Source organism: Cervus canadensis, chromosome 13 (genome assembly GCF_019320065.1).
Source record: "Cervus canadensis isolate Bull #8, Minnesota chromosome 13, ASM1932006v1, whole genome shotgun sequence".
NCBI lineage: Eukaryota > Metazoa > Chordata > Mammalia > Artiodactyla > Cervidae > Cervus > Cervus canadensis.
The window spans coordinates 11,385,281-11,529,459 of record NC_057398.1 but is presented as its reverse complement, the minus strand read 5'-3'; the positions used below and the strand labels follow the sequence as shown (position 1 = coordinate 11,529,459).

At 41.5% G+C, this 144,179-nt stretch overlaps 2 protein-coding genes and 1 long non-coding RNA gene across 5 annotated transcripts in view; 1 reads left to right on the top strand and 2 right to left on the bottom strand.

The window, feature by feature from the left end:
* Positions 1 to 33,274: 33,274 nt before the first annotated feature.
* Positions 33,275 to 95,046, bottom strand: CENPF (centromere protein F). The gene is made up of 20 exons (XM_043485245.1): positions 94,914 to 95,046; positions 92,123 to 92,325; positions 90,959 to 91,155; positions 84,345 to 84,466; positions 83,804 to 83,895; positions 81,515 to 81,806; positions 80,217 to 80,419; positions 73,198 to 73,323; positions 71,948 to 72,076; positions 69,951 to 70,073; positions 64,327 to 64,462; positions 59,039 to 62,442; positions 54,512 to 57,799; positions 53,195 to 53,347; positions 47,710 to 47,886; positions 47,222 to 47,383; positions 44,811 to 44,973; positions 40,888 to 41,358; positions 38,319 to 38,497; positions 33,275 to 34,260 (listed from the first exon to the last, which is right to left on the bottom strand). The coding sequence occupies exons 2-20, from the start codon at positions 92,282 to 92,284 to the stop codon at positions 34,057 to 34,059; spliced, it is 9,783 nt and encodes a 3,260-aa protein (XP_043341180.1). The 5' UTR covers positions 92,285 to 92,325; positions 94,914 to 95,046; the 3' UTR covers positions 33,275 to 34,056.
* Positions 95,047 to 104,711: 9,665 nt separating this feature from the next.
* LOC122451940 lies at positions 104,712 to 134,712 on the bottom strand. Of its 3 annotated transcripts, none has more exons than XR_006272545.1 (5): positions 134,555 to 134,712; positions 134,007 to 134,087; positions 126,052 to 126,307; positions 125,344 to 125,465; positions 104,712 to 106,614 (listed from the first exon to the last, which is right to left on the bottom strand). It is a non-coding gene; the product is annotated as an uncharacterized LOC122451940 (long non-coding RNA). The 3 variants fall into 3 exon arrangements; XR_006272544.1 differs by lacking the exon at positions 104,712 to 106,614 and adding an exon at positions 106,646 to 106,664; XR_006272543.1 differs by lacking the exon at positions 104,712 to 106,614 and having other exon boundaries at positions 124,177 to 125,465.
* A 120-nt stretch (positions 134,713 to 134,832) lies between these two features.
* The window catches only part of PTPN14 (protein tyrosine phosphatase non-receptor type 14), a 184,505-nt gene continuing 175,158 nt past the window's right edge, over positions 134,833 to 144,179 (top strand). The window contains exon 1 of the mRNA XM_043485110.1: positions 134,833 to 135,376. The gene's annotated coding sequence lies outside the window, so the exon portion shown is untranslated. The remainder of the gene's footprint in view (positions 135,377 to 144,179) is intronic.

The following is a 144,179-nucleotide window of genomic DNA, read 5'->3' as shown; positions in this document are numbered from 1 at the left end:
AACTAATACTTCATCTACAGAATATTCAATAAAATGAAAAAGAAAAAGAAATACATTGAGCTCGAAGCATGTATGGGAATGGAAGGAATGCCCCAAAGATAAGGTTGTAAGGGAAAGCAGATGCTCTCCATTAAGTGGGTGTAGAATATTTTCTGGGAGGATTGGTTCCCTACCCATCTTTCATGTCGCACTAACGACTGTCTCAGAAAATAGACAGGTAGGGGCAAGTATGGATCAAGGTAATTTTCTGGATAGTTTATAGTTCGTTACTTTTTATTATTAATAAGGCTGAAGTTAGGTTTCATGATTACTCTAGTACCTATGTCCCGTTTCCCTGGAGAAAATGGAATGCCGATTACAGATACAACAGTGAAACAGATATCTACATGATCATCCATAAAACTTCCCAGACCTTCCACAGCTATTTTTATCCAGTCAAATACAGTATACGTGATTCTGTGAGGCCTGTAACACAAACCAAGCAATGTAATCCTCCAAAACACGTTTCTGAGGAAACTAGATATGCTGTGAATTCTCAAGAGCATTGTGTTGCAAAATTAATACTACATATTAAAAGCACACAAGTGGCTGAAGGCATCTTGGGAAACAGGAAAAATAAGCCATTATCCTAAAAGGAAACTTATGTCTAGATGTTTCTTTCTTTACTGGGGCCTAATGTTTTGATGCATCTAGTAAATTAGCCTAAAAAGGACATTTAGCTCTCACAGAGACTATTTGTTTTATTGAGAGTACTAAGAATTCTGCACCTTTAAAAGGAGTTCTTATCTAAGTACTTCCAGTGCTTTAATTTTATGTCTCTTGTGAATTTCACAAAAATAACAGAAATGTCATAAAACAAATTTTGTACATTTCTAGTTTTAAGAGAATTTCTAACATTCCCATGATACTCCATGTGAAAATTGATTTATAAAATTTTTTTAACAATTGGAGACATCACACCAGGATGAAAAAATTTCCAGAATTGAATATAACTTTAAATTTCCTTATTAGCACAGGAAATCATGGACTGACTGATACTTCACTGAATTTTTTTCATTAAAACTTTTATATTTTGATCCTTAAAATTTGTAGCATCTCTATAATTTCATAATTTTGCTTCAAATCAAACTCATTGATAAAAAATTTCATATATTTATTAGTTGTTACTCGTATTTCTTTCTGTTTTGTCTGCATTTCTCTTACCCATTGGAAAAAAAAAAACAAAAACCGTTCCTTTAAAAATTCCTGTGAATGAAATGGTCAAAGACTTCAAAAGCAAAATTGAAAGAAAAGTTATACCTGGGAGAAAATGCCTGCAATACAAGTAAGAGAAAAAGTATAAACATTTGGACATTAGAAGAAATACTAAAAATCAATTCCACATTTGGAAAGATGAAATAGATGTACTTTTTCTCTATTTCTCTCACCAAGAACAGTTACAAAAACCGTGGACATTATGTATAAAAATATAAATATAATTATATAAATATGAACATATTAAACCATTTATTAATATTATATATAGAACAAATGTAAGAAGACTCTGAAAGATGGAGAGAAGAGAGCAGATTGGCCAAGGACCTTGGGACCCAAGGAACAACACACTGGTGGGTTCTTTGGCTTTTCTTTTTGCCTCAGATAGGCAAATGAAGATGAAGAAGCTGCCAACTTAGAAATTCCAGTTGGCACAGACTAGAGAAGTCTCAACAAAAGCCTGCTGTTTCTAGTCAAAGAATCAGGGGACGGACTTCCCTGGTGGTCCAGTGGTTAGGACTCTGCACTCCCAAGGCAGAGGGCCCGGGTCTGATCCCTGGTCAGGGAACTGGATTGTGCTTGCCAAATGAAGATCCCGCACATGGCAACATGGGTCCTCCGTGCCACAAGTAAGACCTGGGACAGCCAAGTTAAAAAAAAAAAAAATCTGGAGAGGAGAAAACCTAGCAATAGAGAAACATTTTGGACAGTAACCATTCTATTCTGAAAACAATACGTGGGTGCTAAGTCGCTTCAGTCATATTCTACTCTGTGCACCCCTGTGGACTTCAGCCTGCCAGGCTCCTCTGTCCATGGGATTCTCCAGGCAAGAAAAGGGGGGTGGGTTGCCGTGCCCGCCTCCAAAGGATCTTCCCAACCTAGGGACTGAACCCACATCTCTTTGTCTCCGGCATTGGCAGGCAGGTTCTTTACCGCTAGTGCCACCTGGGAAGCCCCTACCCATGCTAGAAAAGGGCAAATGGGGAGCTCAGAATTCAACCTTAACAAGGCACCCAAACATTTCTCCACTGGCATGGCATCAAAGGCACTCTAGTAGAGACTCAGGACATTCACCATCACCCAGTGTTAATAAGGCCACCATGCCATGGTGTCAGTGGAGACCATGTGGAGGGCAGAAACTTTCATCCCCATCCAGTGGTAATGAGGAGGCACCTCTCTCATAAGATCCAGAGTCTCATAATTCAATACAGAAATGTCTAAGTTTCTGTTGAAAGTCACTTGCCATACGATGAATGAGGAATTATCTCAAACTAAATAAGAAAAAGAAAATTAATAGATGTCATCACCAAGATGACAGGGATGTTAAAAGTATCTTGACAAAAATTCTTAAACAGCCATGATAAAGATGCTAACAATGAGCAATTATGAACATGCTTGAAACAAATGAAAAAAAAAACCCTCAGTGAATAAGGAGAAAGTCTCATCAATGGAATATAAAAACAATGTAAAGAACAATGTGGAAATTTTAGACCTGAAAAATGCAAATAACCAAAATTCAAAAGTTCAGCTGAATAAACAAGGTCCTACTGTATAGCACAGATGAATAGATATGCATTACTATGTATAAAATTGATAAACAAGGACCTACTAGATGGCACAGAGAACTATGCACAGTATCTTATAATGAAAAAGAATCTAGCCTATAATGAAAAAGAATCTCGAAAAGAATATATATATATATACATAGACACACATACATATATATATAATTGAATCACTTTGCTGAATACCTGAAACATTGTAAATTAACTATTTTCAATTAAAATAAAATTTACATGGAAAGGCAAAGAAACTATAGTAGCTAAAATAGTTTCATAAAAATAATGTGGATGCAATCAATCTACTTGATTTCAAGACTTATTATATACCTACACTATTCAAGACTGTGTAGTATTGGGAGAAGGATAGATACATAAATCAATAGAATAGAACAGAAAACCCAAAAGTAGACCAACATAAATATGCCCAACTTATTTTTGACAAAGGTGAAAAATCAGTTCAGCAGAGAAAAGATAGCCTTTTCAATAAATAGTGCTAGAGAAAAAAAAAGAAAGATTTTCAATTTAGGTTTCCCACCTTACACAAATATTCACTCAAAGTTGATCATAGACTTAAATATGGAAGATAAAACTATAACAAAATTTTAAGAAAAATGTCATAGAAAAATCTTAGTCTAGGGCTAAGCATAGAGTTCTTAGACTTAACAGGGAAAGCAGAAAAGAAAACATTTGATAAATTGGTCTTCGTCAAACTTAAAAACAGTTCTCTGTGAAAGACTCAGTTAAGAAAGTTAAAAGACAAGCGACAGAGGGGAAAAAAATATTTACAAACTACCTATCTATCACAGGACTATCATCTAGAATATATAAAGGGACTCTGAAAACTCAGCATGGACAAAAGATGAAGTGACACTTCACCAAAGAAGACATACAGATGGCAAATAGATATATGAGAAGATGCTCAACAGCATTAGCCCCTAGGAAAATGCAAATTAAAGCTACAATGAGATATCACTACATACCTATCAGAATGGCTAAAATAAAAAGTAGTGCCAACACCAAATGTTGACAAGAATGCAGAGAAACTGGATCATTCATCCATTGCTGACGGGAATGTAAAGGGTCATTTTTGACCCTATTCCCCAAAAAGAATAACCTCCTTGACCCTCTCTGGAAAGTAGTGCAGCAATTTCTTTAGTAAACATTAAGCTACTATCTGACTCAGCAATTGCATTCCTGGGCATTTATTCAAGAGAAGTAAAATTTTATGATAACACAAAAACTTGTACACTAATGCTTATTATAGCTTTATTCATAATAGTCAGAACCTAGAAATAACACAGATGTCCTTTCAGGGAGTAATTCAATAAATTGTGGCATAGCCATACCGTACCTTTTTATTACTCAGCAATAAACTACTGGGGACTTCCCTGGTGGTCCAGTGGTTAAACATTTGCCTTCCACTGCAGGGTATATGGGTTCAGTCCCTGGTCAGGGAACTAAGATCCCACGTGCTGTGGGGCAACCAAGTCCATGTGCCACACCACTCTGGAGTCCGCATCACAGCTAGAGAGAAGCCCACCCACCACAAACAAAAATATCCCACATGTCGCAACAAAGATTCCAGGTGCCACAACTAAGAGCTGACTCAACCAAATAAATAATTTTTTTTAAAAGAAGAAACTATTAACACACACCAAACTAGATGTATCTCTAGAGAATTACGCTGAGTGTTTTTTTTTAATCCCCAAAGATCATATGCTATGTGAGTCCATGTCTCTAATATCCTTGAAATGATAAAATTATAGAAATGGAGAACAGATTACTGGTTGCCAAGGGTTAGGGAATGGGCTTGGAAGGAATGTGGCTGTGGTTGAAAAGGTAATATGATGACTCCTTACGGGGATGGAAATATCACCTGTCCTGAGTGCATCAATGTCCATACTCACTGAGACATTGCACCATACTTCTGTAAGATGCTGCCGTTGGGTGCAGTGGAGCAAAAAGTGCATTAAAGCTCTCTGCACTGTTTATTACAACTGCAAGTGAGTCTGCAGTTATCTCAAAGTAAAATCATTAATTAAAAGGAAAAAAATCAATGAGAAATTACTATTAGAGGCAGTTCTGCCAGCTTTTCCTTTAGAATTCTGGTGTTGTCTGCTTGGAAAGTGTCTGCTCTGTTCAAGATTGCAAGAGTGCCCTGTTGCATCTAATGCTTTGATAGTTTTATTTTTAAAATTTGGAACTTTCCTCCATTTTGATGTTTTAAAATTCAGCAAGTCATGGCATTCCTCCTTTTGGATCAAACCGCAGGTCTCTTGATAAAATCCTATATGCACGTATGCTGTTTTTACACCACACAGCTTATCTGCATTCTCTTAAGAGACGGGATGACATTGGCCTGTCTGTATTCTTTCTTGCATACCATGAACTGTGCTGTTGGCAACTATGATGGGTTTTATAAATTTTCAAAGGGAATTGCTAATTTTTAAAAATCACCTTACTTTCACACAAGCATTTTCACAAGCAAAACCTAAACACATAGTTAGAAAGTTAGTTGCTGACACTAAAAGTAAACTAGTAGATCTTCAGTTAAACCGCGTTGCACCCGGGTAAGCGTGCCCCATGCAGTAGCACCGTGAAAGTGAGCTACAACCTGCACAGCCTCAGTTGGCTGCACTTTTAGTTCAGCCTCGTCACGCTTTTGTCCATTGGCTCTCTGCCAGTTTACACTCCCAGGTGCTGCAGACCATGGCTCTGCAATGGAAGAAAAGCTTTTGGGCGAAGGGAGGAAGGTTTACTAGGAGAGACGAGAGGAAAGGCTCATCAGGAGAGGAGAGTACCTGAGCAGCTGAGCTTTCTTCTCAAATACCCTGACCACACATTTCACTGTACTGAGATATGGAAAGAAAGGCCCTTTTTCTCATCCACATTCCTCCATCTCCCGAGTTCCAGCCCTCTGAATCTAGAGTAGGACTCCCAGTGACCAAGTGCAGAAAGAGAGAAAGGGTCATATAAGGAAATGGACCAGGATGAAGAGGCAACGGAAGGGCTTGCCCTGCCTGAAGCCACGGGGCTCCCTGACGGTTGGAATAGTTTCTCTGGCACTCTTCAGCCCACAGTTCAGAAGGACAGCCTGGAGAGATCAAAGAAAGTACAAAAACCCCAGGCTTCTAGTAAGCAGCAGAAACATGTGATTGTCATGAGCCAACTAGTGACGGAAGATTTGGAGCCCTGCTAAATGTATTATGGCCTTCAATTTCCATAAACACTAACCAAAACATCTAAACTCTAGCTTAACTATCTAGCTCCCTTGAGAAAACAAGAAAATGACATCACATCAAGTATGCATAGTCGAAGAGAATAACTGTCTTTGACAAACAGACCCAGAGAGTGTCCTCAAAATGTTTAATCATGAAGAATGATTATAACAAGGAGTCGCGGAATACTACTATCCCCACAGCTCAGTTTCCAAATGATTCTGAATAGAGAATCTTATAGGCGGAATGTCTTTATTCAGCTTCACTTGCCCCCTGCTAAAATGAATGGGTACACAATTTAAACAGATAAATGTCAATGGAAAATTTTCTAAATAAAAATATGGGTTTTTCATCCAGTTATCATAGACCTAGCAAGAAATCTTCATTTCTAAAGTAATTCAAATATCATTTCTGGTAAACCAAACACTGAGAATCTTATATTGATGTTTTGCAGATTTAAAACTAAGAGATTTGTGTGTGTGAGGAGAGAGTATTCCAGAAGTTGAATTTGGTTGAAATAACACCAGCACCTTTGATTTAGATGGTGCTGTCAGTAATAAGAGTTCAAAGTGCCTTCACAGGGAGGTGCTTCACGTACCAGTAAATCCAGAGATTACTGAGGTTCAAGCCACTCCTCACATTTGTAGTTTGATTTATGTCATCCTCTAGAAACTACTTGCAGTGAGTGTTACTTGAAATAAGCAAGGAGTAGAAATATTTTTTATTAAATTTAAGATTGAGATTTGGTGGGGAGGGCAGGTATTTATTTCCTCATAATGGGATTACATCCAATAATTAGGTCCTAGTCACTGATTGCAAAAGTCACTATGTGCAGTTTCTAAAAGTTTACTTCCAAAGTACAAAGTCTTTGTCCACTGTTTTTCTGTGGCTACAGTTACTGTTACTGGTAGCGCTATTAACGATGGCTGCCTTTTTGAGCATTTATGATAGCCAAATAGGCTTCCCAGGTGGTGTTAAGTGGTAAAGAACCTGCCTGCCAATGCAGGAGACATAAGAGACACAGGTTCAATCTCTGGGCCGGGAAGATCCCCTGGAGGAGGACATGGCAATTCACTTCAGTATTCTTCCCTGGAGAATCCCAGGGACAGAGGAGCCTGGCGGGCTGTAGTCCATTGGGCTACAAAGAGTCGGACAGGACTGAAGCAGTTCGGCACACGTGCACAATGGTCAAATAGCATCGGCCTTGTGAGGCAGGTATTATTATACCCACTTTAAATATAGAGAAATCCAAGCCTTGGATAAATTGAATAACTCCTCAATACCACAGAGTTTATAAGAAGTAGTCAGATCTAACCCTGATCTGTCTGCCTCCACAGCCTGTGTTTGAACCGTTCAGCTAGCCTACAGTTCTGAATATTGTCTCCCCTTTCTGTGTGATGCAGGGGCTAGGGAGCACCTCTCAGCACCAGGCATTAGGGATGCCTTCGCATTCCCTGAAACACATTACACTGGTGGGTTTTCTCTGGACTGCGGTGGAATGATTGTTGTTGTTGTTCAGTTGCTAAGTTGTGTCCGACTCTTTGCAACCCCATGAACTGCGGATTCAACTGTGGAACAATTGCCTTTCCTTAACTGAACATTGCCTGAAAACACTGAATGTATCACTTAGATAATGCATCACCTTTATGGAGTTAATACTCACAGCAAACACTTTTAAGGTACCTGCCAGGCCCTTTTCTAAACACTATAAATACATAAATATCACCTAGTAGTTGGTACCGTTGTTGTCCCAACTTTATAGCTGAGGGACTTTCCTGAGAGCGTGCAGCTAGTAAGTGGCAGAGCCGCGTTCACACAGGCAGCACTGAGGGTCCCCTAGTGAATCTGAGCAGGACCCGGATGCTCAGCTCTCCTGGGCTCCAGGGAAGCTACTATGAACCAAGCAGACTGACTTCCTGGAGCTACTAAGTCTGGTATGAAAGGTAGAAATGGATCCTATCCATGCACGTATGATTACAAACTGTAATAAATATATAAAGAAAATGAAGCAGGCGCTGAGAAAGCATAACAGGGACCTGTCTTGCACTGATCAGGCCAAGCAGGCCTCTCTAAGCCAAGACCTGGAATGGAAGAGGAGCTGGGCATACGGAGCCTCCACGTCCAGAAAGCAGTGTGTGGAGGCAAAACTGAGGTTTGGACATTCTGACAACATCAGCTCATTTCCTTATTATTTTAAAACTGTAAGAACATGCTAAACTGTGGCTTGTTCTATGTTTATTCTCCCCATTAGCTGACAGCAAAATAATAGATCGAAGATGTCCCCACAGAACTTGCCGAGAGGGTACCCAGGCATCCCTTCATCAACCCCTAATCTACCACCCATCTTGAGACTACAACAGGGTTGGAGTTGAAAAGGTTGAGAGCAAGAATTTCTCTGAAGAAGCTGTCATTCTGCATCTACTCCCTCAACCTGTCTCTTCCACAAAGGGGAAGAAGAGGGATCTTTTACCCCCACACTTTGAGATCTAGTGGGGAGATTCCAGGAGACCACTCAGTACACTGCAGTCTGACTCGGCTGAAATATCTGAAGTCAGGCTAACAAGCAGCGTTCAGAGAAAGTGAATGTGAATTGCACTTTACACAGGGAAGGATGTAAGGAGAGATCCTTTTCAACCACTATGGGTCTCCTGGGGGCCAGACTGGAGCCATCTTCAGAGAGACCTTGCTCTCAAGAGGTTTACCACAGAGAGTCTGGTAAGGTGGAAGGCCCAGTGCTCCAAGTCTGAGAGTTTGTACTGTAAAGTGGCCAACCACATCCCACATCACAGTGCTGGTCATTATCAGAGATTCCTGGTGAGGAGAGGGTGGGGGCGGTGAGCATGCTTTCTTAGAAACCCACAAGATGTATTGCAAGAGAAAGATCTAGATCTACATTTATTTTTGCCAAGCCTCATGAACACCAAGGACAGACTGTAAAAACAGCAATCTCTGATCCTGTTTGTTTCCTTAATGCCTTCTTCCCAATTCAGAAGGAATGAGAAGGAGTCATAAGCCTGGCCTAGTGAGCAGCATTTAGAAATGGTAAGGCTATGGAATAGAAGCATCCCTGCTTCCCTTCCCAGTTAGGATTCAGAAGCTGAGGGTGATGATTAAATTGTTTTTCCTCATTAAGCAAGTATGTAGAGTGCTTTCAATGTGCCATGTATCAGTATGATCCCGTGCTTGGAAATATCAGCAAACAGACCAGATATCTGCATTCTTCTGGGGGTGGGGGTAGGGAGACAGGATAAGAGAACACAATAATGTGATGAATAGGTAAATTGTATATTATGTTTAAAATGATTAATACTTGGGCTTCCCTGGAGGTCCAGGAGTTAGGAATCTGCCTGCCAGTGCAGGGGACACGGGTTTGATACCTGGCCTGGGAACTAAGATGCCACATGCCAAGGAGCAGTTAAGCCCATGAGCCATAACTACTGAAGCCCACAGACACTAGAGCCCATGCTCCACAGCAAGAGACGCCACCGCAATGAGAAGCCCGTGGACCTCAACTAAAGAGTAAACCCCGCTCACCACAAGGAGAGGAAACCTGTGCACAGTGCAGACCCAGAATAGCCAAAGATTTTTTTAAACAGTGATTAATGTTATGTGTAATTTGATCAAACTAAGGGCATTAAGAATGCTGAGTCAACAAACTATAAATGGAAAGAGTGGAAGCAGAGAGAACTGGTAGGAGGCCACTATCATAAAATGGGAGATCGTGGTGGCTAATAGCAGCAGTGGGGGAGGTGAGAAGTGATCAGATTCTGGAGATATTTACAAATAGACATCCTGACTGGTAGATGTGAAGTGTGGGGAAAGGGGGAAATGGGAGGAGAGGTAAGTTCCAGTTGATTCCAAGGTTTTTGACCTAAGCAGATGGAATTTTGGAATTACCCAAAACAGACACAGGGAAAACTACTAGTAGAATATACTTGGGATTAAAAGACAGTCTTGGGCTCTGTTCAGTCTGAGATGTCCATAGGACCATCAAGTTAAAAACTACCTAGATAATTTGGTACATAGAGATGTAGGCTGGGGCTCCAAATTTAGGGGTAGAGACCAAGAATTGTCTACAACTTGTAATAAGGGCCCCAACATAAGAGACAAACCTAGACAGCATATTAAAAAGCAAAGACATTACTTTGCCAACAAAGGTCTGTCTAGTCAAAGCTTTGGTTTTTCCAGTAGTCATGTATGGATGTGGGAGTTGGATCATAAAGAAGGCTGAGCACAAGGAATTGATGCTTTTGAACTGTGGTGTTGGTGAAGACTCTTGAGAGTCCCTTGGACTACAAGGAGATCAAACTAGTCAATCCTAAAGGAAATCAATCCTGAATATTCATTGGAAGGACTGATGCTGAAGCTGAATCTCCAATACTTTGGCCACCTGATGTGAAGAGCTGACTCATTAGAAAAGACCCTGATTCTGGGAAAGACTGAAGGCAGGAGGAGAAGAGGATGACAGAGGATGAGATGGTTTGATGGCATCACGAACTGAATGGACATGAGTTTGAGCAAGCTTCAGGAGATGGTGAAGGACTGGGAAGCCTGGCATGCTGCAGTCCTTGGGGTCACAAACACTCAGACATGATGGAGCTGCTGAACAACATAAGAGAAAAAGCAGCCTATTGTAAAGCACCATGAGTGAATTGTGAAGTATCCGGAACCCAGGTAGAAAAGAAAAGGAAAAGGAATGAATTTGCTTAAAACCAGAACAGAACTTTCTGCCAAGTCTTGTTGTTCAAAAAAAACCTTACTACATAGATACTCTTTAGTAATTCAGAAAGTTTTTTCAATAATTGCTGTTTTTTAAAAGATATTCTGGGTTTCTTTTTCTAGATTTTTGTTTGTTGAATTCTTAAAATGGGAAACACCATGTATCTTCCATACTGGGGAGAAAAGAGACTGCCTAGGGTCAGGGGTGCTTGAAAATGTGATAGAACCTCTCTATTCTCAGCATAGAAAAGGCTCTCCTATTAAACTTCCCTCTCTTGTTCATCTATTCATCTTTCCTCTTGGTTGACATAATAATCTGTCAATCACATAATCAGATGATTGGCCCTGGAAAGGTAAGTGGCCCACTGACCCAGTTCTCTTCCCAAAGAGCACCCAGGACACCAGCTGAGACTCAGCCTGCTTGTCCAGGAGACCTTTTTGCTCATACCTTCCTGATAAGCCTTCATCGGAGCCCAGTTAGCTCTGCACCTCTTGACAACATAACTGGCATGACATTTTTCTGGTGGAAGAAAAGAAATAAATGTCTAAATCAGTGTCATCAATAAAGCCAAATGTAATGACTTTTCTCCCTGAAGAGTTGGAGTGAAGTCCTTCTTCAGCAATTTTTTTCAAATTTAGAGTACCACATCTCTCTTAAATATAGACAAAATTATTTTTTATAGAAGAGTATTCATTTCTTTATGCCAACCAATCAGTTAATATTTTTGGAGTCCCCTCTGTCTGTAAAGTGTTAATTATCTATGATTTGAGAACTCAGAGCTACATTCCTACTGTTGTTCCTTGGTGAACCCTCTAACCACAATAAAAAAAGGAAATTTAGTCTCCCTCTCTGCAGTCCAGACAAAGAAAATTGCAGCCAGAGGTCAGAGGAATGGACTAAATGTCACTCTGACCCAAAAGTTTAGAAAGACTGTAAAAATGCCATTATGAAAAATAAGGGGCCAAGAGAAATCATGGTATGATATCAAACTGCTAGGTATAGCCCTGGGATGATTGTGTTCCCATGATGGATGGACCTATAACACAGATGTATAGACAGTCTGTTTAGCTGTTCAGTCTGTTTCACACTGAAGGTCAGAACTAGACTGGTCAGTCCTTCACACCCTATGGCTCTAACACAGTGAGTGATCAGGTTACAGAAAACAATGGAGTGAACCCCCCAAAAAAAAGATGTAAGAATAAACATAGCCTAATAAAGGAAAACATTTGTAATATACTTAAACTCAGGATTTCGCTTTGACTTAGAAGGCAGTAGAAGAACTAGTTCCAAATCAGGCTGAGAGAGTTGTTTATTTTGCTTTGCTCAAGTCAAAGCTAATGATCCTAATGACTTTAAATGTTCCTAAATTATTCCCCAGACTTGGTTAAATTTTGTGTTGGGGCCATAGTTTAGACAGCAGACACTGATTTGTGTAGTATTCAATCAATCCAGCTCTCAGGTTGCCAACATTCTGGCCCACTGTCCATACAGTGAGGGTTGACATTCATACTCCCACCTCTAAATTATTTCACAGTCATAGCATTGCTTCAGATTTATCAAAGTACATTTTCAGAGTTAACTGTATAGGCTTTTTTTCTTTTTTCATTTCTTTCTTTCTTTGATTTGTACTTTTTGAGCCATATGTAGTATCTTTCTGTAACCCAGACAATTCAACTGACTAGACCCTCTTTCTCTAGAACTGTGCTGTGCAATAGAACTTTCTGCAGTGAGGGACATCCTCTGTATCTGTATTGTCCAAAACAGTAGCTACTAGTCACAGATGACTTCATGTGTGACTGGCCTGTCTAAGGAACTAAATTCTTAATTTAATCATTTTAATTACATTTGTATTTTAAAGAACCACATGTAACTAGTGGTGACTACGTTACTGGACAGTGCTGTTGCAGAAAAACAGAGAAGGTGTTGTATGTTACTAGCTTATAGACAGAGACTGCCTTTATGTGCAAATGTGTCTGCAAAACACAGTGGTTCTTCCCATACTCTAAGCAGAAGAAACCTATCTTTTATTATATGGCCTGTGGTAAGCCATAAGCAGAACTGATATGGGACTGCTGACAAGGTAAGAAGGAGTGTTAATTATACCAAACAGTGGATGGCTTGAAACAATAGGAATGTATTGTCTTACAATGTTGGAGGCCAGAAGTGCAAACCAAGATGTTGTCAGGGCCATGCTCTCCTATCTCTAGAGGAAAATCCTTTCTAGCCTATTCTGGCTTCTGTTGTTTGCCAGCCATCCTTGGTATTCCTTGGCTTGTAGATGGCATTTGTGAGTCATATGGATAAGGTCCCCTGTGCATCTTCATATTGTTTTCCCTCTGTGTCTCTGCCCTAATTTCTCTTTTTTATATGGATACTAGTCATAGGGACTAGGGCCCACTCAGTGACCTGATTTTAACTTGATAACCTCTGTAAAGACCTTATTTCTGGGTCAGAGACTTTCCCAGTTTTCCTGTAGATACCATGTTTTCCCTAAGGAAAATAAAGGCAAGCTCTGTTTTCTAGTCTTTTAAAAGATTTAAAATAATGATATAATAAAGACCCTATTTCTAAGTATGGGCATATTCTGAGGTACCTGGGATTAGAACATCAGCGTATCTTTGCCAGAGGGAAACAACTGAACACAGAACATTCACTGTAGCGGTCATTTCTTTGTGTGGATGTAAGTGGATCCCTGAAAGCTGACAAGCCCCCTCTTTCATTCTGATCCTTTAAAGGCAGCAGGTACAGATCCTAGCAGCCCCACATTTCCATGTAACCAGTATTGACCACATAACTCTGAGAAGAAGATATTGAGAAGCCTCATCTGCTCACCTTTAGCCTTCTCTAGTGTCTTCTCTTTTCTTGCTGTGTACAAGTTTCACCCTAGACTAAGGAGAAAGTGACTTTGAATGGAAACCGAAGTGTCATTCCCCAGCTTTGAATGGAAACCGAAGCGTCATTCCCTAGCCTTCAAACGAGACCAGCTCTATGATCTGGCCTGCACTGTGTTGCTCTCTGAACTCACCACTGTTCACAGCTTTCAGGAAGTTTAGATAAGGAAGGCTTTCCCTTTAAATTTTTTTCTCTAAGAAGTGCATCCTTGCCCTTCTCTCTTTTTGTCTGTTGCCTCAATTCCCTCTGTTAAGTCAGTCTGATGTGTCTATTGCTCTTTTTGTGTCAGGCAACATGCTTCTACTACCCCTTCACTCTATACCTGATGCTTCAGAAAACCTGTTAGGTCAGTCAGAAGCAAAGGGCACAAATTTCCTCCAGATTAAATCTGGTCCAGGTGGCAGCTCAGAGGAAAGCCATAGGCTCTAACGAGCTGGGCTATGGAAAATGTCCCTGGTGAAGCTGAAGACCCATGACTGCTAGGAGGGCTGAGGGGGAGGAAGAGGATTTGCATGAACAAGAAAGTCCAAGGGGCTTCCCAGGTGGCCATACAGGAGAGGCAAAAGACCTGGGTTCGATCCCTGAGTTGGGAAGATCCCCTGGAGAAGGGAATGGCAAACCACTGCAGTATTCTGGCCTGGACAATTCTATGGACAGAGGAGCCTGGCAGGCTACAGTCCATGAGGTCACAAAGAGTCAGACATGACTGAGCAACTGAGCAAAAGAAAGTCCAAAAGCCACAAAGGGGAGGGAAAGGGTGTGAAGGGATGGGGAGATGAGGCTTGTCGAGGCAGCTCAGTGGGGGCTTTGAGAAGCAGAGCAGGACACGAGGTGAGGTGCTGAGGGAGTCACTGTGTTGTAGCATGAGGAGTGAAAGCTAAAGTGACTCAGTCGTGTCCCACTCTTTGCCACCCCATTCAGTCTGTGTACTTCTCCAGGCCAGAATACTGGAGTGGATAGCTCTTCCCTTCTCCAGGGGATCTTCCCAACTCAGGGATCAAATCCAGACCTCCCACACTGCAGGCAGATTCTTTACCAACCGAGCTATCGGGGAAGCCCAACATGCGGAAAGGGAGGTGAAAAAATAAAAAAGAGAAAGGCTGTTCAGTCAGCATCCCCAAGGACTAAGTAAGATGATGTCAACCAGACTCTTGATAATACTTCATCAGTGGATAGTTGAGTTGAGTTAGACAGTAAGCTTCTTGAGGACAATAAAAAGAGCCTATCTTATGAGCTTTCTATATCAGCATCTAGTATAGTCCCTCGGAGAAGGCAATGGCACCCCACTCCAGTACTCTTGCCTGGAGAGCCCCATGGACGGAGGAGCCTGGTGGGCTGCAGTCCATGGGGTCGCTAAGAGTCGGACACGACTGAGCGACTTCACTTTCACTTTCACTTTCATGCACTGGAGAAGGAAATGGCAACCCACTCCAGTGTTCTTGCCTGGAGAATCCCAGGGACGGGGGAACCTGGTGGGCTGCCGTCTATGGGGTCGCACAGAGTCGGACACGACTGAAGCAGCAGCAGCAGCAGTATGGTCCCTGGTGCATGGAAATTGTCCATTAACTGCAAATGTGTTTTATTTCACCTGCATGGGGTTAGAAAGTAGTTTCAAAAAAGGCGATTTCCAGTGGACATAAAACTCATTGGACTGTAGTTCACAGTGGCATGCCTGCTTAGGCTTACCACAGTCTGCACCGCTCTCTGTGATATCTCCAGAGAGTCCATTTTACTCCCCCTCTGTGGCCAGTGTCTGTTTTGATCGATAAATGTCACTCCCATAACAGTGAAACATCATTAATAGCATCTCTACATGTAGGTCACCTGCCAATTCCCCACAGGCCTTTGAGACTGCCACCTCTCTCAAACATTAGCCATCTCTCCATCTCATCCACAGGTGCTCATCTGAAGTGCCTGTCTTCTTCTGCTGTCCTGTATATCTCAAAATATTTGTCTTGTTGACATCTTTATGTAACCTGTAGAACATGGCTTTTTTAATAGCCTCATTCCCCTGGAAAGCTCTAAGTAATTTCTATTTCCAGCCTTTAAGCTTAATCATTCCTCTAATCTTCTTCATTGTTGGTTGTTAGTTTCCATGATCTCTTCCCAGAAAACCCTGACTTTGCTCACTTCTCTGGGGCTCCATCCGCCCCCATGGTTGCTGTTTATTACTGGATTTGAGTTCTAAATGTTTGGGTACTCTTTGTTTACCTAAAATTTAGGCAAAATAAAATAAGAGGAAGTTTTATTGCAGAAAAATATTCTATAGATTAAAAAATTTACTCACTTTCCTAAAGAAACTTGAATAATCAGCAGATAAGAAAGAAAATCAGAAACATAAATTTTTGGACCAGTTTTCTAAGGGTTCTGTGTAAGCCAAGAAAATATCTAAAGTACTAGGAGCTCCATCTTAACACTGAACTCCTGTGGTGGCCAGAATTTGGCTGCATTTCAAAATAATAAGCATTTGGTTCAGAAGGCTGTTTAAAGGAAATAAAAAGGCATAAAATCTCAGTCATTCAATATGGTTTGTATTAGAATAAATTGATTACCCAAAACCTAACGTGATTAGAGCTCTGCCAAGAGGCTGGCAAGCAACCACTGTTGACATAGTCCAAATTCTAATCAGTTACTTGTAATAAGTGATTATTTAATAACCATTCACATTCATCTTTGCTTCTTCAGCCAAAAGAAAAGGAGAAAAAAAGAGAAGAATCCTCAGAGGGAACAGAGTTCCAAGCTATTTTTTTTCCCTCTTTGTGAGTACAAGAAAATGTATCCATATGCAAAGAAAAATCCAGTGTTGTCAGTCAGACCCTACACGTGAAAACCCAAGTCCCTCTCTCCACCCCTGAAACTCTTAAAGAGCAGTTGACTTACTCAACGGTCCTTAGAGTAGAAATACTGGATGAGGAGATTTGGTGTCATGACGCTTCTCCTAAAGAGAAAATTCTTTTTTTCTTCTGTAACCTGTATAAAAGCCTGAAACTGCAAAGCAAAAATTCAATTTAAAAAATGTTCCATTCTTTCTTGGTACTTTATTGAATGATGAATCCATTTCATCAAGCTTCTGAAATTCCAAAAATGAACTTATCAGGTATACTGAATAATGATAAGCATGGCAAATTTAAAAAGAAAATTCGGAACATGTTTAAGACAGTGATGCTTTACTAATAGACAGTTAACTTAAAAAAAAAAAAAAGTTTTTGTTAACCAGAGTCTTGAACAGAAAAAAAAAAGCAGCTTTTTTTTTTTTTTTACTTCATGTTATCACTATAAAGACTATTTCTCCTCATTTCTACCTTGATGAATTTTGGTAAAGACATTTGTAGTTAGCTTTTGACTTCCTAGTATTTTATTTACTTCACAAGACACCCTTCAGTTGTTCAGGTTGCCATCCGGTTGTCCTTTGTAACTGTCTAAAATATGATAGAATTGTCGAAGGTATATGAAACTAGTTATATAAATCTTGAAAGTCAGTATTACTTGCTCTCTGATGGTATATGTTTTCAGCCAAAAAGTTAATATAAAGAAAAGCCATAAATGCCATTTGCTGGAGAGGTCAGACATAACCACGCCTGTTTACCTGCACCAGCGCCGATGACAGCATCTGTGATGTTACGGAAGTTCCATGGCCACTTGCCCTTGAGCTGAACTGCATGAGGTCTTAATGTAGGCCCTTCCCACCACCCTACAGTACACACCTCTGCCCTGGAGAGCGCTGAGAGCAGTCAGCTACATCTCACCCTTTTCCCACGCTTTCCTAGAAGAGCTGAGCTGGGACAGGCATCTTCAGCTTGGGTCAGGAGAGACCCTGTGAGAAGGACCCTGAGAAGGGTAGCTTTGTCTGGGTCATCTCTGGTATTCCCTGAGAAGAGCTCATGTCTGAGAAAATTGCTTCTGCATGTTAGGTTCCTCAGGTGTTCCTAATCTTCTAGCATTTGCTTTTTCATCACAAATGGAAGGCCTTGCAGGATGCTATGCGTATCAGCCCATGTGTGCGTGTGTGTGTGTGTGCATGTGTACATGCATGTGTCTGTGTGCGTTGCTAACTCTGTTTTCAGCCCATACATGTGTGTGTTATTGCTAACTCCATTTTCAGCCCATACGTGTGTGTGTGTGTGTGTGTGACTTAGTCACTCAGTCATGTCCTCATGTCCAACTCCTTGTGATAAATCCATTTTCAGCCCATACCTTTGTGTGTGTGTGTGTGTGTGTGCACGCACTTAGTCACTCAGGCTTGCCCGACTCTTTGTGATACCTTCCTAGCTCTGTTTATTGGCAAGCAAAGTCACCATGGCCACTTGTCAAGGCTGCTGTCAGGACCTTCCGGGTCACACTCCTGCATTGGCAGACTTCTCAGCCAAGATAGGGAATTTGGAATGAGAGACCTCTTTTTTCTTACCTTTTAATTGAGGCTAACTTCCTTCAAAATCTTACTGAGATTCTAACCCATGAAGCCCTCTCCTGGCTTCTAATTAATACCGTTGACTCAATTAGTTCATCTTATTTAGAGATTATAGTCTTAAAATGTTGCAATGAAAAGGAAAAAATATCCCTGTAGCCTCAAATGCCTTGTCTGTCTCTGCAAGGGTACAAGATTTTAAGAAATCATCTAAAGTTTTGTACCTCAGTGTTCTCAACTGTAAATGGGTATTTGAGTATGTTATTCCTCCTTTATTCAAAATTTATTTCATGCTCAAACACTGGGAATCACTGATGGCTTTTATAAGCTTCTAGGGGCATCTCCAATGGCCCAGAAGGTAAAGAATATGCCTGCAGTACAGGAAACACAGGTTCAATCCCTGGATCAGGAAGATCCCATGGAGGAGGACAGGGCAACCTACTCCAGTATTCTTGCCGGGAAAATCCCATGGACAGAGGAACCTGGTGGGCTACAGTCCACGGGGTGGAAACAGTCAGACACGACTGAGCATGCGTGCCCGCTTAAGCTCGTCTTTCCTTGAGAAGCTGATAGTTCACTAGGATTACCCCAAAGTATCCCTATTTCTCTTTCTTGCTTTTATTCCCTCATTCTGTAAATGTGTTATGAGTTCATATTATATTGCAAGCATTATTCTAGGCACCAAAGTGGAGAGAAGAGAATGAAGGGAGAGAAGGAGAGATAAAATTCCCTAACCTCATGGAATTTACTGGGGAGACATAGATTACTTTTTTGAAAAAGAAGATCTAAAATATTAAGCAGGTAATAGACACTGATAGCATAGACTGTGTTAAATCTAAGGGAATTGGAGGGAGAGAGGCGTGTGGATATCTGGCAAGATTTTCCCCAGCGGCTGTTGCTGCTGCTGCTAAGTCGCTTCAGTCATGTCCGACTCTGTGCGACCCCATAGATGGCAGCCCACCAGGCTCCCCCATCCCTGGGATTCTCCAGGCAAGAACACTGGAGTGGGTTGCCATTTCCTTCTGCAAAGCGTGAAAGTGAAAAGTGAAAGTGAAGTCACTCAGTCGTGTCCGACTCTTAGCGACCCCATGGACTGGAGCCCACCAGGCTCCTCCATCCATGGGACTCTCCAGGCAAGAGTACTGGAGTGGGCTGCCATTGCCTTCTCCTTCCCCAGCAGGGATCATAGCAAATGCCAATACTGAAACAAGAACACCTGGCACTTTAACAATCAGAGAGGCCAGACCAGAATAAGAGGGTGAAACTAGGAGATGAGGGCCAGAGCACAATGGGCTCCTGCTCATGAAGGCCATGGAGAGGATATTGACATTTACTGCAAGGTAGAAGGGAGCTCACTGGGGATTTTTAGCAGAACAATGACATAATTCTACTTTCTTTTAACAGAAAGGCAAGGACAGCATCAGAGAACTTTATAAAGCAACTTAAAAAGTCCAGGTGAAAAATAATGGTATCAGGGACCCAAATGGAAATAGTCATGATAGAGATGGGAAGAAATTTGTTGTTGTTCATTCACTGTCATGTGCGACTCTGCAACCCTACGGACTACAGCACGCAAGGCTTCCCTGTCCTTCACTGTCTCCCAGAGCTTGCTCAAACTCATGTCCATTGAGTCATTGATGCCATCCAACCACTGCATCCTCTGTTGCCCCCTTCTCTTCATGCCCTCAGTCTTTCCCAGCATCAGGGTCTTTTCCAATGAGACGGCTCTTTGCGTCAGATGGCCAAAGTATTGAGCTTCAGCTTCAGCATCAGTCCTTCCAATGAATATTCAGAGTTGATTTCCTTTAGGATTGACTGGTTTGATCTCCTTGCTGTCCAAGGAACTCTCAAGAATCTTCACCAACACTGACAGTTTGAAAGCATCAATTCTTCCATGCTCAGCCTTCTTTATGATCCAACTCTCACATCCGTACATGACTACTGGAAAAACCATAGCTTTGACTATTCAGACCTTTGTAGGCAAAGTAATGTCTCTGCTTTTTAATATGCTGTCTAGGTTGGTAATAGCTTTTCTTCCAAGGAGCAAGTGTGAAAGAAATGTTTAATTTCGTGAGAAGAAATGGTTGGATGCTTTATATATTCTGGGACCTCTTAGTACACTGTGTATACTTCCATTGTATCATTTGTACCAAGCTGTTCTGTGAATGGTGCATTTATCAGGACTGAGAGCTGCTGAAAAGAGTGGTTTTGTCTTTCCCCTTTGTACCTAAGCAGAATTCTCTTAACTTTATTTATTAATTACTTAATAAACATTTTCTGAAAATTGAATGAACCTGGATCAGAATAGAAAGCTCAGAATTGACCCACACAAATAGAGTCCACTGATCCCTGAAAAAGGAACAAAGGTAATACAATATAGAAGAGATAGTCTTTGCAACAAATGGTGCTGGAACAACTTGGATTCATATGGATAAAAATAAAAATCTAAACACCATACACCTTAACAAAATGGATCACAGACCTAAAGATAAAATGGAACACTATAAAACTTATAAAAGAAAGCATAGGAGAAAAGTCTATGTGCCTTTGGATTTGGTGAGAACTCTTTAGGTACAACATCAAAAAGATGTCCCATGAAAGAAAGAAGGGTAAAATTAGACTTTACTGAAGTTAAAAACTTCTGTCCTGCAAAAGATACCATTCCATAACAACAACAAAACCTGAGAAGCTGAGTAGTTAGCAAATCAGTAACGGCACACACCAGCGCTGCTCTCAGCACAAAAGTTCTCAAGGGAGAAGCTTTCCTCTGACCTCAATAGCCAACTTCAAGCCAAAGTCTCTGTTCCTAAAGCCCATCTGCACGCATGCTGAGCAATGTTGAAAGGAATATTTAAATCGATTCTGTCGCTCCCACTGGGGCTTCTCCTTCCATGCCAAGAACAAGAAAGACCCAGGATCACTGCTTCTTGGGGGAGATGATTATCATAATGTCCTGCATTGCCCCCTCCTGTGATTTGGAAGGTCTCACAAGAGTGGAACTGACTTAGATACTCCCATTCCAACTCATCCCCTCTTTCTGGGATGTGAGGAGACAAGGAGACAGAACCATATCAACTCTCATCTGCTGGAAATGGAGATTGGTGGACTTTTTTTTTTGTCTTGAGGTATTAGCATCAAGCCTGGTAAATAGATTGTTGCAGAAGGAAAAACAGGATTTCTAGAACATGTCACTAATTCAGACACATTTGGTGGAAATTTTAGAAGGTGGAAAACAGAATTTTAAATATTTCTGTTACCTCCATATATACAAGAGAACCTGTGTGGTCTGTCACACAGGGTCCAACCAGGATGCAGAAATGACACCAACTATTTAAACAGAATGAATTTAATAAAGAATTGTTCATTAGATATTGCAGAACTGAAAAAGCAAACAAAAGGACACAAAGGATTTACAGAGGTTGCAAGTGCAATAAGCAGTAATTATTCCTAAGATGAAAGGAACAAAGGGAAGAGATGAAAATTATTAAAATAAAAATATCTGAAGGAAAGGCCTTGCAGGTGCAGGTTCATTCAGGGAGGTTAATGAGGCTGGTGAGTGTTGGGAATGTTGTAAATTGAATCCATTTGGACTACCTGTTCTTCCCAGATAATGTAGACAGATCTCAACCTAGAGTACGTAAGACATTTTCACAAGTGCCAAATTAATGAAGAATGGATACATTAAGTTTTACTATACCTGCAAAGTTATATAAGGCTTGAAACTTCTAATCCAATTCTCAGAATTGTACTAGGGTGGTGAAGGTGAAAGTCACTCAGTCGTGTCCAACTCATTGCAACCCCACAGACTGTAGCCTACCAGGCTTATCTGTCCATGGAATTCTCTAGGCAAGAATACCGGAGTGGGTTACCATTTTCTTCGGCAGAGGATCTTCCCGACCCAGGGATCAAACCCAGGTCTCCTGCATTGCAGGCAGACTCTTTACCATCTGAGTCTCGAGTAGAGGACTGCAAAACCATTCCAAGTCAATACAGGAGAGCATCGCTGGTCAGAAATGTGAGGGTGGAAGCTACAACCATTAGTTAAATCAGAGTTGGAATTGGAATAACCTGACTTTAACTCTATATTAACTTCTTTAAATAAGCAGAGGCTTTTTGACTATGCCTGAAAAGTAAATGTGTATGTGCAGAAGGAAGACTTTAAACACTGGATAGAGCCTTGGAGTGGCTTCCATGAGTTCACAGTTGTAAAATGCATGTTGGCAGCTAATAGCTGTGAGATGAGGGTCCAAGGTCTGCCCAGCCAAGAATTAAGTCCTCTCAGGCAACTGAACTTCCAGTTCTTGAGCTGTAACTGTAAAAACCTCCAGTGCCGTCTGGGCGTGTTCTGATGCCCAGCCTGTATTCCTCTCCTAGGCTTATCCTTCCCCATCTGCTCAGTATTCCTCCTTCACACCTTTTCATTTCCTTCCCTCACTGTCCATCTTTCCGCATTTCCTGATCATCACCACCAGTAGTACATTCATCATTCATTAGCAATTACTGTGAGATGGTCATGGTATCTAAGTCAACCAGCCTTAAATCCCGGGGCCCATTTACTTCACTCACTTAAAAAGTTATTTCAGAGACTAGAAACAGTTAAAGTGGAAATTTAATATGTGAAACCAGAAAACAAAAAAAGACTTATCTTTTTGAACTTAAAAAATCTGTAACAATAAAGAACAGAACTGAGAGGAAACCTTAGTGGCTAACTCTCTAGCTGGGTGTGTGGTTAATAACTCTTCTCTGTTGGTGTGTCATGAAAAGTTACATGAGGAAAAAAACACTTTCTTAATATCTCTATTTCTGTTAAAAATAATTTTCGAGTTAGGGTGAGTTTATAGACAATATTTCTGTCTATTTTAAAAATTCTGTTATTTTTTTATATTGACTTAAAATATACTTTGTAGGATTTCTCTGGTGGTGCATGCTGCACTCCCAGTGCAAGGAGCATAGATTCAATCCCTGGTCAGGGAACTACTACATGGTGTGGCCACAAGAATAAATAAATAAAAATAAATACTCTACAAAAAATCAAATATATTTTGTTTTTGCAATGACCACCATGGATTCTTCATCTGTGTTTCTACTTGATCTTCAGTGGGTGTAACTAACCTCACTATTAAATTTCTCTGTAAACACTCAGTCTGTCAAGTGATTAATTCTCCTCAAAGCAACATAGTAGGGCTCTCACCCACTGTTACTTCAAGGGAATACCCGAGAATGATTTGGAAAGGTTGATATTCATACTCTAATTTGGTTCTGGTTTTCATAAATTGAATCAAAGTTGAGGATATAGGTTGTACACATAAAGAGAAGGAGTCTGGGAGAAGGAGAAGTTCTTAAAATTCTGACAAATTCTATCTGAGGATTTTTTTTTTTTTTTTAACGTAAAGCCCTATTTGTGTAAAAGACACACACAGCCGTGTTTGAGAGCTACTAAGAGAGAAGCCCTTGAGCACACAGAGGCGTTGGCTTGGGGGAAAAGCCTGGTGAAGGAGGTGGAAAGCTTCTGTGATTCTGTCACCAGAAACACTTGAGTGTTCATTCTCTGTGTGTCTGTCCCCACGGTGATTCCATTAACACGCACACACATACATCTCTCTGCAGCTGACATCCTAATCATGGCTACCTTACTGGTTTCCCTAGTGAAATTGCCTGGTCCATAAGGCCAGAACAGAGCGAAGGGATATTTGACCCGCGTAGAACTGAAGATCCAATTTTCTGGATGTGGTTCATACTTGCTACTTCTCCCAGGGCTGCAAATGATCATTTCCAGGAAAAAAAAAAAAATGTAAAGATACTATTCACATTGGTCACATGCTTTATTTTTTAAAGCATCATTCTGAGGAGCTGGAATGCAGGTTTCAGGACAAAGTGTGAGATGTAGAGAAAACAACTTCTTATTCAGAATCTCAATGTCTTCTTCTTCAAAGTGATAAGGGAGACCTAGATAATTAAACTATACTGTCATAATAGAAGTTATGGATGCCCCCAAAGGGCATTTGACTTTTGGACTTTGTAGCTATTGTAAATACCTGATGTTGAGGGAAATCCCAATAGTCAGAGTAATGAATGACTTTCAAGATGAGCATTAAGAGGCACTGCGGAGCCTTCCCTGGTGATCCAGTGGTTGAGAATCCACCTTCCAGTGCAGGGGACGGGGGTTTAATCTCTGGTCAGGGAACTAAGATCTCACATGCTGTGGGACGACTAAACCTGAGTGCTGCAAGTAGAGAAGCCACCACGGGTCACACCTACCGAGCCCTCGTGCTCTGGAGCCCATGCACCCCAACAAGAGACGCCCGTGCACCACAAGAGAGAGCCCACACACAGCTAGGACCCAGCACAGCCAGAAACAAAATAGTAAGCGTTAGGAGATGATGTACTTTCTTTATGGCCTCCCCGGTGTAATTTAGGTTTCAGACAGGTACCCTATGCCAATCGCAGCAGAAATGCTATTCATGACAGACCTGGAGAAAGCAGGATTGTTAGGCATATGACTTTTGAAGGGCTCTCTTGCTCAGGTAGCAGACAAAAGACAAAGTATGAAGAGTGCAGGAACTGGCTAACAAAAAATCACAAAACCGGCTTTGCAATTATATCAGGAAGCTTGTGGTTAGAGTAACAGAATTTCCTCCTGAAAGTTACTTTAATAGCTTATTTTCTGACATGATGAGAAGTCCAATATTGGTTCAGAGGCTTGACATAGTTGTCAATGACCCTCCTTTGTGATCTGGCATCTGTGTTTTGGAAATGCTTTATTTCTGGTCTCAGAATCAGTAACTATAGAGTGGTCATCATAACTAATCTCTGGCAAAAAAGAATGGAATGACCATAATTGGCTTATGCTAATTTCATTCCTTTCCTAGGGATGGGACCATATTTTCTGAGCAAATGCTACCCAGTATCTGAACAAAAGTAGGTTACATTGGCAAGAAAGAAAGTGGAAGTGACAGTTGAGTAGGCAATCGACCATCTCTAACACAGCAATGAAAATTTTCTGTCTGGGGCTAATTTTGTTTTTAACTGACTAAATTTGCTTTAAAAATATTAATAATTCTTCATTGACTACAACCTTCATTGACTACAACATTCCAAATATGTTTGGAAGATCAGTGTGAGACTCTGCAAACCAATATATTCTCAATGAGTTTATAACTTCAAGGAGGAAAAAATTCTAATTTTGTTATACTTGTTGAAACAAGATTTAGGATGCTAATTTGGGCTTCTGGTTTTTGTAACAGCAGATTGGTAAGTGGAATCTACAGTAAATCTTCTCAATAAGAACTTGTTTTAACTTCTAGGAATGATGGGTATCTTCCATTTATTTGCTCTGCCATTAAAATCTGTTATATGCAAGCCCATGAACATCTGGCATTTCAACTTGTCTCACAGGTTGAATACCTAACCTCTGAAAGAACCTCATTGGGCAGAGCCAAGGTGTAGCTCGCTTACCTGCTCCAAGTCGTGGCTGTTTCCAAAGAAAAATAAGACTCCATACTCACCACACCAGTTTACAAATCAGCAGTAGCACTTCTTTCCTTCCCCACAGGTCTATGATTTGGAAGAAAATGACCACCAGGGTGCTATGAATGCATGAGTTGTGGGCTGCCCATAAACAGCATGGAGACAAAGCATTGCGGGTGGACACAGGGCACGCTCGTGACCCTCTGCTGGCCCACATCCAGTAAGACGACCATTCAAACAACAGGCAGGTGGCAGCCAGGACAATGGACAGCCCAAGAGCTAGCAAGTAGGCAAGGGCTCTCAGCCAGCACACGCTACTAGATAACACAGCTTCGATTTCAACACCCAGAGAATCAGCTCACGTTTAAAACTCAGAAATATCCCAATATTTCCCTAAAAAGTCTGTAACTGTGGACTGCCATTTTCCTACCTCCTTGCAGAAGCAGCATTGGAGGAAATTTTAAGTGGGAAAAATTGAAATTCACTGTGACTACAAGAGTGTAACTTTTACTAGAAACCATTCCTAACTGAAGCGTTAAAGTTAAATACAGCACATTTTCTTTAGGTGTGTAGTAGTCCTGAGCCCTAAAAAAAGAACTCCCCCACCACTGGGTTCGGAATAGGATCCTAAAAAGAACTCATCAGGATGGTGTTTGACTTCGTGGTCTCCTTTACTGTCTACTAGGGGGTATGTGGTAATATATGAGGAGCTTTGGACTGGAGATCAGTCTAGAACCCCAGCTTTGTTTTGCTACAAACTTTGTAACACTTTTGGCTATTTTGGAGAGTGTCTTCTTGAATATGCCAAAATAGGGCCCACTCCAGTATTTTGGGGCTTCCCTGGTGGCTCAGACAGTAAAGAATCTGCCTGCGATGTAGGAGACCTCGGTTCAGTCCTTGGGTTGGGAAGATTCCCTGGAGAAAGGAATGGCTACCCACTCTAGTATTCTTGCCTGGAGAATTTCATGGACAAAAGAGCTTGGCAGGCTACAGTACATGGGGTCACAAAGAGTCAGTCACGACTGAGCGACTAATATTTTTCACAAAATTATTAAATATCAAATGAGATAAAGCATTTGAAACTGCAAGGATTCCACTTGACAAGTATGGTTGTTTGTATACATATAAACGTTACCCTCTGATCGCCTTCAAGGTGTCCTAGAGGAGAGGAATAACAAAGGACAGTCATCTTATTCATCTCCTACGGTCTTTGTTTTGAGGGGATGAGGGCTGCTGGGAATTTTGTGTGCTGGAATTCAATCTGCAAGTCAACAAAAATATATTAAGTTTGGGAATATGCGTGTTTCCTTGTGATTTTCTAAAACATCAATAGAACATGTACATTTACATGCATAAATACATCAACATCACATAGGACGACCTTGCTGCAGCATCGGAATCAACACAGAAGCAGTCCCTTTGGCTTTCACACCAGGAAAGACTGCTGCTAGAGATGTGGCAGATGAGAATATGCACACCTAGGAGAAGGAAATGGCAATCCTCTCCAGCATTCTTGCCTTGAGAGTCCCGTGGACAGAGAAGCCTGGTGGGCTACAGCCCGCGGGGTCACACAGAGGCGAGCCTGCACACGCATGCGCACACGAAGCAGCCAAGCCCCTCGCACGGGGAGGGGCCTGGCCGGCCTTCTGCCTGCATCGCAGGGCTGCTTCAACGCCAGCTCCAGCAAGAAGAAGCTGGTGTCATCCAGACGGTGAGCACACGCTACATGGGGAGCAACATGCCGGGGCCCCATCCCACCTGGGACCCGCAATAAACGTGTGCGACTCACCTTAAAAAAAAAAAAAAAAAAAAGAATCGACACACCTATTACTCTCCAGAAACCACTAGACAATTCTGTCCAACACTACACGGGGTGGAAGAGCGGGACATACTAGAAAAAGAATTGAGGCGTAGAAAAATGAGTTTCTGTAACCCAAAGCTTAAAATACATTTTTTTCCCAGTAAAACAATGCTATGAGTCGAGGTGCGGATAGTTGAAACAAAAGTATTTCTCATTTTTAATTCATTATGTGTGAGCTCAGTTGACTTTCTAAGCTTGAATTAGGCACAATTCGTAATGTTGTTTCTGTAAAGAAATGTATTTGAGTTCCAAATGGTCAATTTATATGAACTTCAGCAGCACAACTCATTTGTAATTAAAATTGCAGCAACTGTTTTCTTTGAGTATTTTTTTTTCCCTTTGAGTGTTTTTAATGAGTCAAAGAAAAACCAAAACCAGTGGACAGTATACTTGCAAGATCAGTAATTCAACAATACGAACAAGTCTACAGTGATTAAACTCATTTGCAAAACAAGCATTAGTGGTTTTGAGAATGGTGAGAATTTTGTAGGACAGAACTTCATCTGAAATTAATGTGTAGTGTTGGATGGACAGATTTATCTAACAGTTGTAAACTGAAATTTTAAAATCACCTGTGTAATTATCTGTATGTATATAGAATTGCTGTTTGATTGTTGTGTCCGAATCTTTTGCAACCCCATCGACTGTAGCCTGCCAGGTCCCTCTGTCATTGGGATTTCCCAGGCAAAAACACTGGAGTGGGTTGCCACTTTGTTCTCCAGGGGATATTCCCAACCCAGCGATCGAACCTGGGTCTCCTGCATTGGTAGGCGGATTCTTTACCACTGAGCCACCAGGGAGCTCATCTACAGAATAACCAACAATTTATTAAATGTAAAATCATTTGTATAAGTAAATAATAATCAATGAATTTAATTATCATGACAGCATCAGGAGGTATTGTTGTTGTTGTTTAGTCGCTAAGTTGTGTCCAACTCTTTGCGATCCCATGGACTGCAGCACACCAGGTTTTATTCAGTTCAGTTCGGTCTCTCAGTCATGTCAGACTCTTTGCAACCTCTTGGATTGCAGCACGCCAGGCTCCCCTGTGCATCACCAACCCCCAGAACTTGCTCAAACTCATGTCCATCAAGTCAGTGATGCCATCCTACCATCTCATCATCATCTGTCGTCCCCTCCTCCTCCTGCCTTCAATTTCTCCCAGCATCAGTGTCTTTTCTAAGGAGTCAGCTCATTGCATCAGGTAGCCAAAGTATTAGAGCTTCAGCATCAGTCTCTCCAATGAATATTCAGGACCGATTTCCTTTAGGATTGACTGGTTTGATCTCCTGGCAGTCCAGGGGACTCTCAAGAGTCTTCTCCAACACCACAGTTCAAAAGCATCAATTCCTCAGCACTCAGCTTTGTTTATGGTCCAACTCTCACATCCATACATGATAATTACTGGAAAAACCATAGCTTTGACTAGATGGACCTTTGTTGGCAAAGTAATAGCTCTGCTTTTTAATATGCTGTCTAGGTTTGTCATAGCTTTTCTTCCAAGAAGCAAGCGTCTTTTTAATTTCATGGCTGCAGTCACCGTCGGCAGTGATTTTGAAGCCCAAGAAAGTAAAGTCTGTCACTGTTTCCATTGTTTCCCCATCTATTTGCCATGAAGTTATGGGACCAGATACTATGATCTTCATTTTTTGAATGTTGAGTTTTAAGCTTCTTCACTCTTGTCTTTCTCCTTCATCAAGAGACTCTTTAGTTCCTCTTCTCTTTCTGTCGTAAGGGTGGTGTTGTCTGCATATCCAACGTTATTGGGTATTTCTCCCGGCAGTCTTGATTCCAGCTTGTGCTTCATCCAACCCAGCATTCCCCATAATGTACTGTGTGTATAGGTTAAATAAGCAGGGTGACAATGTACAGCCTTGATGTATTCTTTTCCCAATTTGGAATCAGTCTATTGTTCCATGTCCAGTTCTGTTGCTTCTTGACCTGCACACAGATTTCTCAGGAGGCAGGTTAGGTGGTCTGGTATTCCCCACCTCTTTAAGAATTTTTCACAGTTTGTTGTGATCCACACAGTCAAAGACTTTGGTGTAGGCAATGAAGCAGGTGTTTTTCTGCATTTCTCCAGGCTCTATTACTATTCCCAATTTTACCAGAGGAAACTGGGGCATAGTGAAGGTCAAACTTGGCCCAAGGTCACATGGAGAGCCCAGGCATTCTGACACTTGACTTTCAATGTCTACATTATATTAAACGTGCATTTTAAATAGTGCTTATGCATTGAGTTGGGGCTTCCCAGCTGGCGCTAGAGGTAAAGAACCTGCCTGCCAATTCAGGAGAGAGAAGAGATGTGGATTCCCTCCCCGGGACAGAAGATCCCCTGGAGGAGGGCATGGCAACTCATTCCAGTATTCCTGCCTGGAGAATCCCCATGGACAAGAGGAGACTGGTGGGCTGCAGTCGATTGTGTCTCAAAGAGTCCGACATGACTGAAGTGACTTAGCAGGCACACATGCATGCATTGTGGTAGTAGTTATAAGTTTTACAAGTTGAAATTTATAGCTAGTCTCATTTTAACGTTTTGAAAATTCAACAGAAGGTAACACAAGCCAGATGCCATCATCCTAGACTGAAGGACAGACATCTGCATTGCACAAAATGGAAAAGCTACTTCTATCACAGGAATATTTGTGCTATCAGAATTATTCTGGAACAGCCTGCTCCCAGAGAGGCACAGTATAAACAAGAGGGTGGCCTCTCTGCTCACGAAACCGAGTTTGAAATACTTCAGCTCTCTGAGCCCATGTCATCTTTTATCCAAGGAGGATGATCCCCATTTTGCAAGCTTGTTGGGAGAGCCATCGTTATTATTATTAACAAGCTCTCTCCAGACGTGAGTCAGAAGCTGTGTCTCTTACTTAATCTTAGCCTATGAAATGGAGATCCTAATGCCTACCTCTCAAAGGTGTAAGGTCTGAGCAAACATGTGAAATCACTTTGTGAAATGAATACAACTTTCCACACAGTGTTTTAAGTAGCTGAGCCATAGCTCAGGTGAATAGTGCCTTTAGACACACAGCTCTACCTGGAGGTAGCATGCTAGTTTCAGGTTCTCAGGCTTTTCTCATTAGAACGACCTGGTTCTTCTGAAGCTCCCCAAGGTCTACCCCCTCAGTGTTCTCTGGTCAGTAAGGCCCATTTCTCTGAAGGGAAGGCAGCTTATGTGAACAGAAGTAGGAAAAGAACATAGCTCAACTATCCTCAATTGTCAATTAATTGGCAACTACCGATTCCAATGTCCTGCTGAAGAAACACTTGTATCCACTTTGTCAGCCACACAAGGGAAATAAAATACATGCCAATGTATTTCATTCAACTCCTGATTGTGGTATAATAAATCTCTGACTTAAGAAAGGACTTCCCTGGTAGCTCGGTGGTGAAGAGTCTGCCTGCCAATGCAAGAGGTGCGGGTTTGATTCCTGATCCGGGAATCCACATGCCGCAGAGCAACTAAGCCTGAGGACCGTAACTACTGAGTCTGTGCTCTGGAGCCCGGGAGCCCCAACTACTGAGCCCACACGCCCGAGAGCCTGTGCCCCCCAACAGGAGTCACAGCAGCGAGAAGCCTGCACACCACGGGGAGAGTAGCCCCTCTCGCCACAACTAGAGGAGAGCCCACACAGCAGCGAAGACCCAGCATAGCCTCAGTAAATACACAAATCTTTGTTTAAAAAAAATTGGTCATAGTTTACTTCCTACTTAAATTATTTTCATAACATCTTACCCTAGCCTGAATGGCTTTGGGAAAGCTAACTTGGAAATTCTAAGATCAATGTTCTGAGCCATCCTAAGAGTAGTTAGAAGTCTTTTCAAACAAAGATAGTTGGCAAGGGAAACGGATCACCCCTTCTAGAGTTAGGAGCCCCTGGGAAGAAGTATACTACTTTCCAGGTTCAAACAAATCTTAATTTGATAGTTCCAACAAAAGAAATAGATTGGGATTGAATGAGAAAAATCACAAATATTGAGAGAAAATTAGTATGTATACAGAGTTGAGGGGTTACTCTTAGAAACTTGGGCTACAATTCCAATGTTGGTTTTTATTCCCTTTTTATTGAAGATGCAGTCCCTTTGGACTCCTGATAACTCTCAATAATACAAAGGGCCATCTCAGTTCCTACAGAATATTCAGGATGAAAATAATCATCTCAGTTGAGCCTGTCATTGTACAAATGAGAATCAAATACCTAGATCTCTGGACTTGGTCTATTTTCCCTTATGATTTGTCAACCAGATCTTATTTGTGACTCAACTGGTTTATCAGGTACTTCAGGGTTGGGACTGTAGTGTATTGTTTTCATGCTATATGCAATGAGACGGAAATGGCAACTCACGCCAATATTCTTGCCTGGTAAATCCCATGGACAGAGGAATCTGGCAGGCTACAGTCCACGGGGTCGCACAGAGTCAGATACAACAACTAAACCACCACCTATATGCAACTCAGCTCATAGTATAACAAGTATTGTTAGCTTAAGGAAAAAAATATTTAACATCTTGGCTGTCCATGTATAAGACTGTGAACAAGTCTCTACAATTATATAAATGGAAGACATGCTGAGAATTTTCCGTAACAAGGAGCAGCAGCTACAGTCCACCTGGGAAAAGATCAAGATGCTTTCATACCATGGAATATTACTCAGCCAGAAAAAGGAACTGATTTTGTTTAATCGGGTCATTTGTAGAGACATGGATGGACGGAGATAGTGTCATACAAAATGAAGTCAGTCAGAAAAATACTGTATATTAACATAATATATGTGAAATCGAGAAAAATGGTATAGATGATCTTATTTGCAAAGTAGAAATAGAAACACAGAATATACAGATACCAAGGGGGAAGGCGGGAAGGGTGGGAGGAACTGGGACACTGGGGTTGACACACATACACTATTGATATTGTGAATAAAATAGATAACTAATGAAAAAACATACTGCACAGCTCAGGAAACTACTCAGTGCTCTGCGGTGACCCAAATGGAAAGGAAATTCAAAACAGAGGGATTATGTATATACACATAGCTGATTCATTTTGCTGTACAAAAGAATACTACATTGTAAAGCAAATATACTCCAGTAAAAAACAGAAAAAAAAGAAAAAGAAAAAAAAAAAAAAGGATGCTTTTAAGAACCCATGGAACCACCCAGCCAGACCTACTGAGTGGAATCTTCCAATAACTGCAGACAGCCAATAAAGTTGATGGCCTGATATTAGTAATATCTCCTCTGGGCCATGCCCTTGAGCACATGGCAGCCTTGGGATGACTTATGATAAGGATATTGCACCAGATCACAACCCCGAGCAACTGAAGAATCAGGGGGAAAGACAGGATATCACTTTCAGTAGATGAATACTAAGTAGCTTCATATTATTGAAGCATAATCCAACATAGAGGCCACCTACCAAAGGACAATTTTAAAATATAAATGTTAGTATTTGTCAAAGTTTATACATAAATCTGAACTAAAAGTCAACAGCAAATTATCTTTTACAAGTTCATGTCCTGGAAAACTTCTTTACCCTGATTCGAGGACACAAGGACTTGTTCCAAAGTTTTTGAAATTGATATGGCTCAGAATGCCTGCATATTTACAAAACTCTGTCATCCATAAATGAGCTGGAAAATACCACATACTTGTAACCTTGTTGATGAGATTTAATGAGTACACACATGTGCTAGGCACTGGCTGGACGTATTATATGCCTACATAATCTTCATGACCCACATTCCAAACCATGTCTTTTTAATATAACTGAATGTGTTTTCTAAATGTAGTAGTATCATTTGTTAAAATATGTTTACTTTTACAAGAGGCTGTTGAAGTTAACAAGAAATGGTACCAAAGTTCATAATATATTTATATTTAGAAATCATTTGTACATAAAACAAAGGTGAATTGAATTTTTTATTAGAAAAAATGCCATATTTTATAGATCACCATTTATGAGAATCCTACCAAAGCACTCCAACAAACTGGCCTTGAAGAGAAACAGCACAATGACAGAAAACTCAAGATACTGTACCTTTGAGGAGCCTGCAGCCAGGCTGACTGAAAATCAACACACAACTCCCACCACACCACACACAAGTATGAACAGGTTATATAAGTAAGCCAAGATTTAGAAAACAGTGTGGAAGAGGAGGAACACACCCACACATGTATCTGTGTGCATGTTTTCCTTAAAAACATGTAACAGGATTTCCTTCATTTTACTCAACTCAAAGAAATTCTTGATCTAAAATTATTCCATGTCTAACATTATACAAAAGAAATATCATAAAGCAAAAGTTTACATTTTCCTGGGAGCTGTCTGTTGCAAGTAAGAAAATGTTACTTGAATTTTTTAGTGTAAAATCCACATAAAAACAGGAGTTGTAATACAGTGCTTGCCATTTAAAGTGTAACATTGCCAAAATGCTTTATACGGGACTATTTTACATTACAGAAGAGGAGTATCAATGTAGAGGTAATCAGTGCTTCCAAACTTTTATAATTCTTCTACAGGGGAGATCTAAACAGTCAAATGTATTTCGATTTAAAAGGAGCTGTTTTCTTCCCTCTGGTAAGGTGCCGACTGATGAACAAAGACAAGCGCACAGTCAGACTGCGTTCTGCTCAGCAGCCGCCGCCTTCCAGGAGTCCTGACACGCTCGGGCTCTTTACTGGACCCTACAGTCCCCACCACCCCCGGACTCCAGGCTGGTTTCTGGGCTGGGGGCGTGGCGGCCTCGCTTGGCTCTCAGGCCCTCCCTGGGGCTGCCCGCTGGACTTCTCTCAGGAAGATTACTGATGGAGAGAGATCTGGCAGTGGGATCTCGGAAGGCAGTGCCTGAATCCACTGGGCTCTGTTGAGAAACCTTGACCTGCAACACAAGTATTGTCATTAGAGGTTTAAAATCACATTCGCATTTCTACAGCATGAAAAATAAAGTACTTATTTAGGTCATCACATTTGAAGTTCAATTCTTCTTCTAGGAGTTGTACACAGTATGACGATTTCTTCTACCCTGAAAACAGGCCCCCACCTAAAAGAGAAGCTAGAGAAAAGGGTCGGACACCACCTCTTGAGCCACCTTGCAAAGCTTTCCTTGACATCTCTAATGACCAGACACTCGTTCCCAAGGCCACCGTGACCGTCTCAGATCAGAAGGTAAGCTCTCTGAGGGCAAAGACTGTGTCCTTTTTACCTCTGCATCCACAGTGCCCAAAATATGCTTGACTAATAGCAAACATTCAATATTTGCCTAAGAACCCAAACCAGCTTCCATTTATCTTACTTGAGCCTCTATCATTCAAATAAACGTATTCCAGTGAGTCTTAACAGTTTCATAAGGTGGAAGCTTTATTTACAACATTTAAAAGACCTAGAGCCTCTTCCTCACATAACAACATTTTAATCATTCTCCTTCCATTTAAAGTCCAGAAAAAAATTTTAAGTTCCCTTTTCGATGTCCTGCCTTTTAAGAGAAAGGGGGATCCCCCTTTTAAGAGAAAGGGGGATCTCAAAAAATGTGAGACTTTAAGTAGATGAGAGGGTAATGCAGCTGGTAGGGTTGAGATTTTTTTGAGTTTTCTATGGTAGTGAGAAAAAATATGGGGTCAGGAGAGAGAAAGAGCAAGACGGATGAAATACAGGAAAACGTCACAACCAAAGTGAAAGGGCAAGAGTAGACGGTTCAGGTAGGAAGATCTTTAAAAGAAAAAGAGGAAGGACTCTTAGCTAGGGTTATATGTGCTCAGTACCAACTCTGAGAAGCACCTATGGGACAGACCACTCCCTGCCCAACTGCCTGCCTGGGACCGCCTTCTGAAGCAGAAGAAGAAAGAATGGAAATTATTTCCCTGTGTATATTCTTTCCATAGGAAGTGTGTGGTTTTAAAAGGCAGCTAAATACTTTTCATTACAAAACATAGTAAATCTGGCCAACAGATCAGATCCCTGGAAAGGTTGCCTCTACCTCAGATGATGTGCAGGACACTTAAAAAGGAGTGGCCTTGAAGGATTAGGACTTAATGGAAAATTACTGTCCATGAAAATTTGAAGGAAAAAAACAAGAGTTTTACTGGCACTCTTTTCTTTCCTTTTCTTTTTTTTAAAGTAGAAAGTGATACAGAAGATAGACATTTCCCTTGAACCCATGAGCTGCAGGAGAATCAAACCTTTAGTTGCACCATTAAAAGACAGAGGAGGTGGGGAGAGAGACTGCACTGGGGAAAGAGAATGTGAGCTAGTAAAACTCCTTCTGAAACCCAACAGAATAGCCAAAGTTCACCCTTTGGCCTCCCCTTCCAGACTCAATTTCTTGATTCTGAATTGAGGAAACTGTAGTTGGTAATCAGAGTTTTAACTTCAGATTTGATCCTCATGTTGGTTAGTTAGCCTCAGACTTATCCATAACTAGATGAGGTCAGACTTCCCAGGTATTTAAGATATTAAGTGCACCCGCCATACCCTAACTGTCTTACAAACCGTGTCTGCAGCCACAGTGGGGAGACAGTGGGCATGCAAATAGCTCATTGGAAAAGAAACTCGTAAGTAGGAAAAATGGTTAAGATCCCACTAAATTGCTGACAGGCCCTGTGGTGATGGCCTCACAGTCATCTCATACAGTTAATGGATGGTCCTCTGGAGCTAACTCCCAGAGACAAAGCAGAGACTGATCCTCACCTATTCTGCATCTTGGCCATGTTCCCCTTTGAACTTGTCAGCTGTCACTAACAGTTCTGTTAAATGATCTAGGAAATCTTTCAACACTCAGCCAGTGACTTCAGGTGAATATTCATAATCTGAAGTTTCTAAGCAACCGCTTTAGGAAAGAATAACTTGCAGTCTCTTTTCAAACTGAATGATGAAATATGCTCAGCAGATGAGGCAAGCATTTTATAAGGTGACTCAGAAAATGTTGAATTACATTAAAAATCAATAGGCTGGGTTTTGAAGGCTTGCATCTAATCACAAGTCCCCTATAACCTCCTTTCAAGAGGAACCACCCCCCATTCATGTGCACAAGTGCACAAAATTGCTTAGCAGTTCATAACCACTGGTGCCTACTGCAGCCTATAGCTCCTGCGCACACAAGTCTGCAGGAAACCATGGTTACTGCTCTGTCCTCAGCAGATGTGACAGCAGCGTGGAGGGCAGGCCCCCTAGCGTGCAAAGCTCTCTTAGAAAAGAAGCTCGAACTCCACATGACAACTGCTTTACCAGCAGTCCTCATAAAAGAAGGAAAAGTGACCCCTATGGTAATCTTATGAGGTGATTTCCTAACACACCTTTAAACATCTATTTAAACATCTATTATTATTGCAATCACTTTAGGACATTAACAGCTCCATTAATTTAGAAGATATCTGTATTAGACATGAGGACACAAGTAAACTGTTCACATAATCAGCAACATCACAGAAGTCATACTGGAAACAGCCAAATACTTCATTTCAGGAGTTAGGCTGTGCTTAATATTAATAGCTTTGGTCAAGTCTGGAAGCTTCACTCTTTAAAAGTACTAGTTACTTTATGGAAAAGAAACTGTTCTTATGGTCCCTGGAGAGTTAGGACCTACTCCAATATACTCTTCAGTGTTTTACTGTTACCAACATTCAAAAGTTAACTCCAAACATGAGTGTACAGTAAGAAAGAAAAATTATAGAGAAAGGTGGGAGGTGGGAAGACTGATGGGGAAGGGAAAGAAATTTGCACAAAATAGCAGAATATTTCTAATTCCAAGTCATAGATGGGCCCATTTTAATGAGTGAAAGAAAATCTCATACCCTTCTCCCTCAGCCCCCAGTGAATAAGATCTTTATTATAATGTAAGTTGTAAACAAACTTAACTGTAGATATAAACTCCTTAATCCTTAAAGCTCTTATATATCAGCATAACAAACATTTGCTTAAATGTTGTTGCTCTGATGCAACTAATCACCAAAGTCTTTGTATTTGGTATCTAAAATCCTAATGAGGAACACGCCTGCCCACTTAAAAAGTATTACCTTATACAAATAAGGGTTACTACACCTTCAAAGTTTTGTTGGCTGGATCAAGGTTATCTGATTGAATACTTAAACTCTAACCAATAAACAAAGTAAAATCACAATATTAAAAACAAAAATTCTGTAAGTTATTCCAGAAACTTCCAACAAGAGTCCTGTGATCCCTAGTTTGAGAAACAATAGGAAAAGAGCAAGACTGGAGCTGAGAGACAGGTGTTAACCCTGGGGAGGTTCAATCTTACGAGTCTTACTTTCTTCGTCCTTTTATAATAACTACCTAAGAGAGTTCAATAAAATAAAATAAAACTGAGTTACCTAAAATTCATGTACTTTGCATACATAAACGGTAGCTGCTGCTATGGCTGTGAAGCAAATACACTCTCTGCTTTAAATAACTTGCCTGGGCTCTTTGCAAGGTGCAGAGAGGTCCCTAGGATTCTAACCCTCTCTCACTTCAACAGTCAAGAGAGACACCCACCAGCAGAGCTCCTTTCTTCAGACATCTGCTGAAATACGTGCTTTTCATAGAAAGTCAAGGGGTAATAAACACTAAGAATCACAGCCGGGGGGCAGAGGGGTGAGAGGGAAGCCTGTAAACAAGCAAACACCAGGGCCTGCGCCCCGTCCTTCCACAGTTCCCCCGAAACGTTCTAACAAACCCTTGGAGCTCCGCTCTGACAACACCACTTCCCATCAGACTGTTTATAAGCAGCCTGCTGGGTCAAGGATGAGATTGTGCGGCAGGATAACGTGACGTCTATCCTTGCATCTGCTTGCTACTCTCCTCACTACTGACTTATTTATACCACGGGGAAAAGGTCAGACTTTGAAGGGCTCCTGAGTCAGAGGGTTCAGTGTCAAAGTCTTGCCCAGATAACGCTCTCATTTCCTGGATTTCACACAGTAGATACATGTTCACGGAGTTTACCTTTTGTGATCTGCTGCCACCAGCTGTTGGATTGGAGGTTTCGGTGAGATTTTCTTTGTCGAGACTTAGTGGGGATGCTGCTAACTTCTGGGCAGCAAGGCGGGGGCTGGTCCTGGTTGCCATGGTTGTCCTCCGCAGGATGTAGGGGCTCATCTTTCCGGTTGGGATGTCGGCAAACCCTAAGGGCACAAAAGTGACCGTCAGCACTGCTGGCTGCAATTCCATCAGCCTCTCCAGGGGGAGTGATATTCACAAGTGACATTCACCAGTGAGCAAGGATCCACTTCCTCCTCCTCAGTGGGCGGCGGCCCCACTTTATTCACAATCACCCTGGGAGGCAGCAAGCTGAGTAAACCCCTCACAGGTTTTTTTTTTTCTTGTTAGAAACAAAAGAAACAACATGGGGGAAAGGGAGGTGGGGGTGGAAATAACATTCAAGGAAAAAACTTCCTGCTTCTACAGAGAACAAATCGGCAGGCCTTCCTGTAAGACGGATGGGTGGGGGAAATAAGGGGTAAAATGGAAAGGGGCAGGCACAGGGGAAGCCCTGCTCTTGTGGAAAGGGGGAATTTGTGAAGTCACAACAGCTACTTGCAGGAATACTCTCACGTAGAAAGACTGGATGGGAGGAGAGTCTGGGTCTTGCTAAGAGTGACTTCACTCGGCATCATCTCCCCGCACAGAGGGAACTGACACAACTAGTGATGGCCAAGAGGAGAACGGCAATCCCAAGGACACTAAAAGAAAGCGTGTCACACACGCTCCAAAACAGCCTTAACGCAACTACATTAACTACAGGAGACTGTGCTTTTGTTTTTAACCTTTACCTACAAATAAAAGGCGGTCATAAAAAAGAGCCAACTAACTATCTGGAGGTTGGATTTCTTAGCTAAGGGTTAGAATTACTCAAAATTGTGCTTCTTAAACCATCTATGGCAAAAAAAAAAAAAAAAGTTTTCTTTCCCCAAATCATCTCCCAGAATTTTTTCTTTTTAATTGATTAATGGTATTATATTAGTTTCAGATGTACAACACAGTGATTCACAATTTTCAAAGGTTACATTCCATTTTACTTATTATAAAATATTGGCTATATTACTGGCTCTATTCCCTATGCTGAACGATATAGCCTTGTTGTAGCTCATTTATTTCAAGCGTAGTAGTCGGTACCTCTTAATCTCCTGCACCATCTTGCCCCTCCCCCTGTCCTCTCCCCACTGGTAACCCTTTGTTTGTTTTCTGTATCCCAGAATCCATTTTTAAAACTACACTGCCATTGGAGTACAGTTGCTTTACAATTTCTACCGTAAGCAGAGTGAATCAGCTCCATGTATCAGATCCGCCCTCTCTTTGGAACTGCATTCCCATTTAGGTCACCGCAGAGCACCCAGCACAGAGTTCCCACACGTGTGCTGTATACAGCGCGTGCCGGTCTAATCCATCAGCTGCATCTGACTCTTTCTGACCCATGGACTGTAGCCCACCAGGCACCTCTGTCCATGGGATTTCCCAGGCAAGAATATGGAGTGGGTTGCCACGCCCTCCTCCAGGGGATCTTCCTGATCCTGGAGTGGAACCCTGGTCTCCTGCATTGGCAGATGGATTCTTATCATTCATAAAGAATATCATTTATTCTTTATCACCTGGGAAGCCCATGCGATACAGTAGGGTCTCATTAGTTACCTATTTTATACATAGTATCAACAATATCATATGTCAAAATATATATATGTCAGTCCTAATCTCCTAATTCATCCTGCCGCCCCGCTTTTCCTCTTGGTATCCATATGTTTGTCGTCTACTTCTGTGTCTCTATTTCAGCTCTATAAATAAGACCATCTATAGCAATTTTTTCAGATTCCACATTTATGCGTTAATATATGATACTTGTTTTTCTCTAGTTCTACAGGACAGAAGAGGGGTAGGGAGTAATCTCTCATCTGCTGTGGGATGATACTTTTGTATAATACAATGAGTACAATAAAAACTGATTATGTGCTTGGATACTGCAAACAGCAAAATAGCAAATGGCTAGGAAAATTTTAAATTCTAACTCAAGATTTCTATACATCGTTTTGGTCATGGGACAGTAACGAACATTCCTAGACTGGCCCCAGTCTCTGGGCTACACGTTGAGGGAACACTGGGGTTAAAAAACAAACAAAAAACATGGTAAGTAGCTCCAGCCAGGAGCCAGCATCATGGGGCCCCATCTTTCAGCTCCCTACTACCTGGGTCACACAACACTAAAGGTGGGGAACTTGAAGGGTTATCTTGATTTGGGGATTTTTCAGCACAGAAATATCGATTTCCAAACAGTTTTTTGACAGTCATTTTTCAAATCTCCAAGTATTTTTTGTACTGTGACATAAGTAATTAGATCTGTCATTCTCTCATGAGAGAAAAGAAAGTATATACCTTACCAATTTAACAGTGGACTATTGCTTCTGAAGATTAATTAGGACCATGGCATAATAACCCCAAAATACAAATGCTTCTTTTCTTTTTGTATGTGAATTTTTTTAGAATTTTTTAAAAGAACACAAATACTTTTAAAATTATGTCATACCTTTCTTTACAACTTCTGGAAGCCCCTCTGGCTCAAACTCAGCATCTTCTGCATCCTCTGCAGGGTGAGTACTTTTGATGGCTTTCCTGCTTTTTTTAGAAAATGTCTCTGGTGTAGAAGGCGTGGTTTCTCCCCCATCCTCCCGAATCCCACTGGACCTTTGCCTTTTGCCTGAAGATTTATTTTGGCCAGATGGTAACTTCTTTTCAGTGGCAGAAGGGACTGGGGATGGTCCTGGAGCAACTGAATTCACCAAAGGAGAACTTCGAAGATTAAGTTTAGATTGTGAACTCAGACGAGCAACTTGTGTTTCTAACATCTCTTTGGCTTTCTCTAACTTCTCATGGCTTATAAGCAGGGAACAGTATTTATCCAGGTATTCGTCTGCCTCCTTGGTTTTTTCTTCAAGGGTTTCTTTCAGTTCTTTCATTTCGGTTATTAATTCATCGACATTAACATCCACAATGGTATCTGTCAAAAGTAAAGTGACAAGTCATTTGTAATGTGACACTTCTCTAGTTAACACTGGGCATCATCAAACAGATAACGTTAGACTTGCTCTTGATTTTTTTTATTTTGGAGGAGTGGGGGAAGATGTAGCTACAGATGTTCTTATACTTTAAACAGCTCTTATTTGGGAGGGACTGTATCAAAATACATATTCTAGTGAATAACATTATTGTTTACTTGCTAAGTCATGCCCGATTCTTTTGAGACCCCACAGACTGTAGCCCACCAGGCTACTCTGTCCATGGGATTTCCTAGGCAAGAATACTGGAGCGGGTTGCCATTTCCTTCTCCAGAGATTGAACCCGTATCTCCTGCTTGGCAGGCATATTCTTTACCATTTCACAGACAGATTATTCAGCCAACAGGGGAGCCCACATACTGACTGGGATAGTTTAAATATAACCCATCAATAGCTCAAACTCATATTTCAGCCAATCCATCAAACTTTCTTGTAGTTATCATACTACATAAAACAAATTAATTTATTACACCCTCTATATTTATCTGTCCATTCTTTCTATTTTAAGTGAATGAACAGTAAAAGTCGATAGAGAATATAGAGTCACTGTTGTAAAGGCTTTGGGAGACAGTTCAGCTGCTCAGTCGTGTCCGACTCTTTGCGACCCCATGGACTGCAGCACGCCAGGCCTCCCTGTCCATCACCAACTCCCAGAGTTTACTCAAACTCGTATCCCTGGAGTCGGTGATGCCACCCAACCATTTTATCCTCTGTCGTCCCCTTTTCCTCCTGCCTTCAATCTTTCCCAGCATCAGGGTCTTTTCTAATGAGTCAGTTCTTCTCATCAGGTGGCCAAAGTACTGGCGTTTCAGCTTCAACATCAGTCCTTCCAATGAATATTCAGGACTGATCCTTTAGGTTGGATCTCCTTGCAGTCCAAGGGACTCTCAAGAGTCTTCTCCAACACCATAGTTCAAAAGCATCAATTCTTTGGCACTCAGCTTTCTTTATAGTCCAACTCTCATATCTATACATGACCACTGGGAAAACCATAGCTTTGACTAGACAGACCTTTGTTGGCAAAGTAATGTCGCTGCTTTTTAATATGCTGTCTAGGTTTGTCATAACTTCTCTTCCAAGGAATAAGCATCTTTTAATTTCATGGCTGCAGTCACCATCTGCAGTGATTTTGGAATCCCGAAAAATAAAGTCAGCCACTGTTTCCCCATCTATTTGCCATGAAGTGATGGGGCTGGATGCCATGATCTTAGTTTTCTGAATGTTGAGTTTTAAGCCAACTTTTTCACACTCCTCTTTCACTTTCATCAAGAGGCTCTTTAGTTCGTTTTCGCTTTCTGCCATAAGTATGGTGTCATCTGCATATGTGAGGTTATTGATATTTCTCCCGACAATCTTGATTCCAGCTTGTGCTTTATCCAGTCCAGCATTTCTCATGATGTACTCTGCATTTAAGTTAAATAAGCAGGGTGACAATATACAGCCTTGACGTACTCCTTTCCCGAACACTTAGGATTATACAGTGGAAGACATATAGATTCAAGGGATTAGATCTGATAGACAGAGTGCCTAAAGAACTATGGACGGAGGTTTGTGATATTGTACAGAAGGCAGTGATCAAGACCATCCCCAAGAAAAAGAAATGCAAAAAAGCAAAATGGTTATCTGAGGAGGCCTTACAAATAGCTGTGAAAAGAACAGAAGCTAAAGGCAAAGGAGAAAAGGAAAGATATACCCATTTGAATGTAGAGTTCCAAAGAATAGCAAGGAGAGATAAGAAAGCCTTCCTCAGTGATCAATGCAAAAGAAACAATAGAATGAGAAAGACTAGAGATCTCTTCAAGAAAATTAGAGATACCAAGGGAACATTTCATGCAAAGATGGGCACAATAAAGGACAGAAATGGTATGGACCTAACAAAAGCAGAAGATACTAAGAAGAGGTGGCAAGAATACACAGAACTATACAAAAAAGATCTTCACAACCCAGATAATCACGATGGTGTGATCACTCACCTAGAGCCACATATCCTGGAATGTGAAGTCAAGTGGGCCTTAGGAAGCATCAGTAAAAACAAAGCTAGTGGAGTTGATGGAATTCTAGCTGAGCTATTTCAAATCCTAAAAGATGATGCTCTGAAAGTGCTATACTCAATATGCAAATAAATTTGGAAAACTCAGCAGTGGCCACAGGACTGGAAAATGTCAGTTTTCATTCCAGTCCCAAAGAAAGGCAATGCCAAAGAATGGTCAAACTACCACACAATTGCACTCATCTCACACACTAGTAAAGTAATGCTCAAAATTCTTCCAGCCAGGCTTCAACAGTACATGAACCATGAACTTCCAGATGTTCAAGCTGGATTTAGAAAAGGCAGAGGAACCAGAGATGAAATTGCCAACATTCACTGGATCATCAAAAAAGTAAGAGAGTTCCAGAAAAACATCTACTTCTGCTTTATTGACTATGCCAAAGCCTTTGACTGTGTGGATCACAATAAACTGTGGAAAATTCTTCAAGAGATGGGAATACCAGATGACCTGACCTGCCTCCTGAGAAATCTGTATGCAAGTCAAGAAGCAACAGTTAGAACTGGACATGGAGCAACAGACTGATTCCAAATTGGGAAAGGAGTACGTCAAGGCTGTACACTGGGAGACAGGCAGCGGCTAATGAAAAGACAAGTCCAAAGAAGTGCTGAAAACCGTGTGGAGGCAATGGAGGGTCTGATTGACAAGGGTTTGAAGGACACTATATGCGAAGATGTCTCAGTCACTTGTAGCTTCCTGGTTGGTATTGATTCCGTCCTTGAAGCCCCAGTCCATTCTGACTACTCTTCTCAGCAGGGAAGACTATTGACCCCTCACTCCTTCCAAGCTATGTATGATCCACAAGAGCCATGCGTACTATATTTGCCGTCATCTATCCATACAGAAAAAGCATTCCACTCTAGGGGTGTATGTGGCGAAAAGTGACAAAAAGCGTTGTCATTACTGTTTCGTTTTACCTACACACCCAAAAATATAGTCCCCAACCTTTCTATTTAGTAGGGCCAAGGACAACCAGAATCATCTGTTCGTAAATTACCAGTGCCAGCTCAGAGGCCAATCTTCCTTTGATGTAGGAACTATGTAATGGACATCCACATGAATAACTCTTCTTGGAAAGGCTCATTAGCAAACAGGGCTGCCAGGTTTTTGAACGTTTTATAGAACAGAAGGTGCAGTCATTCTATTTTTAAAATGCAGGCTTCATTCCGAATCCCATTAGTGACCCCAGCATGAGCACAAAATTCAGAAACTGGGAAATGGCTCACTGCTCAATCTGGGCGTGCTGTCTCAGAACAGAGCACCAACCACGCTTCCCCCACAGACACACCGGTGTGTGACTTCACTAGTGGGCATCGGTCAGGGCTGGTCCACGTGTGCCCACCCACCTGCTCTCTGCTTTTGCTCTGCAGCTTCAAGACGAGACAGTTCTTTCTGCAACATCACCTTTTCCTCTTCCAGCTGTTTACAGGATTTCATCAATAACTTTATTTTACTCTGGGCACGATCGTTTTCCTTCTTCAATTTATCTGCATGTTTTAGATTTTCCATCTACAAAACAAAAGCAATTCCACTTAAAAACCTTGAATGGCTTTTCGTGAGCATATGGAAAAATATTAATGAGATATAATTAAGAATTATATGCTATAAGTTTAAGAACAGGACAAAACATCTAAAGATGCATAAAACAATTCCTCATCTCTGTTCAGTGTCCTAAGTACCCCCAGTAAACACTGTGTCTTTGTCCTACTAAGTAAGTAGCCCAATATATCTGTGTTTATCCAATGGGAATCACACCCGGGAGGTAGGGGCCGAGGGTCCATGGACATATTCTTGGTGGGCCAAACACTCCAGATCAGAGAATTTTGTTCGCATTTGTGATTCCGTGCTCTAGCACAGTTTCAATACCTAAGATGACATTTGTTGAGTCATACCAAATGAAGGCCAGAGATATGGCTCACAACACTAATTTAAAGCCAAATGATATTATGGTTTATAACATAAATTTAAATGTTATAGTAACTCAAACAAAAAGTGAATAGAATGGTGGGAGAATTATGTCATCAAGCACTTCTTAGTAGTGCATGTTCATAGTTCCTTAAGCACAATTGCAAAATCAAAAAAACAAGTTCTGAAAATGATTTATAGGCAAAACTTGATCTGAACAGATATAAAGGAATTTACAGTCTTTATTTATCCCACCTTGTGAAAATATTCATACATTTTGCTATAAAACTATGAATTTGATTATGAAGTATCACCCCAGACTCTGATAGAATATTATGTGATATGTGGCATATGCATTGCATTATCTAATATCTAAGAAATACAGAACTCTAAAACAATCTAGCTCTAAGAAGTTCTGATAAGAGATCATAAACATATAAAGGCAGATCAAACTGTCAAAAAAAAGAAAGCAGCAGCTTAGCAGCACATTGATGTTACAAATAGATTTCCCTCTTTGTACATTTCACCTTGAAATAATTTTATCAGCAATGTTGCAATAAATCTGAACTTTCAGAATTTTCTATTTCTGATTCCAAACATAAATGGATTAGAGACAGATTTAATTCAATTTCAACAATGCTTATCAACTTCAATAAAATTATGAGATTTGAATAGACTCAACTAACAATGTACCATTTTGTACATATATAAATAGACATTCCCCACAGTACAACTGTCAAAGATTTAAAAAAAGGAGAAAGCAAGTAAATTAAAAAGTAGACCTGAAGCTATTTCTTTCTGTTACTAAACCTAATATCTCTCATTTTGTAGCAACAGGACATTATTGATCATTAATGTTATTTTAAACTTAGTTTGTATTTCCTTGGTATATTTCCTTCACTGTGATAATTGTATAAGACTATCAACATAAGAAATCTATACCTAGTTATCATAATTTTTCTGAAAGATATTTATTTTCCAGGTTCCTATTTTACGTTCTGGATGGTATTCGTTTTATGCAAAGTATTTGTGGGAATCAAAACAGCCTCCTTCTCCAGGTAGAAGTACTATAACTTCTATACTCTTAACAATGGAACTTTCCAGGTGGCACAGTGGTAAAGAATCTGCCTGCCAATGCAGGAGACACAAGAAATGTGGGTTGGATCTCCAGGTAGGGAAGATCCGCTAAAGTAAGAAACGGCAACCCATTCCAGTATTCTTGCCCAGAAAATTCCATGGACAGAGGAGCCCGATGGGCTACAGTCCACAGGGTCACAAAGAGTCAGACATGATTGAGCAACTGAGCCCACACACATAGTCTAACAATACTGAGATTAGGGTTCACCTTCTTTTTTCTAAAGAAAATAGTTTGATGGTCCCTGCATCGAGAGGAAGAGGAGAACGTATACACATGTATGGCTGGCCAAGTGCTTGGCTCACATTGAACCCCAAAGTCATGGGAAAGTAGGTTTGATCACAGTAGTGAACCTGAAGACCAATCACGTAAGACTTTCACTACAAAATCATCATCTATGTCTGGAGGGGCCTGCTGTGATCTATTATTGGCTTGATCTTCATATCCCCCTCAAGAAGTCTCTGACATCCTCTACTTTGAGAGGATTCACTGAGCGATGGATAAAGTCTACTCAGGCTATGGAACTGCATGCTGTCCTCTAATCTGTAGAAACAACTCAGCAGGCAACTGATGAATGATTTATCACTACAAAAACTTTTTTCATGAAAAGTAAAATGAAAACACTTAATTTCATATTATTAAAATCACTGGTACATGTATAGTAACAGTAATAACTTAAGTCATTCTAAGTTATGAAGTAAGGATAAGTGTACATACCTCGGTTTTCTTCAATTCTTCTAAAAGCTCAGTGGTCGCTTTCAAAGAATTATTGAGTTCTTCTTTACTGGACTTTAAGAGGTCTATCTCCACCTTCTGTGAGCTGAGACATTCCTCCTTAGAAGTCAGTTTCTCTCTATATGTCTGGATTTCCATTTCATGCTAGGGCATAAAAATGTTACTTTAGCCAGGAGGCTCAGGTAAAAACTTCATAAGGGAAACAAACAGAAAAGAAAACTGCTACTCCAAAGATCATGGTTTTTGGAACTCTCTCCAAGATGGAAATATATTTTTTAAAAACTCAAGGCATAAAACAAGACATGTGCAAATACGGGGAAAGAAAGGGAAGTTAATAGAATGAGACCACCCACAAAATTATGAAGCATAATTATAATACACAACACTGGCTTGCTTGCAAAAAATGCCTCATCACCACCATCAACACATACTCTACAGCTTGCCCAGTCTCCAGACCACACACTTTTTACCTGTTTGTTTGTATCCAGAAGCAAAGCCTGATGTTTGTTTTCAGCTTCCTGAAGCCGTAGCTGATATTCAGCTATTTCTCCTCTCATTTTCCCTTGCTCTTCCATCTGGTCTTTGTGTACACAATCCAAACTCTTCTTCAATTCACTATTTTCTAGCATGAGCTCCTTCAGTTGACCCTAATGAGAAAAACAATAAAATTATGGGAAGATAATTAAGAACCTGGACATATATATTTAGGAACACTGAGTATGGAAGGGAAAAAAATCATTTACAGGCAAGACAAAATCTATACAGAATTAGGGCTATAATCCTTAGCAATGTACAGTTGATGTTCTACAGCCACAGATTAAACATCCACAAATATAACCAACTACAAAACAAAAATATTCCATCCCCACTCCTCCAAAATTCCAGACAGTTCCAAAAAGTCAAAGTTGAATTTTCTGTGTACCAGGAACTTTCCACACAGCATTTACATTGTATTTACATATCCTAGTAGGTTACTTGTTGTTGTTTAGTCGCTCAGTCCTGTACAATTCTTTTCAACCTGATGGACTGGGGCCCACCAGGTTCCTCTGTCCGTGAGGACTCTCTAGGCAAGAATACTGGAGTGGGTTGCCCTCCTCCAGAGGATCTTCCTGATCCAGGGATGGAACCCAGGTCTCCTGCATTGCAGGCGGATTCCTTACTGTCTGAGCCCCCAGGGGAGCCCAAGAATACTGAAGTGGGTAGCCTGTCCCTTCTCCAGGGGACTCTCCCGAACCAGGGTCTCCTGCATTGCAGGCAGAGTATTTACAACTATTTACATAGTATTAGGTATTTTAAGTAATCCAGTATGGGCTTCCCAGGTGGCTCAGTGGTAAATAATCTACCTGCCAATGCAGACACGGGAGACTTGGGTTCAATCCCTGGGTCAGGAAGATCCCCTGGAAGAGGAAATGGCAACCCAGTCTAGTATTCTTGCCTGGAATATCCCAAGGACAGAGAAACCTGGCGGGCTACTGTCCATGGAGTTGCAGTCAGACATGACCTAACAACTGAGCACATGCAAACTTAAAGTACTCTGGGGGATGTGTGTAGGTTACATGCACATTTTATATGCCATTTTATAGGAGGGACTTGAACATCTATGAATTCTGAAATCTGGAGGGCCTAAAACCCATCTCCTGTGGATACCAAGGGATGACTATAATTCACTTTAAAAGGTGACTTCACCTCTAGGGGCAATTTCCTTTGTTCCAACCCCAGGTCACCTCCACAAGGAACATGGGATCTCTGAAACCCCAACTTCACAACTAAGATACCCTGGACCAAACCTTCCTTGGCTCTCTGGGCTTCTCACTTTTTTTTTTTTTAATTTATTTATTTTTTCAGTGGGTTTTGTCATACACTGACATGAATCAGCAATAGATTTACACGTATTCCCCATCCCGATCCCCCCTCCCACCTCCCTCTCCACCCGATTCCTCTGGGTCTTCCCAGTGCACCAGGCCCGAGCACTTGTCTCATGCATCCCCCCTGGGCTGGTGATCTGTTTCACCATAGATAGTATACATGCTGTTCTTTTGAAACATCCCACCCTCACATTCTCCCACAGAGTTCAAAAGTCTGTTCTGTATTTCTGTGTCTCTTTTTCCTGTTTTGCATATAGGGTTATCGTTACCATCTTTCTAAATTCCATATATATGTGTTAGTATGCTGTAATGTTCTTTATCTTTCTGGCTTACTTCACTCTGTATAATGGGCTCCAGTTTCATCCATCTCATTAGGACTGGTTCAAATGAATTCTTTTTAACGGCTGAGTAATATTCCATGGTGTATATGTACCACAGCTTCCTTATCCATTCATCTGCTGATGGGCATCTAGGTTGCTTCCATGTCCTGGCTATTATAAACAGTGCTGCGATGAACATTGGGGTGCACGTGTCTCTTTCAGATCTGGTTTCCTCAGTGTGTATGCCCAGAAGTGGGATTGCTGGGTCATATGGCAGTTCTATGGGCTTCTCACTTTTTTAAGTACTTCTATTACAGTAATTTCTTAACCTCATCAACAGGACCACAACACCTTTACACTCAAGCCCCTCCAGACTTGTGTTTCCTTCTTGGCCAGCTTCGGTGCATCTTCTGTCACTTTAAGAATTTCCTGTCACATGCTCCCTACTCCTCTGCCCCTCTCTCCCTTCACGGGGCAGCCCTGGAGGCATCTGGCTTCTCCGTGCCTGATCCCAAATAGCTGTTCCTACATGTGTTTATATACATGCTGTGTCCACTTTCTCATCAACCACTCCTCAACCCACTCCAACCTTTTATCCCAGCTCCTCCTGAAATAGCATCATCAAGCTCCATATTACAAACCCCATTCTTTAGCCCTCATCTCTTTCATCCTCTGAGCAGAATCTGATGCCGCTGACCACTCCGTCAGTCCCGAGACAGCCTCCACTCGTGCCTTCAGGAACAGGACGCTCTCCCGGTTTGCCTCCTCCTGTCGTCCCAGTTTCTTTGCTGGCTCTTCCTCCTCTGTCTCACCCTGCGTGCTGGGGGTCTCCTGGGGGTCACCTGGGCTGGGCCCTGAGCCGCCTCTTCTGCACCTTCTCTTCTCCATCTGTATGTTCTACCATCCTGATAATTTTTAAACACTACCTATATTGCAAACTAGCCAAATTCATGTATCTATCCTTTCAATCACCAGCCTCTTGTATTTTGTGTCATTTTAGATTGTGAAGGAAAGTTATGACAAACCTAGACAGCATATTAAAAAGTAGAGACATTACTTTGTCAACAAAGGTCTGTCTAGTCAAGGCTATGGTTTTTCCTGTAGTCACGTATGGATGTGACAGTTGGACTATAAAGAAAGCTGAGCGCCAAAGAATTGATGCTTTTGAACTGTGGTGTTGGAGAAGACTCTTGAGAGTCCCTTGGACTGCAAGGAGATCCAACCAGTCCATCCTAGAGGAGATCAGTCCTGGGTGTTCATTGGAAGGACTGATGTTGAAGCTGAAACTCCAATACTTTGGCCACCTGATGCGAAGAGCAGACTCATTGGAAAAGACCCTGATGCTGGGAAAGATTGAGGGCAGGAGGAGAAGGGGACGACAGAGGATGAGATGGCTGGATGGCATCACTGACTCAATGGACATGGGTTTGGGTGGACTCTGGGAGTTGGTGATGGACAGGGAGGCCTGGCGTGTTGCAGTTCACGGGGTCGCAGAGTCGGACACGACTGAGCGACTGAGCTGAACTAGTTCTTTACCACGTTCTCCTACTGCTCCAACCTTCTTTCATATTATTTTCCATCTGACTCCAGCCACAATGGCTTCCTTTCAATTTCGAAAATGTCCATAGGTGTTTATAATTTCAGAGTTTTGTTTTTCTCCCCCCTTTAAGGCTGCTCCATGTCTTTGCAGCACACAGGATCTTCAATCTTCATAGCAGCATGCGGGATCTTTAGTTGAGGCATGTGAACTCCTAATCACGGCATATGGGACCTAATTTCCTGACCAGGGATTGCACCCAGGCCCCTGGCTTTGGGAGCACGGAGTCTTCGTCACTGGACCACCAGGGAAGTCCCTAATTTCAGAAATTTTGTCACACTGCTCTACAAGCTTAGAAGGCTCTTTCCTTGGTCATGTTCTTCACATGGTGACTTCTTGCCTTGCAGGTGGCATTCTCAGACCACCTTGTCTAAATCAGGTTGTTCCCTACTCCTATACCCAACTTCTCAAACATTCTGCAGGGAAGAATTGTTTCCTTTATCATGCTTAACAGTTGTTTTTAAAAAAATACTAATTTATTTATTTGGCAACACTGGGTCTTCATTGCTGCACATGGGCTCTCTGGTTGCAGCAAGGAGGGGCTGCTCTCTAGCTCTGGTGCCTGGACTTCTCACGGCAGTGGTATCTCCCATTGCAGAGCAGAGGCTCGTAGTTGTGCACACGGGCTTAGCATCCTCACCATTTGTGGAATCTTGTTGGACCAGGGGTCAAACCAGTGTCCCCTGCACTGGCAGGCAGATTCTTAACCACTGGACAAGTCTTATAGCACTTGAAGAGTTCATGATTATTTTATACATTTCCTATGGGGTGATTTATTGTGTCGCGATGGTAAGCTCTGTGAGTGCAGGAACCTCTGGATAGCTATCCTTTGATTTTAGTAGTGTTTACAGAATGAATAAAGCCATTGCAGACCAACGCACTCATACATACGGCCTTCAAGCTGAACACTTAGCATTTTTTTTTTTAGAAGAGCCTATAAATGAAATGCAAGTAACAATATACTAGGGATACTCTCAGACTGCTCAGTCCCAAGCAGATTTCAGCAGGTGCAGGACTTAGATATCATTCATAGGAACTCCTTCCACACAGCATTAGCACAAATCCCATGAACCAATTGCTGAGATTAAATGCCAAAGCTTTTCCGTTTTTTTAAATACCATATTTAAAGAAAAGTACAGGGCTTCCCTGGTGGTTCAGTGGTTAAGAATCCACCTTGCAATGTAGGGGACATCCATCCCTGGTCCAGGAAGATCCTATAAGCCGCACAGCAACTAAGCCCAAGAGCCTGGACTCTAGAGCCCATGCTCCACAACAAGAGGAGTCATGGCGGCGAGAAGCCTGAGCACTGCAACCGCAGACTAGGCCCCGGTCTCCATAACTAGAGAAAGTCCACAGGCAGCAACAAAGACATAGCAAAGACAAAGTTAATAATTTTTTAAAAACCTACCTTATTGGAAAAAAAAAAAAAAGCACAAATTCCCTCCATTTCTTATACAGGCTATTCCAAATGTCATTGCAACTTTATGTATTATTCTGGGTCATAATCACAATTATATTTTGCTATCCTTTTCTAAGAACTACTTGGGGATGAAGTTGCACACGGACTATATGAACATAGGAATTTTGCCATCTGGCTGCATGGTAGCTGCTACCTAAGTCTCGTTGTTCAGAGATTCAGGAGAAAGCACATGAATCAGCAATGTCTATTACGGGACCAGCGGCGGGAGTGGCAGCCCAAATGCTATAGTTCTGCCACCACCCACCCTAAAATAGCAACTCAAGTCTGCTCCAATTTTACATTTGACTGTGACTCTCTGTTACTTTGTTAGTTCTCTGCAAGATCAGTGCATCTGTCTCTAGCAACACTCTAGCTTATAATCTGGAGCAGGCCAGGAAAACAGCCTACTGAAAGCTACATGCAATCCATTTCTGGTATGACTTAATATAGTTAGAAGGGCTGTCTTCTATGAAAAACATATCTGGGCTCCTTGACAGGTATTTTCATGTATTTGGGGACCTCTCTGGACTCCTTCAGGGCTCATGACAGTGCTGAATGGCGAAGATTACTGCAGGTCTGACCATGACATAGCTTTGGGTTATTCTTTTCAAAAGATAAAAAAAAGTTTGATACATTACAGAAGGTCTTACCAAAACAATGAGAGAGTGCATAAGAATTATTAGAGTGTAATGAATCTGTCATAGAGAAACTTACTTTGCTGCTCTTTATTTCTTCCAACATTAAATTTAATTCTTCCGTTAGCCTGTTTTTCTCCCCACTAAATTCTTCTTTCAGTTCCGCCGTTTCTTGTATCATTGCATGCCTTTCCTTCTGAAGCTCAGTTTCTTTCACAGTCATTGTGTTTACCTGAAATTTCATCTTTCATTAGGATCTGCTTATGATTGTCTGTTTGATCGTGTTAATCACTATGATACAGCATATTCGTGACATTCACATCACTCCAATAATAAAATAAAACCCAGCTAATCCTCCCGGTGCTAATCCACTCAACTAATATTCTCAAAACTGACTGGTAAGCTTACCTTTTCTTCTCTGCAAGATTTAACAAAAGACAGCAATAAGGAAAAGAATGACAAAAAAAAGATAATATTATCAAATCTTAAAATCCTTCATAGAGGTAATGATTTGAATTAAACTTAAACATCAGAAAGTATTTACAAGGCAGTGACTTAATCTATCAGCCCTTGGATCTCTTATGTATTCTCCAGAGCCATGCTAAAATACAAGAAACAGGATGACGGTTTGTTAAAACCAGTTAAAGCAGGATTGTTTGCATCCATCCCTACACCAGACTGAAAGAGCCTGGTAAAGTTTGTCTAACTGTCTCTCCATAACTGCTGTCACTTACAAGCTATGCAAAAACTTGAAATTCTTGGAAAATATTGAGATATGATTGACTGTATTTTCTGGACAATCTACTTGTTCAATAAAAACTTAATTTGAAGGAATCACTTTTCTAGATCAGTAAGTATAGGGAAAATTTTTAATTTTTCTTTAATAATTGAGCTTCTTGATGGCAGATCTTCCCTTTCATCATCAGCTAACAAAACAGGAGACTGCCCAAAGAGAAGGTACAAAAGAGGGGGCTGAAAGCACAAAATCCCTAGGGGGGACATGCCCTGGGAGCCATGAGGGTTCTATTCTACTGATTCTGACTAATACATGTTACACTCTCTACAGCACTGGTACTCAACTGGGGATGGGGATGGGGGCTACTGTTCTGATGTCCTGCAAGAAATGAACCAGGCACAGCCCAGAGCTGCTTCCCTGCCCAGGCGTCACCGTGAAAACTGGGCCAATCCACAGAAGTACCCCCTGGAAGTGTGCGCCAAAGCTAAGAGTCACTCACTGTAGGAACCAAGTCAGTATACCCCCCAGTTCAAGACCCCCAAACTTTTTACAAAGTTTGAGCCAATACAGCAAACACTGTCCACAAGGAAACAGAATTCACACAGTGGTTGCCCCTCCTCCTGACAACAGATTCGAATGTAAAGACATAAAGCCACTTACTTTTTCAACAAAGGACATATTTTCCAATTTTGTCAATTCAAGCTCTTTCTCCAGATTCCTGGAAGAATTCTGCAGAGCTTCTAAGGTGTCCTGCAAAGCATCATTTTTGGATTGCAGCACATGAATCTTCTGCTCCAACTCCACCATCAGATTTTCCAGGTCTGCCTTTTGCTTCTTCCAAAGTTGCTGTTCTCCTTCCATCTGGGACAGTTTAGAGACAAGCTGCTCTTGGTCCTGAGTCTGACTTTTTAGTATACCGATTTCTTCATCCTTTTTCTCTAGTTTCTGTTTGCCATCTTCAACTTCTTGAATGAGGTCTTTCACAGAAGACTGCAAAATCATGTAATTACTTTTGGCATCATCAAGGCCCTGCAGCAACTGAGCCTTCTCAAGTTCAAGAGAGTCTACTTGACTACTCAGGCTCTGTTCTTTGACCTTCCAGGTCTCTTGGTCATCACCCAAGGCTGCCACTTTCTCATTTAGCTCTTCTAATTGTGTTTGCAGCATCTCCACTGCAGCTTTAGATTCTTCCTTCATCTGTACTTTTTCTTGCTCTTTTTCTCGCAACAGATTTTCAAATGAAGAAGTTAATGTTTCTAATTCAGACACTCGACTCTGCTCTTTCTGTAATTCTTTAGTCAGATCCTCTTTTTCTGATCTTATATTGACAAGGTTTAATTCCAAACCTCTCAGATTTTGGTCCATCTCCTCCATTGTTGCTTTCAGGGTCTCTACTTCTGCTTTGGACCTCTCAGCCTCAAGAGCCACGTGCTCTTGGTTTTCTCCTGATAGCTCGAGTTTTCTTTCAAGGTTCTCAACTGTATCCTTCAGGAAATCTGCCTGATGCTCACTTTCCTTCAGTTTTTCTAAGATATGGAGCTGCTGCTTTTTATCAGCATCGAGGCAGACTTTCAGCTTTCCAATGTTATTTCTCAGCTGTTGTACCTCCTCAATGGGGGAGTCCAGCCTCTGTTCTTCAACCTTCCAGGACTCCTGGTCAACACACAAGGTTGCTATTTCCTCACTCAGCTCTTTCAATTGTGTTTGCAGCATCTCCACTGCAGCTTTAGATTCTTCCTTCATCTGTACTTTTTCTTGCTCTTTTTCTCGCAATAGGTTTTCAAATGAAGAATTTAATGTTTCTAATTCAGACACTCGACTCTGCTCTTTCTGTAATTCTTTAGTCAGATCCTCTTTTTCTGATCTTATATTGACAAGATCTAATTCCAAACCTCTCAGATTTCGGTCCATCTCCTCCATTCTTGCTTTCAGGGTCTCTACTTCCGTTTTGGACTTCTCAGCCTCAAGAGTCACATGCTCTTGGTTTTCTCCTGATAGCTCGAGTTTTCTTTCAAGGTTCTCAACTGTATCCTTAAGCAAATCTGCCTGATGCTCACTTTCCTTCAGTTTTTCTAAGATATGGAGCTGCTGCTTTTTATCAGTGTCCAAGTAGACTTTCAGCTTTCCAATGTCATTTCTCAGCTGTTGTACTTCCTGGGCAGGAGAGTCCAGACTCTGTTCTTTGAGCTCCCGGACCTCCTGGTCACCATGTAAGGCCGCCACTTCCCCCCTCAGCCCTCTCAGCAGTGTCTGCAGCACCCCCACGGCAGCGCTAGACTCGTCCTTCGTCTGTGTCTTCTCTCGCTCCCTTTCTTCTAATAGGTTTTTCAGTGAAGAGAGTAGCATATCGAATTCAGACACCTGACCTTGTTTTTCTTGTAGTTGTTTCAAAAGATTTTCTTTTTCAGACCGTATTGTGACAAGGTCTAATTCTAAATCTTTCAGGCGTTCAGTCATCAATTCTATTTGTGTTTTTAGGGTCTCCACCTCTGCTTTGCAATTCTCAGCATCAAGAATCACCAGCTCTTGGTTTTCTTCTGCCATCTGCAACTCCCTTTCAAGGGTCTCAACCTTGTCCTGAAGCGAGTCATTCCTCCGCTCGCTTTCCTTCAGCTTCTCCGAGACATGGAGCTGCTTCTTTTCATCAGCCTCAATGCGGACCCTGAGCTTCTCGATGCCTTTTCTCAACTGGTGCACTTCCTCCTGCGTGGAGCTCAGCCTCACGGCGACCTCACCTTTCTCCGTCAGTGCAGCCTCCAAGGCCTTGGTGACAGTCAGCTTCTCATGCTCCGACTCGCTCAGTTTGGTCTGCAGGCTTTCAGATTCCCATACAAGTGAGTCTTTCTCTTTATTTAGTTGTTCAATTTGGTTTTCCAGCTCACTTCTTACCAGAGACAGTGCCTGTGAATCCTTTTCCAAACTCTGAAGCTGCTCTTGGAGATGCAGACACTCACTTTGATGAGATTCAAGCTCTCGTATTTTCTCCTTCATCTTTTCAGACATCTGATCTAGCTCTTGATTTTCTTTTGACAAAGTATTTAACTCTCCACGAAGCTGGTCTCTCTCACTTGTGACCACTGAGAGTCCTTCCTCAAGACAGGTTATAACTTTTTGTTTATTTTCATTGTCTTTTTCTAAATATAGTTTCTCTGTTTGAACTACCTCTAAGCTGGCTTCCACAGAGAGAGCATGATGCTCCATGCTATCCTTCTCAAATTGAATCCTCTGTAGCTCATTTTCCACCTGGAGACATTTCTCTCTCCAGTTGTCAGTCACCTTGGCTGCATCATCTTCAATACCTTCATGCGGCAATTTGCTTGTACCCACTTCTAAGTTAGAAGTGAGACCTCCTGAACTTTCTTCTCTCTGGTTATGACCAGAAAAGGATTCCAATTTTTCATTTAAATCTAACTTTTCTTTCTTAAGGTCCTCAACTATTTTTTCCAATGCCACACATGCTTCACTCTTGGTAGTTAGTTGTACTTCCAGTAAATGGAATTTTGAGTCTAACTCTTTGATTTCATTTAGCAAATTTTCAACTTTTTGGTCACGTTCCTCTATGCCATGAAGTAATCTCAAATTCTCATCTGATGTCTCTTTTACCTTCAGCTCGAGACTCTGAATGGTTACCTGATTCTCCAGAAAATCCCTAGGCACCGAAGCATTAGGCCCAGAAAGGGACAGTTCAGAAATGCATTCTGAACAGCCCTGGGCTGGATCTTCCACTGGGGTCTCATGACTGGTTTCTGAGGACTGCTCTCTGGACCATTCTTCTGTAAGTTTGGTTGCACCAGTCTTTGTTATTCTCTGCATCTCTAGACTGAGATCCTGCTGAACATCTTTTTCATAAATCTGATGAATCTCATGCCTTGGGGGCCTCTCTTCAGTTCCTGAAGTATATTCTTCTGATTCTCTTATGTCACAGCTATCGTTTCCACCCACAACAGCCTGTAGGTGCAAAATATAATAAGAATGCATCTTACTTTTCAAGAAGAATCAGAATAGGCTTATTATTTTTTGGAAACTAGATACTTGTCTCTGCTAAACACATCTCTTCAAATGGCATACTGCCTACCAGATTCACCTCTCTCCATCTAAACAGTCAACACAAGTAAACAAACACTCAGCAAGTGCTCTCCATGTGCAGGGTCCTGGGTATTTATCAAGAAGACAAACCCTTCAGCTCAATTATGTGATCATCTAAATTGTGATGTAGTTATATTTCAAAATTTTTTTGTTAGGAATATTCTAAGTAGCCAAATTTGAAATTTTCTTTGGGATTATCAAATAAGAGGCTAACAAGTTCCAAATAAAACGGTCAGCTTCCATCTTCAGCATTTACGACACTCTTCGATAAGAGAAGGCAGTAAGGCTTCATGACCAAATCCCCAGGTCAAGGACTTAATCACTTAATATAAGCGGCTTATATTATATCACTTTATATTCTTGGATAAATCACATGTTTGAACCTACCCTTCTCTTATCTGTAAAGTGGGGATCTGCTACTTTGACCACAATTGCTATCACCTCTCCACCTGCCTTCTACCACCTTACAGAGGTACAGGGAGGGAATTAAGTGAGACTCACTGACTGTACACCATTAGTAGTTTAGCTGGTAGACTAGAAAAGACAAAGGTGTAAGTAACTAAACAACTTTTTATTCAATTAAGAAAAAAGTGTCTCTTAGAATAATTGATATCAAATCATAGATTTGTACCCAAGCAAAGTATTAGAAAAGTATTCAGAATTACATAAAAAACACCAATATTTAGTTTCATGACTATAACTCTGTAACATTAAAAACAGTCTGAAAAGGGTAAGAGAGGTAAAAATACCAATCACCTTACCATTCCTAAGGTTCAGTTTGAGATTCAATATGCTTTATTAACTCACAAAGTGAAAACATAGACATCCTCAAGAAGATAGTCTGTGACTCTATAACATGATTTTCTCTAGGAGACTTTAAAAAACCTCTGTAGTAATGTCCAATATAAGAGTGTTTAAAGATAATCAGGATAGAAACTACGCCCCAAGTTCTGGCTTATTTTTTCAAAACTGTGGTATATTTTTCTCTTATTTCCTTAAACCCTAAAAATATTTTAATTTGGATTTAATGTCAATCTCAACAAACACTGCGTGCCTTAGGCACGCGATTAGAGAAAGAGCATGTCAGTCCCGTGTACTTACATCTTCTATGTCGGCGCCAAGCAGAGACCGGGAGCTCAAGTCCAGACCCTGCAGCTGGAGCCGCGCCACCTCGAGCTCAAGTGTCAGACGCCCGGTGTGTTCCTTCTCAGCCGCCAGCTTGGACTCCATCTCGGCTGTCACGTCGGTCAGCTTCTGCTGCCACCGTTCATTTTCCGACAAACACTGCTTCCTGAGGTAGGCGAGCTCCTCCCTCGAAGAACTCAGTAACTCCTTGAGCTCTTGGATTTCCTTGTTTTTCGTAATCCCTTGACTTTGAATTTTCTCTTCCAGCTGCTTGAGGGACTGGAGGTACGTCTGACAGAGGGTCTCAGGTTCTCGCGGGCTCCTCAGGGGGGCAGAGGGGATTTCCTTCTCGGTCAGATTTTCCTCCTTCTCCTCCTCCAGACTACTGCAAGAGACTTCCTCCACAGTGGACTGGTTTGCCGAAACAGTCCCTTCTAAATTATTCAAGAGGGACGTTTCTGTTGTGTGCTCTAGAAGATCTTTGTAGAAAGAGGACTCTCCCAAACCCGCGTAAGCAGGGCTGTCAGTCACACAAGAGAAGGACAAGGACAGTAAATGCTCCTCCCCGCGTCCTGGCACCACCTCCTTCACCAAGTCGCCTTGAGAGCTTCTCAGACCCATGGACAGGACGGAATTTTCAGCCTTTAATGTGTCAACGTAGGACTGCAGCTCTGACATCTTAGAGCTCATCAGACAGTGCTGATCATGTAAAATTTTGTGTTCACTCTGTAAAGATGAAAATTTCTCCTGTAATTCAGCAAAGTGCATTTGAACCTCTTTGTTTGACAAGGTCAAATGCTCATAGAAATTATTGTCATCCAAAGGATTTAAGTTGGTAGACGTCTGCTCATCTTGTTCACCAAATTCACCTTCTGGCGTTTCTTCCACTAACTCGCCTTGGAGAAGTCCATTTTCGTCATTTAATGTTTTAACTTCATTTACTAGTTTCCCTACCTCTTCTGCCATTTTACTAGTTGCTGTGATACATTCTGATCTTGAGTCATTCAGCTCACATATGAGTTCAGACTTTTCAACCTGCAGGGCTTCACACATTTTCTCTAACTCATTCAGCTTGTTCATGGCTGTCTGTAGAGAGCACTGCAGGTGGGCATTGTCCTGCTGACTTGTCGACAACTCATGAAGCACTGAAATATACTTTTCTTCTGGATCTATTTCAGAGTCTCCAAGGCCACTGATATCTTGTGACCGAGCATCTTGTTGCAAATCTTCAGTTTCTAATTCTCTAGTCTGTAATTCGTGCTGGAGACACTCTTCCTTTTCACTTTGCTGAAGTTTTAATCCCATGTTTCTGACTTTAGTTTCTACTTGCGCCAGCTGTGCATTATAAGTGTCTAGAGAAGTATCTTTTACATCAAGATCCATCGGAAGTTGAACGTGACATGTATTTATCTCCCTCTCTCCTTCTTTCTCAGAGTCCTGAATTGGTTCCAATTCTAGACATTGATACTCATGTTTCGTCTTCATTAATTCCATCAGGTGCTCATTCTCTTGTAATAAGGCATTAACTTCCTGTTGCATCTTATTTTGTTCTTCCTTTAAACTCATGATTTCTTGCTTTAAACCATCGGCCTCCCTCTTGGAACTGTTTTGGATATCTGTAATCTCAGACTGCAGGGCTTGCTGCACTGTCTCCAACTCCAGAATTAAATTCTGGTTTCTTTCTTCAGCTAATGCTAACTGCGATACAAATGCTTGGTGTTCTCTTGCAAATGTTTCCTTTAGCTGTCCTAATTCATATTTTCTGTCTTCACAAACACCTGTGCACTCACTCAGCAAGCATTCTAATTTAGAGTTCTTTTCCTGAACCGCTTTATATTTTTCACTAAGATCCTGAAATGCATTTCCTGTTTCTTCACATCTTTGTAGTAAAGTAAGTCTTTCTTGTTTGTACTGATTAGTTAACTCTGAAATGCTTTTGTCTCTTTCATCTATACAGTTTGAAACACTCTCGGTTTTTTGGAGCAAGTTCATCTTCTCTTGAGTTAAGGTGGCATTAATTTCCTTGAGAGTCCCATTCTCTTGGGTCAACCCTTCAATGTCCTTTTTATTTAGAGAAATAATGGAATTCAGTTCCTTTTTCTCCAAGCTCAGGGATTCAGACAAGAACTGTAGCTCCTTTAGAGATTCCTGCAGTAAATGGTTGTTCTTTTTTAACTCTCCAATCTCTGCCTGCTCCTTTTCTAATTTTTCATTCAAAAGTTGCAACTCTCTTTCCTTGCTCTCCAGGGCAGCTAAAGTTTCAGCAACAACATTCTGATGAACAGAAGTGTCTTCTTGTAACTTACTAATGCGTTGACTTGTTTCAGCCACAAAACTTTGATGCATCTGTTCTGCTTTCATGAGGTTTTCTTCAATTTCTCCTTTGATCTGCACCAACTCTTCACACTGCTTCTGCAGATCTGAGTTCATCTGCTTTTGCGACTCTAAGGAAAATTCGAGAGAAACGACTCTATTTTGCAACACGGATGAACTTTTAGGACTTTGGTCTGTGGCTACACGGCATCCGCTCCTTTCTGAAGGCACACTTTCTTGCTCTCCAATTATATTTGTGAAGGAACTGTTCAGTGCAGACTGCTGTTCAAAAGCCAAACAACTTCTCTGATGAGGCTCACTTATCACCACAGAGGAATCTCTAGATTTTAGCAGATCCCTGAGGCTCTCAGATTCAGCATGCAAGTCTTGGTAACGCTGGTCTTTGTCCATGATTTCACTTGACAGTAACTGAAGCTTATGTTCTAGGTCTTCCACTTGCCCAGTGAGGTGAGAGATTTTCAAACACATATTTTCTATCTCCTTCTCATGTTTCTGATCTGAGAACTCAGCTTTCTGTTGCAGTTCTCCATAAGCTCGTTTCTGCGTCTCTGCCTCCGCGGTCTTGCTGTCGATCACATTTTGAAGGTTCCTGATCTCCACGTTTAGATTTTCTCTTTCCATCTCCAGGGTTCTTACCCTCTCATTATATTCATGACTTTTTATCTGTTGTGTCTTAAGACAAGTTTCCAAGTGATTAACTTTACTCTGCAAGCTCTCCTTTTCTGATTCCATCTGATTTAAAAGTTGTTCGTTTTCACTTTTCCAGCGAGAAAACAGAGTTTTCTCTTCTTTCAGTTCTTCATATTCTTTCTTCTTTAATTCCAAAGCGTTCAACAATGCTTCGGATTCTCTTTCTGTTTTGCTTAACTTTTCGTTCAGTTGTTCAATGTGATGTTCCCTTTTCTTCAAAAGGTCTTGAGAACAATCTCGCTGCTTTTCCAGGTCAGCCAAGGCAAGCTTCAGTTTCTCTAAAGTCAAGGAATTCTCTTGCTGATTTATCTTTTCTTGAAGATCTCTTAACATGGTTTCCTGAGAGGTATTCTTAGCTATTAAAACAGGAAAAAATATATTTTTAAGTTGTCACGGCTTTAATAAATATTTATTCTACAAGAATTCTAAACTCTAAAAAAAAACAAAAACAAAAACAGCTTAAGTCATGTAAAAACTGGCATTACTGCTTGCATACCTCCTTGAAAGTAAACCACCTGACAATTATCTAAGCTCATATAATGAGAAAATGGTCCTTTTCAGGATGGTAATACATGTGTTTATCTTCTTTATAAGCAGCATAACAAAGTGCTATTGTATAAAACACCAAGGGGTTATTCTCCTAAGCACTTGAAACTTTCTTTTATTCTTTTACCTTGTATACGCTTATGTATATGCATATTTTTGCCCTCTGGAAATAGCTATTCAAGGAGAGAAAAGTTCGAGAGGAGCAGCACCAGGATGGAAACATCCCACATCACTGTGCAATATCCCCGATATCTCAGAAAGGTGAGTCACTTCTTCGCCATTTTAGTCAAAAATGCATAGGATCAGGCTTAAGGACAGAGTATGTGTTGCTACAGGGAATTATATTGAAGTATTCTGTAATAACCTATAAAGGACAATAACTTAAAAACAGCTATGTGTGTATATATATGTGTATGTATGTATAACTGAATCACTCTGCTGTACAACCAAAACTAACACAACTTTGTAAACCAACTATACTTAGATTAAAAAATATATTTTTTTTTCCAAAGTATATATGGTTCTATATATCAGCAACCCTCGAGGCATACACAGGAATATCAGTGAGGAGCAATGGCCCCACACCCCTGCCCCTCAGTCAGGGTGGTGCCTGTGAAGATGAGAACCATCAGGAAGCTGTCAGAGACTCCATCACTGCCTGTTCTCTGCTTAAAAACTCCCCTCTGCCCACAGGCCTCTCCCAGTTGAGAATAATCACATTGCTTTCATTCAACAATGGGAAGCCTTCCCAAGAACACCGAGAAACAATAAAAGTTAAGAATCTCAGTAGTCGATGAGAAAGGTAGCATGTATTATAAACTCAGGTGTTATACCAGCTGGGCAGCAATTCCTCTTTTTAGCCCGCTCATCTCCGTCTACCTACTGAGAGTGGATGGCTGCTGCGGACAGCGCCATAGAGGCTATTTGCTTGTGAGAGCCCCAAGCAACGCTGAAAAAAATCCCTAACTCTTTCTTTTCCTATAGTTTTCTTTCAAAAAATCTGAAGATTGATATTTCTACCTCCTGCCGTGGAAAATTGAAAGCTGTATGGGGATATTAGAATTTAAAAAAGAAAAGAGTCAGAAGTGCTCAGGTTAAAAGAAATCCAAGACGTGCAAACACCCCAGGGGAGAAAATAAATCTAAATAAAGACACATTCCACATACAAATAAATGTGAAACAAACAGTGGAATAATCTGGTGTACATAGCATCATCCTGTGGCTATATAGAAAGTAAAGAAATAAAATCATTCAGTCAAGTAAGCCATCCAAAAACAATGGTCACTAAGGGCTGGGAAAACATGCATTTAATATAGAATTTTCCATTATAAGGGAAATGGTAATGGGTGAGAAGATGAGCCGTCTGGATATAACTAGCAAACCCACTTGAGACACAAAATAGCACGCTGGGGAGAGACAGCACCAACAATTTACTTTTGTGTGGAAAATATTTACCCTTCTGGTTTCAAAGTACTGAAAACCAGGCATTTGGGGACTCAGTGTGTTCCAATAAAAAAAAAGTCCAACTATCATTCTGGAAACTAAAAAGTGGAAAAGCAAAAACTTTTTTTCCACATCAGCTGCTGAAATCTCTCTGGGAGAAGATATGGAAAAATTCAAAGAAGTTTCTAATGACATCCACCCTCCCTCGAGGGAACATTAGCCTAGAGAAAGAACTCTAAAATGCCACTCACCCTTCATTTCTTCTGCAAAATTCTGGCTCTGACTCAAACACTGCTTGGCCTTCTTCAGTTCTTCCTCCAGGTGGCAGACTTCTCGGGCCCTCTGCTCAGACTGACTCTTGAGGAAGCTGTTTTCCCTCTTCATTTCCTACAAGACAGGTTTAGTTAGTTATCTTACTGTCCTGGCAGATGCTCAAACAACTCAGCCCTTCTGCCTCGGTGGGACTTCTGTCTCATGGGACCATGTGTGCATCTCACTTGCCCTTCAAGCAATGAAGTTAGATAGTTTTATTTCAATAAAATGATATCATAAATAGAAGTCAGAAGCACGAAACCTAAGAATTGATGATAATCTTTTTCCTTCAAGAAGTTTACTTTTTGAAGCATTTGCTCATAAGAAAAACCCTTTTTACAAGCTCCCTAGAGGCACAATCGCTCCAAGTTTCCATCACGCCTAAATAATCAAAAATATCTTTGCTAAGTTCCGAGGTGCTAACGAACCAAAAAAATTCTTGTGACGATTTTTGATGTTTTGTTGTAAAACCATCTTAAGTTTCACTGTTCTATGGGAATGTCTTTATGAGTAAAATTACCTTTAAGAAATGTTTATTAAAATCTGCAATGTACAAGATTTTGGAATGGGCATTATGAAAGGTGCAGTTACAAATTAAGACAGAGTCTCTGCCCTCAGGACAGGTACCTGCCTGAGGGGGCTATCACTTAATACATGGCAGGATGTGTTATATGCTTAAGAGAGGTGAAGTGTGCTATGAGAAATGAGATGGCTGGAGCATGGAAGGATCAGTTCTCGGTGGAGGAATCTAAGGCTTCCCAGTGAAGACAGGTCCTTTGGTGGGTACCTGACTAAATGAAGAGCCGTGCATTGATGTGCCATAGAATAGCAGAGACACACACACAGCCTCATTCTATTTTCTAGGGAGATCTATTTTTCTTAGTCTTAAAACAAAGCAATATTTGTCTGCCAAATAAAAACGCTTCTTGTTAACCATGTGACTTGCATAATCAATATTATAACTCCTCTATCCATATTCCTCAATCTGCTGTTCAACCTTCAATGATATTACAGTTGTTAATTATTTCAACCTATATTATACGGCACCTTCTGGATCACTGGGAATTGGCATGTATCATTACAAACTGACGGAACTAAGCAACCCCATCCTTGGAGTGGTGTGGGGAGGGGAAACTCATAAGCCTAACTTTAAAAGCACACAAACACACTTAAAAAAATATTCCTCTGAGAAGTAAAGGAAATTTTTGAATTCTTAAAGAAACAGTTAAGACCCATCCTCCAAAACCCTACTGCACCGTTAGAAAACAGATGGCCCTGGCAACGTGGTGCTGGAAGCCTGCCTTCAATTATCAGTCTGGTTACTACCAGCAGATGGGTACTGATGTAGCAAAGCCAAATTCAAGAAGAGGGAGAGTCTGGCTGGTACAAAGTACTTGAAAACTTGCTGGCGGCTGCTGTGTTCGTGTATATATGTTCATTTCATCATCAAAATTTAAGAGCCCGTTGTCATTGTATTTCTGTCTCCTTTGTCTTGATCCTCCCTCCTTTCCATGCGCTCAACTGAGTAAGACTCCATCAAATTAAGAGATCCACCAGAACTAAAGGCCCACACCGACTCATGTCAAGACTGACGTTCATACCAGTCATTATGAAATTCTGCACAGGATGAATGATCACTAAGGTGCAAGGATGTGATTGACTTAAACGAGCATCATTCAGCTAGAGAATGTGTAATCGCTTGTTTGCTCTTCAGACTCAGAATAATCACCACTCAAATGAGATCACAGATGTGAAAGGAAAAATACCTTTACTCACTCTAAGGCAGGCAATGGGGCATCAGTAGTAGTGTTTCTTCCTAAAATTCAACAGCAGCTAGATTCTGTGTGTTCAATGTTCAGATCAGCTAAATAAGCTCAACATAGGAGAGTAACTAGAATGTAACCATCTAAGTTGCATTTTGCAACTTGTATTTTTTGCTCTAAAAAAATCATTGAATCAAAGGGCATCTACATCTAGAGGTGTAACAAGAAAACTGACAAGACTACATGCAAAGCTGGGTGCATCCCAGCAGGAGGAGGGAAGGTGAAAAGAAGAGGAAGGAGGGACCCCAGGAGGGAGGGGGACAACTGATGTTTATGTGTCTGTTCGTCTATCCATCATGTCCATAACTGGAGACATTTAAGTGAACACTAAGCCCAGTGGAAAGATTAACATGCCTTTATTCTGGCATTAGCTCCGTAAATATTTGTTTCAAATGAAGAAACATTCAGCCAACCCCAGGACCCTGCAGGCTTATCATGCTATGGCTATAGCCAACCCAAGAATTTTAAAAGGCCAGAATTTAGAAAATGAATATCTGAAAATGAAGCTGTAGGCTGCCATCCATCAGCAATTAGTTTTCTGCACAGCTTACAGCCACTTAAGACTTGATTGGGTAGCTCATTACCAACAATGAGTTAAGCATACAAGGATACAGTCTCCCAGGCATCTCTCGCCACCAAACATGATTCGAAAAATTGGGTACTGGCCTGGAAACACACAGCAAAAATCCCTAAAACCACAAGCCAGCATTAGAGCTTAGCAAGCAATTCCACCCAGAGCAACTCTGGTTTTAGAAGCAGCAAGGGAAGTGTCATTTCCTAGGGCCAGACAAAACACATTTCAGTTACTGTGTGGCATCTCATGATCGCACCCATGAATGAAGCTTAATACGTCCCCTGCTGGCGTGAAGTCTATATGGTGAACCAGGGATGGATGCAAAGGATGTGTTTCTCCCCTTCCACCTCATCATTCTTGCCTGCCAGACCAGGTCCCTTAGAGGACCCCGTGTCATACAGGTCCCCACGCGCAGGAAGGTCCCCAAGCAAGTGTTCCCTCATCTTGGCTGTCAAATGATGGTTTATGATCGTCTAACCCCAGCACTATGGGGCTGGCACTAGATGTTGGATGAGCAGCCTAGCTAAACCCTCCATTCACTTTGATACTAAATGTTAACTTTACCCTTGATTGGGCCATTAAATCACGTTTCCACTACTGATAATTTCTCATTGTGAGCGGCATATTAGTTTGCTAAACATGGACAAGGAACATTTCAGTACAACTGTCACACAATTTCAGCATCCAAAACCTATAAGCGCACTAAACTTGCTTGCACTTACTTATAATTAGATACAGAAAGACACCCAGAGTGATAGACTAGAATAGGCTATAATTTTAAATGTGAAAAATCTCAAATGCCGTGTCCTTTGCTCATCACTTTCTGTGCCTATGAGTGACAGCAAACAGTGGTCACACCAAAAAGTTCTAACAGTTATCAAGACCAAAGGGCCCTTATGGATTAGGCACAGGTCTAAGCACTTGGCATACAATACTTAATTTAAACCCTTCTGAAAAGGGAAGGGTTTTATTAGTCCTCATATGAAGATAAGGCAAGTCAGACTCAAAGGGTAAGTCATGGTCCCGAGGCCACACAGCAGGTTCAGATCTCAGGGCATCTAAAGCCACCATTTTACCACAAAGTTATACCACCCGTCTAACTGGGTAGATTGTTTTTCTGATTCCAATCCCAATTCAAAATGTGAGAGCCAGCTAAGCCCTTTGAATTTTTGATATTATTCTCAAAAGAAGACACATACACACAAACATGCATTGAAGACTATTTCTAAATGAATTCCCTGGCCCCGTGCTAGACACCTCCATGACTGCCCTCATTGGACACAGAAATTTATGAAATATTGAGCACAACATGACTGGCATTGAACTCAGCACAGCTCGAGTTCATGGTGGACAGCTCCTCGGCTGACAAACCAGACCCTGCAGGGATGCATGAGTCTTCAGAAACACCTGCAAGAAATGTCCAGCTCACTATGCAAAGCGTTTGGCCAGGCAAACCGTTTGAAAAGTGTTTGGACCCATTTAACCAGACAATCGCTTTTACAAAATGTTTCCACCAGGCAGCCAGTGGAGTCGCAGGAGAGTTCCTGGCTGAAAGGGAAGCTCAGAGAGGGAAGAGCTCGGTGCCAGTCTGCCTGTGGAAATGTTAGCAGAAGCATCTGTTGGTTGGTCCCCACTGGCCAAAAGGCAAACATTTGTTTTGCTGAAACAAACGCTTCCATTTAAAAACGTTTGCTGATGAAACCATCATCTGATATGCAGCTTTCCTCCACTCAGGCGGCTGGGGCTATGGCCGCCTCTCTCCAGCAATATTACCCCTCTGAGGCTATAGCTGCTTTAACAACCCCTTCTTTGCCACTGACAGATGTTCTGATTCTAGAACCAATACACTTTTTGAAGCTGAGAGGATAAATACATTTAGACTTGTCTCACCTGGATAAATCACTGTTCCTTACAGAGAACTTAAAAAGAAAAAAATCTATACAATCTAACAAGTAATTTTAGATACGTAAAAGATTTAATATTTAATATTTTATAAAAATATTTTAAAAACTAGTGAAAAATAGTCTTCCCTGTGATATTTGATGGAGAAGAGACGTCTACTGTTCTGTTATGCTTCTTCATAAAATTATGATGCTGTCTTATGGCTCTATTCAAATTGTTTCAGCCTATTAACTATCCCTAGGTGGATTTTAATTAAGTCCTTTAAAATAAACTCCAAGCAACTAAAGAAATTCAGAGAGAACCAAATTAAAGTAAGTACAGATAAAATCTATTAGTAGAAGCAATATCAAGCTAATCCTTGTATCCTCGTCACTGGGAAACCTCATCCACCATTGTGTATCATGACCATGACTCTACGAAGACACCATCACCCATGCCTGCACATGTTTAACATGAAGGTGTGTGTGTGATTGCTGAAGCCAGAGTAATACAATTTTTATTGCTTGATGCTTTTGTAACAATGTTAAATCTAGAAACCCTTTCTCTTTCAAAAAAATTTTATTTAAGTCTATCACTTTGCACAAGGTTTTTGATACTTGATTCAAAAGCCAACCCTTGGAAAGAGGACTTAAATCATACCTTCTATCACCAACTTTGTTACTTTTCACTTAGAAAATCCCTTGCGGGACTTCCTTGGTGGTCCAGTGGTTAAGAGTCTGCCTGCACTGCAGGGGACACCGGTTCGATCCCTAGTCCAGAAATATCCCACATGCCATGAGGCAACTGTGTGAGCCTGTGTGCTGCAACCACTGAGGCCGAGTGCCCTAGAGCCCCTGCTCCATAACAGGAAAAGCCACCATAACTAGAGAAAGCCTGTGCAGTGAAGACCCAGTGCAGCAAAAATTAAATACATTTTAAAATTAAAACGAAAAAAAAGAGAAGAAAAGAAAATCCCTTGCTTTCTTCCATCCTTCCACCTCACAGGTGGTTTAAATATATCTTAAAATAATAAACAGTAGTACCAAATGGTCTTACTACAAGTCATGTTTTCCTATAATTGGTAGATGCATATTATTAAGTTACATCAGAATAGAAAGTGAAAAAACCACTTACGTTCTATGTCATAGACTATATACAAAACACTTTGTAATACTTCCGGCAAATAAAAAAGAAAAGAAAAACACTGCTGGAAAATGGTGCAGAAATTCTCTAACCCTGGCACTTCCTCATGCACAGAAGCGAATAAATGGTCTCTGCTCCTCACCTCACTGTTTCTCCTCAGCTCGCTTTCCTTGGTCTGACTTGACTGTAAGGCCTGTTCGGTTCTGCTGAAATTTTGCTTAAACTCTTCCAATTTTTTTTCTAGCTGTTGCTTTACGGACGTGACCTGCAAGGAGAAAACAAGGCAAAGCTTCGTTTTTGTTTTTACTTTTCAAGTAGCTATTCACTCTTAAATAATAAGAAGGTCATGGAATATAAGAACTGAAGCAATCTATTTTGGTTGAGACATACCATATATGTTATAGCTTAACATGGTCCTAGAAGCAGAACTTAAAATACCATCATGTTAACCCATGACATCACTTGGCAATAGCATATGTTGATGAATAAGGCTGGGCTTGGGGAGGAAACCACGAAAGAAAGAAGTTAACCACAAGAAATAAAACAACTAAATAGTAATAAACAACTAAAATTTGTTTAAAAAAAAAAATGAGAAACAACAACAGCAAAAGATGGGAAAACAAACTGAGAGTACACATTTGCAATAAATACAACAGAATAAAAATGATATTCCCAAAATACAACACATAAAGCATATCTATGATTCAATGTACAAAAAAGCAAGCCCATTTAAAAATGAGCAAAAGACAGAAACAGAAATTTTATACAAAAGATATAAATGGCAAGTCACCCTCTGAAAGAAATAACCTCAGTGGTAATCAAGAAAGTGTGAATTAAAACAATAATAACATTTTTCACTCTTTGGCAAAATTTTTAAAATCAGGACTGTCCGCTACTAGCAGGATGAAGGTAAGAGGCCTCATACCTGGTGTCAGGTAAACTGCTACAACTTTCCTGAGGGCAGCTTGGAAGCACCCTGTCACACGTGAGAAGATATATGCCCTAGAGGCCATCAATGTCACATGCAGGAAACTGTCCTACAGAAACATCAGCCCCACACGTTTACCTGCCCAGTGATACTACCAATGGTACTATACAAACCTCAATACCCATCAGTAGGGAAAATAAATAAACTACAAAACATCTGACAAGGACAAAGCTCAGACAGTTTTCCTTTTTTAACAAAAATTAAAACAAGCAAGAAAAAAAAAACAATTATACATCTGTAAATGTTTATTGTTTTTTTAATCTTGGAGGACAGCCAGTAAATAATTCATAAAAATTTATCCTGGCACAGGAGGATTCTGCTAGTACAGAAACCCAGGTGAGAGATAATGTATATTAGAGCACATATATACAAGTGCATGCAAATACACATATGCGTAGATATACACAAATACACTCAAGTGTGTGTGTGTGTGTGAATAAATAAAGGCACAGTCAGCAGAGTTTTAAGGGATTACTTTGACATATGAGAGGAAAGAGGAGTTGAAGACGACGGGAAGGTTTTGACCGAAGCAATGTGAAGAATGGAATTGCTCTTTACTGGGACAAGGAAGACAAAGCAAAGAACAAGTCTGCAAAAAGCTGGAGTTCCAGTGACAGCAAGTTAAGTGTGAAATGCCTGTTAGACACGTTAGTGGGAATATCGGATGCACACCCCAAGTCTGAAATTCAGACCAGACACCCAGGCTGGAGATTTAAACATGGGTGTCATCATCACATGGAAGATTCAGAAAGCCATAAATCTGGATGAAATCATTTGTGCAGTGGGTGTTAAAAGAGTAAATTATAATTTTCAGCACTTTGACTGGGGGCATACTCACTTAGGAGAGCTCCCGTGTGGTGGCATGACCAAGAACCACCGGAATATCAGAGACGCCCACAGACCCTCAGATCTGAGATCCCCACTCCGCGTCCCCTTTCTCTAAATGAGAACACCTAGACCCAGAGAGATTCAGTTTGCTCTCCACTTTAATAACTAAAGAAAGTGAAGAAAGTTTTTTTCCTTTAAAGGAATCCTATTTCTACTGTGGTACAGAAATGACCCATTATTTTAAAACGCGGGGGAAAAAATATAAAAAAATAAAACGTGGGAGAGGAGGTTACAGAGGAGGGAGAGGTAAGTTAGCACCCTACTTTATCCAGTTCAGCCTGCAGGATGTTGTGTGTGTTCTTAGCTTGCTGTAGCTCCTGGGTGAGCTTGGCTTTCATCTGAGTGCACTCCTGGTCCAGGGTCTGGAAGGAACGCTGCTGACGGGAGAGCTCCTAAAAAGTGAAAGACAAATGCATCCAACTCGTTAACAAGGGAGAGCCCAGGGCGAGACCCAGACATCCTCCAGGCACTGCTCTTCTGAAAGAACAGGAGAGCATGGAGCCAGTCGGCATCTACTTGATGACCAACACAGGCAGCCTTAGCACCGGTCCCGGGCATCAGATCCCGGTCTCTGAGCGGAGGACGAAGCACTCCACCAGGAGAACACGTGGAAACTGGCCCGCTGGCACCTCATCCCCATCTTAAATGAATCACCTCTGTTCTGAGGTACCCAGGGACAAAAGGGTAGAGCTGAGAGCCAACCGATCACAACCCCACTGAGAAATCAACAGACTCAAAAATGGGGCTTAAAACATCAAACACCATACACCACTGACCATTGAGAATAAGAGTAAGCAGATGCCACCAATTACCTTTGATAACCACACAGGGACCCCAGATTAACAATTCCAGTAACTCTCACTGAAAGACTACAGACCTACTTCCAGGCTAACTCACCTGAAACTGATACCAAGATTTATTCAAGTGCATCTTCAGCCCTAACTTGTCTGCCAACTTCTTCCCCCTAGACATTAATCACCTTTTTAATGTATTTGCCAACTCACAAACTTTAAAAGCAGCTGGAAGGACTTCCCCTGCAGACCAGTGGTTAAGACTCCACCTTCCAATGTGGATTAGGTGTAGATTCAATCACTGGTTGGAGAATATTCCACATACCACAGGGTATGGCCAAAAATTTAAAAAACAAATAAAACTTGTAAAAAAGTGAAAAAAAGAAAACCAAAAAACAAAAAACCAAACAGCTGTAGAATGTAATATAATTTCCCTTACAACACAGAGTGTTTGAAATAAGAAATACGATCCTTTTCTACTTGGTATCAAATTTCAAACAAATCAGAAAACAGATTAAAAAAAATTCTAAAGCCCTTCTCCAATCAAAAAGTGAAAGATGGAAAAGTATGAAGGAAAGTATAGTAACCTTTTCCACACACAGCATTTCCCCTCTAGTGGAACATCCCAAATGATGACAGACACTCTTCTTTTCAAATGATCAAACTAGGAAATGACCACAAGAGTCTTCTGGACAAACTCCTCATGAATCCGTTTACCTTACCTCTTGGAATTCTTTTTCTTTTTCCTTGATTTTCTGTTCCAGAGAACATCTGGCACTTTCTGCATTTTGACGCTGACAACTCAAATCTTCAGTCAATTTTTTCAGTTTTTGTTCCAAAGCAGTACACTAACAACAAATTAAGACGTTCAATACAAAACAAAAATTATTCTTGGAAAGAAGCAAACATTCTGAACTTTAGAAAAATTAGTCCCACGATCTGGCTCAAGTTTAACATTGTATTTTGACTTTTTTATATCATACAAAGTTGGGGCTGAAACAATTAGCCAAATACCAAAACTACTACAACTATTTCAGCACACGTAAATTTATATTTGGGAAATATCAGCAAGGCTGTAAACCTGCATTAGGCTATTTAACTAAACTCTTCATAAGTTGTGCCATAAAAGTAATCAGTGTGTCTGAGTAGTCAGCCACCTAACATTTTGTCGTACAGAAATGAGAGGTTAAAACATGGTGATGTCTACCTGTGTGAATTAGAGGCGGCAAAATAACCAGAGGGTATCTATTATCCTCATACGTAGTCTGTTTCAAGCATAACAGATTTTGTGAGAAATTTTAAATATTAATATGCATCTTTCCACAATGCTCCCACTATGTTAAATGTTTAGAAGTTCACAGCACTCCAGAGAGTATCACAATGAGTTTTTAACCAAGCTGCCAAAGGCAACACAAAGAATACTCATTTGCCTTTTTACATAGCCAGTTATCTTTTTTTTAAATTGAACTATAGTTGATTTACAGTGTTGTGTTAAATTTCAGCCATAGAGCAAAGTGATTCAACTACACACACATGCACTCACACACATATTCTTTTTCAGATTCTTTTCCATTATAGATTACTATAAGATATTGAATATAGTTCCCTGTGCTGTATTATTTATCCATTTTATATATAGTAGTGTGTATCTGTTAAACCCAAATCCCCAATTTACCCCTCTCCCCACTTTCCCCTTTAGTAACCATATATTTGTTTCCTATGTCTGTGATCTTTCTGTTTTGTAAATAGATTCATTTGTATGATTTTCTTAGATTCCATATATAAATGATATGTGATATTTGCCTTTGACTTACTTCTAATCTCTAGGTCCGTCCATGTTGCTGCAAACGGCATTATTTCATTTTTTTTATAGATAGCTAGTTATCTTTAAAATAATTTTCAAAACATGAACTACATTGAAATTTAGGATGCTCTTTAAAATTAAATCTTCAAAGTGTTAAAACTCATTCCTCTAATTCTTCCCTGTGGTGTTCAAATCCTAGACCTGCCCTACAAAACAACTCTAAATTCCCAGGAAAGAACAAGAACAACTCACATTGCTGGGGGAGAATTCCTGGTCCAAAAGAAATGTACCCCAGTGTGGCAAATCTCTCCACTAATATATTTCTGAGACTCATTATAGACCCATTTAGAACTATTAGAAATTTAACAAAGAGGAAAAGAAAACACTATGTAAAATTTCTCATAAGACCTGACACCAATGATTAACTAACCATAGATGAAAAGATAAAGCTGGTCTGATCTTGCAAATATCAGAACTTTCAAGATTCTGAATTTAAAAAGTAAAATATTGAGCCAGTAATTCGAACTAATTCACTGCTTTGAACATTAAGATACCTCTGTCATTATCCTTATTGTTCTTGAATTTTAGGAAGTGGCAACCCACTCCAGCATTCTTGCCTGGAGACCCCCATGGACAGAGGAGCCTGGTGGGCTACAGTCCACGGGGTCACAAAGAGTCGGACACGACTGAGCGACTTCACTATCATAAGAAAGAGTATGAAAGAAAATTATTTCTAACAATAATAAATATGAACTCAGCAAATATGTCAAGCTCCATGCTAGGCACTGGGGATACAGCAGTAAGCAACTAAGACAAAAATCACTGCCTAAATGATGGTCTAAAATGTTGACAATTCTCAGGGTGGGGAAAAACCCATGCACGGCAGAATCAATGAATGAATCCTTGGCACCCTCTGCTGGCACTCCCTCAAACTGCAACCCACAAGATCTCAGAATCAATGATCCTTTCTTATTATTGTACAAAGAGTTGGTTTTAAAAAAAAGCCTTTGGGAGTAATTTATATTTAGATTTTTTTAAATGTTGGTATTTATGATGCACCATCCATATACAATACAAGTACCTGGCCACTAGGTATCATGAATGCTCCATAATACTCTAAATAAGGGTTCAGGGCTCTAGTCCTTTAACAGTATGTATATAGAGAGTATATAACAGTACGTATATAGAGACCCTAGAGACTCAGGGTCTGGGCCTGAGTTTTTAGCCATAAAATATAAAGCCCAAATTTGCTGCCCAGCCCCAACACTCTGTTTCTACATGAGTTCAAACCTTGCATCCCACATGGTGTGTAAATACTTGGAAAAGAAGCATACTAGAAATAGCATATATTTACTGAAGCACGTGGTTGACTTTGGCTAAATTAGCTCCATTTTATTTAATACGTAATTCTAAAGGTAGATCAGGGAATAGCATAAGCAAAGAATAATTTGATTTCAGCAACATATTGGACAAGGTCATACTATCTTTAGAGATAAGATGGACAAAAGTAGACTGAATTTTCATTTAGGTGGGTTTATAGTTTATGAGAAAAAAATGGAATCCAGAAAGCACTGAATAAATGAGTCTTAAGAACCTGGAGGGAAGTCTCTAATAGAAAGAGAGCAAAAGCTATGTTCTCAGCACTGTCCTATTCAAAAATTTTAATTCATGATCTGGTAAGTGACCTCATGATATATGCTAGAGAGAAGGATCTGGTGATCCTGTCACACCAAAACCAACAAAGCAATATGTAAAAGTCAGATGCTCAGTATCTTTGCGACCCCATAGACTGTAGACCGCCAGGCTCGTCTGTCCATGGAATTCTCCAGGTAAGAATTCTGGAGTGGGTAGGCATTCCCTTCTCCGGGAGATCTTCCAGATCCAGGGATTGAACTTGGATTTCCTGCACTGCAGGCAGATTCTTTACTATCTGAGTCACCAGGGAAGCCCTCAACATATGAAAGGAAAGTATAATGCTCATACAAAAGAAGCCTGAGTTGGCAGAAATTAAAATGAAAATGAACTACATTGACTAGGAACTTGATATAACAATAACGACTATTATAAGTTCATCATATGCCAGGCACTATGCTAAAGCCTTGAGAAAAATCATCACAAACTTTATAGCAATCCTATGAGAAAGGCATTATTACTAACATCATTTTATTGATTAGGCAACTGAAGCTCAGAAGTTAATTAAACAGCTCCAAAGTAACACAATTGGGATGCAATAGAACCAGGGCTTGAATCCAAGTCTAACTTAGAAAATCAAATTACAAACCCATACTGCACAAAGAGAGTAAATATACAGATCAAGGGAGATCATGTTTCATCATATATCTAATCCATAGTTGTTGAGAATTTTTCTGTGGAAACCACTGCACTAGAGGAAATTCTAAAAATGAACCAGGACTACCAACTCCAGGAAGATGGAAAAGATGAACATTTCAACAACAATCCAAAACCCACATATTTTATTAAAACAAACATAAGAAAGTTCTGAAAAGAAAGAAGGAAGATTAACAAGAAACTTTGGGACCCGAGGAAAAGCATAATAGTACTGAAAGAAAAACTGTTAACCCAGAATCCTATACCCTGCTGAAATATCTTCCAAGAATAAAGACATTCCCAGACAAAAGAAAATTTAGAGGATTTGTTACTACACTAAAAGAATGGTTAAAGGATGTTCTTTTAAAAGAAAGGAAATGAAGAAAGAAGGAAATTTGGAAGAAAAATAAGAATATTTCTATATACAATAAATGTATATACAATAGGTTTTCCTTTTCTTCTTCAGTTTTCTAAATTATGTTTCACAAATAAAGCAAAAAGTGTAACACTACCTGATGTGGTTCTAAATGTATATATAAAAAATGCTCAAGAAAATTATACTATAAATAGGGGATGGTAAAAGGACAAAAAGAGAAGTAAACTTTCAATAATTTATTAGAGTTGATAGAATGACAACACCAATAAACTGATAAATTGTATGTATACATACATTATCTGCTGCTGCTGCTAAGTCGCTTCAGTCGTGTCTGATTCTGTGCGACCCCAGAGACGGCAGCCCACCAGGCTCCGCCGTCCCTGGGATTCTCCAGGCAAGAACACTGGAGTGGGTTGCCATTTCCTTCTCCAATGCATGAAAGTGGAAAGTGAAGTCACTCAGTCGTGTCCGACTCTTCGCGACCCCATAGACTGCAGCCTACCAGTGTCCTCCGTCCGTGGGATTTTCCAGGCAAGAGTACTGGAGTGGGTTGCCATTGCTAGAACAATCATAAAAGCCCTACAAAGAAATATACTCAAACTATTGATAATTCAAAATGAAATTCTAAAAAGTGTTCAAGTAAACCTATGGGAAGGCAGAAAAAATGAAAACAGCCAAATGAGAAATGAAAGAAATAAAAAATAAGATGTAAAACTTAAGTCATGATATATCAATAATTACATTGACTATAAATGGTCTTAAAACACTAATTAATAGAGAGATAGTGTTTCTAAAAGAGATTAAAAAATGTGACCCAACTATGTGCTGTCTACACAAAACTAACATTAGGCTGTTTTTTTAATTCATAGTAAGGTCATATTTTTTAACTTAACAGTATAGATAGGCTGAAAGTAAAAAGACAGAAAGAAATACATCATGACACTTTAACCAAAGGAAAGCTGGAGAGGTTATATTACTACCAGATAAAGTAGACTTCAGAATGGGGAAAAAAAAAATTATCAGAGACACTAAGGGATATTACATGATAAAGGTCAATCCAAAAGAAGACATAACAATCCTAAATGTGTATGGACCAAACTACAGAACTGCAAGATAAGTGAAGCAAAAATTTATAAAACTGAAAGGAGAAATAGACAATTATGGGAGACTGCAATACCCTTCCCTCAACAATTGCTAGAAGCAATTAGACAGGAAATCAGAAAAGATAAAGAGAAATTCAACAAAGAACATTAATCAACAGGAGCTAATGACACTTTTAGAATATTGCTCTCAACAACAGAATATACATTTTTTCCCCAAGTGCCTGTGAAATATATACTAAGACAGACCATATCCTAGACGATAAAACAAACCCCAAGAAATCTAAAAGAACTGAAATCATATAATATGTTCTCTGACAGCAATGGAGTCAAACAATAAATCAATAACAAAAAGAAAAATCTCCAAATACTTGGAAACTAAATTTCTGAATAATCCATGAGACGTATCCAAGTTTGAAGGGCACAGTTAAAGTAGTATGGGAAGGGAAATTCACAGCATTAAACGTCTGCGTTAGAAAAGAAGAGAAGTCTCCAGTCACTAAACTAAGTGCCCCACCTCAACAACCTAGAAAAAGAAGAGCAAAATAAACTCAAAGCAAGCAGAAGAAAATAACCGAGGGGAGAAAACAAAAGCAAAAAAAAATCACTGAAACTGAAAACAGGAAATAATAGAGAAAATCAATGAATTAAAGAGCTGACTCTTTTGGTAAGATCAATAGAAGAGCCATAAAGCTGACAAAACTCCTAGCAATATTGACAAAGAGAAAAACAAAAGACACAAATATCAGAAATGAACAGGAAATAAGCCTGATCTATAGTCATCAAAAGAATAAGGAAATAACTATGAACCCCACATACATAAATTTGACAATTTAGATGAAAGTTACTCTAAAATCACAAACTAACCCACCTCATCCAATGTGAAATAAATAATTTTAATGGTTGTCACTATTGAATTTGTAATTTTAAAACTCCCAAAAAGAAATCTTCAGGCCCAGATAGTTTCACAGAGAATTCTACCAAATGTTATAAAGAAGAAATAACATCAATTCTACACAATATCTCCCAAAAAATCAGAAGAGGAGGGAACACTTCCCAATTTATTTTATGAAGCTAGAACTACCTCTGATACAAATACCAGACAAAGACAGTACAAAAAGAGAAAACAGCTGACCAACATCCCTCATAAATATAGACACAAGAATCCTTAACAAATTATTAGTAAATAAAATTCAGGAATATATAAAATCAATTCATTTTTCTCTACACTTGTCTCCATATAGCGCACTATCGATGTGCCTGGTACATCGACGTTACACCCCCATTAGGATGAAGCTCCACAAGGGCAGCGCTTTGTGTCTATTTACTCACTGCTACCGCCGCACCTCGGGTCTAGAACAGTACCTGACATACAGCAGACTGTCAATAAGTATTTGTCAAATGAGTCAGTAAATGACTCAAATTGAATCCAGAAACAGATTCACAGATTTAGAGAATAAACTAATAGTTGCTGGGGGGAAGGATGGGTGAAGGGATAGTTAGGAAGTTTCGATGGACATGTACACACTGCTACACTGAACATGGATAACCAACAAGGACGTAACGTACGGCCCAGGGAACTCAACTCAATGACATGTGGCAGCCTGGGGGGGAGCGGAGTCTGGGGAGAATGGATGTGTGTATATGTATGCTGAGTCCCTTTGCTGTCCACCTAAAACCATCACAACACTGCTATCAGCTAGACTCCAATACAAAATAAAAAACCTGAAAAAAGGTTAAATGGCAGAAGGGTATATACTGGTTTCCATGAGTAGATCAATTCAACTCTGTCACATGTCCTAAACCTCTTTCAAAGCTCCGTGACTTTACGTGCCTCTTCTGCGTATCAGGCACCTGTCAGATGCTGTATGCACGTTTACTCTTCACCACCCTCTGAGGTGTCAAAGACATCAGCGACTTGTGAAGTCCCTCAGCTAAAAACTGTGCAGTCCAGGTTTGACCCAGATGTATCAAATTCTAAAAGAACTTACTGTTCAACTGCAATCAATACTGCCTAGCATACATTAATAAGGTTCATTACTAATATTTATTTGACAAGTCTAAGCATACTCTTTCCAAATAATTGTATGAAAAAAATGCAGATTTTTCAATAACTCGTGAAAAGTTGAGTACCTTGGTTGATGCCTGGTCATATTGTGAAGTTGTTCTCACCAGTTCATCCCGGCTTTTGTTCAAAACTTTCTCTTTTTCATTTAATTCCACTTTTGCTTTCTCCAGTTGGAGTTGGAGTTCTTGAAGTTTATTCACTTGGCCTCTCATTTCTTTTTCCTGTCCTTGCAGACGTAGTTCAAACTCAGTAATCTTGCTCCTTAGTTCTTAAATCACAAACAAAACCCACACTTCAATTAACATGTATTTCTCACAAACAAATTTACAACTAAACTCAGAATGTATCACTGCTACTACACTCTGAAATCTTTGGTGAGTCAAATATAAATCAATTCACATTAAACAAAGAAACTATTTTAATTGGATTTAATTTCAATATTTAGTCTTTATTGTTATTTTTATTCAAAAATCCTATAAAAAGCAGAAGAAAATTTTTATGTTTTCACAGTAAACTTGTGGCAGGGAGGAATGCTTTTCTAAAATCATGAAGAAAACTGCAAAAAGTGTATCACATATAATACCCTGTGTTAAAATTACCACTTGGTTTTATATACCCACAAATATTTGTTTTGTACCCATATCAATGCAAATGAGTGCTAAGCAGTGAAAAATTCACCCTCCTATATTCTCTAGTGGCTTTACTGCCAGTAAAGAGCAAGACAGTGTGAACCCCCTCTACTGCCAAAATTAACAATAATTTTTTTTCATTTTTTTTTCTCCCTGCATATACACAATATTGGTTCCAAAGGCACTGGCCGTGTGATAGCTCTCACCAGTGCATGCTGATGGTGATTTTCAATCTATCACAGCACTGGAAATTATCATAGTCTGCAGAGCAGATTCCAAAACACCACCTGGCACCCTTGGCCGTCAGCAGCAGCGCGGTGCGGCAGCCAAGGTTACAGGTTTGCCCCCATATGGACAGCCTGGCAGCACACAGGAAAGCCGTTCTGCAGACACATGCCACACCTCTGGCCAAAACCAGCTTGTTCACGGGCCACACAAGGAGCCAGGTGAGAAGCGCGGGGAATGTCAACAGTGACCGCTTCTCCCTGCTTCGGAAAGTCAAAGCCACTCACCCTACTTTTAAAGTCTTCACGGCACCAGCTTTTTAGTAAAATAAAGATATCTTTCCAAATGGTGATAGCTTTTTTCATTATCCCAAAGACACTATTTCTTATCACCAGGCTGGGATGTTGACCAAGGATGGGTCTAACAAAACACAGTACCACTTTCTAGGATTAAAAGTGTCTGGAGTCATGTCTGAAATTATCTCAGGAAAATTTAACCCAAGAAGTTACCTTGGTTCTGTGCTTTTAACTGATCCAAAAGATGAGAATTGCTAGAATTATCACAGAAACTGCTATTAGTATCTGTTTTCCCTATTTGCAAAGTTGATCTACTCGGAGTCACTTCGTGTTCCCCAGAAAAATGAGATGCAGAGAAATCTCTCCTAACTGGAGTTTTTAGAGTGCTGGATGAAAGACGGCTTGGGGTTTTTTCTTGTTGCCATGAGAACACAGATGAAGAAGCCTGATGTCGGGCGATGTCCCGGTGATTCATCGTGCTTTGGGGAATAGCCTGGCTTGCTTTCTGTAAAAACAGAAGCTCTTTAGAGCCCTTTAGAAGTCACAATATTTAAGACTACATACTAGACTCATAGACATAAACATGCTTATGAAAGAGGAAAGTGGTGGTGGGGGAAAGACTACTACATATAATATAGATAAACAAGATCTTACACACAGGGAACTATATTCAATATCTTGCAATAAACTATAACAGAAAAGAATATGAAAAAGTATGTGTGTGTGTGTATATACATTTATATATATAAAACTGAATCACCTTGCCGTACACCTGAAACTAATACGAGACTGTAAATCAGCTACACTACAATCAAAATGTTTAAAAAGACTACGTACTTATTTTCAAATAGAACATAAAGATATGCCAAGAAGGTATTTAATAGCACTTCCACTGTGTACAAGAAAAGAACATTCATCAAGTCAGGGGAACCACTGAGTCCCATTATCCAGTGAAATGTTCTAACGGTCAGACTTAGCACTGAAGGGTAAAGCCAGCACCAGCTGAGGTTCAATCTATTTTAACTGGGCTCAGCTTTTGTATTTATCCTGTATCCCTCATAAACTTCATAAAAACACATGTGAGTACTCACTGCCATTTTGAATTCTGAAATATGGTTTTCCTTTGCCCACCCTTGGTCACTTCCCCCTATAGCTTTGAACACAGAGACTCAAAATTCATTACTAACCAAAGAACTCTTACAAGAATCTCATGTTCCACCATACTGTTTCCCCCCAAAAAATGTCCTAAGAGGCATTTTGTATTATATAAAACACATTTGTGGATTTTCTGCTGTTTAGAATCCTTTTTGTTCTTCTCTCTATCTCCATTCTAACAAACATCAAGTTGCAGCTACAGTAGCCGAGTTAAATTTTTTATAGCAAGGGCTTTTCTCACCACGGGGAGAGGTTTAATGTTTTTGGAGACTCACAGTCCTCCACAAAATAACTCTGGCAACAGATGTCGGGGCCAGAATTGATACCAATGTGAAATGGGTAACAAAGCAAATGATATTTCCAAGACAATCAGAAGTTTATGGTTTCATTTTTATTCATGTTGAAAAGCAATGCCTTTGCTATGTACCAAAACTCTGGTGATCTCAAAACAAGGGTTAAAGGCTTAAAAAAAATTAAAATTGCTAAAACTCGAACAGGTACTTTTTGATCCTCTATAAGGCATCTACTTATACATTCAGCCTTAACCTGTCTGCTAAGTTGGGCCATCTCACCAAGTTCATATGCTGAGTGGGACTGTGCCATTCAGTACCAAACTGGAATTTTTTTTTCTTGGAATTTAAAAAAAAAAAGAAAACGAATAATACCATGTGAGCAGAAATGAGAAAGGTATATTCTACAGACACCAGGTATTTTCAGGGTCAGTCCTGTAACTAAAAGCTGGGGTTCCCAAAACATGCATTTTGTTTATTTTATTGATGTTAAGCAAATCTTTCACCCACCTCTCTCAGCCTTTTTCTCCCCTACCAAATTGGAGTTTAAATCCCTTGTCAGCTACATATTTAAAAGAACTAGAGAGGTTATGTTGACAACCTTCTCACCTGAAATAAACATTTCATTAATAATGATCCCCAAACCTCTCATCCCTGGTAGCAATCACCAAATTCCATCAGAAGGTCTGAATAGGAAGCAATTGCCTCCAGGTGCCAAAGTCAGCCAGGAATAACTCTGGTCCCACCCTCTCCAAACATATTCTTTATCATATAAGATCTTAACAGAGAAACAAGTATGTTTCCACAGTTTCTAGGGAATTTGCGGCCTATTTGATATTTAGGGATAAAGTCATCTGCCCAATCCATTGTACTCCACACTTACCTATTTTTAAACTTAAAAATATCATAACCAATGAGCCAGGAAGTCTGTTTTCTCGGTATAAGAAAAACGGGTCAGCCCTATGTAGAGCAGATTTTTCTATCCTTGCTCCATCCTACTTATAGCAAAGTACTTCTTCAATTGCATACTCCATTAAAAGGCCCATAATTAACTTACCTTTGCCTGCAAGGCTTTTACCTCTGCCTCTAATCTTTGTCGTTCTTCAACTTCTTTATTATACTTTTCTTTTAGATCTTCATATTTGGAACCTAAACACAGACAATGAGATACAGTTTCAGTTTGATCACTGATTTTGCAAAGAATCATTATGATAGTCTAGAAATGAGTATCTTTGTACATCAGATAGAAAGAATATTTTGGTTAAGGCAACCGATACTGATCAAATTACTCAAATATCAAAATGCATGGAAACACAGGCATTTTGAATATTCCAAAACTGAATTATTTAAAAAAATACCATAGAAAAAAAAAAAAAAAAAATACCATAGACGCATAAAGGGAAAAGCTTAAAGGCTGACTGATGGCGCAACATATTTCAACAGATACACAAATATATATGTAACTAATGGCTGCTTTTTGTTGTTGTTTTTAATGCTTAAATTAGAAGCTGAATTCAAGGTTGAATGATTTCATTTCTTGGGCAGAATTAAAAATCTCAACAAAAGAGCTATTTATACAAAGGGAAAAGAATCCTTACCGCTATAATACTGGCTTGGTGTAAGCGGAGTTGCAAAAATTTTTTGTGGTGTAAGGCATGAATTCAGAGAGACATCCGCAGATTGTGCAGCTTGCTGGCTTCTTTCAAGTTCAGATTTACACCTGTGAGAAAACGACCCGAGAGGATGCCACACCAGTCACAGCTGCAGAACACCAACACCATACATTCCCAGAGAGCAACAAACTGACAAAAATACCCACCCTCTAAGAATTCCTACCACTGCATTTGTCCAACAGACACTTCATAAGAACTAACTTGCGAGACAGTCCTTTGTCTCCAAAGGAACTCAGAAAACAGAAATACAAGCCAGCCAATTACAATGTAATAAAGGCTATAGTGAAGATCTATAATAACCACTATCATAGCAAAGGAGAGTTGGGAGAGTTGGGACACATTCCAACCAAATTTTATATTCTAGGCCAAAGAAAGACACAGTGCAACCAAAAAAAAAAAAAAACCCCAGAACTTAAACACAGGAGGACATTGCTATCATTGAAGCAGGGGCTCAAATCTTGAAACTAGATAACATTACATATAATATTGTCATTATATTAATAATATAGACTTTGGCAAGATCCTTTTGACCTACCTTTTAGAGAAATGAAGATAAAAAGAAAAATAAACAAATGGGACCTAATTAAACTTAAAAGCTTTTGCGCAGCCAAGGAAACCATAAACAAGATGATGAAAAGACAACCCTCAGAATGGGAGAAAATACTTGCAAGTGAAGCAACTGACTAAAGATTAATCTCCAAAATATACAAGCAGCTCATGGAGTTCAGTATAAAACAACAACAGCAGGGCTTTCCTGGTGGCTCAGTGGTAAAGAATTCACCTGCCAATGTAGGAGACATGGGTTCGATCCCTGATCCAGGAAGATCCCACGTGCTGTGGAGCAACTAAGCCCATGCCCCACAACTACTAAGCCTGTGCTCTAGAGCCCGGGAGCTGCAGCTACCGAAGCCCGCGTGCCCTAGAGTCTGTGCCCCACAAGAGAGGGCCCCTGCTCATCGCAGCTGGAAAAAAGCCGGCGTGGCAACAAAGACCCAACACACCCAAAAATAAATATAAAAGTAAAAATTATTTTTTTTAAATATCAAAAAATGAAAAAAAAAAAAAATCAAAAAATGGAAGATCTAAACAGACATTTCTCCAAAAGAGACAGATAGATGGCCAACATGAAAAGATTCTCAACATCACTCCTTATTAGAGAAATGCAGATCAAACTACAGTCAGGTTATCCCCTCACACAGGTCAGACCAGCCATCATCAAAAAATCTACAAACAATAAATGCTGTAGAGGATGTGGAAAAAAGAAAACCCTCCTGCACTGTTGGTGGAATGTAAATTGATACAACCACTGTAGAGAACAGTACTGAGGTTCCTTAAAAAACTAAAAGCTACCATATGACCCAGCAACCCCACTACTGGGCATATACCTTGAGAAAACCATAATTCAAAAAGACACATGTACCCCATGTTAGGGCTTCACCAGTGGCTCAGGAGTAAAGAATCCGCCTGCAATCCAAGAGACATGGGTTCAATCCCTGGGTTGGGAGGATCCCCTGGAGAAGGGAATGGCTACCCAATCCAGTCTTTTTTGCCTGGGAAATCCCATGGACAGAGGAGCCTGGCAGGCTACAGTCCATGGGGGTCGCAGAAGAGTCAGACACAACCTAGTGACTGAACAACGACAACCCCAATCATTCACTGCGGCACTAGTTACAACAGCCAGTTCAGGGAATCAGCCTAAATGTCCACAGACAAATGAACGGATAAAAAAGATGTACAAATATACAAGTATTACTCAGCCACAAAAGGGAAAGAAATTGGGTCATCTGTAGTGATATGGATGAACCCAGAGTCTGTCACAAGAGAGTGAAGTATGCCAGAAAGAATAAAACAAGTATCATATATTAACACATATATAAGGAATCTAGAAAAATGGTACTGATGAACCTATTTGCCAGGCAGAAACAGAGATGTAGAGAATGGACTTGTGGACAGAGGAGGAAGGACAGGGTTGGTGAATGAAGAGAGTAGTATTGATATATATACACTACCACATATAAGATACATAGCTAGCGGGAAGCTGCTCTATACCACAGGGAACTCGCTTAGCGCTCCGTGATGACCTACAGGGCTGGGAGGGAGGCTTAAGAGGGTCAGCATATATGTATACTTACGGCTGATTCACACTGTTGTTCAGCAGAAACTACCACAGTATTATAAAGCAATTATACTCCAGTTAAAAATTAAATAAGTAGAAAATTTAAATAAATAAAAACATAGCCTTGATATACATACTATGCCTTTTATGACATTTTTTAAATGCACATATAAAAATCAAGTAACTTCATGCATGTAGAAAAGATACTGGCAGGAAACTGTCCCAAAGAAATGAAGAAAGTGAGCTAAACACAATCATTCTCAGTATGTGTGGAGCATTGGTTCCAAGACCCCTGGAGATGACAAATATCCAGGATGCTCAAGTCCCTTATGTAGAATTAGCAGTAGTACCGTCAGCCCTTCATATCGTTAGGTGTAGAACCTGAGGATGCAGAGAACCTGAACTGTACGTGTGTCCAGTATCCTTACCATTTAAGTTCTAACACCCTTCAAGAGAACGCAATTCTTGCAGCTTGCCCAGTGTCTCTGGTTTTCCCTTAACACAAGAAATAAAATGAAGCTCCTCGTACAATTGCTAATGATGGGCACCATTCTCTCTGCCAAGGACACATTAATCAAAGCAGGAAGGGAAGAAAGGAATAAAGGAAGGGCCTCAGTGCGCTAGCTCCTCCCGGATCTAAATTCAATCCGAGAAGGAAGTAATGTATGAGCTGAAAATGGTTATTCAGCAAATCAAATCACCTTCAAATTCATAATAGATAACACCTCTCCAACAAAAATGTTCTATTAGTGTAAAAATAATAACAAGAAATAAATGAATTCAATCTTAATATTTCACTCAATATTTTTGATATTATCATTTCAACGTACCATCAATGCAAAAATCACTAATAAGGTATTTTACATGTTTTTGTACTAAATCTTCAGAATTTGGAGTTCACTGCCTATTTCCAGCACACCTCCATTTACATTAACCACATTTCAAGTGTCCCATGGCCACATGTAGCCAGTGGTGACCATATTGGACACTGCAGGTCTATAGACTTCCCAAGGGGTAAAAGGTTGGTGACTCCAGAGAGAAATTTTGAAGGAACTTGCGAAATTGGTGTTTCTTTTCCCTCTCAAATTCACATCTTATCCCCTTTTCCCTATCTTTTCATTTGAAAAAGTTTATTAATTTTAAATAGTAAATAAAAATATACCCTGCTGTTATTTTTATAAACCTTTGTATCGCCTGTCTCCTAGGGAAAAAAAACACAAACTATCACCACTAAAAAAAAAAATGTACTAAATTAAGCTCTTTTCTACTAGGTTTAATTTACCCAAGCATCTCTTCCTCAAATGTTAAAATATGAATGTTTCTGTCTAAATTATTAACATCAATATTTCTAACATTGGCACCCAAAATGTTCTTTTCAAAGAAATAATTATTCCAGCATACTGAAGTGAACTTCCTATTTCCCAAGCACCTGCTTTCCAAAACAAATGCTTCTTTCATTTATTCATTCAACAAGTATTCGAGGACTTGCAATTGCCAGGTGCTAGGAATACAGTGATGAACAAGCCAAACAAAGATAAAGTTTAGGAAAACAAAGAACAAAAGACATTTATTTATCATTCTAACATTGCAACTTAATAGCCACCTTACCACACGGATAGAAAACAAAATTAGAAAAAGATGGCTATGTACCTAAGCTATCATCCTCATAAAAAGACAAGCAGACAATCAACCCTTGGTACCTGCAGAAGGTTGGGTCTAGGACCCTCTTAAATACTAAAGGGCTTCCCTTGTGTCTCAGCTGGTAAAGAATCCACCTGCAATGCGGGAGACCTGGGCTTGATCCCTGGGTTGGAAAGATCCCCTGAAGGGAAAGGCTACCCACTCCAGTATTCTGGCCTGGAGAATTCCAGGGACTGTATAGTCCATGGGGTTGCAGAGTCGGAGAGGACTGAGCGACTTGCACTTTCACCTTAAATACTAAAATGTGCAAAGGTTCAACTCTCATATTAAATCACATAGGTAGCATTTGCATAATAACCTATGCACATCATCCTGCACATTTTAAATCACCTCTAGGTTACTTATAATACCTAATATAATGTATATACTATGTTAATAGTTGTCAGCATGCAAATTTAATTTTTGCTTTTGGAACTCTCTGGAATTTTTTCTTCGAATATTTTTGACCCTAGTTGGTTGAATCTGTGGATGCAGAACTCATAGATATGAAGAGTCAACTCTTAATTTTTAAATGTTTTACCTTTCACAAATATGTTTGCTTTGTAGGTAGAATTAAGATAACTGCAAGCTATGCCTGGAAAAAAGTTCTTGGTATCAAAATACTTATTAATTACAAACGGAAAAACAGTAATTTACAATCCAGAAATTCAGGTAACACCCTAACCAAGTGATGGTTTAAAAGTCAAACTGAATCATGTACCCTCTGATATGAGGCACTGAGAAAGGCATGTCACTAGTTCTGTGACACTCTTACCAAAAATTCATAGCCTCAATCTGACCCAGTGATTCTCTCTCCAGGATGACTTTGCCCTCCCAAAGGGCATTTGGCAGTGCCTGGTGACATTTCTGACTGTCAAAATTTGGAGATGGGGTAAGTGCTACTGGTATCTAGTGAGTGGAGGCCAGAAATTCCACATATCCTATGGTGAACAGGGCAGCCTTCCACAACAAAGAATAATCCAGTCCAAAGTGTCAACTCTGCCATTGTTGAAAAACAGCAGACAAATCCAAATGAGTTCTATTTTACAATAAAGGGGTCTAGTGCTCCTTAAAAATGTCAAAGTCACAAAAGTCAAAAAACCATCACAGCTTAAGGAGAAAAGAAAACATCCACTAAATGCAACATGGAATCCTGGCTCAGATCCTGGAGTAGAAAAAGGACATTCCTGGAAAAATGAGTGTATGGACATGACTGGAAAAATGAGAGAAATTCTAATAAGATCTATAGTTAATAGTATTGAATTAACATTAATTTCCTGTTTGGTCATTTTACCCTGGTTATGTAAGGTGTTAACTGGTTCTGGAAGTGTAAAGTTATTTAAAAACAAAACTCATTCTTAAAATTTCTAGGGGAACATTCACAGAAATTAACATGGGGCAATTTGCTAGTCTTTTTTGCTTTTAATCTTCCACTATTAGAATGAGAAGATTCCATTTATAAGCTAGGAGTGCTCAAGTCCCACTAAACTTATTTTTTGATTAATGCCTCTAGTTGTTTGGGGGTTTTTTTTTAAATGGAAAAATAGTAATAAGCACTTTTTAAAAAATTGGTCAAAGAAAAAAATTGGTCAAATATGGCATTGAAATTGGTGGGTTTCTTCCCATTTAACAAGTATTTTATTGGTTGCCTTTTATAAGACAAGCAGTTTTATTTTTTTTATTGGAGTATAATTGCTTTGCAATGTTGTGCTTCGTTTCTGCTGCATAATAAAGTGAATCAGCTATATGGATATATTCCCTTCCCTCTTAGACCTCCCTCCTACCCCCACTCCCCCATCCCAACCCATATAGGTCTTCTCAGAGCACTGAGCTGAGTTCCCTATGCTCTATAGTAAAGTAGGTTCCAACCAGCTAGCTATTTCATACAAGGTAGTGTATGTATGTCAATCCCAATTTCCCCACCCCCACCTTCCCCAACCGTCCACGTGTTTCCAGGGCAGGAAGAGAGATGCAGTCATAGAGAATGAAATCAATGAGCTGATTATGTAATGCATAGGTCTCTATGCATTACAGGTCTCTCGGATGGGGATCTCGGTGGGAAAGTCTTGCAGACTTCACTTCCCTCCTCTCCAGCTGAGATTCCGTGGCACCCAACTTCACTCACTCTCTTCCACATCCTCAATTACTCCACTGTCTTCTAGCCCATCACCCTTGCCCCCAAACCCTAAATCAATCCTCTTGGATATCTTCTCAGCATTTATACCCCACATGCTAAAGAAGAAAAAAAAACCCTCATACAATGCTACAGACTGGTCCTACTATAAATTCCTGGCCTCCAATCTTAACTGCGCTCTCGCTGCTCCCCATCTTTGGGAATTCCCCAGTTCTCATTCTCTACAGCAGCTTTTCCACACAGAGAAGACACATGCCATCAACAGAAGCCACGTTTCAACTTCCCTGCATCTTTCCAGTAACCACTGTTGACAGTTTGGGTATTTATGATTGCACCCCGCTAGTAACACAGACCTTGGCACATGAGGCAGCTTAATAAACATATATTGAATAAGTAAATGAATAAGCCAGCAACCATTTAATGAATTCACACGGCCCTGAGCCTGCAACAACATGACTGAAGCATATGAGAATTAATTTTCCTCAAATCATTGTTCATTCCACTGGAAAGGAAAAACCTTCAATATGTAATAATAACACCATGAAAAGGATGCACCTGATAAATACATATAAAGATATCCATAATAAATACTATTCCCCAAAAAGTTACCTTTTAAGTTCCTGTTCCAGCTTTTCTATTTGTTTTTTGCTCGAGTTCAGTTGACCTTCTTGGAAATTCACTTGTGACTCTTTGACTTGAAGTTCATGAGAAATCTTCTGCTTAGTCTTCTCCAGATTTTCACATATTTCCATCAAGCTTTGGTTCTCCCTTTTCAGGTTTGCACCCTCTGTTTTTTCATTCTCAACCTAGTGGGGATTGTTCAAAAGGAAATACATCACTTACTCATGAACTTACCAGACATTATCTGTGAATCTGAGTCTAATCCTGATGACTAATTTTCTGAAATATTATTGTAATAATCCAGAAGTCAATGCTTGATGAACAGAGAAATCCTAGGTGATCTCATTTTGAAGTTTATTGACAAAAGTTTTACAAAGTCATGTATTACACTGTCTTTGGTTAGGTCTACACACACCGATCCTAGAGAGGCTTTAATATGCTTTCAAGAATTAAAAAACATTAACCTATAAACCCTCTCTTAGCTACTCATTTTTAAGTTCAGCTGCCAAAGCCAGTAAGTATAAGAAATTGAAAAATTCTCCCACTAGCAAAAACATTTTAGAAGCAGCAATTGTATTACTACTCTAGTATGAAAGAGTACTATTTAAGTTTCCATTTACTAGTCCTGGAGAGATCTGGGAACTCCACAATGAAAGCTCACTGTCAGAAAGCAGTATCTAGGAGACTTCTTTGGTGATCCAGTGGTTAAGACTCTGAGTTTCCACTGCAGGGAGTGTAGGTTCGATCCCCAGTCAGGGAACTAAGATCCCACATGCCTCACAGCCACCCTCCCCCCCCCCAAAAAAAGCAGTATCTATTTGGGCTGCAAAGTGTTCTGATACTGACCCCAGATTCAGAGCCAGAGACTTTTGGCCATGTTGGTGCAGAATGCAAAAGCGATGTCCAATTCATGGTCCCTAACAGAAGTGAAAATGGAATTCAGCATCCCTACACACGAGCACATAAGCAGAAATGAGGACAGAGAATGCAGAAGTAAGGTAATCACAATAAAAAAGACTCAATAGAGGAGAGGAGGGAGGATAACCACCTGCAGACAGCAAAATCACTTTTCTCTAAATTAAAAAGACCAAGAGGAAACTGTTAATCCAAATAATGAGTGAACAGTTGTAAAACCCAGCATCTCAGTGATACCTTCTGTTTTTGCTTTTGCAGCGCAGCCTCCAGGGTCTCGAGCTGGAACTGCCTCTGCTGCCTTTCTTTCTTCAGTTTGTCGAGCTGGCCTTCGAGCTCTTGAATCTTCTGAAGAGCTCTTGTAGGCAGGCCTTCCTTCCATTCTTCCAAAGCCCAGCTCATTTTGCTCTCCTTTCTTTATGACCCCAACATTTATAAACAAACTGAAAAGAATAAACAGACTGTTGATCCTACCACGGTAAAAGAAAACTTACAGTCTCAGAATCGAACTAATCTACATAACCACCTCTAAGAATCAAATTTCAAAACTTCTTTCAAAAGATAACAAAGTATAGCTTCCACCTAGCCACCCTCTGCAAGGTGACTCCCAATAACTCTGACTGTGAAGTAGTACACAATATGCTCGTTTGGTTTCACCTTGCTTTCTGTTTTCCTTATTTCTCATTTTTCACTTCTTACTAGGCTACCAGTCAGTTCGTTTTCATTATACAAGGTATGAATATTTTGCTATAAGGTTTCTGGGGAAATTGGTCTTATAGGACAAATAAGATACATAAGTTATTTTGCAAATGCTCATCTTTCTACTCTTCACGTCATTAATTCCCACTCATACTCCGTCCCTCTTCCTCCAGGAAGACTTCCCTGAGGACATCCATCATAATCTGGTATTTTCTCTCCATCAGAGTCTCTCATGATACAGGTACCTCCTCCTCCTCCCACGTGGTTATCATTTGTTGAGTCAGTGCATGAAAGAACAAAGTGTGAATGCCATACTAGCACTAGAATCACTGCAAAATGCAGTTAAGTCATTCTCCAGACCAACCGTGACCAGGAATCAGGTATATAGCCTTAGTGATTCAAATTCCTTCTCAGCTATAGACAAGATGTGTGGCCTTGGGCATGTTATTTAACAGGTCTGTGCTCGGGTTTCCAGGTTTGGGAATAATAATGGTGGTGACTCCCTAAACCTTTGGAACACTATCTCCTGATAAGCTTTCCATACATATTAGCTATTATATTAGTTCCTGAAAAACACTTTTTTGTTTGTATATTGCTACCTATGGTACCAAGACAGAAATGGCCTACCTCTTTCTCGGACATATCTTAGAAAATTTAAAACAGCTGAGAGAAAAGTATGGTAATTATTCTCTTCTCAGCCTTTGGAACTCAAACGGAAGAAAAAAAAGCATTCATTTTCCAGTTATTTTAGCAAGAGGATGAGAATCTGTTTTTTTACTAAGTGAAGTCCACAACCATTTTGGTGTTTTGTTTCAATCGACTTCATCAAGGAAATTTATCAGCATGATTAAAAATTAGTTGAAAAAAAAATTAGTTGATGAAAGTACTACGAATAATTTTTTTCCAAAAATTAAAAGAGAAGCAAGGGTCTCCGAAAGCACATAATTTCAAGCCTTAGAAAGTTGTTTTCTCTGCCATTCTCCCCTCCCCCTTAATTCTTTGAACACAGTGTCGTAAACCCCATTCCCATCTACCCAAAAACTACTTCAAGGAGTCTCACGCCACTCCAGCAACAAAGACAGTTTACACTTCCCCAATAGGCAACCTCATCTATTATAAACTAGCTAGTTCATTCAGGAGTTCAGGGGTGCCTTCAGAGGCACTATAACTCCTAAACAATTCTGCCAGCCATGGAAGGCATTACATCAAGACATCATAGCAAACAAAATATTAAAAGGAGCAATTTAAAAAGATGATACAGACGATGGAAATAAACAGAAGGACGACTGGCCAGTTAAATGCTTTTCCATTTCCAAGTCTAAGATACAACAAAACATAAATGGTTAAAGCAACCAACAGACCCAAGCTAATTTTGATTACAGGGGACTTCGACAGATTTAAGGTATCAATCATTCAACAATCTATATGGAACCACTGGGGCAACAGGACAAAAAAAAAAACAATGTAAACCTCAAGATGAAACGGGCAAAGGGGGTAGGGGGTGGGGTGATGAAGAAAAGCCCAGGATGTCAAGGTTCCTGCCAAAAGGATTTGCAGGACTACGCTCATTCCAAAAATGTTCTATCTTAACCAAGTGGAGGACACTTTCCATGCCCGAATCACTGAACCCCAAAGAAACTCTTTTGTGACGCGCACATCACGCACTGCAGGCCGGGTTCACACGTTCCCTTTATCAGAATCCCCCATCTCCAAGAAACCCGAGTCCCCGCCGAAAGTGCTACCGCGGAGCCTGTAAGTGAAAACTCTGCCTGCGCCTCCAGACCAAGCTCGGGAACAGGCCTCAAAGTCATTTATTTCTGAGTCCTCATCCCATATATAGCGCAAGCCAGGTCCACAGGCGCAGTCCAAGAAATGCGAAAATAAAAGGAAGGCAAGAGAGAAAAGCTCTCGCAACGAACAACAGGCACACCAAACCGTTGCCCAGATCAAAACCCTCAAATCCCAAGTTTGCATCTCCTCCAAGCGACAAAAGACCGATGTCCACATTTCAAACAGGAGGTCTAGAAAGGCTGCCAGTGAAATACCTACTGAGCTTCAAGTCCCTTTCCGTACAGAGGAATGTTTCCCCCAAAGGGCGAAGCAAGGTCTCCTGACACTAGTGCAAACCCACTTTCACCGGGAGCACAGGGGCGCCGAGACCCCTAAGAACCTGGCCCGGGGCCGATTCTCTAGGCCCTCGGGTGGGAGGAGACAGCGGCCTCAGCGCCCAGAAGCGCCATCCCACAGGGATCGCCTCCCAGGAGCCCCCAGCACAAGGCCCGCGGCTCCCTCACGCCCGCCGCCAGAGCTGGGACCCAAGGAGAACACTCACCTTGCTGGCAGGAAAGGACAAACAACCCTTCTGAAAGGCGAGTCCTTGTCCAGCCTCGGCGAGCTGGAGCACAGAGGCCAATTCAAACTGCCCGCGACCGCCACCCGTTTTCGATTCGAGCGCTTCCGGCCTCCCAGACTGAACTCGGCTCCAAGCCTATTGGTCACTATCAGAGGTTATGAGCCAATCGGCTTCCGCGTAGTCGAACGGCTGCCTCTGATTGGCCCTTTCGGATGGATTTAAAAATCAAGCCAAGCCCGCAGAGGGGCTGGGGCTGGTGCTACAGGGTTTTTTGTTGTTGTGGGGAGGCGGAGCCCACGTGCTTTAGCTGAGGCTGGGAGGCGTTAGGAACCGCTGTTTCCTCCAGCGCCAGGGAATGGGATGGCGGATTAGGAGGGTGTGGTCTATCGGCTACGGCCAGCGGGAGAGGGGTGCCAGGTGAAAACTTTTTAATACTTCACACGCGTATCTACTTACTTATTAAATATATAATTTAGGACATATCTACTAAAGTACTATTCTGCCAGACATTCTTCGTCCTGTGTCATTCCTAACAATTCTTTAGGAAAGTATTCTTGTTTTTATTTAAAAGTTAACTGAGGCACACAGAGGCTAAGTCTTTTGAAATTGAATCTAGAAGATGCAGGGTCTCACAGGTGATTCGAAGCATTTGTTATCTGCCATTCCAGGGGAGAAGATTGTACCCAGAAAAATCGTGAACATATGATGTAACCCCCTCTTTTCTTATGAAGCTCCCTAGTAATGTGTGTACTTATGTACCCTAAACTAAAAATAATTGACTTCCCTAGTGGTTCAGTAGTAAAGAACCTGTGTGCCAATGCAGGAGACGTGGCTTTCCATCTCTGAGTGGGGAAGATCCTGTGGTGAAGAAAATGGCAACCCACTCCAGTATTCTTGCCTGGAGAATCCCATGGACAGAGGAGCCTGGCAGGCTACAGTCCCTGGGTTAGCAAAAACAATCTGACAGGACTTAGCTACTAAACAACAGCAACAAACTAAAAATAAGCCTCTAAAGACAGGATCAAAACAATGAATTGTTAAATTACTATTTCTCTGACACTATTGTGTTCCTCAATAAATTCCAGCCTTTCTGCTTACCTTCCATTAGACTATTCCTGCAGCCCCTTATCTTTCACTGAAAGTTTACTCATCCTTCAACCCAACTCAAATGCCACTTTCTTCTTAAAATTTTTGCTTTTCCCACCCACCCCTTGAAATAATTCCCTAGACCTTTCCTAGACTTTGGCTTATACTTCACTATAAGGATTTTTGCTGTGTTTTTAAATGGATGGATAGATAAATATAGGTATACATATAGCTATCTATTTTTGTCTGGCTCCCCCTGCAGACTCAGAAATTCTTGTAAGGTAAAATCTTTTTGAATTCATCTTTACATTCCTAGCAACTCCCTAGTAACCTTGCACATCATAACTTAAAATTATCTTGGCAAGTAAAACTGCCAGCTGGAGAAAGGCCTTCTTCTCCACTCTCCTTGAAAGCCCTAGGGAGAGAGGGGGGAGCAGGTAGGGGAGGAGAACTTTTCTCAGACACTGCTCCATGAGTCTAGTATGTGTTCCGGGATTTGAACCAAATTCCAATAATAGTTACAGCTGCATTGTTTTCCAGGGTAATTATTCAACTATTTATTAGCTGTCAAAGGAAAACAGAACTAGAAAGAACAGAACAGAGCAGCCTGGTAGGCTACAGTCCATGGGATCACAAAGAGTCAGACGCAGTTGAGCTCATGAGCATATGTTGTGAAGTTAGGGTTGATATTTTTACATTTTCTCATCTAGAGATGCAGTTATTCTACCACTATTTGTTGAAAAGATTATCCTTTCTTTTTTGAAAGCGCCTTTGTTGAAAATTCACTGAATATACAAATAAGGATTATTTGTGCCTCTCTTGTGTTTTACTGATCTATATTATCTATCTTTATATCTGTAACACGCTGTTTTGATTACTGCCACCTTATAGTAAGTCATGAAATTAGGTAACATCAATTCTTGATTTACATTGTGATCTTTTAAAATTGTGTCATCTATTCTAGGGCCTTTATCTTTCTAAAAGAAAGTAGAATAATAATATAAATTTTTCCAGGAGTCTTCTGGAATTTTGATTGAGATTATATTCCTCGGTGAAAGATTAGTGGTCAACACACTTGGATTTCACTTAATTTATGCCACCAGAAATATTCAAGCGTTGGCCCAGCAGAAAGCTGAGAGCCACTACTGTGGATTCAAGGAGGGGCTCTGTGTGTGGCCACGTCCTCTGTAAACCTAACAATGCTAGAGATGACTATAACAGAAAAGGCCAACCTGCTGGCAAGCATCAGGGAGCGATTCGTCGCACAGACTCCCTAGCATCCTGGAGCAAGGCCATGTTTTTTCCATAGAGAATGACTCACCATCTGAAAAAAGCATCCTGATATGCTGCTGTCTTTATTAAAGACCGAGCACCTGACCTGAGAACATCAGATGTGTCCATCACTTAGCTATGTGTTGTCAGACCCACTAAGTCAGGGGTTCTAGTGGGTACAGCAGCAAGCCATTCTATGATGGGGTCCAAGCAGGTCCAAAGGGCATAAATAACTTACATAAATAAGTGGCCATAGGTCACCTGTTCTGTTTCACCAAGGCTTTGTCTCAGCGGACATCTGAGATCTTACAGCGCGTGCGTGTGCGCTCAGTGGCTTCCTCATGTCTGACTGTTTGCAACTTCATGGACTGTGTAACCCACCCAGCTCCTCTGTCCAGGGGATTTTTCCAGGCAAGAATACTGAAGGGGGTCAACATTCCCTTCTCCAGGGTATCTTCCCAACCCAGGGATGGAACCCGCGTCCCTTGCACTGCAGGCAGATTATTTTAGGTTCCCGCAAACAAGCCAACAGAGGAGAAAATGCCTGATCCTCATTCACAGATGGCTTGGCTCAATGTGCTGGTGATCACCCAGCTGATCACATCACCACCAGCAGGGCAGCGGGGCTTTCAGGACATCCTTGCACACTAGCCATGATGCTCCTGTAGCAGAGACCCTAAGGGGAACTCCCTGAGCAGGGAGTCTGCTGAGGGGAGAAGCTCTCCCAGCCCTGACCACCAGGCACGGACCAATGCTTCTGCCCCTTAGGGGGCTCTGTCCCTGCAGAGGGCGGCTCTGAGGGTCCTGGCGCCTCAGCTCCAGCTCACGGTGTGCTTCCAGAGCATCAAGGAACCACTGAAAGGTTTTCCCTTTTCCAGTACACAAGAGGTTTTCTTGAAGCAGCATTTTTATCAAGAATGATTTCTTTTTTTTTGAATAAAGGCTTAATACTTTGAAAACTGTGCTGGCATGTCCTGAAAGTAAACTGTTGTTCCCTACAGCACCACAAGGGGAACACCCCGTGGGCAGAGCCGTGAGCATAACAGTTGATTGTCTGCTTCACACGGAAGAAAAGGTAGCCCAAGATCAGGATACATCTCTGGGCAAATGATTGACTGATTGATCAGGGGCCTGGAAGGAGCAGGATTAAATTATTAATATTATAAACAGTTTTAGAAAAGGGGGTTATGGGTAGACCTATAGGAAAGAGAACGAAGTCTTTGAGTCTTTGTGTCTTAATGTCAGTACTCACTGAAAAGCATCCACCGCAGAGGAGGCACAACTAGATGGACAAGATGATTGGTCTGAAGGATTGTCCGGTGGATGTCCCCAGTCACCCAAGTGCACAATGATCCCATCATCAGAGCTGCCATGGTATCAGGGATGATGGCTGTAAATGGACCCACCAGCATGGGCTCAGTAAAGCTGGTCTAACCACCATTTCTGGTGCATAATCAACCTGTCATCATTAGACTGACACTGGGCCCTCAGAAACCAAAGTGTAAACAACCAGCTTCTTGATGGCAAGTCAATTGCATTGGATCCCTTCCACTCTGAAGGGCGTGATACCTGCTCCCAATATTGGTTTATCTTCTCTTTCTGCAGGGCCTCTCCTAGCTGTACTGTCTGAAGGGCTTACAGAATACCTGATTAAAAGTCATAGCATCCTGCATAAGATTGCCTCGGGTTAAATGGCAACCCACTCCAGTGTTCTTGCCTGGAGAATCCCAGGGACAGCGGAGTCTGGTGGGCTGCCGTCTATGGGGTCACACAGAGTCGGACACAACTGAAGAGACTTAGCAGCAGCAAGGCGCTCGTTTTATTGAGAAATGTGTACATGACTATGGGGTTTTCTGGTTCTACTGTAGCCAACCTTTTTCTTGGAAGTTGTTGTTCAGTAGCTCAGTCATGTCCAACTCTGTGCAACCCCATGGACTGCAGCAGGCCAGGCTTCCCTATCCTTTACCATCTCCGGAAACTTGCTCAAATTCATGTCCATTGAGTCAGTGATGCCATCCAACTGTCTCATCTTCTGTTATCCCCTTCTTCTCCCGCCTTCAGTCTTTCCCAGCATCAGGGTCTTTTCCAGTGAGTCAGCTCTTCACATCAGGTGGCCAAAGTATTCCTGGAAGTAGCTGGTCTAATACTGTTTGAGTTGAATTGTGTCTTCCCCCCACCATAAATTCATGTGTTGAAGTGGTAACTCCCAGTAACTCAGAGTGTGACTTTAATTGGAAACAGGGTCATTTCAGATACCATCAGCTTGTAGATGAGGTCATTGATACAGTATGACTATGTCCTTATTAAAAGGAGACCTTCAGAGACAGAGGCACAGGGGGAACACCATGTGGAGAATGGATTTGCGCTGCCACGAGCCAAGGGACACCAACGATTGCTGATAAATGACCAGAAGCTGGGAGAGAAGCATGGAACAGTCTCCCTCACCGCTCTCAGAAGGAACCAATCCTGCCAATGGCAGGATCTCAAACCTCTGGGATACAGAAATCTGAGACAATAAATTTCAGTCATTCTAAACCACCCCGTTGTTTGTACTTTGTTACAGCAGCTTCAGGAAACGAATACAAATACCAGATTGGAATGGCCTATGAACAGCTCAACTAAGGCAACATCCCATAGACCTGGAGAAATACCCTCCATAACTCACTATCTGTATTAACCAACATATCAAGCAGTGTCCCCCATGGCTAGAATCCAGATGCCAAGAAATGGAACAAGAATTCGCCCTTCTCACTACCACTCCCAGTAACCCATTTGTGCTTCCTATTCTAGTGTGGGCTCTACTGGGTAAAGTGGGGAGTGGGTCACACTACTCCTAGTGACACATGAAGGGTTCCACAAAATCAGAAACTGCAACTGATCTCTTTGGTTTCCTTAGGTGGGTGTAACAGCAGGCAAAGAAAGGAGTTACAATACTGGTGAGGTTACTCAGTCTTGATGATCGTAAGAAGCCAGCACTGGTGCTCTGTTAGGGGGCAGTTGAGAATATGCTGGAACTCAGGGGATTCCTTGGGGGACCCTTATGTGTCTTTGTGTTTGATAATAACAGTGAACAAACAATTGCAGTCACTATAGCAAAATAAGGGCAAGACAGTGAAAGGCCTGAGCTCTCAGATAAAGTTCTGGGATTCCCCTACCAGGCAAATAAATTAGACCAGCCAATGCTGGCCAAGGATGAGATCATCCAGAACAAGTGGTAGAGGAGAAAGTTGATGAATATCAGTCATGGCCTTGGGACCAGCAGGCATCTTAACCTTATTCCACTATTTCTTCTGCACAGAGTCCTTTCTAGAAATCGTGGCCACCACCTTGAGGGTACAATGACAACATGAACTTAATAAGAGGGCAAACAGATCTGAGTAATATAAGGTGTGGTCTATAGCTAGTCCTTTATGACATCCCCCTGGCCCAGCTCTGATTTCAGCCACAGATGTGGTAGAGAATTCCCTGTAGGTTCAGACTTTTTCCACCTCAACAAGCCACATGTCACTCCAATTCTCTGCTCCAGGGCCTTCTCTGAAGCTGAAGGAGGCTGCTCAGTCAGTACACAGCACAGCTTGGAGATGCAGGGCAGTCACAGTATACAGGAGCAATCCTCAATGAACGGAGTCAGGAGGCAGATAAACATCACAGGGTTCCATCTTTCCCACAGGCAATTCTGAGAGATGCTGGGAGAATCAAGCCGTAGGCATCTACTATAATAACTGCCATTTGTCCCCCTTCTCTTGGCTTCTCCCCCCTCCCCTGTCTCAATCTCCCTGCTCCCTACTTTGCTTCCTGGAATCATCACCCAAGTGAACTACTTCCAAATGAACTACTACTAAATCTCTGTCCTAGTCTCTGTTTTGGGGAGAACTGAAACAAAAACAGACGTTGCCATCCGCGTATGTTTCATTATTATTTTCAACAAGTGAAAATTCCATCTTGGTCCCAAATAGTTTAAAGTTTCTATTGTATAGATAGAACCTCAGCTACCTCAACTGTTAAATTAGAAGTACAATCCTAATGGATTTACCTGGGTTTCCCAGGTGGCTCGGTGGTAAAGAACCCACCTACCAAGGCAGGAGACACGGGCTTGATCCCTGGGTCAGGAAGATTCCCTGGAGACATGGCAGCCTACTCCAATAATCTGGCCTGGAAAATCCCATGGACAGAGGAGCCTGGCAGTCTACAGTCCATGGGGTCACAAAGAGTCAGATACAACTTGGCAACTAAACAACATGGTTTTTAGACCAGAGGTTTCTGAATGGTAAGGGTCATGCTTTCATGCTTGTTTTGTGCATATCTAGACTTTTTTTGACCGTGAAGTGAAAGTCGCTCAGTCGTGTCTCTTTTTTGACCATGGAACCATGAATTAAACACACCCTTTGAGACAGAAGTTAATTTTCAAAGCTTAATATTAGGGGATTTTTTTATCCCTCTATAAAAGAGAGGCTTGGGGTAAATATTTACATATTCAACCTGTTAGTATGATTTCAACAAAGTTGATCACAAAAAATAAATATTCAACAGCTCATGTTTTAAATAAATTGATTGCAATCTGTATGGACTCTTGCACAGGAAGAAAGGGTCTCAAACTTTTAAAAAGCTTTTCTGAGTTCTACCACTAGGTGATCCCCTATACCGTACCTTAGAAAGGGTTTAAAAATTGCTGCTGTCCTATATCCTGGGTTACTTCATCCTTCTCCTTCCCTCTCTCCTTTCCCTTGGTGGATCTAATGTTTTTGTTTACTCTGTTTTTAAAATAATATGTGCTTGTTTAAAGTAGAGGAAAAAATAATAGCTCATAATTCTATTGCTTATAAAATCTTTCTTACTAACAAAATAATAAAACGATAATATGCACATGATAAAAATTCCAAACATTCAAAAAGGTTTAAAAGATGAATTCAGGAAACTGGAATGAACATTGAACAACCACTAAACTAAAATCATTTTGTAGCTGTCAGTGAAATCAAGATATTTCTAAAAATTCACACAACCAGTTACTGACCCTCCCCCAACAAAAAACCCAAAATGCAAATTAAGAAAATAAACCAATAAAACATCATTATTCTGGAATCAGTTACCTTACAGAAACTCAAAACACATCTTATGACTCGCAGTAGTAATTTTTATGAATGAAATGAAATAATGTGTTTTTTAAAATTTTAGTAGCATTTTTTTAGAAGGGAAACATCTCACCTAATGCTTATCTCTTCCAAAATATTAAAAGCAATGCTCATTATATATTCCTTAGCTATAAACCTAATCCCCAAAGAAAGAAAGTGGCTGGTATAGGGCCAAATTCCCCAACAGGCAATGATGTAGCCAAAAATAAATCTCTCAACTTGCAAGACAAGTTTGCTTAAGGAGAGGACAGTATTTTTATCTTGTGACTTAATTTAAGTTCAATTTGTGTCTAGCTCATTTTCAATAATAGTTTTGATCCAAGTGTTAGATCAGCCATGGAGTGAAGCACATGATCCTCCCAACCTCTCTGACCGTGGAGCTTGACACAGTAAAAGGTGAAGGAATTCCCTAAACCAGGAGGAAAACTTTAGCATCCCTAAGAATACCATGAGGGAACTATACTCAATATTTCATAATAATCTCTAAAAGAAGAGAATCTGAAAAAAACAGATATATATATGTATGTATAACTGACTCACTTTCTTGTATACCAGAAACTAACACAACATTGTAAATCAACTACACTTCAATAGAAAAAAAGATTAAGTAAATAAGCAAATAAATAGAATTTAAAACGAACAAGAATATCATGGAAAGCTTCTTATAATGCTAATTTGGATGCTACCTTGTTCAGATTTAACAGGTTTGGAGTGGAGTCCAGAAATCCATTTCATGAAGCACACCATGATAGTAGATAAAGTGAATACACTTCCTGATTTACTTCTATTGTCCTGGCATCCCTCTGGTTTAACAGGTGTCCCAGAATTGTTGTTGTTTTTAAGAAAACATTATTCAAAACAGTTGTATTCAAATAAGCCAGGCTGGGTTTGATAGATCACTTTGTATTTCCATATTCTATGATTGGCCTTCTTTTTATATATTTGTTTATTTTTGGCCACTGTTGGGTCTTAGCAGTTGCCATGCCAGCTCTGAAGTTTGCAGCACACAGCCTCTAGTTGCGGCAGGCGGGCGTAGTTGCCCTGTGGTGTGTGGGATCTCAGTTCCCTGACCAGGGATGGAACCTGAATTCCCTTCACCGGAAGGTGGATTCTTAACCACTGGGCCACCAGAGAAGTCCCTCATGACCTTTTTTGGTAGCCAGTGAGCTACACGGTGCAGTAAGCAGAGTCCAGCAATTAATAAGTGGATAAATCCGAACCAGCAGTGATAAGACCTCTGACTTATCCAAAACCAATTTTAACACTGGTAACTAACTCCACCACTTCAGGATAGCATATAGGATGCAGGCTGATAAAGTGCAGTTGCCTATAGGCAGGCGGTTTGGGACAAGGAATTTCTGGTTCTCAGTGATGTGGGAGAAGCACTTGCTGCTGCCCCTGGTGGCCATCTGGTGGATGAATCGTGGTTTCTTAGTCCAGAGAGAGGCCTGCGAGTGAGGAAGTTGACTGCCAGTCTCCCAGTGGGAGCGGTCACGTTGAAATGTGAGATATCAGAAATTCCCATGCATGCGAAATAAAGGCGGGAAGTGGGGGGGAAGCATGCCTTCAGTAGAGCTCTTAGAGAGAAGTGTGAGCAATCCTGCTGAAATGGTTTCGTCTTCTATTAGGGTATGGAAGACCACAGCAACTTACAGCTAACCTCTGCTTTTCAAAAATTTGGTTTAAGCCACGTACAGTACCTTTCTTCAATAACTGAAACAAATCTGAAGAGGATTTTTGCTTTCACAAAAAAGGCAAAATGCGAAAACAGCTCTGCGTGTTTGTTTTGCAGGAGCCCATATTATAAAGGCAATACACACTTGGTATCACCAACTCGATGGACGTGAGTTTGAGCAAGCTCTGGGAGATGTGAAGGACAGGGAGGCCTGGCGTGCTGCAGTCCATGGGGTTGCAAAGAGTCGGACGCGACTGAGCGGCTGAACACACACTTGGAGCTGGGAGTGAGGCACCACCAAGCTCCTTCCCCAGGGACTACTCTCAGCATTTGAGCATCCATCCACCACAGCTTTGAACTTTGAGCATCCGTGCCTCAGCTGGATTTATTCTGTGCTTCCATTAGCAAGATGTGTCCTAAATAAATTGCTTCTTCACTTCACATCATTTCAGCTTAGGAAAGATTTAATAGAAACACTCTACTTTTGTAAAGCAGGGGAAGCCTGCATTTACTTTATTATTGTAACAATTTTTAAAGGTTTTACAGTGAGCTCTCTCAGGAACAATGAGCTCAAGAAACAAAACTAAACAAAACAAAAACACAGGTTTAGTGAAAATGAAGTATAGAATTTTTATTTTTCAGTAAGGTTGATAATAATTGTACAACATACATAAAATGTTTGCCAACATTTACCATAAACCATGGGGCCTGTAGTAAGAAAAACTGGGATGTAAATATGCTATAAAGACTCCAGAATTTACTTTAAATCTTAGACATTATTTTAAGGTTTTCTTGGATGAGTATGAACCATGAAAAATAGCTATTAATGTGCTTGATTTAATTAATAGGAGAACTCTGCAGACAGCTAAATGACTCATTTTTTATGTGTCAACAGTTGTTTCAAATTAAAAATTAATTCCAATAATTGTTCAATTTTTTCATGATTCGTGTAATCAAAGTTTTAAAAATTCATTAGACCTTATTGTGAATACTACTGCAAATTTAGTTAAAAGTTTAATTTTGAAGATAATTTGTTTTGTGAGGATCATATAGGTAAAAGTCTGCCTACAGTCTATCTTTTAATAAATTTCTTGCTACATAAGAAATATAGAGTGCAGAAATGCTTTTTGAAGCTTTTAGAAAATTGCATTTCTTAAAAACAAATTTGGAAACAGGGAGATATTGAAATGTATCCTACAAAAACAAGGGGAAAAAATGAACAAATTAAACTATGAGAGCATAATCAATTTGCAAGGTTTACTTTTGAAATTCTACCATTATGCCTTGGAATATCCAGACTTGTGGAGTAATCTTCTGAGAGAGCCTCTTGTTTTTATTTCATGAATGTATATTCTGTCCCAGAGGGAATGAAACTGCAAAAGCTGACAATTTTGAAGCATCTAAGTTATACAAAATATTTGAAAGAAGTATAAATGGAGACAGCTTACAAGTTTTGTCTTGTTAAGTGTATTTGTAAAAAAAATAAAATACTCTGAATGAAGGCAAACATAAGGCACCTGTGAAAATACCTTTGCTGAGGTATTTACACAATTAAAAATAAAAAGAATAGAATTGAGAATCTCCTCCATTCAGCAGAATCCGTTCTGAGCTTACCATGAGTCTCACCACCTGAAGAATAAGTTCTCAGTTGAAAATACTGTGGGCTCCAGAGAAGAGTCAATTGGAGAAAATTGTGGCAGTTTGATGGAAAAAGTAAAGATCATATTGAAAACAACATATTCTTCAGAAATATCTCAGTAACAAAGTATTAGCTAATGGTACAACTAAGAAACTGAATAAAGTGTATAAATACATACCAACAACAATTATTTGGCTTATATTATTTTTAATATTCAGATAATCAATATAAATGTTTCCAAAAGTTTGCTTTATTACACATAGGTATATATGGGTTTTTGCTTTCTGATTTTTGGCTGCACCTCATGGCACCCAGGATCTTACTTCCCCAACCAGGAATGGAACAGGTGCTCCCTGCGGTGGGAGCATGGAGTCCACCACTGGATCACCAGGAACGTTCCTGGTGTATATGTTTTTAAGAGAATTTTTTTTTTTAAATGATTTTTAATGGAACTATTTTATAGGAACGCCTACATAAAACAAAATCTATTGCTCAATAAACAAATGTTAAAAATGACACATGTTAAATCATTTTAGTCTTTTTATTCTCAAAAATATCTTTTTCAGTTAAATTGTATGCTCACTTTATTTTAAGCCCAAATTTGAGGAACAGTTAAATCATTCACGCCCTTTATTGGTTCTAGAATTTTTTCTTAAAGAGTGTATCCTTTTTTGTTTGGCTGTGGTGGGTCTCCGTTGCTGCTTGTGGCTTTTCTCTAGTTGCGGAGCGGAGGCTCCTCTTTGCAGCGTGCGGGCTGCTCACTGTGGTGGTGTGCTCCGGAGCTCGGGCTCCAGGCGTGCAGCCTTTAATGGCTGTGGCGCGGCCTCGATGCTCTGTGGCACGTGGAATCTTCCCGGACCAGAGATCAGACCAGTGTCCCTGCAGTGCGAGGGGATTCTTAACCACTGGACCACCCAGGAAGTCTAGTTCTGGAATGTTTTTAAATGGATTTAGATGGAGATTCTTTTCTTATTTTAGGGTATAACACATTGGGGAAAAAAAAAAAAAAAGGCCAGAGAATGTTTAAAACTGTTTCATTTGCTTCTAAGCAAAACATAATCCTACATATTGAGGGTGTAGGTTTAGCTTGTTGCCTTTCAAGGAATCACTGAAGGACCAACATGACAAATGCCCAGGAGTGAAGGATGGTTTCCTGGGCTGTGGGACTTCCAACGCTAAAACTGTGACTGTCTCAAGCAAGTGGAAATTGATCATCTCCCTACATCTATTACATGAATGCAGACTCCAGGGTGTTTAGGTGAGTCTAGGTTTGCATGTGAAGAAACGAAATCATGAATACTGGGCCCCTGAGCCATGATCTTAGGAAAATCTCTTTACCTTCACGGTATCGCAAAATAAATAGCCAGTTTTATGACTCCCTTATATTCCAGTCATTACTTCTCAAACTAGAAAAACTCCAGACAAATATGAAGATTCTTTTCCTTCTCTTTTCTCTCCAAGGGATCCCTGACTTCTGCTTCTTCACACCCTCGGCCTTAAATCTGTTCCTGCCCATGAGAGCAGGTGCGATATTTGAACAGCACACGGGGACTGCCTGACTTTATAGATGTCCATTTCCCTGCATATCCACCAAAAAAGCGGAGCATTGACTCCTCGTGCCTAGTTCAATGCTGGGCACATAGTAAGTTTCAATGGCTGTATGTAGAACTTGTGAATGATAGATCAGAGTGTCCCCCAAAAGAAGAAACTCATCTAACTATTCTCACCCAGCTCTGTGGTGAAAGTCCCTGGGAGCAGAAGGGAGAGAAAAAGTTGGGGAATGATTGATTTCCTTTTTGCCTTGTCCAAGAGCTCAGAGGATGAGTTGAAGTGCAGACGAGCCACAAATGGGCAACTCTTTTCCTGTCTCCTTTGCCTGTTTAACATTAAAGGAGAAAGACCAGCTGAAGGAACCTAGCTCTCCTCTCATGGTATCAGTTACCCAGGTAGCTGAGAGATAAAAAGTATAAAATTATCGCTTATATTTTCCCTTCGAGAAGACTTTGCTTCTAGAGTCCTAGAACCAGAAAATAGGAATACCTGATTATTTTTAAACAGGTAACCAACACTTTTCAGATTTGCACACAATTCTTAATTACCAAGAAAAAAGGTATCTTTTTCATGAAAAGTCAAAGGTGACAGAATACGTGTTCAGGATATATGAAGGTGATCCGTTGACCATAGCATCTGAAGAGTGTTTTCCTCGCCTTTAGATTCCTATCCTGCCTGGTGACCAGGAGGCACCCCAGTGCTGGGCTGTAGGTGTCAAACTGAAGATCGCTTCTCAGGGCCGCCACCTACCAGCTGTGAGACATTGGACAAATGACTCAATTTCTTTTCACCCTTATCCACCTAATAGTGTTGTCACGAGGATTAAGTGAGATAATCTGTGGAAAGTTCTTAGCGCCAGGCCACATAGTAAGTACTCAAAAAGTACTGTTCTGGGTAGGCTGTGTCATCTAATTACCTGTGATTTCTGCTGGAAGAACTAAGGTGATTTTTACACCTCCTAGTGAGTTTATAAGGTATATTAATCATAGGAAAGGTTATACGGTGAGTTGCTGATTGCCTAATTTGATGAGTCAGATTGTTTTCTTTTTTTCACTTCTGTGCTGAAAATAGAAATTTGGGTCAAATTTTTGCTTGAGGCAGAAAAGTGTTTTTATTTGGTTACTCGTCTGCAGGGAGAACGTAATGCCTTTTAATGCCTGGCCACCGACCCACCCTTGTGTCTCATAGATCTCCTTTAGGAACCACAAGCAGGAGTCTTAGGCCCGAATCTGTATCTGGCTCTTAATTTAGGAAGCATAGATGACAATCCAGTCTAGGCTCTTTCATCTCCAAGCCCGTCTGAACTGAAACGTTTGCAGACTCAGAACATTAGAATTCTCCGGTTGACTTCAACGGACAGTGTCGGCTGGTGAACAACTACACCAGATCGGAGCTCATTACTTCCGTGGCCCAGGGAGGCAGCCTCAGAAAGGCTCCAGAGCAGAGGGTGCATGCGATGGAAGCTGGAGGACACCTGGGGACACCCAAGGTGGTCTTCCTGCTAAGAAGAGCTCATTTAACGACTCGCTCTCACCGGCTCCTAGGTGGCTATTAATAATAATCCTATGGCTCTAATGAGCAGTAAATGAGCACCTACCTAATCAACTCAGAGTCCCAAGGTAATGTGATCTAACAAGAAAGGGGAACTGCCTGTGTCATTACCACTAAGTGGCATAACTTTGAACAAAACTGGCAGATTCTCATTTTCCCAGTGTTCTCCTCCATGCATGAAACTGGGTGCTGGCTTAACAACTCTCAGCCATAAAATACTGTAACGTGTTAGTTCATGCTGAGTGGCAACAGGTTTGTTTTTCATGATTATGTAATCTGAATTCTTTTTCCAAGAAAGGATTTGGAAATGAGTTATTACTTTGCATTGCCAGCAAGCGTTTGGTCTAAACGCACTTGTGTTACTAGCTACAGTAAACTCAGACCTTTCCTCTCAAACTGCCCCCGACCCCTAGACAAATCTGTAAACTACAAATCGAGTGTGACCCGTGAGAAATGTCCAGTAGCCGGCTGAGGTTTACAGAAAGCACTGAGATGCCTACTAAGGACTTTTAGGGAGGTATTTGATCTCCCTCAGTCTTAAATAGCAACCTAATGAGCCAGGAGATCCAGGCTCTCTGTACACTAGTACCCATATTAGATTGGCTTTAAAAACTAATACAGTGTTAAAATAGTGTGTAAAGGGTGCATACTGGACTAGGTTCAAAGACTCTGGGCGCTAGGTTGGTACTTATTGACTAGAATGCTACTTAGAAAAGAGTTCACATTGTTCTTAACTTCCAGGACAAAACTTGAAACCACAGCAAATAACTGCTTGGGGGTTTGCATTCCATAGTCCTGGGCTCAGAGGCAAGCTTCCTGTTCCCTCTTGGCTGGCAGACCCGATCCCAAGGCCAGACGGTGAATGGTTTGATTCTTATACTTGAAGAATCTGCCCTGGCTTTCAGCCTTTAGCGTTCTGGGTGCCAGACCAGGTGTGGTTTTTTTTGTTTTTGTTTATTTTTTTTTAAAGTTCCTCCTGGAGACTAGGATTTCACTTGAAGATAACAAGATGACGACGGACTGAGTTAGGCATTTGGGCAAAGACCAAATCCAATAAAGATCCCCACACCCATGTAAACCCCAAAGAAGAGTGTTTCAGAATAACTGAGGACTAAACTTGGGAAACTCTAATCATTCTCTGGGATCTTCTTTTTAGGTTTCAGGAATTAACATGGGGAAAAAAGGAACACTACAAGATTCTTGGGCCAATGTGATTTTTTTTTTCTTCTGGGGGAAATGGCAGATTTTTTTTTCGAATGGTATAATTCTATGCTTTCCTGCGCAACGTGTACACACAGTCGAATGTTAGGATGCGTTGAAAGTCAAATGCTAAGATTTCCTTTGCTGCGTTCACCAGCTAGTGCTATTAAATGATCCCCAGGTCAGAACCTATGGGAAATTCTGAGTGAGGGAGAGAGATGAGATGGTAACTGGCCGTGAGTGTGTGTGTGTAACAAAGAGAGAATTCCAAAACTTGTCCTTGTATGGAGTAGCTATGAGTCTGATATGAATTTTTAGTGAAAAATAAATTAAGAGAATACTAGAAAACTTGTTATTCAAATAGCATGCCCAAATTAATTGCTTAGGAAAACCTGTTAACCTTTTCTTCTCTGCCTCATTGTTTCAGCAGTGTTAAAGGTCTTAACGGCCAAAGGAAAGGCTCCTGAAGGGTTGGGGGAGAGTTGAATTTTAACTCAGTCGAACTGGGGACTAATTTCCTTGGCAGTTCAAAAGCTCTTAATGAAGGCTTTCTGCCAGACAGAAGCAGCGTGGGCCACTGGGCGGGCATGCTGAGGCCATCCTTCGGAGAAGAGGCTGGTATCCTGTTCCTCAGAGGCAGCCCCTCCCTTGACTAGAACAAACAGCCTTCCTCAACCCCCACCCCCATCCCCACCACTGTGCTCATTCGAACCCCTGTGCCCCGCCTCTGAAACTCTGCTTGGAATTCTTTCCCCCCACCTCTCTAATTCCCCTCCTTCCCGGTCCAACTCAAAATGGCCTTACCAATAAAGAACTTCAACCCAAGGGCACTCTCCTTCCTCCAAACTATCAAGACACTGCTACAGTTTTCACTATTTCTGGTAGATTCTTTGGGCTAGCTGGTCAACTCTAGACAAAGTGAAGTGTTAGTTGCACAGTCGTGTCTGGTTCTTTGTGACCCCATGGACTGTAGCCCACGAGGCTCCTCTGTCCGTGGGATTTTCCAGGCAAGAATACTGGAGTGGGTTGCCATTCCCTTCTCCAGGGGGTCTTCCCAACCCAGGGATCGAACCTGGGTCTCCTGCATTGCAGGCAGATTCTTTACCATCTGAGCCACCAAGGAAGTCCCACTAGAGACAAAAGACATTCTCTTTGATTTCCTGGCTGCAATTTTCTTTCTTTTCTTAAAAAATAAATAAAAATAGTCTCCCTGCCTGATTTTATCATTGTTTACTATATTCACAGAAGTGGAACATAACCAAATTTTCACTTCTGTTGCATCCAGGCATGATATTATTTCAACTTAATCCACCGTGATCAACCCAAGTGCGTATTTGGATTTTGCAAAAGTTCTCTGACATTAGAATTTAAAAGCATTCTGAAAGAATGGAAACTATTTCTCCAACAAGGACAGGAGGAACTGAAGAAAAAGTGCACAGAGGGTATGTCATGTTACTTACATTCCTTTACTGTGGGGAGTATACGCAGAGAAGTAACCTAGAGGAACTTTTCAGAAACATGTCCAAGGACACTAAGGAAAAATCCTCTCTCTATTAACAAAAATGTCTTAAAGGCTTTTTAGATGAAACAAAAAGTAGAAATGTTTTTCTATTTAGGTCTCCCTAACTTTTAACATCTCCCTTGGTAGTAATAGAAGTGGATAGAGGGAATAGAGATTCATGAGAGAGAAATAATTCTTTCTCGTGTGTCTAGACTTCCCTACCTAGGGAAGCTTAAAGGAAATTGAGTGCAGTCAACCTGCAAGGGTGAGCAGAGATCATGGCAATGCACTGATAATTCAGAATCTCATTTCCACCTCATTAATTTCAACCCCTGTTCCCTTCTTCTGGTACTTCTACAAAAGAACAAGGTAGACTAAGTTGAAGATAACATCCTATCTGCACCCCTGCCCTCTCCTCCCCAAGATGCTCAGCTGAGTGGACGATCATTAACAGAAGAAGGCAAAACAAGCAGCCCACAAGTTTCACAACCCAGCTCGCCTCTCTTCATCACTTAATTGTGCAAAGACTGCAGAGGGGTATCACTGTAATATTGGCAAGATCTAATATGAAAATTACTTCTGGCCTTGATCTGTTTCCAGTTTGTCAATACCCTAGATTTTACCAAGTTAGGGAGCCTTAGCATAATGATGGCTAAAGTCACTTAACTACAGTTAGTGAACTTCTATGTTTTTACTCTCCCTCCCATTCTTTGGGAAGGGGGAATTTTGCATTGCTTTCAATAGGGCAATAATTGAAATAATTTCAATAATTGATAGGGTTATTAATTATTGCCTATACTGGAAAGTGATTGAGGCACTGCCTCTCTCTAATATTTTCCTCTGTTATTTTACAGTATGTACTCATCCTATGATTGTATAAGAATGTGAATTGTAAATATACTAAGTCATTATAAGAATAAAACCCCTATATTCTTGCAAGGAAAATTTGAGGATTTACCAGTACTAGATAACACACCTGGGTGATAATCTAGGGAACATCAGACATTAATTAAGTATTCTAGAACAATCAGGTATAAGTGCAAAGAAGAATATTCAAAGTCATAGGAAGCCATTGTAATGAGAGAGGAGGAAGTTAAACCAGATGTAAACACCAGAGACTAGATGGAAAAAGGGTCAGAGAAAGTGGTTTCTGTGAGAGTCAGAGGGAGTCCTACTCAAAACTGTGCTACAGACAAACTTAACTTTCCTTTTTCCCCTTCTTTACCGAGACCAGCTTAGAATTTCCAATAACATGATAATTATTATTACTACTTATGGAGTTTACATTTTAACAGTGTCTGACACTTAAATTATCTCTAACTGGGAAAATTTTAGGCTGGAAAAACACAGATGAAGGGAAATTTGTGGAAGTAATTCCCTAGCCCAAAATTTCTCTTGCACATCAAGAGTGCTTTAGTCCAACCTTGAATAGTAATAAAGAAAAATTCTAGGCCCTGATCAAGGTATCTGGTATGAGGAAATAAAACACATATGCTAGCCACATGAAAAGAAAGATTAAAAAGAGTCCAATACTTCTAGCAGGGTGTGTTGGTTGGCTTTATGTGTCAACTTGGCTAGGCTATAGTATCCAGGTTTTCAATTCAATATTAATCTAGATGTTGCTATAGAAGTATTTCTTAGATGTGGCTAACATCTACAATATGTTGACTTTCCCTTTTATTTTTTCAGTTGACTTTGAAATAAAAGAGATAAGCCTACTTAATGAAGGTGGGCCTCATCTAATCAGTTGAAAGGCCTTAAGAACAAAACTGAGATTTCCCTAAGGAAAAAAGTCTTGACACAACAGTCTTGGGGCAGAATTTACCCAAGACTGCAGGCAGTGTCAGCCCCTGCCTGGAGCTGCCAGCCTACTGGGCTGACCTACAGATTTCAGACTTGCTACCACCACTCCCCCCATAAAATGTCTATCTATTTATCTATCTACATAGTTCCATCTCTGTCTATCTGTCTGTCCTTTTACCCATCATTCTTACTGGTTCTATTTCCCTAGAGAACCTCGATACAGAGAGTTACCAGGCAAGACCTGAGGAAGTGATAGCAAACTGACCCCAATGAATAAGGAATCAACTATATGAGAAGCAGAGGTTAATTATGTTCCTTTCAGAGGGATGAGCATATACCCAAAGGCCCTGAGATGGGAAGTAGCTTGTGATAAATAAGGATGAGAGAAAGAACTCAGGATGTTTTAGGCACCGTGAGAAATAGAGATGGCCCAAGATGAGGTTGGAGAGGTTTGCAGAAGTCAGAGCGTACAGGACTCTTAGTAAAATACTTGAACTTATTTTTCAAACTACCATAGGAGGCCATTGAAGGGTTTTACCCTGGAGAAAGATGGCTGCCTCTGGAGAAGACAATGGAGGCCGATCAACAGGTAGCATGTTGCTATAGGTGTCCAGGTGGGTAATGGGAATAGCCAGGCCTAGTATGCTGGCAGAGGAGATGGGAAGATGTGGGCTGATTCAAGATTATTTGATGGAATGCATGAAGAAAGTAGGAGGTGAGGGCATCACAGATACGCCTATGCTTCTGGCTCATACAGTTGGGTGGATGGTGGTGTTAATGCATACAATGGGCTAGACTGGGAGAGGAACAGGATTAAAGAACATGAATTAAGAGTTTAATCTTGCTACTGGAGCTCAGAAGAAAGATTTCAGCATTAGACATAAATTTGGAAGACATCTCTTACTAATGGCATTTGAAGTCACATGAATGAACATAATTAATCAAGGAAAGCAGAAGAGGAATCAAAGACGGAGTGCTCAGGACAGAATCCTGAGTCATTCCAACATTTAGAGACGGGTCGAGAAAGGAGTAGCTAGAGAGTTTGGAAGGGGGCAGTGAGAGGAAGAGTGTGCCAAGAGGTGTTGTGTTTCAAAAGAGAAGGTTGTCAACTCAGCAAAATGCTGCCAAGAAGCCAAGCAAAGGGAGAACAGAAAGAAAAATGAACGTAGGGCTTGATAGCATGACCTCACTCTGAGAGTCCTGATGTCTGGTGTGCCTGATTATTTACTTAAGGTGTTCCATTTACCATTCACCATTTATCATGACCCATCACGTCTAATTCCAGGCTATCACTGGCTCTCCTAGGTACTGGTTTTCATAACTGGGTATATGCATGTCTGTGCTCAGTCGTTTCAGTTGTTTCCGACTATTTGTTACCCCATGGACTGTAGCCCACCAGGCTCCTCTGTCCACGGGAATCTCCAGGCAAGGACTGGAGTGGGTTGCCATCCCTTACCCAGGGGATCTTCCTGACCCAGAGATCGAATCTGCCTTCCCTGCACCTCCTGCATTGCAGGCAGACTCTTTACCACTGAGCCACAGGGGAAGCCCAGATGGATGTATACGGGGGCCTAATTGTTTCTGAAGGAGAAGGGAGGAAAGAGTTGGTGCCCAGCAACCTGCGGATGAAGAAGGAAGAAAAGAGAGAGGGGTATAGAAAGGAAAGAAATTCTACATCCCCTAGCCTGACCTTCGAGCAAACATCTGATCTATAGGAATTTACATTAGGAACCTTACATTAGGAACCTTACATTAATATAGGAACCTTACATTAAAGATGAATGTTATAGGGAATTCCCTGGCAGCCCAGTGCTTAGGACTTGGCACTTTCACTGCTGTGGCCTGAAAGTTGAATCCCTGGTCAGGAACTAAGTGGGGTATACCTATGGGGTATAGCTAAATAAAGAAATAAATACAATTTAAAAAATTTTTAGAAGATGAACTGTTCTAAAGGTTCAAATATCCCAAGTTCTAGGTTGCTCTCTCCTTTAATATTGGTTTTTTCTTTTTTTCTTCATTGTATTTGAAGGTAAATGTTATGTGTTGACTTGTCAAAGGGATGCCCAGTTAGCTGGTAAAATATTATTTCTGAGCGGTTGCGAGAGTGTTTCTGGAAGAGATTAGCATTCGAATTAATAAGATGAATAAAGAAGATCCACCCTCACTGATGTGAATGGGAATTTTCCAAACCATCGAGAGCATGGATAGCACAAAAAGGCAGAGGAAGTGGGGATTTGCTCCTTCTGCCTGAGGTGGGACATCCATTTTCTCCTGTCCTTGGACATCTGCACTCCTGGTTCTCAGGCCTTCGGATCTGACCTGGACCTATGCCATTAGCTCCTCTATTATTGGGCCCTTGGACTTGAACTGAACTGTACACCCAGGTTTCTTGGTTCTCCAGCTTGCAAATGGCAGACCATGAGATTTCTTGGCCTACATAATCATCTGAGTTAATCCTAAAAGAACTCTCTCTCTTTCTCTCTCTCTATGTCTATGCATGCTCAGTTGCTCAGTCACGTCCGACTGTTTGTGACCCCACAGACTGTAGCCCTTCAGGCTCTACTGTCCGTGGGATTTTCCAGGCTAGAATACTGGAGTGGGTTACCATTTCCTCCTCCAGGGGATCTTCCTGACCCACCCAAGGATCGAACCCACGTCTCCTGCATTGGCAGGTGAATTCTTTACCATGGAGCCACCGGGGTAGCCAAATATATAGCTTCTATTGATTTTGTTTCTTTGGAGACCCCTGACTGATACACTCAGCCTGGCCTCAGAGATCACATTTGACCTGGCATAAAAGAGAAATTGTTTTGAAGATTCAAGTATCCCAAATTCTAAGTTAGGAGATTTATCCTCTCTCTCTTGATACTCTCATTTTTCTCCCTTCATTACATTTAGCACAATTTGTGATTATGAATGTATTTGGTATAACAATTTATTTAGTGCTTATGGTCTGTGCCAGCTGTAACTCTCATGAGGCCAAAGCCTGTCTGGTTCTATCTACTTGCGTCTAGTGTCTAGCACAAGGCCTGGCACACAGTGAGAGTTCAAGTTATAGTTGCTGAGTTAGTAAATGATGATAGTTTATGTAGGAATAGAAAATTATAGCCATAAGTTTATAGGCATAAATAACTCTTGAACTAAAATTCAGTAGTCTTCTATTTCTCCATCTGCATTCGTTTGTTACCTATTTATAATGCTCTCCTCCACTAATAGACAAATGGTGGCAGGCCTTAGAAACTGAAGAGACTATTTGGAGAAACAGCAGAGAACACATGTTGTGCTAACTTGCTCTTCCAGAGATTTTTTTAAGAAAAGACAACTGTTTTATTTTACCTGTAGTAAGTCTCAGGTAGAATTCTGTACTGATATTTGGAGATTAAAAACATTTTTTCTTGACAAGTCCCAAAAAGTCCAGATGTATACAAACCAAAGTTCTAGAACCACAAGAAGTATACTTGTATAGTTTCTATATCATTGGCCAAAACCACTGCTTTTCAAAATAGAGAGTCTGGGGACTAGGCATATAAGGGAACTGTGAACTTATACCACTGATGTAGTAAACTTATCTTAGAGAAATAAGAGGATCACACAGTTTTAGAGTTAAAACAGGTTTTAGGCCAGTTTTCCTGAGTGTATAGTTTGGGAAACAAGGACCCACAAATGAATTGTAGAGTTACATGGCCAGTTGTTACAACTTGTAATAATCTCATGCCCAACCTCAAATCAAAATACTACATCATGTGTGTGTATATGTGTGTGTATAATTTGTATAAATTTTTAATTCTGATGCCTAATCAATACTGGAGCACATAATATAAATGAGCCCGTGATTAGAGCCTTGTCTATTTACCTTGAATGAGAAACAATCCCTCAGTATATTTAGTTCATGAGTTTGGAATTTTTATATTAGGTTTTCTCCAAAATGAGGCACCGCTGAACTATTCTGATGAAGTCTCAGTTTTAGCATGAGTGAAAATGTCACTTTCTCCTCTTACAAACTCCTGCTAAGACATTGGTGAGCTCAGCAGGGGTTACAGAATGTGGACAAGCGCCCTGTTCTCCAGTGACCCAGGCCTGGCCAGCAACAGCCTGAGTGGAGGGTCTCACACATGAATCACATCCCTGTCCTGCCAACTTTTTATAACTCACTTATTTCTGTGCATTTTTGAGGAAATTTATAGTTTTGTGTGGCCATATATTAATATTTACTTTCTCAGTTACAGAATTTGGTTTAGAAATGACTACTACAGTAGTTTTCTCAAATGTTTTTGCACGATATAGAGAGGCTTTTCTCAAATGTTTTTCCTAGAGTGCTTGCTTTCTATATGAAAACGGGTACCAATGGCTTTGCTGATTGCAAATCAATAAAAATGTGTGTTCATAGAAAACACACAGAAAGATGTAAGTCATTCTGCAGAACAGCTATTATTTAGAGTAAAATTTTTAGTTCCTTATTTTAACATTGTTTTCCTCCTTCGTATGGTTTTCAAATACTAGGAATTCTGAAGTCAGACTCCTTTAATATGCTTCATTTACAGTTCTTACAGCAAAGTGCCATTTTAGCCAGAAATGATATTCTTGTGCTCCTCCTAAGGACTGTTTTCCTAAATCGTCATGATTTGATGATATCATAATATTTTTCAAATTTTACCTTAAGTACCACTTAATTCAAATGATTCTTTTTAAAATTAAAGAATACAAAAAAAAAAGAATACAGAAAGACGTGGTAATAGTGTTTCAAGGAAAGTAGCTATTGAACCTTTTCCCCAAATTGTATTATAAAAAAAACACCCTTCATTTGTATCAAAAACCATGTATTCATGCATAATTTTGTCTTACAGATAAGAAATTATCAAAAGATGATAACAGAGCCCTGCTTTAGTATAAATATGGAAGACTGTTTAAAAAGTTCACCCCAAAACATGGCTTATTCAACTGTATGATATCAACACTTAACAAACAGTAAGGGCTTATTAAACACTTTTTTTTTTTAGTAGACTTTCTTCATTTTAATAGGCAAAACTTGACCAATAAACAACACATAGTATTACAAATAAAATACTACTGAAAGCAAAGTTGCTCAGTTGTGTCCGACTCTTTGCAACCCCATGGACTGTAGCCTACCAGTCTCCTCCATCCATGGAATTTTCCAGGCAAGAGTACTGGAGTGGGTTGCCATTTCCTTCTCCAGGCTTAAACACTTTTGAATTAATGCTAATATCAGCTGGGTACACAGAAAAGAATAATTAACATTAGCCAATATTAATTTATATACCATCTATAATAAATAGATTAAATTTTACACAAATCCAATCATGTAAGTGCTTTGAGGAGTTTGCAGAAAAATTGAGTAGGAAAGATGCTCTCCCTAATTGGAAAAAAAAATCTCACAAAGAGATACGTTGATTTTAGAGAACATATGGAGCTGGCCTAGCAGATGGGTGGGAGTAGGTGGTTCCTGGCATGCAGAAGGGCCCTACAAGCCCATCTTTCTGCTTCTTGTCAGAAAAGAGATAATAAGATTGATGCACACCCTAAGTGTTTCTCTCTCTGTTTTTAAATAAGGTCCATGTAGTTATGATACTTGGTGGCTATTTATATTCTTATGCTTGCTGAGCTTTCTTTTCTTCTCTTTCCTGGACAGGTCTACTGTGAGTAATTTATCAAGTATTTAAATGGAGTACTTCTAGCTGAAACAGATGATTTTAAAAACCTCATTGACAGGATTGACCAGTTGTTTGGATTCCCAGCACACAGGTTACCAATAGACTCAGTTCTTCTGACTTCAAATCCAGATCATGGATCATGGAGTGTGTGCATTTGAAAAGTTATGTATAAATTCAGTAGAACTTAAAAATCAAAATCAGTAGTGGAATGCACCATCTAAAGGAGCCCTAAGCTATACTTATGTTTACTTGTTTTGAGTGAAGATTCCTTCTATCCAATCCTAAACAAATTTGTTTCCTCAGTTTAGAATGTTTATACTGTGTTTTCTCCTAAGTGAAGTATCTTGGAACTTGTTCTGATAGCTTCAAATTCCAAATTTAGTACAAATGAAATTGTCATTTTTCTCTTCTATTTTGTTAACAGTTTGATATGTATAATTACAGACTTTTAAAAAAAACGTACAATCTTGTGTCTATCCTACCAAAAATGTAGAATGGCTGACAGCATTTTGTAGTAGCTAACGCTTTGCTTCAGCTTTCTCTTGCACTTGACATATATATAGCTATAAAATAACTCATAAAACCTTTGTATCAGTATAGAATTAAAGTGTTCACCTGCAGGGAATTTTAAGATGGAAATAGGATTTAAAAACATGCAACCTATCTTTTAATTATACACTTCAATAATATTTGAAATGAGGACATATTATTCTATTTTTCTTTTTTAAACTCTTTATTATTAGGCTTTTAACTTTATTATTTCATACTTATACAAAATTAACCAGAATAGTAAAATGAATGTCCGTATATCCATCAACAAGTTTCAGCAATCATAAACTCTTTGCCAATCTTGCTTTAACTATACCCCCATAAATTTCTCACCTCCTGTCTTATTTGGAAGCAAAGCAGGAATATAACATTTCAACTATAATAAATTTTGAAAATATGTGTACATATATGTACATATATTTAAAAGAGGAGGAACTATTTTTAACATAAAAACATTATCAGTTATCTAAAATATTTCATAACAATTTCTTAATATCTAATCAGTGTTCAAAGGTCTTCATAAATAGAATAAATAACTTTTTACTTAGATGCTGTTTGAATCAGGATACAGATAAGGCCACATGTCGTGACAGTTGATATGTCTTTTAAGTCTCTTAATCTATACATTAACCTTATTTCTTCCCCACCATTGAAATGTATTTGTTTAAAAGGAAAAAAAAAGTTTTCTTCTAGACACTCCCACAGCTTACATTTTGCTAATGCTCATTTACTGATCTTTGAGGTCTGTTTGAACATATTCCTCTGACGTGCATTTTTTGTAACTTGGTAGCTAACTCTATTTAGAGGCCTGATCAGGTTCAGATTATCTTTTTCAAAACAAAATATGTTTGACTCTCTTTAATCCTCAAAATAGTCCTCTTTTTGTGATGTTAGCAACCACTGAAGCTCTTGCCTAGATCCATTCCTTATCAGAAGCTGCAAATAGTGATATTCTAATTTCATCATCCCTTTTATTTGTTATCTAGGGTATTTCCATCATGTAAAATCCCTCCTCATCTACTATTTGGTTACCAGTGGTGTAATTTCTTAGGAAAGACATGGTGATTTATTTCTATGCCTTCATTTATCATTTTTCAAAATAATGAGTTGGTTCCAATGGTGACTAGTTAGGGGTTTCTTCTCATTTTCTTCTTTTTTCTTGTACCATTATGAACTTAACGGGTTTCAACACAGTTGAAATTTTATAACTAATTGCTGTTATTATACTTACTGGTGCTAAAATTGGTCTATCTACACCCACTGAGAATCTCTTCAAGGTGGTTCCTGAGTTCTTTGGTTATGACCCTAGTGTTCTTTTGATACCTTTCTTGTACATTTCTTTCCTCAGACTTGAAATTTGCCATTTTTCTAAGGCGCCCATGTTCTGGTTAGTGGGAAACATTTGGAATGAAATAATTTTTTAGTTGTATGGATAATTTGACCCAATCACCTTTCAGCAAACCCTGGGCATAGTTTAGGGGCTACAATCACAAGGATTGGAGTGAAAAAGATCAAAGCTTGAACCTCAGCTCCTTCACTCACAGCTGGTGATCTTGGGAAATTTATGAAGCTTCTGGTTCAGGGCAAGATAGCAAAGAAATACAGATTGAGTCTTCTCTCCTGGAGAAATGCCATGGGAGATGACAGACCTTGGAACTGTGCTCAGCAGTTAGCCACGGACAGAAATTCTTGGAGAGTATAGGAGCTGACTTGATCTACCAGCAGGGAAACTGGCCAGGGGTGGGGAAGCCCTGGGGTCATGAGCAGGGACTCAGTTTGGGCGAAATGTTTTAGTTCTGCCCTTTTCTCATCCGTGTTGCCCTAGGCAGATTTGCCCCCTCCTTTGGTTACCATGGAGGCAGGATTTCAGAGCATAGGCCAGAAGCAGTGGGGTAACTATAAGGCAGAGCTCAGACCAGGTACGGGTATAAGCAGATGGCAATGAGTGTAGCTGGTCTGACCAGTCCTTAATAATACCCCCTCCACACACACATCTCCTCGCTCTCATCCCCACTATGGCATCTACTTATGATACAGAGTGGCTGTCTCCAATAAAAGATAATCCAGAAGTTCTTTGGAGACCAGTTGAGCAAAGCCCTGTGCCTTTCCCACAAATGCACATAACAAATATAGGCACCAATTCATCTAGAGCAGCATAAGCTTACTATAGATGTCTGCCCCTCTCCACAGATGAATTTTGCTAACCAAGGCAGCTCAGGGATAAAGAATTAGCCTGCCAATGAAGAAGATGCAGGAGACGCGGGTTCCGTCCCTGGTTAGGGAAAATCCCCTGGAGGAAGAAATGGCAACGCAGTCTAGTGTGCTTGTCTGAAAGATCCCATGGACAGAGAAGCCTGGCAGGCTACAGTCCATGGGGTGGCAAAGAGTCAGACACGACTGAGCAAGTGGACACACACACACACACACACACACACACACACACACACACACACACACACACACACACACACACACACACACGTCCCAAAGGAACAAGGATGAGTTCAGAGGGCAAATACTGAGAACTGTGAGTCTGAGGAACAACCAACTGAACAACTTATGTCAGGGAAAGCAGAACTCATGGAAAAGAGGAAAAGAATTTAAAACCAAAATAACAAATATGCTTGAAGAGGTGAGAGAAGATATTGGAAACATAGAGAATAAACAGTTCTTACTAGAAAAGTAAAAGAATTAGAATGAATCCCGACAGAGAAAGACAGTACTGATGGTGTCACTTCTAGGTGGAATCTAAAAAAAAAAAAGTCAAATTCATAGAATTAGAGAGTAGAAACAGAAGTTCGAGGGTGGGGGAAATAGGGAGAGGTTGGTAAAAGGGTACAAACTTTCAGTTACAAGATGAATAATGTCTGAGGACCTAATGTGTAACCTGGTGACTATGGTCAATAACACTCTTGTGTAATTGAAATTTGCTAAGAGGGGTAGAATTTAAAGGTTCTCACCCACCCGCCAACAGTAAATATGTGAGATGATAGATGTGTTAACTTAATGGGCAAAATCCTTTCACAATGTTTACATATATCACATCATGGCATCATATATTTTTAAGTATCTAACAATTTTGTTGATTATACCTCAATAAAATGGAAAAAATAATTTTAAAACCCTGTAATTATTGAATAAATAATTCAATGGCTTGCTTACAGAATGAAGGTATCTAGTAAATATATATTCTAGTAAATATATGAGTTGGAAGATTAGGTTAAGGAGTTTCCCCAGGAGGCAAAGAAAGTCTAAGGATAAAGAATGGAAAATGGAGAGAAAAGAAACATGGAGAATCAGGTTAGTGTTAAAGTCTCTGTATCAGAGACACAGAAGGAAAAAAAGGAAAAGGAGAGAGACCAAAATTCAAGAATCATGACCAAGAATTTCCTAATGTTACAGCTAATAAGTGGCAAAACCAGGAGGTCAGTCCAGGCAAACTAGCTGGACCCTTAACTATCACTTACTGCCCTAGACATACAATATCAAATGCAAATCTGAAGGAAGAGAAGCAAGTTAGGAACAGGGCATAAAGAAGGAAAATTATAAAATAAGCAAAAGAGAGGCCGTACATAAACTGAAGAACAGAGTATGTTCGGAATGGAGATAAGTCCAGGCTTCCCTGGTGGCTCAGATGGTAAAGAACCCACCTGCCATATGGGAGACCTGGGTTTGATCCCTGGGTGGGAAGATCCCCTGGAGGAGGGCATGGCAACCCACTCCAGTATTCTTGCCTGGAGAATCCCCATGGACAGAGGAGCCCGGCGGGCTGCAATCCATGGGGTTGCAAAGATTTGGACATGACTGAGTGACTAAGCACAGCACTTAACTCCATGTGACTGAGGTCCTTAAAAACAGCCAGACTTCCCTAGTGGTCCAGTGGGTAAGAGTCTGTCTTCCAAATCAGAAGACACGGTTCAATCCCTGGTTGAGGGACCAAGATCCCACATGCCATGGGGCAATTAAGTCCACCTGCCACAACTAGAGAAAGCCTGCGTGCCTCAACTAAGACCCAGTGCCGCCAAAGACAAACAAGCAAACAAACATCAAAATCCGCTAAACACAGAAACCACCAGCTAGAAATAACAACAAAAACAGATATGTTATTCCATCTCTCTAATCCTCAATTTCTTCATCTGTAAATGGGAGATTATAACCCCTATATCATCGGGTTGTTGTAAAGATTAAATAACATAGTACATGTAAAATTCTGAGCACAGGAAAATAACTGTATATAATTACATGAAATTATACAGTTTTTATTTATCCAAATATTCATAAAAAAGTTTGTTGAAGATCTATGTACCAGGCAGTGGAATACAGTGGTGACCAACACAGACAAAAATCTCTACCTGTGATGGAGTGTCTGGAGGGGCAGGGGTTGGGGTGGGGCCAATAAACAAACAAATGTAAATAGATAATATAAATAGATATATAATGTCAGGTAGTGTATGTGCTATCAACAAAATTAGAGCAGGGTGAAGGAAGAGAGGGTTTCCAGGGTGGCTCAGTGGTAAGAACCCACCTGCCAATGCGGGAGATGCAGGAGACGTGGGTTCAATCCTGGGTCAGCAAGGTCCCCTGGAGGAGGAAATGGCAACTCACTCCAATAGTCTTGCTTGGAAAACTCCATGGACAGAGGAGCCTGGTGGGCTATATAGTCCACGAGGTCGCAAAGAGTCAGACATGACTGAGCATGCACACAAAGGAACAGAGGATGGAGTGTGAAGAGGTTCTATTTTGACAGGATGGTTGGGAAAGTTCTGTCCAAGGACTGAAGTGAAAAAACACCTAGAGGAGTGGAGTTCTTGGCAGAGGAAACAGTACATGCAAAGATCCTGGGGTGGGAGAGTATTCGGAGTGTATGCTCAAGGAATAGCAGAATGCCGCCATCCAGGGGGCAGAGGGAGCCAGGGCAGTATAGTTGGAAATTAGATTGGAAAGGTAGCTAGTTTTTCTTTCAGCATATAGAAGCTCTGTCTTTTGTGTATCCCAGGACCTCGGAGGTGCCCATCAGGAGGAAAGCTCAGGAGGTGCCCTCCTACATGAGTAAACTCCTTCTAGCATCTTAAGATTTAGGATGTCAGAAGGTACCTCTGTCTCCTAATTGTAGCAGAAGACACCTCAAAATTGAGCTTCCTAGACCATTTGCCTTTGCCCTGCTGGCCACCATAAGTATCTTGCAATCCTCAGTGGTCATTCCAAACCAGTCCTCTAATTGCCCTTGTCTGGGTCTGTGGGAATTACTCAGAAATGTTTGAAGTCAGGGAGTCAGCCACCCTCTGAGTCACCCCTTATTCTAGGGGAGGCAGCCAGAAAGCAGCCGGGTCTTAAGAGGAGGTTTTGATTTAGTGCTATTGGATTCACTGACATAGCCCTGCCCATACTTGGGGGTAACCCTATCTCACCCCTGCAGGCTGGGGAGTCCATGTTCTTTAGAAAGGCATCCCAAACACGACCTGATTCTTCCCTCCCCCAGCAAAGGTTGTTCCTTGTTGCTAATCACAGCAGAAGATTCTTTTCATGGCCCATACCTTCAGAGGGGTGTTCTGGCAATAGCGGCCAATGTTAGAAACAAATGCACCCTTTCTTGTTCTATTTTCCAGTCCTCTCTGAATCTGCAATCCATCTGGAAGTCTATCTAGCTTTTTTTTGACTTCCATAAGTGCAGTAGTACAGTTTGCATTATTATTTATTGACAATTTCATTTAGGTGTTTAAATTACATTTGAAAATAAGCTCAGAACCAAAGAGGTGAGGGGGAAAAAACAAACTAATGAATTACCTTTTATTGGGGCTTTATTTAAATGTCACATTCAGGACACGAGATGGAGAAGAGTCAGTGCCCATAAAATTGGAATCCGGCTTCCTCAGACTGGATGTATTTTCAGGGAGGTTTTAGGGCAGCTGCGAATATTAGCAAACACAGTGTCAGTGAAAGGACTGTATCTCGCTTGGCCCCTTTATTCTGAATGCCATCATTTTAAGAAGGTACAGACTGACACTCTGGCTTTAAAAATTTTTCCTCTGAGGTTGGTGGGAAAGGACTGGAAAATGTACATAGTGAAGAAGGGGAATCTATTGAGATTTTACTCAGAAACGTCCTGGCTGACTTGACTTTTATAACAGTGCGCTTAGCCATCACTTTGTCTCCTATGAACAATGATTTTAAGATTCCACTCAGGATTTCTCTAGCCCAGTTATTCTTAGCAACCTGGCACCTATTGCCACTACCATGCCACAAAATGACAACAGGCAGATATCCTGGAGATGGTTAGACAGGGATAATTACAGCTCTCATTGACCTGCCCTCACACAGCTCCTTGAGGTGTTGATGGCTCCTTGGCCAGCCCTGGTAAATTCTATAGCTGTGTACCTTCCTCAGAGCTGGCCCAGGTAGGGATATAAACAGGACGAAGAACAGTTTAGCTCAGTTCATGGATTCATGAGAGAATCACAAGTAACTATTCTTAGAAACTAGGGTATTTCTGACCTTTTGAGATTGAGGTCACGAACAGAAATGACTCTGCACTACCAGAAACGGTGACTTCACGCAAGTCGAAGGCAATCTTCTGTGTGCTAGGGAGGACCATGGACCCAAACTGCCACTTCTTGGACTTCATGCAGCTAAAAAGTGAGGACTTTAATTCATGGGAATCTTGGGAGCCGATGGCAAAAATACTGTTGTTCCGTCGCCCAGTCACGTCCAACTCTTTGCAATCCCATGGACTTCAGCGCACCAGGCTTCCCTGAAGAAATGATTAGTAGTGAGATTAGTAGTGAGTTCTTTGAAAGGATTCGCTCCAAGACCATATGGCGGCAGCTTCCCTTCCCCCTTTTACTAGGTGTACTCAGAAAGACATGGGAACAGAAGGATTTAAAATAATCGGAGATACATACGCTAGATATGTGTCTTCTTATTAGCAGAATTTAACATCAGCCAAGTACAGCTGTCCTCTTCATGGGGAATTTTGACTCTACCCTGTTGATGGTTTCACTTCCCTTTTTTACCATACAAGCTCGGCCACCACCTACCCCTATTCCTGACCTATCCTGGTACTCAATAAACTTTGCGGCAACATGATGGCTTAGAAAGAAAATGAACAATTGGAATTAGAGAGGTCCATATTCGAATCTTGGTTCTGCCATGTACATAGGTACTTAGGTACTCGTCTAAATGCAGCTATTTAAGGTCTTGAGATCTCGGTTTATTTCTCTGTTAAACAACGAAAACACTAACCTCGATGTATCAGCCCACTAGGGCTGCCGCAGTGAGACACTACAGGCTGTGTGGTGTAAACGACAGAAACCAATATTCTCAGTTTTGGAGGCTGGAAGTCCAAATTAAGGTGCTGTCAGGTTGGTTTTTGGAGGGGCCTCTCTCCTTGGCGGGCAGATAGCCTCCTTCTGTGTGCTCATATGGCCTCTCCTCTGTGCACACGTAGAGAGAAAGTTCTGGAATCTCTTCCTCTACTTATAAAGACACGGGTCCTATTGGATTGGAACCCCACCTTCATGACTTCATGTAACCCTAATTAGCTCTGTAAAGTCCTTATCCCCAAATACAGCCCTGTTGGGGCTTAGGACTTCAATATATGAATTTCAGAGGGACACCGTTCAGCCTACAACCTTCAAACACCATCACAAGCACTACTTCAGATTGCGTACATACAGGACCTAGCCTTGTTCCTAGCGCATCGCAAGTGCTCAATGAATATTGGTTATCTTCCTTCCTCCGTCACTCCCATCCTAGGAGGTCACTTTCTTCTCTACCATGAGGAGCCAGGTGTGAACAGAGGAATTCTCAAGACTTCACTTTGGTTAAAAAAAAAAAAGCCCCCCTTCCCTTCTCATTGTGGTTTCAGATGCCTCCCTGGGCACTCTCTCCTGTCTGAGAATTCTCCTTCCCACCTAGAGAGCTGCACCCAGCCTGCTCCGTCTCTAAGACCCTACACTGACACCTGAAGACATATTCTTTCTTCTGGGAATTTGGATTGAGATTCAGATGGATTTTCCTGCTGAAGGCAAGAAATCCAGTCTGTAAGAAATCTACAGAATGAGGTTGGTGATGGTATTAATACGTACGTAACACATTGAGAATTCGATGTGAACCAGGTGCTGTTTGAAGTTTCCTATGTACTGACTCACTCGCCATAACCTTACTACTCCTCGTTGATTCAACCTTACAAGAGAGACATGCTCATAATTCCTCATTTTACAGGTGAGGAACTTCAGGTGGGAGAGCTTTAGTACTTTGCCCAGGGTCACATAGCTATCAAGTCGCTCCCCTGGGGACTCAGTGGCAAAGAATCTGCCTGCCAATGCAGAGGAGACATGAGTTCCATCCTTGGGTCAGGAAGATCCCCTGGAGGAGGGCACGGCAACCCACTCCAATATTCTTGCCTGGAGAATCCCATGGACAGAGGAGCCTGGCGGGCTACCGTCCATACAGTCGCCAAGAGCTGGACACCACTGAAGCGACTTAGCACGCACGCACGAGATCAGTTACACTCTAATAGACTATGGTTTTGAGTTTATCAATCACATGTAACTGACTACAGAGAGCCTTTCTTTGTCCTTTTCATTCCTCTCTCCCTCCCTCCTCCTTCCCTTCCTTTTCTTCTCTCTTTTCTTTCTTTCCTTCTTTTTTAATGACTCTGTTTCATTACAAAGTTGAAGGTGGCTTAAATCAAAATGAAGAAGCTCTCCAGAAAAGATTTTGGAAATAGTGAAACCTTCCCCCCCAACCCTCCCTGGATAATAAATGACTTTCAGCAGTAAAAGGAGGGTAAACTCTTCCTTGGCAGTATGCCCCATGGAGGCTATGGTGATGATTCGTGTGTGTGTGTGTGTGTGTGTGTGTGTGCGCGCGGCACGCACATGTCAGTGTGGGAGGAAAACTGTGTGTTCTCATCAAGCCTGGAAAGGCTGAAAGACAAGGTGGGGGCCGAGAGCAGGGGAGAAAGTCAGCAAGCTGAGACCGGTGACTGTGACCAGTTTGCACCTTTAAGACATGATTCAAAGTGTGTTTGTGATCTAAGGTGAAATTAGTAGAGAATAATGAATACATTGAAATAGGCAAGATACTTCATGGTGCCTAGGTTTTATTTCTTTTAAAACTTGCTGAAAATAGTACAAATGTGTGTGAATTAATTACCTTTCTCAAGTGTACTTGATTAATATGTATTGCTATTGTATCAGATTTTAAATAGTAAACGATTGGCTGCGTCTTGAACATTTTCTCTGGAAAAACTAGTGATTGGTCTAGAGTGAGGCTGCCCTGGTGTATATGACCCTTGCTGATACCATTGCCCACGTGGTCAGCTGCAGTTGCCAGGGGAGCTGGCACAGTGTCCCAGAGGACAGATTTATCTTTCTCCTCCCAGCTTGAAAGAACACAACCCCAAAATCTTTGGAATTCTTTCCAGAAGGAAATAACAAGGCAATAATTCATTTGTGACCTTGGTTGATGGGCATGGATCTGGGGGCCCTCTCTTCTTTGACTTAAGTCAGAGGATGATACCTTTGGAAGGCAGGGAGCATTTTCCTGAGAGGTGGATAAAAGAAGAGAGATGAAGTGGGGCGATAATAAGGTGCCCAGAAGGCTTGGTGGCCAGAGCCCAGGGTATATTAAGAATGAGAGAACTGAGACACGAGGAAAGATGAAGAAATGGAGACAGTACGTAACATAAAGGGTGCAGGTATGGTGGCCCTCAAAAAGAGACTGGAAAAACAGGTATCTTGCACTTTCGTCTTATTCATGTGTCCACAAAAGTCTCCTGTTACGTTCAGTTCAATTTGGCTGCTCAGTCGCATCCGACTCTTTACAACCCCATGGACGGCAGCACGCCAGGCCTCCCTGACCATCACCAACTCCCAGAGCTTACTCAGACTCGTGTCCATTGAGTCGGTGGTGCTATCCAACCATCTCATCCTTGTTGTCGCCTTCTCCTCCCACCTTCAATCATTCCCAGCATCAGGGTCTTTTCAAATGAGTCAGTTCTTTGCATCAGGTGGCCAAAGTATTGGAGTTTTAGCTCAGCATCAGTCCTTCCAATGAATATTCAGGATCGATTTCCTTTAGGATGGACTGGTTGGATCTCCTTGCCGATCAAGGGACTCTCAAGAGTCTTCTCCAATACCAAACTTCAAAAGCATCAATTCTTCGGTGCTCAGCTTTCTGTCTAACTCTCACATCCATACATGACTACTGGAAAAACCAAGGCTTTGATTAGATGGACCTTTGCTGGCATTTGTTGGCAAAGTAATGTCTCTGCTTTTTAATATGCTAAGTTGGTCATAACTTTTCTTCCAAGGAGTAAGCACCTTTTAATTTCATGGCTGCAGTCACCATCTGCAGTGATTTTGGAGACCAAAAATATAAAGTCTGTCATTGTTTCCATTGTTTCCCCATCTATTTGCCATGAAGCGATGGGACCAGATGCCGTGATCTTAGTTTTCTGAATGTTGAGTTTTAAGCCAACTTTTTCACTTTCATCTTTCACTTTCATCAAGAGACTCTTTAGTTCTTCGATTTCTGCCATAAGAGTGGTGTCATCTGCATATCTGAGGTGTTTGATGTTTCTCCCGGCAATCTTGATTCTAGCTTGTGCTTCATCCAGTCTGGCATTTCTCATGATGTACTCTGCATATAAATTAAATAAGCAGGGTGACAATATACAGCCTTGACGTACTCCTTTCCTATTTGGAACCAGTCTGTTGTTCCATGTCCAGTTCTAATTGTTGCTTCTTGACCTGCATACAGATTTCTCAGGAGGCAGGTCAAATGGTTTGGTATTCCCATCTCTTGAAGAATTTTCCAGTTTGTTGTGATCCACACAGTCAAAGGCTTTAGCATAGTCAATAAAGCAAAAGTAGATATTTTACTGGAACTCTCTTGCTTTTTCAATGATCCAGAGGATGTTGGCAATTTGATCTCTGGTTCCTCTGCCTTTTCTAAATCCAGCTTGACCATCTCAAAGTTCATGGTTCACATATTGTTGAAGTCTGACTTGGAGAACTTTGAGCATTACTTTGCTAGCATGTGAGATGAGTGCAGTTGTGAGGTAGTTTGAGCATTCTTTGGCATTGCCTTTCTTTGGGATTGGAATGAAAACTTTTTCCAGTTCTGTGGCCACTGCTGAGTTTTCCCAATTTGCTGGCATATTGAGTGCTACACTTTCATAGCACCATCTTTTAGGATTTGAAATAGCTCAACTGGAATTCCATTACCTCCACTAGCTTTGTTCGTAGTGATGCTTCCTAAGGCCCACTTGACTTCGTATTCCAGGATGTCTGGCTCTAGGTGAGTGAGTGATCACACCATCGTGATTATCTGGGTCATGAAGATCTTCTTTGTATAGTTCTTCTGTATATTCTTGCCACCTCTTCTGTTATGTTAGCAGCAGTTATTTGAGCATGGTGTGACTTCCTGCCTTTAGTCACCATGGGGAGATCTGAGTTTTAGAAAGTCACTTTTTCAGAATTCCCTGGTGGTCCAGTGGTTAGGGTGCAGCACTTTCACTGTCAAGGTTCAATCCTTGGTTGGGGAATTAAGACTAAGATCCCACAAGCTGAATGGCATGCCCCCCCCCCAACCCCCGCTCAAAAAAGGCACTTTTCTTCCCCACATTTAAAGTCCACAAAGATGCAACCAGGAGGGAAGGGCTCAGTCTTCTGTGTCAGAAATGATTCTTCCAAAGCAGATTCCATGAAGTTATTAATATCTCTAAAATGAGAGCTCATATCACAGCCACCACAGTGCCCTATCCAGAGGATGCCATTCACACTGCAGACTATCTGAGCTCATGGAGTACTGTTCACTGAACATGTGGCTGGACGTGACAGTTCTGCACAGTCACATAGCTCTTTCAAAAGTCACTAGATGACACGAAGTCCGTACTCCAGTCAATTTCCTAATTTGTTTTTACTGAAGAAGAATCTCTGAATGTGTACTACCATTAAAAAAACTCTTCAAGTTGGTTGTTCTAAAATGTTTTTTCCTCCTCTGCTACTTAATGTTTTTTTGTAGGTGTTAATAATCTAGGCTTACTTATGATTACTTTTGTTGTAACTCAACAGTTCTGAATTGGAGGTGGTCGGGCATAACAGAATTACTTGGGAAATGTTTTCAAAATATACTTACCCAGTATACCAACAGAAGAATGGGTAAGCAACTTGTGACCCAGACCCACATATACATAACACACATTATATTTGTAATTCTATTTATACGAAGTTTGAGAACCTGCAAAACTAGCCTATGGTGGTAGAAGTTAATCTTGAGAGGTGATGACGGACTGAAAAGTCACTTAAGGGGAGTTTTTGTGCTGATGGACATTTTCTATATCCTGATTTGGGTGGTTTTCACACGGATATATCTGCGTGAAAAAGTCACGTTGTATGTACATTTTTATGGACTATCAATTATATATATATATATATATATATATATACATACCAACTGGAGTCTCTCTACCCGAGACCATGGGGATAAGATGAATGAGACATGGGGAGCAGGGCTTACAGAGGATGTGTATTTTGAAAAAGCTTCTCTTTTCTCTTTTCCTCTTTTACAGTAAACTGCCAAATATCCTCTTAGGAACTGAAATTAGACAGGATAAAAGCAAACATTCTCTCTCTCTCTCTACTTATCTATGACTTTACATTTTGTAGAAGGCCCCTAGTGGTTGTCAGACTTCTCTGAAGAGAGCCTGCTCACTCTCCAGGTTTGTTTGATTGGGGAACTTATTTTGTTTTGCTTTTCAATGGTTTTAAAGGTACAAAATTAATAAATTAATGAGAAACACCTTGGAGGCGGGAGGAATCACGGTGGCCCATGAGATTTGGCCTTTATTCATAGTTTAAATTGGGCTTAGAACCAATTGAAAGATTTGGGAGCATATTTAATATTGACAAGTTCCTAAAATTACAAAGTTTGAAATAAATGTGTAGTGATGTGTTTGGAGCTTATCCCATCAACCAAGCTCCTAGTCACTCTGATGCATATTGAGGAGACTCAAGTATAAAGAAGACTTAGGCAATGGGTTGTTTCTTTCTCTTATGAAAGAAACTTGTGACTACTTTTATATATTTATCTAGAGAATGAAAGTTTTTTTAACCACTTTATGGCATTTTTTTTTAGTAGTAAAATTATTTAAAATAAAAATGAGTCCACAGGCATTTTTTTTTTTAGTAGTAAAATTATTTAAAATAAAAATGAGTCCACAGGAGTAGTACTAAATCTTATTTGGTGTTTTTCTGTTTTGCTGTTGAACACCCAGTAACATTCTCAACATTTATTTTGATTCTGAAGGCGGTGTGAAAACAGTCCTTCCCCCAAGACATCCTGGCTTTATCACTTAGCTTCCTCCATAGGCATGCCATCTGCACAGAGGAGTATATATTCATTCTAGATTAGGCTGGGAAAGACTTCAGAGATGAACCCTTCAACCAAGCTCCGAAGTTCATGTCACATTCCACTTCACAATCAAACTCAGGCCTACAGGTGAAGTGTCTTGCTCAGGGTCACCCAGGTACAACTGCTGTCCACATACAAGTTCTTTCTCTTCTACACAACAGTCTCACCGTGTTGTGCGCGAGAGTTTGGTATCAAAGTGACTTTCGAGCAAAAATATACAAATGCCACGTCTTTTCCTTGAAACCCCAAGAGGCCTGTAACCCTAAGAAACCTTGAGAGTCTGTAGGCATTTCCTTATCTTTGATCTTAATCCTGTCCTGGTTAAAGGTTAAAGAGTTTATAAGTTTGCATTTTGGGGCCAGACCCACTAGGGTCCATTATCATAGTATACTTGCTGTGTGATCCTTGGTGAGACAGATAATGTCTTCACACCTCACTTTCCTCATCTTTGAAATGGGGATAATAGTACAAGAGCACATGAAGTGCTTTCCACACTTCCTGGTGGACAATAAGGCACTCCTTAATTTTCCTTGGAAATCCAGCAAGTCCATATTGAAAGTAGCCAGCTATTTCTTGAAAGATTTTAACTCTCTTCAGCCTTTTCCCTTTCATCCCTTTAAGGTCTTCTCTGCTTCTTTGTAGTTTTGGATATGGGCAATGCTCAGGCAAGTCACGTGACCACAGATTTGTACCTGATGGATACAGGAGACTCTTCCCCAAGAGCCCGGGAATTTTTCTCAGTTGTGGGACACGGAAGGAATTTGGAACGACATCCTCAGTGGCAATTCTCCGGGGACCCTATTCAACCTAAGAAAGGTTGAAAGGATCGGGCTCGAATAAGACCACAGACTCCTAAGGCATTATTTTTGCAATGCCAAGGACCACAGAAAAACAGGCAAATCCTTTAATTTTTACAGCTACAGAGGTCAAGGCTTTCAGGGACGGGGACACTCCTCGGCCGGTGACGGCAGGAGAGGTCCGAAAACCCGGGTTCCCGGACCGGGCTCCGAGAGCCTGGTTCGTCTTACCAGCTGCGTCTCATTAACTCCACCTCCGAAAATGCTAAGCAAGTTTCCTCCCAGTGCCTACGCCGGCTGGGTGGGGCGATTCTGTGACATGGAAAAAACCGGGAAAACGATTCTAACTCCTTGGGTACACTAATTCCTTGGGTACACTAACTGTGCTGTTCCCGGAGGAGCGGGTGAGGGGTGGTTTAGACCACAGGTTTGGTACCCAGAGGTTCCAGGAGTCCTGGACAGATAACTTTAATATTGTCTGCTCTGGGAAGCCACCTTCTTTCTCCGGGTCTGTTTGCCCTGTGCAGTGGCTGCGTGGGGACATCCTGCTTGGAGGGGTCCCCCGAATAAGGTGGGCCGCTCTAGGTCGGGGCGGGCCAGTCCCCGCCGCGGCCTCGCCTCTGCAGGTTGCGGAGGTCTCGGTGGGATTTTTCCTGCCTCCCCCCAGCCCCCGCCCGGGAGAGGCGCTAGGTGGGCTCGCTGTGGTCCCTTCGCTTTCCCCACTCCCCCAGTCTCTTACTCCGGGGAGTTTCACCCCGTCCTCCCTGCTCAGCCCTCACCTTTGAAAACCTTCTCCCAAAGCCACCACGTTTATAAAAGTGCGCGACTTCTCCCGGGCCTGCAGAAGGAGCTCCGGCAGCTCGGCATTCCTCGGATTCCAGCGCTGTGACGTCCCCAAGGACGCGCGCCCGGGGCTCGGGAGCCGGGGCTCCCCTTCCCGCGCCGCCCCCCTGCGCCCCCGCGCGCGCGCCCGCCCGCCCCGCCGCATTCCTCCCCGCCCCCGGCGCGCGCCCCGCGCTCCCCCCGCGCCGCCGCGCCGGGCCCGGGGGTGGGGGAGCCGCGGCCGCCGGCGCCTGCTCCGTCCCCTCCCACTCGCCAGGCCCCTTCCTCCCTCCTCTCGCGGCCGCTCGCATTTCCTGCCGCTCTGGCTCTCCCGGCCCCTGAAAGTTCGTCCCAACTTTTCTCTCCCCGCGGAGGGCGCGGCGGGCGCAGTCCGGGGGCAGGTTGCTGCGCTCGTCCTCGCTCCGCCGCCTGCCCTCCGGGCGCCGGTCCTCGGCGAGCGGCCGCCACTCCGTGGCCCCTGGCGGCGCGTCCCCTCCCACCTCGGCCAGCCTCCCCGTCCCGGCCCCCTCTCTGGCGGGACAGCCCCGCGCCGGGGTGATTCTCCTTTCCCCCCCTTCTCCGGGCGCCCCCGCGCCAACTCTCGCGCCGGGATCGCGGCGGAAACCTCCCTCCCCTTTCGCCTCCTCCGGCTCCTTCCCTCCGCCCCTCCTCCGCCAGCCACTGGAATCAATTCCTTGGGGGGACTTGGGGCTCCGCCGCCCGCGGAGGGCAGCCTTTCGGCGCGGGACTCCGGAGTTCCGACGGGGCCATGTAAGCAGGTAAGCGGCGTCTGGGGCGGGGAGTCGGGCCCCAGGTTGGGGGCCGCCCTAGGCGCTCCGGGTGCCTTGCCGATGACTTGGGCAAAAGCTGGCCACGCCGACTTGGGATCGGCGGCCCGGGACGCCTGGCAGGGCAGCGGGAGCGCGAGGGGGCCGGGCAGCTGGACTTGTTAAGTGGCGGTGGGAGCCGCCCGCTAATGCTCACGGCTTGGAGTTACGGTGGAAGGTGTGCGCTGTCTGCAGAGTGGACGGTGAAACTCACACTCTCGCCCCCTCCTCCCCGCTGCAGTTTTCTTTTGGGGAACCACAGAGGGCCTAGTGAGGGCAGCTGAGATACCCAGACGGCGGGGGCCGGGGGATGAAAGCCAAAGACGTCGCTGCCTCTCAAGCTGGAGAGGGTCCCCCGCCGCGACCCTCCTCTGTTCCACACCCCCCGCCCCCGATTCCCCCCCACCCTCCAGGAGACGGGATCTTGAGAGGGAGAAATTTCCATGCCCTTCCACTAGGCCACAACCTTGCCACAAAACTTCTGGGCTTCTTGGCCCCTACTTGGGTGGTCGGTCGACTCACAGGGAGACCCTGTGGCCCCCTAATTTCAGAGCAGGTCTCCACCTCGAACGCCCCAAGTTCTGAATATTAACAAGTTCCAAGGGTGGTGTTCAGACACCGTCTTCCCTTTTTCCTGGCATCACCCCTGCTTCTGGGGTTTCAACGCTCGGAAGGGGTTTTTCACCTTTTTGAGGAGCAGTGAGGAAGCGCTGCCCCGACACCCCCTTTCCTTCCCACTTCCTCCAGGTCCCTTCACCGCCACCCCACCCCGCCTCCCTCCAGCTTAAGGCCGATTGTGGGCTTTCGCCTTCTGTCCGTCCAGGGGCTGGCTGTTCCTGGGTCTTTGTGAAGGTGAGGAATTTTCAGACTGCTGGCTGTGGATGGGTTACAGGGTTTCCACCAACGTGTGAATTTCTTCAAATGGGTTAGTTCGTTGGCCCATTCATTCAACAAACCTAGTTTTGCAGTTTGTCCCCCTGGGCTAGGAACTGGGAATACAAAGATGCTAAAACAGGATGTAACTGCAGCCTGCGGGAGGAAACCCGCTGGCTGATCTGGAAGTAGAGTGTCCTGAGAGGGCCTGGGAAGGCTTGGTCCAGAGGCGGCGGGGCCAGGTGTGCGCTGAGTCTGGAGAGTTCAGGTGTTGCTCACCTAGAGGACCGATTAGGAAAGTGCCTGCTAGGGGGGAGGAAAGAACTTGTGCAAAGTAAGAGTCATCCAAAATATGAGTGCAAAGATATCATACCTAGTAGAGAGCTGGGGGCTGAAGGATTTATGGCTTGGTTGGTTCAGTGTAGCCAGGACAGCTTTTTTTTTTTTAATATCAGATATTAAACTGGAAGCGCTTAGGAGCCAAGTAGCTTCCGGAGGCGCACACATCTCTCTCTTTGGATGCCTGATGCTGGTTCTGCAAAAAGCAGTGGTTGGGGGACCATCTCCATTTCATTGACACTAATTGGCTCGTGCCTGGTTTCATCAGAATGGTACTGATGCCCTTTCAAAGGGCCACCTGAATGCAGTAGGTGATAATACCGCCCCTTACAGAACCTTGTATTGAAGTCGCCTTATCTTTTGGTGATGGCGTTAAAAGCATGTGCCTTGGGAACGATAGCCTTAACGAGGGGAAGCTGGGGAGCACAGATGCACTTTTGCCTAATCTGACTGGGTGTCTGTGCTCCGCAGAGTGAGTTCGTGTGTGTCCCTGTGTTTGTTGTAGTATTCTCCACTTCCCCACGTCATCGCGGCATCAGCACAGTTGGAGGAATGACTTTTCCTTCCTCTGAAACTTTACGAAAAGCGGAATGTCTTCTAGCAGATTGTCGTCGCCTCCTGGTCCAGGATTCAGCAGATCCTGCCTAGAAAGCTTTTTATAGCGCAGGAGCCTCCGGTAGGTGGTTTGCCGCTCAAGGGTGCCTCTTGACTGGGCTGAAGTGGCGGTATAGTATTCTTCATAGTGGCCGCGTCCTGGCCGAGGTGGCAGAAGGCCAGCTCTCGATGACCTCAGGCCAGTACAGGCGAGTGAGGAGGGCACATTGACTTCCTACAGTGCTGGGGGTTTGCCTCGGCCTCCCCCAGCCCCCCAGAAAGAAAGACAGAAACACACCTTTCTCTATCTCAAGAACAGTCCCTGGAAAATGGCTTTCCTGAAGGCGTAGGACCTTCGTGAGAGAAACGGCTCAAGAGAAACTCTTGCTATTCCCAGGTACTGGTTCAGCCTCCATCATTGGCTTAAACATACAGTCGTTATTGTCAACACTTTAGATATTCAGGTTTGTGCAGACCATGTGGAACAGACAGCTGTAATGGAAAGAGCATTTAGACTATTTTCATGCGGAGGAACCTTAAAAAAATCAGTAAAATTAGGATGTTTAGGAGAATTCTTACTTGTCCTGAATGGATGAGCCAGAAGTTGACAACTGGGAGAACTTTTCCCCCCAGTGCCTGCCTTCCTTATTAAGGGTTTCTATTTCTGGCTTCAGGGATGCGAACATATACCCTTGGATTGCACCTTGCCCCCCACCTGGGTTCTGTATCTTTCTCCTTTGTCACCTGCAGTCCTGCATTCGGACTTCTTCGGTTACCAAATGCTGAGCATTTTTTGAACTCATTCTAAGCCTCAGCGCGGTGTGCCTTGTTAGAGATAAGGCAGGGGAAAGAGATAAGATGAAATCTTTAGCCAATTCAGTTATTGCTGCTTGTGCTGCTTGAAAAAGAATGAGGGAAAACAAGCACGTTTTGGTGGAGAAGAGGTTAAAATTGATGTCTAAAATGAGACACTGTGGTCTCCCCTTACTGATTTCATTTACCCTTCCCCCAGTCTGAGCCCCGCGGAGGGCTTATTGAATGGTTCAAGGGGTGTGTGTAGCAAATTCAGCAGCTTTTCTGGCCTGTTGGTGTGCTGGAGCCAGAGACCCAGGGCTGGGAGTTCGAGATATAGCTCAGTTTGTGTCCCAGCTCTGCCGTCTTTTAGCTGTGATGTTAACTGAACTTTGCAGCCCTCCGGAGTCTCCATTCCTTCATCTCTAAGGTGGGGCCAGCAGTTGTTAACGTGCCAGGATGCTTGTGGGGAATTCTGTGTAATGCCCTATGCCCCTCTGCTCACAGCGCCTCCCTCACACTGAGTAGGTGTTGGGTCCAGGATGGCTATTTATATGTTCCAGGAGTTATATGTGGCCATGAATGTGCTCTTTGTGGCTCACTTTTTCCCCAGCAGCCTGAATTCACATGCGTGCCAACATACACATAAGGCTTTGTCTTTGACCTTTTTTTTTTTTTTTTTTTTTTGGTGTGTTGGCTCAAAGCAAACGTGTTGGCTGGCAGCTGCTAGCCCCTCATGTAGAAGGAGGGTGTGAGTTGCAGGATCAGGCAGTAGGTTAGTTTAGGGAGGGAAAGCCACGTAGACAAGGGCAGAAAAAGGGATCCTTTCCCCCATACACTGCTTCCTATAAGGAGAGTCTAGTGCTAACACAAGGATCCTTGCCTTTCTAATGTTGAAATCCAGTGAACTAAATGATGTTAGAATAAATCCGCCTGCCTTTAGCAAGAATGCAAAAGGTAGCCGATCGGCACAAATGAGTCTCTGCAGCCTTGCTTTCCTTCTTTGAAGCTCAGGTCTAAGGAGTCAATTGCAATGCGCCTCTCAGGTCCTGCCAGCTTCAGGTCGCTTGAACTTTAATGTTGCCTTTCATCCGAGAAGCCTGAAGTATTTGGCAAACATTAACTCACTGATCTTCATGTCAACCTCCCAGCAGGAGGGGATGTTAGAAGAAAGGAACAACTCCTAAAACGTCAGGAGGACAGGTGTGTAGTAACTGTTCCAGAAGCCGAACGGATTGCTAGAGCCAAGAATTGATTGAGGATCCGACACGATACAGGATTCCAGACGGGTCCCAGGTGAAAGAAGACCCCTTTGAAGAATAGAGGGAGAAAGTTTAGGAAACGCAGATCAGGCGGTGGTTTTTGCAGTGGAAAGGGGGAGGAAATCGCATTGCTAGGACCAGCCATCGCCTTTGCTGCGTATTGCATGAATGCTGATTATGAAAATAAATAATCTCTGAATTATTTATAATTTTGAATGAGAGGATATGATGCAATTCTGTGGATGAGGATTTAGAGTAGCTGAGGTAAAAGGTAAGTGACTAAGTACCTTTTTGTGGGATAGGAGTGGTTATGTGTCCAAGTTGGATTATAAATGGCATATGAACATTGTTTTAATTTCCTTTCCCTTTTTCCTGTTGGTTCCATATGCCTTGGCTTGGTTTTGTTTCACTCTCCACTCAAGCTTTTGTTGGACTTGTTTTATGGTCCTTGCTACTGGAAAAAAACACATTGTGGCCAGGCTTGGATCAAGCTTGTATGTAAAATCTGATACGTGGCTGATTTGGCTTAGTTCCTGAGGGGACTCCATTAGGCCCAGCTCAAGGATTTCATCCTGGGCCTGGTCAGTTAGCTTGATCCAGAAGTCTGTTGCATTTCCAGAGGTCCTGTAAACCCTAGGTGGCCATCCCATCAGTGCTTGATGCTGGTCAACTAGGAGGTATCTGGTGAGAAAATGAGGAAAAGCGTGGCATGACATCTTCTGTGAAGCTGAACATCCTTTTCACATTTGTGATGTTTTATATTTTAGTACTGACCGATATTCCTAAATCGGGGAGCTATTTACCATGAGGGCCGCTGACTTGATTTCCTTTGGCTTCATTGTCGAAAATTAGCAGAAGTTCCTCATGCTTGTCTTTGTGCAAAGTGTATCCTTTTCCAGGACTTAATTTCCTCAAGTCTTTGGGAATCTGTCTCCCAGGAGTTCTTTCTTTCACACTCCATTCCCTTAGTTAAGGTGGTAGTGAGCCTCAGAATCACCTGGAAGGCTCATTAAACACTGTTTGCTGGTATTATCCCCCATGCCAACCCCAGCTTCTGATTCTGTAGGTCTGGGATGGGCCCTGAGAATTTGCATTCCTAAGACACTCCCAGTTCAGTTCAGTTCAGTCACTCAGTCGTGTCCGACTCTTTGCGACCCCATGAAACTCAGCACGCCAGACCTCCCTGTCCATCACCAACTCCCGGAGTTTACTCAAACTCATGCCCATCGAGTCGGTGATGCCATCCAGCCATCTCATCCTCTGTCGTCCCCTTCTCCTCCTGCCCCCAATCCCTCCCAGCATCAGGGTCTTTTCCAATGAGTCAACTAAGACACTCTCAGGTGATGCTAATACTCCTGGTCCTTGATCACCAGCATTTCGAGAATGGCTGAGCCATTTTGGTCCATCCACCCTTTTCAACCTTGTGTGGTAGTCACTTAAGTTTTTCAGTGCAGTGGTTTAAATGATTCTGGTTCTGGTGGTTTTGGCGCTCTGGAGAGGCTGGGAGTCACTTAATGGTAAGTTATTCCTAGTTAGGCCCTTGGAGAACATGAATTAGATGTTCCCATTTTAATCGATTTGCATGCTACCCTCTCCCATCTGACCCCACCGCTTGGTTCTAAACAGTTTGGTTTATTTATCTGGTACTTCTCTCTGTCTGCTTATCCGCCATACATGCCCAATTCTACCTGTCTCAAATTGAACTCATTGGTTTCTTGCCACAAAAGCTGCTGCCTCTGATTTCCTGTCTTACTGACATGAATTGAGTTAGCTGCTGAAGCCAGGCACTTGGAGTTCTCTTCAACATGTCACTCTTTGTTAGCACCCAGAGCCCCTGCCCCCGCCCCTCAAACCCCCATAACAAACCCAATTAGTCCTTAGATCCTTTGAGTTTGTGTCTCTAAAGTATCCTTGATTTGTTCCTTTCCCTCCATCACCACTGCCTCTTGGGATTGTTCAAGAGCTTCAAAGGCTGTCTTTCACATTCTCTTCATCTGTTCTCTTAAAGAGCTTTTTAAAACACACACCTTTTATAGTATTTAAATTCTTACTCCGCTTCCTACCTGTGTGATAAAGCTTCCTTACCCTGACTACCTTCGCATTCCCATCTGCAGTTCTTGTCTCTTTATGCGAGAGCCCTGAAACCCTAAGGGTGATGTGTAGTCCCCTTCCTTTATTCCTTACATTCCGACCCAGACTGACCTGTTCCCCTTGGCTGCCTGCTTAGCCCCTGCACCTTCAGCCAAAGCTTTCCTGCCCTGACACTCCTTCCCATCGCCAGTTAGGCATTCCTTTCTTTATAGTTCCAGAACACTTTGCAATTAGCTCTATTGGTAATTTCTGTCTCATCATATTATTTATGTTTACCTCCCTGTCTCCTCTACTAACTTATAAGCTTCTCCCGGCAGGATTTGCATTTTATTTGGTTCAGAATCTCTGCCCTGTATGGAGGTTGGTTAGAAAGAGCCATGGCTTACCTTTACTGTTGCTGACTCTGTCCCAGTGTTCTTAGCACTTTCTATTATGTCTTTCAACAACCCTGTAAAGTAGGTACTATTATTATTGTTAAGCAGAGAATGAAATGGAGTTAACTTTTTATAAAGAAGTGTTTAAAGAATCCATGAATGAATGTGTTTCTGAAATGCTGACCTGGAGGTTTAGAGCCCAGTTTGGTGTGGAATTTATTGTTTATTCTTTAATAGGAGGTGTGGTGCGCTGGGAAGATTATATCATGTTAATGACTGTATGTGATTTTCAAAGTTAAACAGATAGCAGTGTTATTTATGATACACATCTTATTTGTTCATCTGAGGAGGCGAATCACATCCCTGAGCTGTTTTCTCAAGCTACTGAGACTTTGGCTCTTGTTGTTTTGTTTTACTTGGTTACTTTCAAACACATAGTTATTTTCTTTCTTAATTTTTCAAACCTAGGAAGCCTTGCAGATCAAGGGAGTGTAAATATCACACAAAAATTAGTAAGTAAGAACATTTGGGGCTTCAGGCATAAAACAAAATTGTTTTCACAAGTTTAGATGTACTATTGATTAGAGTATGTTTAATTTCATTTCTGTGCATTATTTTCTTTTGTACCTTATATTAATGAGGAAAAGGCAAATCACTCATTATTCAACATCTGAGTTACTAGTCTTTAAAATGGAAAAGAGAGAGACCCTCCATGACGTTGTCATAGTGGATACCAACCTGTCCTTAACCAAGTCATCCTGTTCTATGTCATGTTGTTGTTTATGTCCAGTCATGTCTAGTTCCCCATCGACTGTAGCCCGCCAGGCTCCTCTGTCCATAGGATTTCCCAGACAGGAATACTGGAGTTGGTTACCATTTCCTTCTTCAGGGGATCTTCCTGACCCAGGGACCGAACCTATGTCTCCTGCTTGGCAGGTAGATTCTTTACCACTGAGCCACCTGGGTTCTGCATGTAGAACCGTGTAACAAGAACCATGTAATGAGAACCATGTAATGAGCAGCGCTGATATCACTGATGTTATCCCCCAGATCATGAGATGGGCTTTCGTCATTATTTCAGTTCTCAAGTAAAAGGAATTAAGGCAGGTCTCATGGTCATGAAAGTGACTTTGTTATGAATTACATGTACACACTGTATATACTTGAGCTTGATCGTTTAAGGTTCTCCACAAATAAACCCCCGCCCCCCCAGTGTTCCTCTGATTTCTTCGTTATGTCCTACTATTCTCCAGGGTTCTGCCACGCTGCAGCTGTCCTGAACAGATCCCAGGTTTCCTAGAGCTTGGCCATCCTAACCTGTCCAAAGCATCTTCAAAGGTCCATCATAAACACCACTCCCCTGGACAGCCTTCCTGATCTCGCCCCCGACTGGGCCCCTCTGCCACTTTTTAAAAAAACTTTATTTCTTTATTTGGCTGTATCAGGTGTCAGGGACTTTCCTGGTGGATCAGAGGTTAAAACGTCTGCCTGCAATGCGGGAGCCCCGGGTTCAATCCCTGGGTCAGGAAGATCCCCTGGAGAAGGAAATGGCAACTCACTCCAGTATTCTTGCCTGGAGAATCCCATGGACAGAGGAGCCTGGTAGGCTACAGTCCATGGGGTCGCAAAGAGTCGGACACAACCGAGTGACTTCACTCACTCACTCACTCACTCATCAGGTCTTAGTTGCCGCAGGTGGGATCTAGCTCCCAGCCCGGGGATTGAACCTGGGCCCCACCCTGGGCTGTCTGTTGGGAGCATGGCGTCTTAGCCGCTGGACCACCAGGAAAGTCTCCCCTCGGCCACATGGCCTTGACCTGTCTGTGCCCTGGTCCTGGTTAACCGCCTCTGCCCTGTCTTGAGCCTGCCAGCTGCCCAGGAGCTGCCACTGGCCTCGCTGCTCTCCACGTCCCTCCTCATCCCCAGCACAGACTTGCCCCAGACTGTTGCTTCTTTTCTGCTGCTGGTCGCCTGTACCTGTTCATTCGGGTCTGCCTCCTGCTTGCCCCGGGGATGCCCTCTGAGGCGAACCCTTTTCTCTCCATGGCGGCAGGGCTTCAGGAAAGACAGTTATCCTGACCTCTGTCTGTCCCCTGTCCTGCTTCTGCCGGCGCGGAGACCGGTCCGCCCCTACACCTCCGAGTCTCGTTTTAGACGCAGCTGGGACTTCCCTAGGGGTCCAGCGGGTGAGACTCTGCGCTCCCACTGAATGGAGGGTAGCGGGGTGCAGGTTTCATCCTTGGTCGGGAACTAAGATCCTACACGCTGTGCGGTGCAGGCCACCCCCCCCCCCCAAAAAAAAAGCAAAGCACGTCTGTATTTTCCTTCTCTTGCTTGAAATCTTGCCATTTGATACTGTTCAGAGATACATACACCAGTCATAAAAGTAAAGTTGAACCTTGAACAGTGTATGTATTAGGGGGGCACCAA

What these genes read in the sequence shown, in the direction of transcription:
- CENPF (XM_043485245.1), bottom strand. Translation starts at nt 92,284, where the DNA reads ATGAGCTGGGCTTTGGAAGAATGGAAGGAAGGCCTGCCTACAAGAGCT. An exon ending in TGCAAAAGCAAAAACAGAAG is followed by an intron (nt 91,156 to 92,122) that starts GTATCACTGAGA and finishes AATCCCCACTAG; the next exon opens with GTTGAGAATGAAAAAACAGA. An exon ending in ACCAAGCCAGTATTATAGCG is followed by an intron (nt 83,896 to 84,344) that starts GTAAGGATTCTT and finishes GTCTGTGTTTAG; the next exon opens with GTTCCAAATATGAAGATCTA.